Source organism: Notolepis coatsorum (genome assembly GCF_963971535.1).
Source record: "Notolepis coatsorum genome assembly, chromosome: 12".
In the NCBI taxonomy this organism is placed as follows: domain Eukaryota; kingdom Metazoa; phylum Chordata; class Actinopteri; order Aulopiformes; family Paralepididae; genus Notolepis; species Notolepis coatsorum.
In genome coordinates, this window is record NC_140176.1 from 71,593,455 (window position 1) to 71,720,535 (window position 127,081).

Here is a 127,081-nt window from a genome sequence, read left to right on the forward strand (position 1 = left end):
TGTACCCATTCTGCAATCTGTTAATAAAGTTTTCAATCAATCAATCAATCAATCAATCAATCAATCAATCAAAGGTAGAGTGGTTGTCTGGTAATCAGAAGGTTAGGGTTAGACAGTGTCTCAGGAGGTAGAGCGTCGTCTGGTAATCAGAAGGTTAGGGTTAGACAGTGTCTCAGGAGGTAGAGTGGTCGTCTGGTAATCAGAAGGTTAGGGTTAGACAGTGTCTCAGGAGGTAGAGTGGTCGTCTGGTAATCAGAAGGTTAGGGTTAGACAGTGTCTCAGGAGGTAGAGCGGTCGTCTGGTAATCAGAAGGTTAGGGTTAGACAGTGTCTCAGGAGGTAGAGCGTCGTCTGGTAATCAGAAGGTTAGGGTTAGACAGTGTCTCAGGAGGTAGAGCGTCGTCTGGTAATCAGAAGGTTAGGGTTAGACAGTGTCTCAGGAGGTAGAGCGGTCGTCTGGTAATCAGAAGGTTAGGGTTAGACAGTGTCTCAGGAGGTAGAGTGGTCGTCTGGTAATCAGAAGGTTAGGGTTAGACAGTGTCTCAGGAGGTAGAGTGGTCGTCTGGTAATCAGAAGGTTAGGGTTAGACAGTGGTTCAGGAGGTAGAGTGGTTGTCTGGCAATCAGAAGGTTAGGGTTAGACAGTGTCTCAGGAGGTAGAGCGGTCGTCTGGTAATCAGAAGGTTAGGGTTAGACAGTGTCTCAGGAGGTAGAGCGGGTTGTCTGGGAATCAGAAGGTTAGGGTTATACACAGTGGCTCAGGAGGTACAGCGGTCGTCTGGTAATCAGAAAGTTAGGGTTAGACAGTGACTCAGGAGGTAGAGCGGCCATCTAGTTTTTTCCCTATTGCTAGGTTACAGGGTGTTGTGGATTGTGGATCTATTGTGATGTTACTTGTTGATCTATGAAGCCCATCGAGGCAATTCATTGTGATTTCGGGCTATACATTTGATTTGATTTGATACTAGGCCTTATTTATTCCAGTTTAAATACCCCACGTAAAGATGTGTAATTCCGGCCTTTGTGATAGGCTTATTAGATTAGATGAATATATTGTCAACATGTGATATGGTAAAGATTAACAGCAATTTTGGGGGACATGGGTCATGAGTGAAATGGGCAACAGCAACATTATTAAGATCAGTCACAAGGCCCCCTCCCCCCAAAAACATCTATTGTATTTTGGGAACAAGATGTGCCTGTGATTAAAGCAACAAGACTGAAGTCATTGCATGGCCAGTATTGCCCGTTGGAGCTGCCCTGTGAATCAGGCACTCCAGAAATTACTTCAGGGCAAGGGGCTCAAATTAATGCATACACTATGATCATCAGTTTTCATTAGGCCAGAGTTTATCCAATAAAATTTTAAAGTTCCTCACAGAGAGAAGGGCATATATGGCTGAGATCTCTAATTTGTTGTTATTTCACTTGTGATTAGCCTATATAAGGAGAAGAAGAAGTCATTATTTATCATGTAGTGACACACACATGCGATGGGCGGCACACACAGGAACACACACATGCAATTTTTGGGTTGCCGATGAAATTGAGTCTCTGCAGATAAGGGGCCCGGGGACCAATCCAAGTGCTCCTGTCCGTCTTCGTCAGGGACGCGACAGCATTAGCGATCTGTTGTGCATGTTTTTCCATTGGGTTTATCTTATCGGGAGGGGAAACCCTTGCGAGCATGGGAAGAACATGCAAACTCCACACAGAAAGGTCCGGGAGATACCCCTACTGGATACCTGGCAACGCGGAAACCTGGTCCCCAAGCGAGAATCGAACCCTGGACCTTCTAGCTGTGATGCGACAGTGTTAACCACTACACCACCATGCCGCCTGCACCGTGCCCGTGCCGCCATGCAGCCTGAAATAATATGTGTCAAGGAAGAGGTTCAGTTTATCCAATTAGGGCAACGGTGTGTGGTTCAAAACGTCCTTACGTTTTGTAGCTCATCCAAACTGTTTGAAAGAGTAGGCTCTGGTGAGAGGAGAGTAGATGATGAGTCATTGTCCCCCATGCTGAAACTTTTAGCAAGTGGGTTAGTATGATGTCAGTTCTGATTCAACACACTTTTGTATTTTCCTGACAGGCACTACAGGTTTTTCCCCCATATGCAGATATAGCCTTGCAGAGGTGCAGAAATTATCCTCATTGATTTGGAAGTGGGCTCGGTTCCTCCTGAAACAGGGTGGGAACCACGTGTTGCTCTTCCGAGTTACTGGTTGGTAATTAGTGTTGCGGACCAGTGTTGCCAACTCATTTTCAAGGGAAGTTGCTACAGGCAGGTCTTTTGTTGCTAAAAGTTGCTAAATGACGTTGTGATGTCATTGCGTGATGACGTCTTTATGCAATGACGTAAAACTGCGTCATTGCGTAGATTACATTGTGCAAATTGACCGGCCATCTCTGCAAATTTTTTTTTGAAATTTGTTAGTTTAGATTTGTTTGTTTATTATCACATATTTTAAGTAATATAAACACAACACATTTTTTATGATCAGATATTTTATCATATTTTTTATAGTAAAACCTACAGTAAAACCCACACATGAACAATTGTAGTTGGCTGTTTTATGTGGCTTATTGCTAGATAGCTAACATGATAACAACAAGGTATCATACCAACAAGGTGTATGATTAACAATTAGTTATCAAGCTCAAACAAGGTATATCATAGATTTCTTTGTTTTATTGACTTATTATTGATTGATTGAAAATGTTATTAACAGATTGCAGAATGGGTACAATACAGTACAGCTCAATACACACAATTGTTAAGGGGATGCAGACCAGAGAAAGACTTTCGTCTTGTTTATGATTTGTGGAACTCCCTCTGGTGTTGTGGTCCTGGTATTCACTGACCTTTGGGAAGTATTTCGACATGTACATGGGTACCTTAGTGGTGTGAATCTTGTAGACCAGGTCCATTGCAAGTTTCTGTACTCTGTCGTCTACTCTAAGCCATCCTAGGTTGTCAAAATGGGCAGGGGTGAGGTGGGTTTTAGGAGTAAGGTCAAGCAGTAGTCTGACCATGTTTGTTTTGTGATGTTTGTAGTCTTATTTTTAGTGCCTTTGAGGTGCTTTGGTACCATGAGGTGCAAGCATAGTCGTAGAGTGCTCCTGTTAAGAGTCTTCAGGATATTCTTGTTTACCAGAGAGGAGATCCGGTACAAGAATCTTGTTCGTTGGTTGACTTTTTTGATTACATTGGTTGCCATTTTGTCACAGGAAAGATTTACCTCTAGGATGGAACCCAGGTAGGTAATTTCATCTTTCCTTGTGACACTATTGTCACCCACTGTAACTGAGAAGCTGTTGGCCTTGCTGAGTTTTTTTATTTGATCCAAAGAGAATGGACTCTGTTTTACCCAGGTGTAAATAATGATAGTTTGTTATCAGCGAGCCAGGTGCAGATTCTGCCGAGTTTTACCCAGTAAAACGACACATTCTGAACAATTATAGTTATGTGTTGTTGTCATAGCTGTCAACATTGGGATTTGAAAAAACTGGAGATTTCGCCCCGCCCCCCTCCCCCGCCCCCTCCCAATGTAGTCTCCTCCCCCTTGTATGTATATATTTTCTGTTAGGATGTTTGTTGACAGCTGCTCTCTGCTGAGCTGCCTCGTCGCTGCCATCTGCTGGTCAAAACCTGTATGTACCCAAGGACTGGGTGAACTACTAATTGCTACATTAAATTAATCAGATACCTGGTTTAAAGTGAAATGCTGTGTACATCCCTGCATTAAATTAATGGAAGTGTCAGTGTTTCTGTAGAGGAGCTGGAACGCCTGCTCTTGTCGGCACTGCACAGCCGTGGCATCGCAAGGCAATAGATTTAGAATAGATAGAAAGGGCACATTGTGGTGTATCTAATTAATTTGTTGAATACAATAGGATTTTTATAACGTTGACACAAATGAAGGAATATTTACACTAAGTTCTCTTTTACCTCTTATTTAATTCATTCATTCATTTAATTGTAGGTACTGTTTATATTGTACATAGTCCTGTGTGTTGTATATTGTGTCCTATGTTACGTTTGTGTTTATTGTCTCTTTCTATATACACCGTGGGAAGGGATACGTAATTGAATTTTTCTGTATGTCTTGCACAAATTGGAAAATGACAAAGTTGACTTTGACTTTTAACATGTATCTATAGTGTCAGACACTAATTGTAATGTTAAAAACGGATACTGCTGTAATATAAAGTGAAATTCTACCATGCCTCAATGTATCAACTTTAAACATACACTAAATGTTAATGTTAGAAATGTTAATTTCCATTATTTCCACCATGTGCAACATTTCCTAAAAACAGCAATGTCCATTCTATCAACTCCAAATCTGTGCTATGAGCTCAATTCTCCAAAACGCCTGGTGTAGGAGGGGTGGGTGGGGAACACTGTACAACTGTACAAGCAAAACTGTACATTGGAATATTGACAAACCCATACTTGGTAATTTACTGTACATTGGAGGGGGTTGGGTTAGGACATTTACATGGGCCAGTTTCGAATTGCAGTCTCCCGTAGGTGTTCTTAGAGAGTGGTTTTGAAAGTGGGTAGTGATTCACATTCCTTTACAGCTTTGGATAGGGCGTTCCACATTGATGTGGCATAATTGCGAAACGTGTTTAGTCCCTTGTTTGAGCCGAATCTGCTAACGTTCTAATCTACACTGTTGCCACCTGTCGTCACGGAGGGGAATTGCAGCCATTTTGTATAAAAACTGGGAAAATACGGGAAGATATTTTAACAGGAGGACGGCGGGAGAGAAGGTTGAAATACAGGAGAATCCCGGGAAAAACGGGAGGTTTTACAGGTATGCCCGGGGGTCGCCGGCTCGGGCGCCCTGGCTGAATCAATTAGCATACTATGGACTACATCTGGGCCAAATTTGGTGCTTTTGCACAAATTTGCAGGAAAATATCCCTAAGGCCCCCAACTAATAGAGGGGGAACGGGGAAGCATGGTGGGTGATTAGTGGCGCGGAGGAGTGCGCACTGGTCCAGCTGTTTGCTCGGTGACGTCATCACGCTCCACATCAAACTACTTCTGATAACAGTGTTGTGTGTGTGCGCGTGTCGACAAAAACACAGGAGCTCACACCCTCAAACAATATCAGAGAATAATGGCTTCAGACTCGTGGGCGAAAGCAGTCGATGTACAAGAATGTACTCATCTGTCTGTAAGTTGTGACGATAGATGTGACTGACAGCCGGTAGCACGACCTGGACAATTCTGAAAAACAAAACAGGTTGATTCAGCAGAGTTGGTCCAGAAGTTAGCCGCACCGCGCATCGCTAGTAGCATAGCAGTCTGGCTACAGACACACTGTCTCGTCTGTGATGATGTGGAAACGTTATGTTGTCAATATGGCACAATTTGGAAAACTTAACTTAACGATGGTTTCAATCTTTGTGTTGTTCAGCAATCTTCTCACCACCAGTTCGGTTCCATGGGGATCGGAAAAGGAGTGGACGGCCAACGCAGCGTGAGAGGAGAAATAAATGGTAGGCCTACATTTTGAGTATTATTAGATTAGATTCAAATGTATTGTCATCATACAGTACAACGAAAATAAGTTTGGCGTCCAATCAGATTGCAAATGTAACCATAAACTGCAATAGTAATATACAATTGCATGTGATTTAAATTGGATATCAAATATATAGATTAGTACTACAGGGTATAGTACTCATCAGAACTATGTACAGAGTACGTAGTATTAATATGTACAGTGATGTAGGTTTAAAGACAATATGGTAGTAGTCATACTGGCCAGCAGCGTAACTAGTAAGAGTAGGTAAGGGATGTATAGATATAGTATCTACAACATTTTGAGTATTGTACTCCTTGCACCTGAAGTTAAGTTTTAATTCCCAGTATGACTGCTTTTGTGTTGTCTCCCCTGTGTAGGCAACATTGTGCCAATGACTAAGGAACCTGGATTGAGAGTGGATGGAGAGAAAGGTATCGTTTTCCTCCCCAGTGTCTGACACTTGACTTTGGACAGCGTGATTATCTTCAGTCTAAATACTCAGAACGCCTGAGACCTACTCAAATACCAGACTCACGAAGAAATAGAGATCCCATATTGCTATTTTTCATCTATTTGCTATGCTATTTTCTTTTTTTGTTACAATAAGTGTTAAATAGTTCTACATTCTGACAGCCATCACTGATAAGAGTGTTTGGTCATTAACATGGGTCTCCCAGTCCCTCCACTCTGCAGTAAACACTAAAATACATTTTCTGGTATCCCATTCCCACTTCATCCAATCAGGAGAGCTAACCTTAGATGTTCTTTTGTTATTTCTAGAAATCTTGCCAGGCCAAATTTGCTTACTGCACTGGTCGATTATTTTACTTTTATTTATTTTTTACTAGATTTTAAACGTTCCACAAGGAAGCATACTAGGACTGTTACTGTTCCTAATTTATGCAAATGACATGTCGTCAGCTTGTGATTGCAACTTGTTCCTGTTCGCGGACGACTCAGCCCTGCTGGTCTCTGACTAGAACAATTTGCAGGTTGAAAAAGCCCTCAGCTCGGAACTCTGCACCTGGCTCGCTGATAACAAACTTTACACCTGGGTAAAACAGAGTCCATTCTCTTTGGATCAAATAAAAAACTCAGCAAGGCCAACGGCTTCTCTGTTACAGTGGGTGACAATAGTGTCACAAGGAAAGATGAAATTACCTACCTGGGCTCCATCCTAGAGGCAAATCTTTCCTGTGACAAAATGGCAACCAATGTAATAAAAAAAGCAACCAACGAACACGATTCTTGTACCGGATCTCCTCTCTGGTAAGCAAGAATACCCTGAAGACTCTAACAGGAGCACTCATTCAAGGGTACTATGACTATGCTTGCGCCTCATGGTACCAAAGCACCTCAAAGGCACTAAAAACAAGACTACAAACAAACTGGTCAGACTACTGCTTGACCTTACTCCAAGAACCCACCTCACCCCTGCCCATTTTGACATCCTAGGATGGCTTAGAGTAGACGACGGAGTACTATCTATCTAGGTCGTCCTCGGACGGGCCCTCCATCGGTGCTTCCAGTCATCCCGATCCTCCATGCATCTGGCTAGCTCGCCGGTGCTTTCTGTTCCCACATCTCTCCTGAGTACGTCCACGTAGGTTAACGTGGGACGTCCTCGTGATCGATGCCCGTGTGTTGGTTCCCACAGCACAAGTTTGCTGGTTGGCATCTCATGGTGTCTCTGGCAGTGACCTGCCAGCCTCATTCTCCTGACTGCCACTTTATCGCTCACCTTTAGCACCCCCCCATACAAGTTTGCATTAGTGACATGCTCATCCCTGTTGATGTTGAGCACCACACGCATCATTCTGGTGTAGCACCCATCCAAGGACTTCTGCAGGGTGGGCTTCAAGGTCCAGCATTCACTGCCATACAAAAGGACAGACTCAACTGTTGCATGAAAGAAGTTGAGCTTGATTTGACGGGGGAGGTTGGATTTCCACACACTGGTCATGCCGTTCAGAGCCCTCCACGCAAGTGCCTTCCTCACTTTAAGGTCTTGCTCGGACGAGTTGACCCACGAGCCCAGGTACTTGAAATCACTGACTTCCTTTAGAGCAGAGCCTCCTGTTGTCCTTAGAGGTGGATGATCCGGGAGGATGTTATACATTATGACCTCGGTTTTCTTGGCATTTAGCCTAAGGCCAACCTTGGCGCACTCCGTCTCCACTCTGCACAGGAGTTCCTGTGCCTGCTCCACCTGGTCAGAGAGCAGGCTGATGTCGTCCGCGTAGTCAAGGTCTGTTAGGACTATGGCGGGGTGTCGTCTCGATCTCCTTGGGGTTATTGTGAGACCAAGTTCCTGCTCCCGTCCATTAATGGCCTTCCTGAGCGCATAGTCGAGGACTATGACGAAAAGGAAGGGGGCAAGGGTGTCCCCTTGCATCACTCCAGCCAGGATGTCAAATTCTTCACTGTTGCCGTCTGGGGTTACCACCTTGGCCCTTGTACCCGTGTGCATGGTCCCTATGGCCCGGAGTAGATTGGGAGGGACTCCGTAGGCCTTGAGTATCCTCATCATCACGGCTCTGTGTATCGAGTCAAAAGCCTTTTTGAAGTCGATAAAGCACAGTACCGCTGTCAGGTTGTCCTTCTTAACCTAGTACAGCAGCTTGCAATCGGCCTGGTCTACAAGATGCACTATACCACTAAGATACCCATGTACATGTCGAAATACTTCCCAAAGGTCAGTGAATTCCACGACCACAACACCAGAGGGAGTTCCACAAATCATGTTCAACCCAGATTCGGCTCAAACAAGGGACTAAACGTTCCGCAATTATGCCACAACAATGTGGAACGCCCTACCCACAGCTGTAAAATAATGTGAATCCCTACCTACCTACCCAAACCCGCCCTCAAAGAGCACCTACGGGAGGCTGCAATTCGAAACTGGCCCCCGTAAATGTCCAAACCCCCCGCCCACCAACCCACCTAACCCCCTCCTAATTTACAGTTTCCTCCCCCTCAAATGTATATAGTTTCTGTTAGGATCTCTGTTAAACAGTACTGTATATTTGTATTTCTTGTGTCATAATTGTAACAGTACTGTATATCTGTATGTCCTAAATGTCATGATTTATATCTATCTTGTGTATGTCATAAATGTCATTATGAATTGAAAATGGGGGACCCTGATGTAAACAAGACTAAAGTTTTTCTCTGGTCTGCATCCCTTTAACAATTGTGTGTATTGAGCCGTACTGTATTGTACCCATTCTGCAATCTGTTAATAAAATTTTCAATCAATCATGTTACTGACCAAACACACTATAGCAGTTGATGGCTGTCGGAATGTAGAGCTATTATTTTTACATGTAGACTACTTATTTTAAACAAAAGAAATGCCACTGACAACACTTTAACACAATGTCAAGTGATGACAGCACTTGGGGACATATTCAAATCCATTAACTTTTCAATAACTATCAAACTAAATTAATGTGCTCAAAACTGTTTTGCGATATTATGGATATTATTTTGGGTGATTATGTGCAAAATAAACACCTATAAAAGCCTAAGGACACCTATGATTAAATGTCTTCAACTCACACCTTTTATTACGGTAATTGCTCTCGCCCTGATGTAGGATCTATCTGGCCTGTCTGGCTCAGCAGAGCATTCGCCCAACAAAGGTTGGAGGAGTCTAGAATGAAAAAACAACATTAAATTAACTTAATGTAATCTTTCACTTGTCTACTTCCTGGATGGTGATGCATCTCAATGTACAAATAAATTTTTTGACGTACTTAAAGACGAGTACAGGCTGCCCCAAAATCTCCTGAAGAGTAAACAAACATATATATATTAGAGGTGGGCATAGATTAATTTTTTTAATCTAGATTAATCTATGCAATCCTGGATTTAATCTAGATTAATCTAGATTAAAATGGCTCAAAAAGAAAAAAAAAAAACCTGCCGAAGGCATTCAAAATATGTGTGTTCTACCCAAATAATGACGTAAGTCCTTACTTTTTCTTTCCTCCTTATGTTTCTCAGGCCAGGTGGCCCATTACACCATGAGCCCATCTCCCGTTTCCAAAATGCATTACAGACTGTTTGAAAAAGCTGTTTTGCTATGATAATTGGTAATGAAATATCAAAATAATGTTCAATAAGATGTACTTGTGTTTAATAAGTTGTTTTATTCAGAAGTTAACACAAATAAATAATATTACCAGTACAGTACAGTATTTAGCACTCTCAGGAGCAAAACAGAAAGAATCATTTCAAACTTGAACTATGTGACATGGCTTGAATCAACTGCTCCAGTGGAGTTGCTCAGTGGCCAATGGTGTCAACTGTGGTTGTACTGGGCAGCTCCCAGGTGTGAATGGAACTGTGTGAATGTGAAGCAGGGCGTTCCTGAAAAAGAGCATCTGTGCTCAGCGAACCTACCCTGGGTAAATAAATTTTTTTAGATTAATGCGTTAATTATATTATCGCGCGATACTAGTATAGCGTTAACGCAACACGTTAAAGCCGTTAACGGCCCAGCTCTAATATATATATATATATATAGGCAACAAAATGTTATCTGAATATAAAAATATGAGGAAAAATAAATGGTGTAAACAAATGTGCAGAGTCTGTATGCCCTATCGATTATATTCTATGTTACAATAAATACATTGAAAGATTGTGGACTATTTTGAGTGAAATTCAATGCGTTTACTTTTTTATTTTAGACTTCAGATGTTCGTAGGGTAAATTCTCTGACCCTTTGGGTCCAGTATATCTTAATTACTGTCTATATTCTAGTGGATGTATCGGCTATTAATGACTGTCTATATTCTAGTGGATGTGTTGGACGTGGCTCAACAGTCTCTGCTGAATAAGTTGATTCACCACAATCTGGTGGAGAACCGTAACCAGGTGGAAGTGCTGCAGCGAGATCCCAGCTCCCCTCTCTTCTCTGTCAAGACATTTGAAGAGCTGAGACTGTAAGTCTGCAATGAAAAATGACCAGTTGGCTAAAGCTATGTGTGTGATTTGGTTTTACATGTCGGGAGCTTGAAAGTCAACTGTAGGTAGAAAGATGAGGTGCAGCTCTCATGTTAGAAACAAAAAAATGTATTTCCTATTTTTAAATAATCTTTTAACCTGAGAGTGTCTTCCTACATAGTTTACATGTTAGGAGTCTGCACTAGGGATGGGCACGAGTAATGTGTTCCCAGATCAAGTACTCTCATGAATTACTAGAGTAGTGCTTGGGTAGTTGTTTAGGGAAATACATTTTTAAAGTGCATGGCAGCTGTAATAACAAGATATTGCGTGGAGTCACACACACAACCGATTTTATTATGTCTCGCTCCGTGGACATAACAATGTATGGCAATATACCTGATGCTTAATGCATATTGATAGTCAGTTACCATTTGTAATAATTACATTACCTCCACACTGTCTGCTCCAGGTCTCTCCACTCATGGAACGGTATGTCTGTATCAATACTAGTCTATGAACGCTACACAAAGTGGGCGACATGTTGGCACAATTTGGAAATTCATGAACACGAGCCACTGTTTTTATCTTTTAGATAACGCTAAGCTAACTGTTTATCTTTTAGATCGTTTTCAATGCAACAGTGGTTTTGCGGTTCGCTCTAATGCTCCACAGCTGACCAGTGTTGTCTTCTTGCAGCAACTCACGCCTCCAGGGATTTCAGAGCAAGATTTCAGTTTCAGTGAAAAAAAAATCGCTTTTGGTGATCAAATAAAAATTGAGCACCCTCAAAAACCACTCTAATCAGTTGAAGCGGTTATTACTAGAGTAATTGATTACTCACGCCCATCCATAACCAGTACGATATGAAATTTACCATTTCTTTGGACTTGATGTTCAACAGGAAACCTCAGCTGCTGAAGGGCGTCTACAACATGGGTTTCAACAGACCGTCTAAGATCCAGGAGAACGCTCTGCCCATGATGCTGGCTGAGCCGTGAGTGCCCACATTATTCTGCTCTATATCCGTGGGAAAGGTTTCTCAGACCTTGTTAAAGCCTGGTCTTTCACTAAATTGCAGAATTGCACTAAAGTCTCTCCAAGGAAATTGCACATCACAATTGCAAGTCATCACCTAATGTAGTATTCGGCCCCTGAAAAACAATTGCTGAAATGCTATGATACAGTATCCTACATGCTGCACTGAACCAATATTCTCTCTTTCTGTGTGCCCCCCTCCCCCCCCGGGTTCCAGACCTCAGAATCTGATTGCCCAAGCGCAATCTGGCACAGGTAAAACGGCTGCCTTTTCACTGGCTATGCTCAGCCATGTGAACCCAGCCAACAAGTGGACTCAGGTGGGTAGAATTTGTCATGTCAGGATCTACTTTCTGGATAAGTGGGCCTTGAAACCTGGTGGTCGTCACTGATCCATGTGTCGTCTCTTTTCAGTGCCTTTGTGTTTCACCGACGTATGAGCTCGCTCTGCAGATCGGTGAAGTCATTGAGCAGATGGGGAAGTTTTACCCCGATGTAAGATTTGCCTATGCCATTCGGGGCAACAGAGGTAAGGACATTACTATTCTATAATCAGAATAGTAAGTAATATAGCGGTACCTACTATTCAGTGTGGCAAAGAAGTACGTGTAACATATATTGTAAGCGTAAAAAAGTGTTTAAGTGCAATGTGTAGATTAGTGATGAGAGGTGCTGGCTTGTGACTGAAACATCGCTGGTTTGAATCCCTGGATTGACAGAGAAACTCCCCTCAGCAGCTACTGTTGAAGTGTCCATGAAAGCAAAGCATGGGAAGGTGAGCTGCTCTCTGCGGCGGTACTGGACAGCTCTTTGGTGTTAAAGTTAGATTGTTTCAGTGAGCAGCACAAATCACATGGAATCTGATCTTTTCAATTCTGATTTGGGCCACTTTTTGTGCTCCTGAATCGGATACAGGTCTGATATTTTGCAATGTGACGTCAGTCTGAACAGTCGTGACTTTCACTTTCTTTTACGTCACTCTAGATCGACATTTGTCACAATTATTTTACATCCACCTTCTTCATTGTTCATTTGCGCATGCAGGTCATTTCAGGAGTGTGACTAATAATAATATGAACAGCCAAACAAATGAAGTAAGTAATAATCTGAGCAATAAATTAGAATTGAGCACTAAGGCTTGCAGTGTGAAGAACATAGCCTGTGTAGTGTGTAGCATGGCTTTAATTTAAAAAGGTAAATATTCCCAGAGTAGATAAAGTAGGGCTGGGCGATAAAACGATAATGATAATTATCGTGATATATTTTAATAATCGATATCGATTGATAATAAAAAAAAAATTATAAATCATATTTTTTGTGACCTGCAACAGTGCAGTTTTAAAACCAGAGACCGTTGACAGACTTGTCTTTCTTGCCTGCAACTTAAAGTAATGGCTTTGCTTGTCCAAATGACAATACTGACCAAATTGTGATTTATTTTTCTCTTGTCCATTTATTTTGTTTGCTTTCTAATTTAAAATACAGTTTGAAACCATCTGTACACAGAAGGCTATGTGTGCTAGCAGAGCTAGTCGCGAGTCACGGTGCACATGTGCGGTGGTTTGTCCACCAAAAAAGCGCCAAAAGATAGAAAATAAACTAGCAGAGCCAGAACTATTCAACTCCCCTGGAGCCACAGCCAGCAGAGAAGCCTGTTTACTTTCGCTTTCAAACCAGCTGCAGCTGGGGAACTGGAGTGTGAGGGGTTGTAACACTAAAGATGGGGGCAACGACAAAGAATTGCTGCAAAATAAACATACTTATGTTGTTTAAAAATAAAATATATATATATTGTAATACTTATAATAATATCGATAATATCATATCGTTATCGTGATATCATTTTTGGCCATATCGCCCAGCCCTAAGATAAAGGGTTAAAATACTGTCCATCTTCTGTCCAGTTCCACGAAATATGGAGCTGCAGGAGCAGATAGTCATCGGGACACCAGGTACTGCCCTAGACTGGTGCACCAGGTACAAGATCATCGACCCCAAGAAGATCAAAGTGTTTGTTCTGGACGAGGCTGACGTCATGATAGCCACCCAGGGCCACCAGGACCAGAGCATTCGCATCCAAAGGCAAGTTCAGGAAAACATGAAGAATACATATTCATATAGTATTCTCATAACCTGTCATGCCTTTCTAACACAGCTCATCGCTCATTGTTGTCATTTAAAGCTGCAGTTTCAGAGGAGGGGGATTTGTTTGCAGAGCATGCAAAAGACATTCACTATAATTCTTAGTATTATTCAATTTTATGTTTATAAATAAAAACAAAATATCTTTTAGGCACTGGAAACCAAACTGAGGCCTAGAATATGTTTGTTAACAAAATTGCGGGCCCTGCCTTTGTAAACGACAGCAGCGTAATAGTAACTTGTCAGGAAGCTTTCTAGCTTCAAACTGTTCCAGGGATCCAGTTTCGCTCTGAGGACAGTTTGTTTATTCAGTTATGAAAATATACCTTAGAAATTGTTCACTTCTCTGACTCTTGCAAAACTACATAGTGCACCTTTAATGGCTATCACCTATTACCTAAACACCACCTGCACTGATCCTGTAATGACACGCCTCATATTGTTTATTTTACAAATGAGCAACAATGTTTCACAAGGTCATAGAAAATCATATGGCTCTCTGCCTAATCTTGTGTCTGCGTGTCTTGTCTGTCGATTCCTACCTATAATAATTATGATCCGATTTGGCTCAAACTTGGTCAAAGATCAATGCTGCATTGATCAGACCTTGTGATGTCACTGGATGTAAAATCTGGTGCTGCTCCAACAGTCCAAAGTCAAGTGTTCCTGTATTAATCCCCTAGCAGCATGGGTGGGGCGGGGGTACAGGTAGGATAGGTAGGCATAATATAACATAGAAGCAAGTAATAATGATAATAGTGATAACGGTAGTAATTGTCAACAGTAGCGAGTGTGAGGATTCAATCAGACAGTAGTAATAGTTATGATGGTATACATGGTCCTAACTGTAGTAACGCAAGTAAATGGAAGATTGCTCCACTTCTACAATGTCCATTTGCATGTTCTTGGTATCTAGGGACATCTATGGATCTCAGGGAATGTATTCCCAGTAGGGGTGTAATGGTACGTGTATTTACCCCGCGACTTCACGGTACGGACGTCACGGTTCTGTACATCCAGCCATACAACGAATACGTCTCATACCACTAGGTGAAACTAGGGTTGCACATTTTACAAATGTAGGCTCAATATCTTTACTTTACACTGGCTTACTAACAGTCTTAACACAGAAGGTCATTCATTTAACGTTGAATATCAAGCTTGTATTGTCACATTTAGATGATGAATAAAACGTTGAAGCTTGTAAAGGCATGATGACAAGCAGACAGAACAAATTAACGCACACTCTGCACTCCCCTCCCGTCCCCCTTACTACATGTGTCCCTGAAACAAAACCATGAATGAATGATATGTTTGTAACACAATAGGCTGAAAATGTTCATCGTTTTCTTGTTCGCCTAATAATGTTAAGACACACACACACCAGAGTTCGCGGTACTTTCCCCTCACAGCTGGGCCCCGTACCTGGTTCAACTAAGTCGATCAAAAGTCCCATTATCCAGCTTAAATTAACCCGATGATTGAAGTCGGGCTATCTCGGTTTCTCGAAGGCTCATTCGGGCTCAAACAATCTCGTTAATTCGAACCAGACTTCAGTAATCAGCATAATTGCGTGTTCCTGTCTTACCTCAAAAAGGGGAGGTGTCGATCGCTGAAATCCTGACCTAACGGAATAATGGCAACTCCAGTCAAAGCTAGGGATGCACGATAATTATCGGGCCGATATCAGCAATTATGACGTCATCCCGATAAACCCGATAACGTTATTGATAGCTCCGATAATATATAATACATTTTTTGGTTAAAAGAAATCCGGTGTGGGTGGATTTGGATGAAGGGCGCTTGTTTTTATTATAGCCTCCTCCTGTTTTGCCAGTACTGTGGTAAAACTGATAGCGTGTGGTTTAGGAACAGGGAGTTTTTCACAAATCCAGCGCTCCCTTTCTTGGCTGTGACGTAGTCACGTTACATTCGGAGGCAGACAGTCGATCTGCCAATTATGTCCCACCGCTTGCACCCACCTCTTCTTCTTATTAGGGGTGGGAATCACCAGTTTCATCACGATACAATACGATATCGATTCTTTGGACAACGATACGATATTTGCCGATATCACAAAGTCTGCCACGATACGATACAATTCGATTCAGGTGCCTGCGATCGATATGAGACGATATTATGTGCCCATTTAACACAATCAGTCACATTTAGATCAACAAAAAAAAGGCTACGGAAATATCAATTGACGTTTTTATTTTTTAGCTCTTCCAGACATTTAAATGAAAAACAATCTATTGTTTTTAATACAAATAGACTTCCTGTTCACCCGTTTTTGGTTCGTTTTTCTTATATTTATTATGTATTCATGTTTAAATTAAATATCAACATTATCTGTCCATCCTCGGTAACACACACACACACAGAATGCCCCTCCCCCAGTCCCCACACACAGAAAGGTAGACTGCCCCCGCCCCTTCTCCTTCCCCTCTCCTCTCTCTTGTTCTCTCACGGTTAGCTGCTTAGCTTAGCGCTGTTCTGCTGTAATGTCTACACGGAGTTTCACACTACTGGGCGCGGGCGGATATAAATAAAGCTGGGAACGATGTTAGGGCGGATACGAATCGCCGGATTTTCAAAATAAGAGTATCGCAATATGAATCGATCTTTTTACGTTGCATCGATCCTATTTGATTATTGATAATAGATCGATATATCGATCTGGATCGATGTATCGTCCCACCCCTACTTCTTACCACCAATCAGAAGCTCTCGTTCGTTTATTTACCTCCGGATTGTCAGCCATTACTCTACTCGGAGCTAACGTTATCTCCCCGCCAGCCATATTGACAAGTACCAGCGCTTATATATTACTGGCAAATGTCTTGTTGCACTTGTGGCAACGAGCGTTGTCGGCATTGACTTTAGTAAAATAGACCCAGACTTTTGAACGTTTCGTTCTGTCCGCCATTATGAGAGCAGAGCTGTCCGTACTCGGCAGCACCGGGGTGTGTGTGTGTGTGTGAGTGAGTGTGTGTGTGCGAGTGGGAGGGGAAGAGAGGAGAGAGCACAGCCCGCTCCCCGCGCAGGCAGAGACACCTAGGCAGGAGAGATATAGACAATGGCCAACAAGATTAGTTTGCGACGTTTAAATTCCTCAAAAAAAACCTCCATAATTTCTCGAGTACCGATAGCAGTACCGATGACGTCGGAGCTTATTAATACTCAAAGAAAAAAAAAAGATTTTGATAAAATAATTATATATATATATATATATATATATACATTTAAAAAAGAATATTATAATACAATAAATATCGGCTTGAGGAGCATAAAGTTATCGGTGTCAAAAAATCAATATCGTGCATCCCTAGTCAAAGCAAGAGCGTCTTTTTTCAACGCTGACGAGCAGGAGATGATAATGAACGCTTATGAGGAATATAAGACCATAATCATGGCGAAATCAAACACCGCCACTGCTGCCAGAGCAAGACAAGAAGCATGGCAAAATATCGCAGACAAGTTAAATGCGTAAGTGTTGGACAAATTAATATTATTTATTATTTCAACTCTTTTAGAATAAGTAGATAAAAACAAGCCCAAAGAGTATCTAATTGATACGAATTAATAGATACTTGTGAGGATATCTGTACTGTATGCGCTTAGGTATCATGTACTATATAAATACATGGTTCCCAAAGTGTTCAAGGCGTGACCCCCGAAATAACGGTGTCAGAGAGCAGTGAACCCCACTATTATAGGAGGTTGTTGAAACATTATCAAGTATCAACCATTATCTGAAATGAAAATAAATAAATAAATAATAATTAACCCTAACTAACCTTACTGTCATGCACTTGTCCTAATATACTAACCTACAGTGTATCACTCAACACTTTGATGAACATTGTTACTCAGCTGATAGAGTTGTGCCCTTCCTGATGACTTGTCGTACAGAACTTGTAAATCGCTTTGGATAAAAGCGTCCGCTAAATGACTGAATGTAAATGTAAACGTTCAGACGCACTAATAAGCATGGAGGCTATTAACAGTTTCACTATTAATCAGGTTTTAATCTGTTTCGGACATCATCCATAAATGCATTGAATTGATTAACCTTCGGTTTATACTTAGTCATGTTCATCACCCTCTTTTTCATCATCAGACATTTTAATCCCAGTTACAATATCACAATAACGTGTGACAGTGATACAATTCAACAATCCACAGATTTTAAATTCCTCGTAATTCACATCCACAATCCAATAAAGACACTTCAATTTATGCTTGAATGAAACACAATTGGGGCGCTCCGGTTAAGCAAATACATCCACAGCGGAGAATATGAAACTAATCAGAGCCAATATGAATTATCTTTTTCCCCCTTTTACTGTTTTTCTCCCCTCCCAATGTTAGTCGTTATGCCAATTCCCAATCCCCTTCCTGGTCGTTGCGCACTTTACCCCCTACCGTCGGTCTGGGAGGGCGGAGACTATCACATGCTTCCTCCAACACATGTGTACCCAGCCAACCACTTCTTTTCACCTGGCAGCGTGAACTCTCACTGAGAGTGTGTAACGTGTGGAAGGTCACACTACTTCACTTAGATCCTTCCCTCGCTGTGCAGGCGCCCCGACCGAACTGTAGGGAGTCGCTGTCGATGACCCAGACCCAGACCCACCCACCGGCTTCCCTCCCGCTGACTCTGCCAATCGAGCCAGTATGACGGGCGGCCAAGCCGGAAGCAACGCTGACAGCTGGATTCGATACCAGTGTCTCTTGCGTTGGTGACAAGCACCATGTCCGCTGCGCCACCCAGCCGCCTCCGATAGGCCTTTTACAATAACCTCAGATCCAATTAATTCATAAACAATATCCCTGCGGGATTCACATTTGCAATGCTCCGTTATTAAAATAACTAGGGCTGTCTTAAATACTTCGAAGCTTCTTTCGATGGGCACGGGATTCGAACGGGAAAATTAAGTTTGAATATATTAAAAAAAACAATAAAAAATAAGTTTCTTTTTTTTTATCCCCCCTCCCACCTGCAAAATCTTGCGCCTCCAATGCAACAAACGCCATACCTCTCATTAACTCTGCCTCTCTTTGTTAACTACAACAAGCAAAGCCGTTTGTTATTTAACTCATTCCCCGCCAAAGACGAGTTGACTCGTTATAGCCCGCCAATCGAATACTGCCAACAAGTTATTGGATCGTTATTTCTTTCATTCGCTGTTTCCATTCATAAACATGCAGGCAGCTGTGTGTTATCACTGGGGATGGGTCTGAGATCGCAATAGTCCAATACCGCTGCCTAACGCCTTGTGGCCGCTATTGCACTCTATTTGAAACGATGTGGCTTGTTGTCTGGGCCGAGCTGCGGCGTGGGGGCGGGGTCTAAACACTCGGGCAAGACAAGCAGTTGCAACAGATGCATCTACGAGGGTCACCCCCCCCCCCCCCCCCCCCCCCCCCCTGTTCATGTTCAATGCTGGATTACGTTGGACACACGATCGCGACCAGTACTTGGAATGGCGATTAGATATTTCGATTATTCTTTTTGCAGTACATCATAGACGAGGTAAGGGCTATATGTTACCAATCTTGCGTTGATCCCATAATTCTTTCCCCGCGATCGGAGCGTGTGTCTGTGGTGTGTGTGTGTGCCGTGTCCTGTTGGTTGCGATCAAAGCACGGAGGAGCGGCCCTCCCCCCTTCATGCATCCATGATGAAACATAATACCGATAATCTAGCGTTGATTTCAGATTATTGATCCAGGCGAGGAATGGCACGATTTATAGTGAAATGCAGTAAAACGCTGTTTGGCGGAGTTTCCTGGGATTACACAGAATTACTCTGAAACTATACTCATATTCACCACGGTATAAAACGGGAATGTATTGATGGAAAAATTATCTGTTTATCGACTATCATTAGATCCATATAATATTTAATATAGTTTTAGCACTACAAACACCGGCATGTACCCCCATTTCATTACAGCTCTGGCACAAACGGCCATACGCCCACAGCGACCTCTGGCGTCCAATGAGTTAAGATGAGGTTGGACTCGGCACTGACAGATTTGTGTTCATTGTGCTGCTTTTATAAAGCCTCAAATGACTGCTTACAATATTTCATAAAAGCAAAGTGTTTCGTTTGTCTAAGATTTAAAAAGGTTTAAACTTTACAGCCCCGACCCATATAAAAACATGTCTTAATAAGAAATTAAGTCGAATTCTGCCTTTGTCTCTATTAACTACATATAAATATTTATATAATTGTTTGCTTTATAGATGAAGGTTGCAACATAATTATGTAACGTAATGTTGTTGGCTGTGTAACGGCAGGGCTGTACGTAAACTTTTTTTGCACATAGCACTGGTGCTACAGAGGTTGATAGTTTTGTAGCACAGGCCAAAATCTTGTAGCACAAGTATAAACGGGAACAGCAATCTTCAAGACTAACCAGGAAGGCTATGTGTTTCTCTGCGTGGAGTTACCTTGTGGAATAATCTGGAGGAGGAGATCAAATCCAGTCAATCCATAAATATACTAAAGAGGAAGTTCAAAATGGGGTGTTCACAAACTATACCAGGGAGGAAGACCAACGTATTATGAGAATGATTTGAAGGGTGACATGAGAGTATAGTCTAGCTTGTGTGTGTGTGTATGTATATGTGTGATTGTGTTGTGTGTAGTTGAAGTATTTGCAAATTGTATTGTATTATATGTATTGGTAATCGTGTCATATACTTGCTGAAGTATATAGTTATTGATGGGGGATGGATACATATAAGGTTTGCTTCTTCCATCCTTTTCAAACCGTGTATAGTTTCTGGCTGTTTTATTTTTAAACTTTTGGGGGGGGGGGTTCCTCTTTTCCCATTTCATTTATTTTCAAATGTTGTTTTGCCGGACAATGGTAAATGTAGCCAAACTAACACTGTGGTTTGAAATAAAACGATTGAATCTTGAATCTATAAAAGGTGTTATATTTGTAACAGTTTCAAATGTGCCTATTGTATTTGTGTTATTTAGTTGCAGTGCCATGTTTGGCTGTCATTTTCATGCTGACAAGTTCATGTCACACAGCCAGACACGTTACGTGTAAGGAATTATGGGATTTGGTGTTGGATGTATGGACTCTACTAGGGGTGGGAATCACCAGTTTCATCACGATACAATATCGATTCTTTGGACAACGATACGATATTTGCCGATATCTGCCACGATACGATACGATGCAGGTGCCTGCAATCGATATGAGACTATATCATAACTTCATAAGCCCATTTAACACAATCAGTAACATTTAGATCAACTCAAAAAAGGTAACAAAATTATATAATTTGAGAACATTTTATTTACCTCTTCCAGACTTTTAAAGGAAAAACAATCTATTGTTTTTAATACAAATAGACTTCCTGTTCACTGTAAAGTGCCACATTTTGATATATTGAGCTTTAAACTTTTATTTGGAACTCACAGCACGCAACCTAAAACCCCTTCCTCTCCCAAACCGTTCCTGCAATTGTTTTATGTTGCATGATGATCATGAATACATTTATTATGTATTGTATTTTTTATGTTTAAATATCAACATTATCTGTCCACCCTCAGTACATTTACTATCAATATAATATACTCCTCTGACTTCATCTGATCTTTTCAAACGCACACACAGAATGGAGAATACCTGCCCCCCCCCCCCCTCACTCTGCCCGTCTGCTTTTCTCTCTATGGCTCTGAAGAGGGTTAGCTTGTTGTTAGCTTACGCCAGTGTTTCTCGGGGGGGGGGGGGCCAAATATTTTGGTCCGCCAAAGGGGGGCCTGACAGAATAAGTTTGAGAAGCACTGGCTTACGCTAACGTAACATTAATTTCGGCCTTTAACACGACGTGGTCATAAAGGAATGGCAAGGATTGCAAAGCATGTTAGATGTCAGACGGTGATGTCAGATATCAACGGCTCCCTAAGACCATTGCTGCAATTCTGCCTGGACAGCTCAAAATACTAATAAAGACCGTTCGTTGACCACTGTTTGGCGTTGGTTGTGTGTCATTATAACCGTGCTGTAATATGAATGCCTTTATTAGTTGTGTTCGATTGGCTATATGATTTTTAGAGGCATTGTTGTCGGTATTACCGACAACAAAATAGATGCCTCTAAAAATCATATACTATTAGGTAGCTTATATGAATTACATATAATAGCAGCCATAGCCTACATTATGCAACAGTAACTTGCGCATACCAGTGTATGCGACGGACCAGTGTATACCTTATATCATATCATATTCATATAATAGTTTACTCTATCAGCATACCAGCATGTAATATGTTCTTTGTTAGAACTCAACTCGTTATTATTTTGCACATAGATTGCAGAAATACGGGAACGTTTTGATTTACATTAAAAGGCTTTGACATTGTAAAACTAAATACGTGGAATTCTGTAAGCATAATACAAGTCATATCACCCACACGATATGCTCTGTGTCCAGAGCATGTATGCTTTTCATTCATTTAAGACACATTATTGTAAGGGTTTTGTAATACACAAACACCCTGGTGTCATTGCAATGCGTTTTTTATTCTTTCTTATACAGTAAAAAGGGGGAAGAACACTATCGTGGGTGTTCATATGACTTGTATTCTGCTTACAGCTTCGAAATTCCACTTGTTTCGTTTAACGTAAAGCCTTTTAAATATAATCAAAACGTTCCCGTGTTTCTGCGGTCTGTGCGCAAAATAATAACGAGTACACCCAGTACACCCCGTATATTCTGATAACGCTATATAAACCATGCTGCATTCATTCTGAGAGAAAGATCTATTATTCCAAATGCTATTTATAGGGTTTTGACCATAATTACACTACTGTTGCTATTTTACAATGAACTATAATGAATTACGGTTCATACAGAACATGCCAGTGTTGAAACTAATGCACAGAAGCTCATTTCCTTGTTGTAATAATATATTCTACCACTGGGCGTCAGCTAAGTGTGCTCCGAGCTGTGCGTAAATATAAGCACGGAGTCAAGTTCAAGTTGAAATTGATGAATCCCACTCTTTGCTTAGAAATGGTCGTACGCACAGGTTAAGCACAAATCAGTGCGTAAGACACGTTGATGAATGAGGGCCCAGGTCTGTAGTCAGAGGGGACTGTGTAGTCCCAAACAGGAGGTCTGCTTTTAGTCGGACAGCCTTTTCCGTGAGAGCAGCCCACACCTGGAACAGTCTGCCAACATGGCTCAGGGAGTATCAAAGTTACATCTCATTTAAAACTAACTTAAAATCATGGTTGAGAGATGGTCAAGTGTGCGACCATTTTAACTGAGGGGTTGTATTTTAATGTATTTATTTGTATGTATTTTAGTGTATTGTAACCTATACTGATTCCTACTGTTTTAATTATTGTACTATGTTTTTTAACTGAGGGGTTGTATTTTAATGTATTTATTTGTATGTATTTTAGTGTATTGTAACCTATACTGATTCCTACTGTGTTTTAATTATTGTACTATGTTTTAATTATTGTTGTGCTCATGTCACCTGCCCCAGAGACTACAGTTGAAAATTAGCCAACTTGGCTAAACTGGCATATTTACAGTCAAATGTTCCTTAATATGCACTGTCTCTGTATTTTAAACCAATAAATACAAATACAAAATACACACATACGGGACACGTTGATATATCTGTGAAAAAAGCTCTGATTATCCCAAGACTGGTAAAATAGATTCCTTACCTCAGATCAGATGTTCTCCAAAAAGATTATTCCAATTCCTGATCGCCATTCCAAATATCGATCGCGTTTATTGATCCAACGCTGGGTACTGGAAACATTTATTCCACGCTGTTCTGAGGGTCGGCGATGACTGCAGTAGGCTCGGGTTACATGCCTGACAAGTAAAATGTGGATTCCGGACTTTCTTTTCCCTATGCGTTTTCATTCAATCCAATCCAAAGGGTGCATTACCATCCGGGAGACGATAGGGGGCGGTATTTTCCCTGTTCAAACTCAGACAGAGTCCCAGTGGTAACGTGAGGCTAGATTGATGAAAAATTTATGGAAATCGCTAATAAAAAAAACGATTAATAACTAGATTTCTCGTCGTTGGCACTCAACGCATGGCATGAACTAACAAGATTTCTCGTCGTTGGCACTCAAGTGTTAACACTTTCAGTGCCCAGCAGGGGGCGCACATTTAGTGCTTGAATGCCCACCATCCACTGCAATGTTGGCATTAATATCGCCTAATCTATGTTTTAAATTATGGCTGTGTCTAATCTGCCCGTTGCATTATCAATGACTCATTTCCAGTCAACATTGTCGAAGCGGATTGTTTTTTTATTGGTTCATTTCCGTTTTATAGCATTTTGAAAAGCCCTCGTTTTCACGGAAAAAAAGAGATTCCATGATAATCGCCCTGTACTGTAATATTCTAGAACGTTGTCATTTTTCGGCCTATATGAATCGTTTTCAAATAAACGCTAGATTATCGATAGTATGTGTACGTGTGCACGCTGGTGCCGCGCGCTGAAAATCGATTCTCTTGTTCCTGATCGCTCTTACAGTCAAACAGCCATATCACATTATAGGGGAAAAGCTTATATCTCCGTGAAAACGGGTCTGATTATCCTAAGACTGGTAAAATAGATTCCTTACCTGAGATCAGATGGTATCCAAATGGATTATTCCAATTCCTGATCGCCATTCCGAAAATCGATCCTTTTATTGATCCAATGCTACATACTGTAAAACACAGTAACCACGTTGTCCTGAGGGTCCAGCATGAAGCTGATCGGCTCCGGTTACATGCGTGAGAAGTAAAATGTGTAGGGATGGGAATTAGGATTTTATCGATATGATTCCATTATCGATTCTGCTTATCGATTCGATTCTTTATCGATACCCTTATCGATACCTGATCAATTTATAATTTACATAAATAAATTGGAAATGCAACAGAACTACATTTACATTTAGTCATTTAGCTGACGCTTTTATCCAAAGCGGCTTACAAGTTCTGTACGACAAGCCATCAGGAAGGGCACAACTCTTATCAGCTGAGCAACAATGTTCATCAAAGTGTTGAGTGCTACAGTGTAGGTTAGTTTATTAGGACAAGTGCATGACAGTACGGTTAGTTAGGGTTAGATATATTTTTTTTTATTCAGATAATGGTTGAAGAAGTGCCTCTTTAGTCGACGGCGAAAGATTGGATGTGATTCGGCTGTCCTAACTGGGGTGGGTAGTTCATTCCACCATTGTGGGGCAAGGACTGAGAATAGGCGACTTCTCTTTGATGACCCTCCCGGAGCTTGGATAGGAGTAGGTCTGAGGCGGCCAGAAGATGCAGAGCGTAGGGGTCTAAGCTGGTTAGAATAACAACATGCAACTTGACATTTCTGATTGTCATTTATTGTTGAGCCCCCATGTCAGAAAAATACAAAAACTGTAAAAAAAACATTAACTATAGCCTACACTTAAATAAAATAATGTATTTGAGATTCTCTTAATGTATTTATTTTTTTATTCTTAAACTAATTTAATCTATTGAATAACGTCGTTATTCTTCTGACTTCTGTCTCACACACACACACACACACACACACACACACACACACACACACACAGAGCTCCTTCCCCGGGCCCCTGTCCTATAAGGTATTGGCTTGTGTTGCTACACGGACACATTTGTATGTTGCACCACCACGGTACTTCCTGGCTTACAGTGTACAGACTAGTAAACAAACACTCCGTCTCTTATTATATGTGAACTAAAGAGTACAAGGTTTACACAACAGCCCCCACCTGCTGTTTTATTGTATTTGTACCTGTACTATCCGCTGTCAGCTGTTTATCTCTCTTTGTGAGCTTGATTAAATAGCGTTAGCTCACGTTAGCTAGCGTTAGCTCCGCGGCTAATTTTAGCTCACCCTGAACTAAATCAATGACTAGGTTCTAAAGCATTCAAGTAGTTTTCACTGCACATAGAAGTAGCCAAACAGCGGGAGCATTTCGGGAGCATATTACCAAAACCCAGGCAATTTCGAGCCCTTAAGGAATCAAATAGAGTTTGCCATGGCTACATGCTAACGTTATTGCGCAACTGTAGGAAAAACCTGGCAGCGATGAGGGAATCGAAAGTCACGGGAGCCACACGGTTCCAGGCATCGGCCAATTCGATTCCCATCCCTAAAAATGTGGAGTCCGGGTTTTTTTCTTCTTCTCATGCATTTTCATTGAGTCTAATCCAAAAGGGTGAATTACCATCTGGGAGACGATGGGGGGCGCTTTTTTCACATCTGAGCGCCTGGGGTGGCTGATTTACCAATGGTAGACTCGGTTGATGAAATATGAATTCAGATCGCTAATAAATTAAAAAAAACGAGAAACGAATATTCTCGTTATGGGCATTCAACCCGTGGGGGGTAAACCCGAGATATCTCGGTTTGGGCATTCAAAGTGTTAACCCATTGCTCGCCAATGACTTGTTAACACGTCATTCTCCGCCATGCGTAATCTGCCAATGACGCCGTAAGGCGTCTTTGAGATCAATATTTCATATTTTCGTCATGGTATTCACATTTCACCCACGGAGTCTTGGCTGGTGCTGTAGGACTCCGCTCAACTCTGCAACGCTTCAATACCGCCACCTCGTGGTCGATCGACGAGTTGCCAAACCGGAAGTGGCCGGAAGTGCTTGGTCCGTCCCCTATTTTCGTCCGGCCACTCGGTGATCGTCCCGGGGCTCAATACAGACACGTGGATATGGATCTTTGCCATAACTCAATAATCAACATTATTTGGACATGTATTAGTAATATACAACCCGGCAATGGATCGCATCGATCAACATCCCATAATAGCGATCTTTTTGCTCCACTCATCACCCAACGCTACGAGGAGACTGGGGTGAGTTTCAGCGTTTTTCTTTACCATTTTCTATACAAACTGCTCTGATCAATATATCACCCATACTAAATGAATCATTTAACGTCGGTCACGGAATTATAAACGACCCCCCCCTCCGTTCATCTGTGCATGATGAGTCATAATGTCAAGGACCGTGTACAGTTGACATTTTTAATCTGGCGTCGATTGGTATCAAACTGCATTTGATTTATGGCTATATCTCACATTCTATGAAATACTGCAGAAAACGATAACATATTTATACTCTAGACCGTATTTTTGTATGAATGTGTGAATGAAAAAGTAAAACGTTCCTACATCCTGAACGATAGATAATTGATGTTGAATGGGCCATAGTAATGTCAATTTAGCAATACAATTTAAAAAGTTATAGCCCTGCAAAGAAGGTGAACATCTCCATAGACAAATAGAGCTGGTAGAGGATGGTTTAGGATGGGTACAATGCCCGGCGGAGAATGGGTTAAGGGGATGCAGACCAGAGAGAGACTTTCGTCTTGTTTACATCAGCGTCCCCCATTTTCAATTCATAATGAATTGTAAGTAAAGGTGCAACTTGCACCGTGCAATCCATTCTTTGTGGATCTAGCCCCCAAACTATCTGGATGGATATATGGAACTCTGGGTAAGGGGGAATTGTTTTTCTTTTCTTTTCTTTTTTTTTCTTTTTTTTTTTTAAATTGTTTTAAAACTCTCACAATTATTATAATTTTTTTTTATATCTCTTTCTCAGATTTTTTTCTCGGTTTTCTCCCCATCCCAATTTAGTCGTCGTGCCATCCCTACTACACCCCCCCCCCCATCCCTACTACACACCCTCTCATCCCTACTACATATCCTCCTGTCCTGTTTGTGCAGAATGCTTGCTAAGGACTGCCAGATGCTGCTGTTCTCCGCCACCTTCGAGGACTCTGTGTGGAGGTTTGCGGAGAAGGTGGTTCCTGACCCGAACATCATCAAGCTGAGGCGCGAGGAGGAGACTCTGGACACCATCAAGCAGTTCTATGTGGTCTGCAAGGAGAAGGAGGACAAGTTCACGGCTCTCTGTAACATCTACGGGAGCATTACAATCGCACAGGCCATGATCTTCTGCCATGTGAGTTATCTGTCGGAAAGCAGTTCCAAGGATGTTACCTCGGTGTTCACAAGTAATAATAATAAAGTATTAAGTTGTTTATCGATTCCACAATGGGAAGTGTTCCTTATAGGCAGTGTTGTAGTACTCAAGTCCAGGACTTGGACTTGAACTTGTACTCGAGCATTGACTGCATTCGGACTTGGAAGGTGGAGGCGAGGACTCTGACTTGTTAATTGATAAATACTTATTTTATTTAATAAATGTTTTGTAATAGGCCCTAATCATTTGACATAAGATATTGATGGCTATATTAATACCGTAACATTATTTAATTTCGTGCAGACACGTGTGTTCCACCTACATGCGGATTCACGTTGATATCCTCATGTTCAGTACTTAAGATACTGTACCTCAAGAGACGCCCCGAATTGTGCTATTTTGTTACACGGAAATTCCAGCAAGAGCACTGCTAGATGTTCGATTATGTAAATTAACTATTGAAGAGAAGACCGGGACAACCTCAAACTTCAACAGACATCTGTGGAGTGGACTCAACCTTGATGACGTGGACTCGGACTTGGGTAATGGGGACTCGACCTGGGCTCTTCTTTGGTGACTCGACACTGGGGACTCGAGACTCGACTCAAGATTTAGTGACTCGACTACAACACTGCTTATAGGATCAATAAAGTGCTATTGCAACTACTACATATGTCTTTATTACCCTATTTTAAACTATACGCACTCTTCTGGTGTTTAGTTATGACCTGAAAGCAACCAAGCACTGAAAATGGCGCCACACTGTCCGGCCGCCTCTCTGTTGGCTCCGTCGAGATTGTGCTTAATTTAGTTAATTTTTATAGTTTTACGTGTTTTTGATGCACCAACTGTTAATATGACCGACAGTCACTTATAGACGTTGGATTAGATTACACTCACCGCTTGGACTGCTCTCTGGATCGTATCGCTGTAGATCAACAATAGCCGGGTGAAATCCTGAGGAACACCAGTCCAGCAAAGCAGGGAAGACTGCGAGGGAAAAGGGCTGGAATCCGAAACGGACTGCGATCCAGGAGGCATTAAACTCCATTGCCCAGCATATTACTGGCTAATGTTCAATCCATTGAGAACAAACTGGACGACATGAGAGCGAGAATTAAATTCCAAAGGGACATTCGAGACTGCAACATACTCTGTTTCACAGAGACTTGGCTGATTCCGATGTTCCGAACAACGCCATATAGCCAGCTGAAAACGTCTCCGTTCACCGTAAAGATCAAACAATAGGGACTTCCGGTATGAGAGCAGACGGGTAACACACGTGCGGTAGAGCTCCTGGTCAAATGAGCGAAAAAACAGATAGAGACCCGAAAAGAGATTAAAAATAAAAGATGCACACGAGAAGTAAGGAAGAGATAACGATTGTGAAGGAAAGAGAAATGGACAACACACGAGAAGAGGAGAATTTGAAGAAACTGAGCCCCCGAAGCAAAGCCGAGAAGGGACAGGCGGAAGAAGGGGGAGGTCCCGCTGAGGCAGACACGGGAATGCCAGGATGGGCCGTGGTCATGCAGGCCGGGATATTGGAGACCATAACAGCGACGATAAAACTGAACACGGACACGATAAGGAACGATATTGGGAAGTTACGGGAGGAATTGAGGAAGGAACAGGAGCACTTCAGAGGTGAAATGAATACAGAACTCAAAAGGGTGGAAGAAGGGTGGAAAAGAAGATGGCGGAACAGGACAGAAACGTGACCGAGTTACAGACTAGAACGGCGCAAGTGGAGGAATGGAACACAGAGTTACACGAGGTATTAACGTGTGCGATTCAAGAACAGATGGAGACAAATATATCGGACATGGAGGGGAGGTCACGGAGAAATAACATCAGAATATGGGGATTGAAAGGAGTCGTCGAAGGGGAATCGGTGATCCAATATGTGGAAAAGCTTATCAAGGAACAACTGAAGGAGACGGGACTGGAAAAAATGGAGATACAGAGGGCCCACAGGGCGTTGGCTCCGAGACCGAAACCGGACAGACCTCCGAGGGCGGTGATTATTAACTTTCTGAGATTTGAGATTAAGGAATTGATACTCAGAACCGCGTGGACCAAGAAGATAGAAATCGAGGGGAAAAGACTGTCGTTTGATCACGATTACTCGACAGCGGTAGCAATAACACGCAGGTCCTACGCGGGACTGAAGAGAATTCTGAAAGAAAACGGAATGAAATTCCAAATCACCCATGACCTCGCTAAGGATTCACTGGAAGGAAGGGACGGTGACGGCGCGGGAGGCGGCGGCGGAGGAGATGAGGCGACGGGGGATGCAGAGGACGGAGAAGGAAGGGGACAGGAGGGCCAGACGCTGAGCCTGCAGCAGAGATTGGAGAAAGCACGCAGATGGACCAGAGTAGGAGATCGAAACCCGGGAGAGGAGGGAGGAGAGAGGAGAAGGCCGAGGTGAGACGTGACAGACCGAAGGCGGAGACGGACGAGGAGGCCAGAGACGGAGAAGGAGGCGGGAGGAGACGAACGGATGAGTACACGCACAAGAGATTGAAAAAACTATCCAAATAGAGACAAAATATAGAAACTGAAATAACATATACATAAACACACATTCCCAGGTAGAGGCAGGATATAGGAACGAACATAACGTATACATGGACACATAATACACATGCTGATGGAGGAAATAAATGGAAATATAATTAGGTATGATAGACGGAACACAGAACATATTGAAACAAATACATAGACACACGCTGCGAGTAACACAGTTGGAAGGGATTAAGGGGATAAATGGACATCACATCGAAAATAGAGGGGAGGAAAAGAAAGTAAAAAGGGGTACACAGAAGACACCACACACGGGTTTGGGAGGAAGGAGGGACATTGGAACATATGAGCCACATTGAGAGGGACCTAGGAAATGGAGGTCTTTGATCCGGTGTTGGTCAGGACTCCCTGGAAGAAGAGATCTTGTATCTCAATGGGACATTCCTGGATAAATAAAGGATAAAAAAATAAAAATAAAAAATCAGAATGAAGGACGGAGCGCTTTTGACCAGGAGCTCGACAGCAATAAAAACGTTAAGAAGGCTGGACAAATATGACGAGCGGTTGGGGGTAAAGGTTTCAAACCACCAAGCCGTCAGGAGGAGGCCTCTCACTAGGAGATCAATTACTCCTCACCCACCAGCAGGGGACAGGGGGGACACAGGGACCCCCCTGAACGCCTTGGGAGCACTTTATGTAAAGTTTATGTTTTTTATTGTTAATCATTATATGTATTCGTTGAAGAGAGCGGAGGCTACAACCGGAGGGGGGAATGAATGTGACATGGGGGGGACTGACAGACGAAAGAAGAAGAAAGATGACGATGGTTAAAGGTATAAAAATGATGTCGTTAAACGTTAATGGAATGAATAATACGATAAAGAGGGGCAAAGTGATGTTGAAATGTAAAAAAAGTGAGATGGAAGTGATTTTTCTGCAGGAGACACATTTGGTAGCACAGGATCATGAGAAACTGAAGAGATTTGGATATGAAAATGCATACTATAGTTCCTTTAAACGGAACCTGAGGAGAGGAGTAATCACGTTAATCAAAAACAGTCAAATTTGAATTGATCAAGGAAGTAAGAGACAAGGAGGGAAGGTTTGTTCTGGTGAAGGGAAAAATGGAGGGTCAAATGATTACGTTAGTGAATGTTTATGCACCCCGAGAGAGTGAGAGGGATTTATATGAGACCATTTTTGATATGATAGTGATGGAACTAGAAGGGATATTGATATACGCGGGAGATTTTAATGTAGTACTGAATCACGACCTAGACACCACGAGTACTAGAAAAGGACGGGCACCAATCAGTAGATATATGAATATTCAGATGACTGAAATGGGAATTACAGATGTTTGGAGGGGGATGCACGCCATGGACAGGGAATACACACATTACTCACACCCGCACGTGACATATGCGAGAATAGACTACTTTTTGATGACGACGGGGGACAGTTACAGGGTACGGGAGAGCAGAATAGGAGTAGCGGACATATCGGACCACAGTGCCATATATCTGACAGTAGATCTAGAAGGGAGACGGAGGAACACGATCTGGAGACTAAATGTAGGAATATTAAATAACAAGGGGGTGGTGAGTCAGATCAAGGAGGAGATACCCAGGTATAAGGAAGAAAATGACAACGGGGCGGTAGATCCGAACATTCTATGGGACACACTGAAGGTGGTGATAAGGGGGAAATTGATGGAGAAGACAGCAATGCTGAAGAAGGCCAGAACGGAGACATATCACAATCTGATAGGGAAGCTGAAGAAGCTAGAGGGGAGACACCAGATATCAAAAGAACAGGAAACGCTCGGAGAAATCAAAGAAGTAAAGGCCAGGATAAATAGGGAATTATTGACGGAAATAGAAAAGAAAGCGAGGTTCATGAAACAAACGTACTATGAAGGGGGACCAAAAGCGACCAGACTGTTGGCTAGGAGAATTGGGACGCAACAGAAGTTGAACACGATACACACAATAAGGGATACAAAGACTAATGAAATATTGAGACCCAGCTGAAATAGAGAGGACATTTAGAGAATACTATGAGAAACTATACACACAGCCAAAAGCAGCGGGAGAAGAGGAAATAGAAGCATATCTGGAGAAGCTAGAGTTACCATCGATAGGGAAAGAACAGAATGAAGAATTAAATAAAATAATTACGGAACGAGAACTGGAAGAGGCAATTAGTAGAGTTAAAAACAACAAATCTCCGGGGAGCGACTGATTCCCATCGGAATTCTACAAGACATTTAGAACGGAATTAGCACCCATGTTAGGGGCGGCGTTCAGACACACGATGGAAGAGGGCAAAATGCCCCCCTCGTGGAAGGAAGCCATAATCGCCACGATACCGAAGGAAGGGAAGGATAGAGAATTATGTAGTAGTTTCAGACCTGTGTCCATACTCAACGTGGATTACAAGATGTATACATCGATAATATCAAAGAGATTTGAGACGTTTATGCCAGACATTATAGATGAAGATCAAACTGGATTTATTAAAGGGAGACCGACAGGGGGGGGCAGGTGGCGCACGGAGATTACGTTCGTCACCAACACCGGGAGACACTAGGATTCGCCTGTTCGAATCCAGCTCCCGGCGTTGCTATCAGCTTGGCTGTCCTCTCACGCTGATACAATTGGCTGTATCAGGGGGTGGGAAGCTGAAGGGTGGGTCCTGGGCGTTGTGGACAGCGACCCCTACAGTTCGGTCGGGGCGCCTGCTCAGCGAGGGTTGGATCTGAGGAGAGATAGTGTGGCCTCCCACACGCTACACTCTCCCCGGTGAGAACCTGCGCGGCCAGGTTGGCCTGCCCCAAGCTGCACATGCGTCGGAGGAAAGCATGTGACAGTTTCCGGTCTCCCGGACCAACAGTAGGGGAAAGTACGCAACAACCAGGATGAATGAATGAATGAATGAATGAATGAATGAATGAATGAAAACTTTATTAACAGATTGCAGAATGGGTACAGTGCAGTACAGCTCAATACATACAATTGTTAAGGGGATGCAGACCAGAGAAAGACTTTCGTCTTGTTTACACCAGGGTCCCCCATTTCCAATTCATCGTAACATATATGACATACATGACATACAGATAGACAGTACTGCTACATCTATACATTTATGACATACCAGATTTGCAATTACAGTACTGTATTTGTGATACAAAAAGAGTCCAGAAAGAAAAGAGTATATACATTAGGCGTAGAAACTGTACATTGGATTGGGTAGGTGGGGGTGGGACTGTACATTGGAGGTGGTTGGGGGGGGGGGGGGTGGGTAGGAGTGGGGGGGGGGGGGTAGGAGGGGGGGGGGGACTGTACATTGGAGGTGGGGGGGGGGGGGGGGTAGGTAGGAGGGGTGGGTGGGGGACACTGTACAACTGTACAAACAACACTGTACATTGGATTATTGACAAGACCATACTTGGTAATTTACTGTACATTGGCGGGGGTTGTGTTCGGACATTTACAGGGGCCAGTTTCGAGTTGCAGTCTCCCTTAGGTGTTTTTTGAGAGTGTTTTTGAAAGTGGGTAGTGATTCACATTCCTTTACAGCTTTGGGTAGGGCGTTCCACATTGATGTGGCATAATTGCGAAACGTGTTTAGTCCCTTGTTTGAGCCGAATCTGGGTTTAACATGATTTGTGGAGCTCCCTCTGGTGTTGTGATCGTGGTATTCACTGACCTTTGGGAAGTATTTAGTCATGTACATGGGTACCTTGGTCGTGTAGTGTATCTTGTAGACCAGGCCCATTGCAAGTTGCTGTACTCTGTCGTCTACTCTAAGCCATCCTAGGTTGTCAAAGTGGGCAGGGGTGAGGTGGGTTCTAGGAGTAAGGTCAAGCAGTAGTCTGACCAGTTTGTTTTGAGATGTTTGTAATTTTGTTTTTAGCGCCTTTGAGGTGCTTTGGTACCATGAGGTGCAAGCATAGTCGTAGTACCCTTGAATGAGTGCTCCTGCTAGAGTCTTCAGGGTATTCTTGTTTACCAGTGAGGAGATCCGGTACAAGAAACGAGTTCGTTGGTTGACTTTTTTTATTACATTGGATGCCATTTTGTCACAGGAAAGATTTGCCTCTAGGATGGAACCCAGGTAGGTAATATCTTCTTTCCTTGTGACAATATTGTCACCCACTGTAACTGAGAAGCCGTCGGTCTTGCTGAGTTTGTTATTTGAACCGAAGAGAATGGACTCTGTTTTGCCCATGTGTAATGATAGTTTGTTATCAGCGAGCCATATGCAGATTTTGCTTAGTTCTGAGCTGAGGGTTTTTTCAACCTGTAATTTGTTCTTGTCAGAGACCAGCAGGGCTGAGTCGTCCGCAAACAGGAACAAGTTGCAGTCACAAGCTGACGACATGTCATTTGCATAAATTAGGAACAGTAGCGGACCTAGTATGCTTCCTTGTGGTACACCACAGTTTACTGTGAGGGGGGGGGATAGGGTACCGTTTACCTCCACCATCTGCTCTCTCCCCTCCAGGTAGGATTGCATCCAGCTCACTGATAGACTATGAAGGGTGGGATCGGGAAAAAGGAGGGGAAGAAAGATAATAAAAAAAAAAAAAAAGGGAGACAGACACAGGACAACGTGAGAAAGACATTACACATAGTAGAGGAGATACAAAAACAAGGTGGTAGCGCGGTACTGATTAGCCTAGATGCAGAAAAAGCATTCGACAGTGTGAGCTGGACATTTTTATATAAAACATTGATGAGGTTCGGACTGAACGGGAGGGCGATGAAGATGATCAAGGCATTATATCAAGAACCGACAGCGAGGGTTAAGGTGAATGGCAGCCTGACGGATAGAATCAGATTAGAGAGGGCTACCAGACAGGGATGTTCTCTCACCAACGCTCTTTGCCGTTTTCATAGAACCACTGGCACAACTGATCAGACAGACCGAGGACATTAAGGGAGTAAGGATAAAGGGAACGGAATATAAACTAGGCCTATTTGCGGACGACGTGATAGTATACATGAGGCAACCAGACAAGAGCTTCCCGGCACTGATGGATCTACTGAAGGAATATGGCCACTACTCAGGATACAAACTAAACATGACAAAGACACAGACCTTAGCATGGAACTATACCCCAACGACGGAAATTAGGGAACAGTACGGGATAAGATGGGACATGGACAAGATTAAATACTTAGGGGTGAGCATCACGAGAGGGGTGGGGAAACTGTTTGAGGCGAACTATACACAGATAAATCAGAACATCAAGAGAGACTTAGAGAGATGGACAGTAATGCCCTTGGACTTCAATTCAAGAATAGAGGTCATTAAAATGAACATACTATCAAGGTTACTGTACCTATTCCAGTCACTACCGATACAAATACCACAGAATCAATTCAGGGAGTGGGACAGACTGATATCGAGGTTCATATGGGCGGGGAGAAGACCACGGGTCAGATATAAAACACTACAACTACCAAAGGAAGAGGGAGGGATGGCAGTACCCAGCCTACAAGATTATTACTATGCAGCACAACTGAGCGCAGTGACGTGCTGGTGTAACGACAGATATGAGGCAAGATGGAAAGACATTGAAAAAGAAGGGGAGGGATACAAGGTACAAGCTCTGGTGGGAGATGGGGAACTATTTAAAGAAAAAGAGGGACTATTAGATCCAATCACCAAATGCACCTTGACCATATGGAACAGAGTAGTAAAAACACACAAATTGGAGAAGCAGTCAGGGGTTCTGAGATGGGTAGCACATGACAAGAGATTCAAACCAGGGAGGTTAGACCATGAATTCAGAAGGTGGGAGAGGGGGGGGGGCGCAACAGCGATATGCAAAATGATAGAGAAGGGGGAAATGCAGACACTACAAAAATTAAAGGAGAAATTTGGACTAGAAAACAGGGACCACTTCAGATATCTACAGGTTAGAGACTACTACAACAAAGAAATAAGGGGGGCCAAAGACTAAGAACAGAATGGAATAATCAAGATGATAGTATGGGCATACGAAGGGGGGCAAGGAAGAGTAATATCAGCAATATACCGGGCTATAATGAACAGCAAGGGACACACGACCGATTACATAAGGGAGAAATGGGAGAGAGAACTAGAGATAGAAATAACAGGGAAGGAATGGGGGAACATATGCGAGGTGCAACATTCAACAACAGGATCGAGGATATGGAAAGAGTTTGGATGGAAAAACATAATCAGATTCTTTATAACCCCAGAGCTGAAGGGAAAATATGCACCAACACAAAGAGCATGCTGGAGGATGTGTGGGAAGGAGGGGGCAAATCACACGCACATATTCTGGGGATGTCAGAAGCTGAAGGGGTATTGGGAGGAGATAGGGGAGGCAATGATCAGAATATTAGGATACGGGTTACCACAAACAGGACTGGTGCTTTACTTAGGAGACCTGACACACGAGGGAATACAAGGGGGGGACAAATATTTAATAAAGATAATGTTGATAGCGGCCAGAAAAGCAATAACAAGACTGTGGTACAAAGAAGACCCACCGACAATAGCACAATGGGTAGGAATAGTGGAAGAGATACAGGATATGGAGAGGATAACACACATGCTGAGGTTACAGGAAGAGAAATTTGGAGAAAGATGGGGAAAGTGGGAGGATTACAAGGGGAACGAAAACGACATCACAGAGGAAGAACCAAATACATCACAAGAGGGCGAAGGGTAAAGGAGGAAAGAGGTTCAAAGAGGGTCTCTGAACCCATGTCACACACTCAATGTTTTCTAATTTCATTTTTGTTTAAGATATGACAATTGTCTTATGTTTTTTCCACTTCATTATTTATGTATGTGAATATTTGTCTATAAATGTTCAATAAAAATTTAAGTTAAAAAAAAATAAAAATCAAACAATAGATTCCGGAAAAAAGAGGAGCGGTGGAGTAGCTTTCATGTTGAACGACAATTGGGGTGATCCAGGCAACATGAAGGAATTAACAAACCATTACTCTGAAAACTTGGAATACATAGCCATAAAATGCCGACCATTCTTCCTTCCGAGAGAATTAACGTCGGCCATTTTGATTGGAGTGTACATCCCACCTCAAGCAAGCACTGGGGAAGCGCTTTCAAAGCTCCACAACGAGGTAAATAAACTCCAAACAGCTAGCGTTGCCGCTGCTATTGTGATCGTGGGCGATTTCAACAAGGCGAATCTTGAGGGGAAAAAAAGTGTTGCCGAATTTCCATCAGCATGTGACTTATCCCACCAGAGGCGAGAATATATTAGACCATTGCTACTCGCAATTTAAGGATGGGTACAAGTCACAAGCTTATAGTCCATTCGGTAAGTCTGATCGTGACGCCATCTTTCTTATGCCAAAGTACAAAGTCTCAAGCGCGTTCCCAATAGTAACGCGAGAAGCGAAGCGTTGGTATGTGGAATCGGAGAACACGCTGCAAGAGGCACTCTCATGCACAGACTGGAGCGTGTTCCAGAAACAATCCCCTCCACCACAATTGGAGTTTTCCCAAACCAAAAGCCCTTGGTAGATAAATCCGTCTGTGAGGCTCTGAAAGCGCGCACCTCAGCTTACAACACTGGGCTCATGACGGGCAACGTGAACGAGCACAAGGCGGCGAAATACAGCATAAGGAGGACAGTAATGGAGGCAAAAAGGCGATACAGGGATAAGGTTGAACTTCAATTTGAACAGGCTGATTCCAGAGGTATGTGGCAGGGCCTCAAAACGATGACTAATTACAAAGGCACCTCCCCCAAGCTGAATAATGATATCTCCCTGGCGGATGAGCTAAATACCTTCTATGCCAGGTTTGAGGCTGTGAATAACAACACCAGCCTACAGACCACTGCAATAGAGAGGGGAGCCACTGCCGGTGGAGACTCGGTGTTCAGGATAACAGAACATGAGCTGAGGAGGACCTTTAAGAAAGTGAATATCAGGAAGGCAGCAGGACCGGACGGTATCCTCGGCCCCGTCCTAAAAGTCTGTGCCGACCAACTGGCCCCGGTATTCACTGACATATTCAACCTGTCCTTAGAACAGTCTGTCATCACCACCTGTCTGAAAGTCCACCATTATCCCTGTACGCAAAGAATCCACGCCCGCTTGCCTCAACGACTATCGCCCTGTAGCTCTCACCTCCATAGCCATGAAGTGCTTTGAGAAGCTAGTGAAGGGCTACATCTGTTCCTCCCTACCCAACACCTTGGACCCCCTGCAATTTGCATATCGCCCCAACAGGTCCACGGAGGACACCATAGCCCATGTGCTGCACACAGCAGCATCACACCTGGACAAAAGGCAGGGGAACTATGTGAAAATGCTACGACTACAGCTCAGCATTCAATACCATAGTCCCCTCCAAACTCGTAGCCAAGCTCGGGGACCTGGGCTTGAACTATGACCTCTGCCAGTGGGTCTTGGACTTCCTGACAGGAAGACCCCAGGTGGTGAGCAGGCAACTGCACCTCCGCATCCATCACTCAACACAGGGTCCGAGGTTCACCCCCTATAGTCTCTGAAAATCCTGTGGGAAACTGCACAGTCGTGGTGGGCCTGATCTCTCAAACCATGAGAGGGCCTACCTGGAAGAGGTAGAGGACCTGGCGCGATGGTGTCGGGAGAACAGCCTCTCCCTGAACGTCAGCAAAACGAAAGGGATGATTGTGGACTTTAGGTAGGGGACTACAGCCCCCTCAGCATCGGCGGGGCACCGGTCGAGAGTGAACAATTTTAAGTACCTCGGAGTCCACATATCGGAGGACTTGAAATGGACCACACACATTGACAGTGTAGTGAAGAAGGCACGGCAACGCCTCTACTTCCTTAGGCGCCTAAGGAAGTTCAAAGTGAGTCAGAAGATCCTCAAACGTCTACTTGTGTACAATAGAGAGCATCTTGACTGGTAACATCACCGGATATTAATCTTGACGCACAGTGCGTATGTACCAAGCTTCCGCTTTTTTACAAAGTAAAAGTCCCCACAACCAAAACGCAACGGAAGTAAGAAAACAAGTCGTAGATAATTACATATTGTAAATTTAAGTCCCTTTTTTTAAATTACATCTAGGAAACTAAATTGGATCCTTTACACTCCCATAACAAAATAATTTTCACATCTGAATAGCAAGATACATTTCACATCTGGAATACAATATTTTTTACATCTGGAATAACAAGAACCCTTTATCTATGTGCTCAGGGAGCCTCTAACAGCAGAACTAACTTCTGCACAAGACGTTCTAATATGGACAGTTCGTTAAGGCGTTCACTCTTCTTATTTAAACACTTATCTCCTACTGAGATCTTAACCCTTCTAACAAGTCCATCTTTGCCGCTGACCGTCTCTGCGACTCTTGCAAGTTTCCATCCACCTCTGGGTGACGGAGCATCTGAGTCCATCACAACTAGGGATGGGTACCGTTCACATTTGAACCGATACGGTACCGGTACCTGTGAATCGATACCGTTACCCAACGGTACCTTTTTTCTGTACTTTAGTCTATACAAATGTAATCTACCTACCTCAGTTGTGAAAAAAATAAATCCAAAACTTCAAATTCACATTTTCAACAGTTTTCGGCTTGCCATTTCCCCGACTGCTTTGTTGTTGAATCAAGTCAAATCCTAAGTAAGCATATATTGTGCGTGTGAACGTTGACATGAAAAGAAAAAAGTTAAAAAAAAAGACCCGCTCTGCCGCGGTGTGTTTGGTCTTACATAACAGCCTGTGGCTTGTTTACCGACGTCACATCCGGTACTCTTCTGTCCTCCTGACTGCGCTTGCTTAGCTAACATTAGCTATAACGTTAAATAAGTTACAAATATGTAGGGCGGCTACGTGGCGTAGTGGGCAAGGCGCTCGCCACGAAATGCTGGAGACGCTGGGCTCGTCAGTTCGAGCCCAGCACTCCACATTTGCTTTCAGTTTAGCTGGTCGTCCGTACTAATACACATTGGCCGTATTAGGGGGTGGGAAACTGATGGGTGGGGATCGGGCGTTGTGGACAGCGACTCCTACAGGTCGGTTGGTGCGCCTGCGCAGTAGAATCAGGAAGTGTCGGGGGCAGCGTGAGCCTCCCACGCGTTACTCCTCGCCACTGAGAGATCGAGCTGCGCAGGTGAAAAGATGCGACTGCTGTTACCTCAAGTACCGGAGGGGACTTGTGCTATGTATGACTTAGTCCACATTGCAGCCGGCTTGTGGGAGGCAAGAAACAGCGTCCGTGACAGGGGAGGGTTGAATTGGATGATACGAAATTGGGATGGGAGAAAAATATAGAAAATGGGAGAAAAAGTGGATAAAAAAAAAAATTATTACAAATATGTGAACTATGGAAGGAGTAAGCCGACCGCTAAAAAGAGAACCCACCGCGGCAGCGTGATGACAAAATAAAGTTTCGAAAGGAGTGGAAGTTTGGACTCTTCAAACGTTAGTAGTGTTTCAAGAGCAGAGGTGGAAAATGAGCTACACTTTATAACAACCTGCTCAGTGTGCCAACTGTACCAAGATATCAGAGACATATACACTCCCCATGAATTGCAAACACCCAAAGAGTTTGAAAACATGTATTGTGCTGTTGACATTAACATTTGTTTTGTGGTAAACAAAACGTGACGTCATCTGACTTTTTTTTTCTCTTTCTCATAACCGAAAGTAGGCACCGTTGGATCTCACGTGAATCGATACTCTTTAGTACCGACATGTTTCGGTAGGTACCTTTTTTTAAAAAGTACCGAATTCGGTACCCATCCCTAATCACAACATCACCTACTTGTAGATTTCTGGTTGGCGTGTGCCAACGCTGCCTTGCGATAATGTTCATAAGATACTCTCCAGCGACTCCAGAACTGTTCTACCAGATACTGTACACAGCGCCATCTCTTGGCTGCATACAAGTCTTCTCTCACAAAGGTGCCAGGTGGAGGCAGTGCTGGACTTCATGTGGATCAGATGATTGGGGGTCAGCGGTTCCATGCTGTCTGGGTTCAAGTTATCAGTAGTGAGGGGTCGACTGTTTACTATGGCCATAGTAGAATCCTTAGTGAGGCATCGTTGAGTCGGCCAGGGGCGAGTGACAAGGTGGAGTTCAGAACACTTCGGACGGTTCTAATTTGACCCACACGCCTCCTGCATGACTTGAGTGAGGTGCGTTCATAACGAAGTCGCACTGTTTTTGTGACAGGAATGTACTTAGTCTCTGTGTCGAGCTCTTGCAGAGCAGCTTTGAACTTGTTCTTTGCACCAACAAAGTTAGTGCCCTGGTCACACTGAATCTGTCGAACTGCACCTCGGATAGAAATGAAGCAACGCAGGCCGTTGATGGAAGGCGTTGGTGGACAGATCCTCCAACATTTCAATGTGTATGGCCCTTGAGCTGAAACGGGTAAAGAGCAGGCCATATCGTTTGTGCTGTTTCCTTCCCTCTGATATGAAGAATGGACCGAAGCAGTCCATGCCGCTGTATGTGAACGGCGGAGATGGTTCTACGCGTAAGTCACTCATTCTTTGGTTCTCTGTGGGTCTTCTGTGCTTACGACAGATCACACACTGACGGATGTATGAAGCAACTGCTCTGCTCATACCAGGTATCCAGTAGCCACTGGATCGGATTTAGTTTGTGGTGAAGCCTTTTCCTTGATGGTTTGTCTTTTTGTGGCTGTGAGCTATTATGAGTCTTGTCACATGATGCTCCTTGGAAATGACGATTGGACATTTGAATGAATCAGCGAGAGACGAGCGCTGGAGTCTTCCTCCCACATTCAGGATGCCGTCTGTGTGTAAGAAGACATCGAGGTGGTACAGTTTGTTGTTATGTTGTAGCTGACTTCCCTTGCTCACAATCTTAATTTCCTTCTTGTATGCTTGTCTTTGCAGATCTTGTATTATGACAAGCTCCGCGCTTTCCTGCTCACTCACTGTAGATAGAGCAGATGATTTGATCTTCTTAGCTCATCGGATGAGGCGGGCGACAGCCTTGACGGCTCGCGACCAAGTTGAGAACTTGGATAATCGGTCAGCGAGACCCTTTGGTTCCTGCGTGGTCTCTGTTTGCAGGGTCTGTGCCTTCTTTACTTCTGGATCTCCTATGGACAGGTTCGATGTTATGTCCTGTTGAGTAGGTATGTCCCTTTCCCAGAGAAACCTTGGTCCGCGTCGTTGTTGATGTAGCCTAAGACCACCTTAGAGTCCGTCCAGAAGTATTCTTTACTCTCGACACAGCCAAGCTCCTCTCTGAGCATGTTGCTGATGGTTACTGAGACCACAGCTGCAGTTAATTCAAGCCTTGGGATTGTAGTCAACTTTGTGGGAGAAACACTAGAGAGCAGTGAATCTCCTCCTTGGTTCTTGACTTTCAGGTACGAGCATTGACCGTATCCGCTGGTGCTCGCATCAGCGAAATTATGCAGTTCCGTTTCTATGACCTCTCCAAAGCTGGCAGGGATGTAAACTCTAGCGATGTTGATTTTATCTAGGTTGGTCAAGTCACGTCGCCAGCTCTCCCACCGTGGTTTCAGCACCCCAGGCACACCGTGAGTACCATCTTCTTGTATCTCTTCTACATCACCTCTTTATTATGTCTGCCATGTATGCTGTGTAGTCGTTCTTGTACCTTTCATCTCTGTTGAGCTTCCGTTGTAGATGACTGAGCCTGATCTCGGCGAGTTTTCTATTATATGGTAGGAGTGGCCGTTGCTTAAAGGGGAGAGGCATCTCATAGTGTCCTTCGTCATTCTCCTTTATTCCTTCTTTGAGTTTGCTCAGGAACATGAGATCTTGTGAGACCGTGTCCTCTCCTTTGGTGTCCTTGAAGTCTGACTCCAAGGCGCTTATCACATCCCTCGGAGTTGCGGGAGGGAGTTCCTTGACCGTGACTGTGATATAGGCCACGTTCCGTTTCACCCTGGGAGGCTGATGAGCCGCCAACTATGCTCCATCCTAGATCTGTGAGGATGGCGTAGGACTCGTCGTCTTTTCCAGTTAGTACCTTTCTTGGCGTAAGCGCTCTGGAACAGTTGTATCCAATCAGAAGGCCTACGTCGCAGCTGATAAGAGGTGATTCATCGGCGATCGATTCCAGGTGAGACCATCGTTTTGCTGACTCTTGAGTAGGTATGTGGTTACGGTTCACTGGGATGCAGTCCTTTGTGTATGCGGGAGGAATATCAATGTGAGCGCTGGAACGATAGCCTCTCACACGGAGTCCAGACACTCGTTCATTTTTCATAACGCTCTGGTGGTGGTAAGTTTCAGTTTTACAGGACATGCTTTGACTTGTAATTTGTTACTCACTTCGCTGTCGACGAAGGTGCTGTCGCTTTGTGTGTCTAATAATGCGTAAACAAGCTGTTCCTTTGCTGGATTTCTGGCAGAGGACACCCAGACAGGTACAATCATCGAAGTGCTGTCTGACTGGCCTCCTGTGGAGACCTTGTGTGAGATGGCTGTTGTGGTTTCATTGGCAGTGTCTGCCGCTGCAGCCGGTTCCTCAGTAAACCTTCCTCGATTTTCACGCTTCCTGTATCCTTCGTCGTGGAGACAGGTAAGCTGCCTTCCCTTGCATGTGTCACAGGCATGGCGGTGACGGCAATCTTTAGCACTGTGGCCCGGTTTCAGACAACCGTAACACAGCCTATTGTCCTTTACATATGTTCGCCGCTCCTCCAGCGATTTGTCCTTGAAGCTTGAGCACTTTGGGAGTTGGTGTCTTTCCTCTTTACACCACATGCACAGGGGCTTTCCTGTTCCTTTCCCCGGAGTACTGAGGACGTTTACTTTACTGCCTTTCCTTTCCTTTGAGAATACTCTTTCATGAGTTGAATTGTTTGACTGGAGAGCATATAGGGAGGTGACTGGGTTGCATGACATCTCTGCTTCAAATGACACAAAGCCGGTAAACTCCTTGAAAGTGGGAAAGTCTTTACCTTCCAAGAGGGCCTTTGTAACCTGACTGTTCCATCGGGATGCGAGCCAGTCGGGGATCTTTTGTATCAGTTTCTGGTTTTCTTCAGTCAATGCAATTAGAAACAACAATTCAATCAACCTGCATGGTTCAAGGAGGGTCTACAGCTTCTGTATTTTGGTGGTCTACAGTCCACGGCAATCCAGCGAGCCAGCCAGTGTGTTTCAGCATTGGCCAGCATTATCTCTTAGCTCCACGTTAGCTGCAACATGCTTAGCATTGAGGTGATAACGTAGGCTTACAGTAGGCTACAGTGATATGCAAAGTCTTTACAAACGCAACCGTTCTCGTATCAAAACTTCCATCTGTTTTTTTATATCTAAATCTCCCATTCAATGGGCCAAGCAATGCAGTAAACTTTTCTCATGATAGCCTACAACTGTCTGACGTCACCCAATGCACACTGTGCAATGGTATAAACCGTATGCCTGGAACTCATCCACTGAGAAACTTCCGTGGTGTAAAAAAAGTATAAAGTGTGATAAAATGCATAATTTTTTATTTTTTTTTTAACTTAAAATTGTATTAACATTTATAGACAAACAACACTTACACAAAAATGGAACCCATAATACAACATTGTTAAACAGACATAAATAATAAAGTACAAAAAATATAATACAATTGTAATACCCAAAAAAATTAAAAATAAAATCAGAAAATGCTAACTAAGTCAAAAGTGTGTGACATGGGTTCAGAGACCCTCCTTGAACCTCTTTCCTCCTTTACCCTTCGCCCTCTTGTGATGCATTTGGTTCTTCCTCTGTGATGTCGTTTTCGTTCCCCTTGTAATCCTCCCACTTTCCCCATCTTTCTCCAAATTTCTCTTCCTGTAACCTCAGCATGTGTGTTATCCTCTCCATATCCTGTATCTCCTCCACTATTCCTACCCATTGTGCTATTGTCGGTGTGTCTTCTTTGTACCACAGTCTTGTTATTGCTTTTCTGGCCGCTATCAACATTATCTTTATTAAATATTTGTCCCCCCCTTGTATTCCCTTGTGTGTCAGGTCTCCTAAGTAAAGCACCAGTCCTGTTTGTGGTAACCCATATCCTAATATTCTGATCATTGCCTCCCCTATCTCCTCCCAATACAGGGCTCTACGCTAACCTTTTTCACTAGGGGCACAGGTGCTCCTAAATGAAAAAATGTAGGAGCACACAAAGAAATTTAGGAGCACCCAAAAATATTTAGGAGCACAGTGAAAATATTTCAAGTAACAGTTTATTTTTTTTTCAAAAATAAATGTATATTTGTACTGTGCGTGCATGTGTGTAAATTAGCTCTTGCTACAACCCTGCATGTTTACATTTTGTATTTTGTACTTGATGTTCATTAACATGTGCTGTCCCTATCAAATAAACTATCAAATCAAACTACTGCTACAAAAGGTTCAGTCACTTAACTTTAGCCCCTTTTATGCATACAATGCTTATGTTTTGGCTGTGTTGCTCTTCTAGAAAAATAATCCTTTCAGGGTTGCCTATTGAAATACTGTACACTTTCCTACTGTACACTTTCCTGATTAATTGAAATGGGGGACCCTGATGTAAACAAGACGAAAGTCTTTCTCTGGTCTGCATCCCCTTAACAATTGTGTGTATTGAGCTGTACTGTATTGTACCCATTCTGCAATCTGTTAATAAAGTTTTCAATCAATCAATCACACCTCCAGTACAGAAACATTGTTTGAGTTTGCGTGTCAGGTAGACCATTGATTGACAGTCGAGTCTGCCAATTACATCACATCGCTTGCACTCCGGCGCTGCAGCTGGACCCATTGCCCGCCTCTGCTGTTGATAACGCTAGCCAAGTTATTATACACACAGATACACAGTGGGCCAGTGACTTTGGTGTAGGGGTGTAACAATGCATCGATCCTAAGGGGGAAATTCAACTGCATCGATTTGAAAATGTTAGAATAGATTATCGCAATTTTAATGTGTACACGTTATGTTATTGTCATGTCCGTTACAGCCAACACACCGACATACGCTACTGCATCAACGTTATGATTAACAAAGCAAGGCATTCGTTTTGTTGCATTAACGTTATATTACTATTGCTATCGATAAATCTAGGTGTTCTAAAATCTATTGCTATTGGTAAGAGAGCGACTATAATAAGTTGGTGCAGGGTTAGAAATTAACATTTTGTTTCAAGGGCTTTTTTTGCCCCCCTTAATTGATTTTCGGGGGCTTTTTTTGTATTTCGGGGGCACTGCATTTTTATGATGAAAATTAACATAAGGATTATAAAACATTGTTTGACACTTTTTTTTACAGTCTTCGTCCCTATGTTTGATAATGTAATGTTAATGTCTCCATATATAGGGCTCTACGCTAACCTTTTTCCCAAGGAGCACATGTGCTCCTAAATAAAATGTTAATAAATAAAATCTAAATAAAAATGTAGGAGCACACAAAGAAATTTAGGAGCACAGTGAAAATTGTTCAAGTAACACAGAGTTTATTAACTATTTATCTCATGCATTATTATACTGTGCGTGTGCACACTATGAATTGAAAATGGGGGACCCTGATGTAAACAAGACGAAAGTCTTTCTCTGGTCTGCATCCCCTTAACTTGTGTGTATTGAGCTGTACTGTATTGTACCCATTCTGCAATCTGTTAATAAAGTTTTCAATCAATCAAACGCAAAGGATATCGGTTGTCAAGCTGCTTTTGTATGTTGTAGTGTTGTTATGATACCAACATTTTGACTTTGATACAGATAGGAAAGGTAATGGAATATATTATTAGATGACAGAACATTGAAAATTCTTTATACAATTATTTAATTCATTATGAAATAGAAATTCCGTTTTTGGGTGGAACGTTTGTTGCAAGGAGGGAGGAGGCGGGGACCGCTGCGTGTTACACACAACACGGAGAAATGGTCTAGCTGCTTCGATGCGTCGTTAACGTCGGAAGAAATTCCCCACTAAGCCCTAAATTCAGAGCAGAGCAGTATCCTAATGACTTTTATGCTTCAGTCGATAAGGTGTTTTGCGAATTCTGTCAACATACCGTGGGGACTGGACCCGCAAAAACACGTGCGAATATCACTTCAAAAGCCATGTCAGCCGGATTCCTCTTTCTCCTCGTCTCTCTTTTGCTCAAAATAAAAATGAATGGGCTTCATGGCTGGCTGATTTTTTTGCGTTGTCTGATTCTGAATGTATAACTTGCCTAAGCCGGTACCGTGACTTTGTTTTCGGGCGCTACTGTGATTGGACGTTTATGCGCCTTGTGTAATGTGGGACTATTATAACAGCGGAGCTGTTTTGTAATCGTCACTCGTCTCGAGTAAATGATTTTTCCGGGTGGCGCGCACACACATATTATTAGGGGCAATTACAAGGGAAATGCTCGCACTGTAGATCATATATATAATTATATATATAATTAGTAAACTGTCGGGGGCATTTTCTGCCCCCCTTAACTGATGTTCTGGGGCATTTTGTCGATTTTCAAGGGCATTTTGCCCCGAGCCCCCGCCGTTAATTTCGAACCCTGAGTTGGTGTCTCGGAAAACGAGAGCCCTGATCGCGGAGTTTCAGGAAGTAAACAAGAAAAATGAGAGCTTCCGATTGGTCATTTGCTTTATTTCCCATGAAACCAGTCACTTCACTCTACTGTGATTGGACCGTTGGCTTGAGTGCAATGTGAGACTTGTAGTTTAACGATCTCGCAGCGGAGGAAAAAAAAGACGAGAGGCTATAATCTGTATTCGCACAGCGTGCGTGTAATTGATTTTTACCGTTCGCATACAAATATTTTTAGGGGCATATGCGAGCAATTTGGTCGCACTGTAGAGCCCTGTCCCAATACCCCTTCAGCTTCTGACATCCCCAGAATATGTGTGTGTGATTTGCCCCCTCCTTCCCACACATCCTCCAGCATGCTCTTTGTGTTGGTGCATATTTTCCCTTCAGCTCTTGGGTTATAAAGAATCTGATTATGTTTTTCCATCCAAACTCTTTCCATATCCTCGATCCTGTTGTTGAATGTTGCACCTCGCATATGTTCCCCCATTCCTTCCCTGTTATTCCTATCTCTAGTTCTCTCTCCCATTTCTCCCTTATATAATCGGTCGTGTGTCCCTTGCTGGTCATTATAGCCCGGTACAGTGCTGATATTACCCTTCCTTTCCCTCCTTCGTATGCCCTTACTATCATCCTAATTATTCCATTCTGTTCTTCTTCCTTGTCCCCTCTTATTTCTTTATTATGGTAATCTCTAATCTGTAGATATCTGAAGTGGTCCCTGTTTTCTAGTCCAAAGTTCTCCTTTAATTTTTGTAGTGTTTGCATTTCCCCCTTCTCTATCATTTTGCATATCGCTGTTGCCCCCCCCCCTCTCCCACCTCCTGAATCCATGGTCCAGCCTCCCTGGTTTGAATCTCTTGTCATGTGCTATCCATCTCAGAACCCCTGACTGCTTCTCTAATTTGTGTGTTTTTACTACCTGTTCCATATGGTCAAGGTGCATTTGGTGATAGGATCTAACGGTCCCTCTTTTTCTTTGAACAGTTCCCTATCTCCCACCAGAGCTTGTACCTTGTATCCCTCCCCTTCTTTTTCAATGTCTTTCCATCTTGCCTCATATTTGTCGTTACACCAGCACGTCACTGCTCTCAGTTGCGCTGCATAATAATAATCTTGTAGGCTGGGTACTGCCATCCCTCCCTCTTCCTTTGGTAGTTGTAGTGTTTTATATCTGACCCGTGGTCTTCTCCCCGCCTGTTACGAAGGATCAGATTAAACCGAATATATATATTTATTACTTGATATATATTGCATAGTATTTGTATATCGTCTGATATCCCTTGTGTATTCTTTGTACATATACACGGAATATCCCTTTTACCTAGTACAGACCATAATATTTCGTTCTCCTATTGGAAGCGATCCCCTAGGCGCCACTGCCATACCCCCAAGGTCTAGTTCAAAGTCACCGCCAAGGCTTGCCTGGACATGCCCGGTTCTGCGCAAGAATACGAGACAGAAATAAGGCTGGTACTAGATTATTCACCGTACGTATAAATACGTTGCAGGTGGATACAGCAGTTAGTTAACCTAGAAACGTGTTACCCTCAAACGTTAAAGCCTTCATCACGAGTCAACGACCAAGTGAAGTGAGCAACCGTGCGTCTAAATGGAGCACTTATAACCGTGTGCGAATTGATAGCTGAAGTGTCAGAGTTTAACGCTGTATCGTCGAGTTCGACCTATTCTATTATTAAGTAATAGTCTATTTATGTATAGTGTATCGTGCGGCTACCGTTCTACAGTGACCAGCATTACCAACGCTTCCTCGTACCGAGCTAGTGTGCTTATCCAGGCTGGGCGGCTTAACCTGGTGCCGTCATCCGAGGAGCCCTAGACGAGAACCGTGTGGATATGTACACTGGATAACCTACACCGGCGACTACAGAGCCCTTTTCGGCTGGATTATTATATTGCTTTGGTCCTGTGGCTGTTGGAGCGGAGAATCGTCTACACCCACTGCTGTGTGGGATTTACCCGTGAGGAACATCACTCGAGCCCGTCTCTAGGAGAGGCTGGCTGGCTTTCACCTATGCTGCACGCATACTTGGATTATAGCTGCTGCTTTCGTCTGCCGATCAAGGGAGTAATGTACCGTCTCCCGTAGCTGGAGCTTATTGATTCCCCGGTGATCCAGACTTTGCATTCGAACATTTCCTCCCCCTGCTGGCCTACAACCGGAGGGACCCTACTAGTATCTCCTGCTGCCCTCCTAGTGTACCATAGATATAATTCCTAAAATACAGGTGGTATTCATTATCTCCTGCGTAATATTCTAATGGACTTACGCTCTTGACTTATTCACGCACATTCTTCGCCTTACAAGCGCGACTCTAAGTAAAGTAATGTAATATACTATTATTGCTGCTAATAAATATTATTCTAACCAAGATTTGTGTGGAACCGTGTCATTGTGGAGGTGTTCATCTCATATACCTGTGTACTGTATGGCCAGTAGTAATGTACATAAGACAGTAGTGGTTTAATGATACCATACTTATTAATACAGTCAGGGAATTGTACCCCTCAGTTACACCGCCCATATGAACCTCGATATCAGTCTGTCCCACTCCCTGAATTGATTCTGTGGTATTTGTATCGGTAGTGACTGGAACAGGTACAGTAACCTTGATAGTATGTTCATTTTAATGACCTCTATTCTTGAATTGAAGTCCAAGGGCATTACTGTCCATCTCTCTAAGTCTCTCTTGATGTTCTGATTTATCTGTGTATAGTTCGCCTCAAACAGTTTCCCCACCCCTCTCGTGATGTTCACCCCTAAGTATTTAATCTTGTCCATGTCCCATCTTATCCCGTACTGTTCCCTAATTTCCGTCGTTGGGGTATAGTTCCATGCTAAGGTCTTTGTCACGTTTAGTTTGTATCCTGAGTAGTGGCCATATTCCTTCAGTAGATCCATCAGTGCCGGGAAGCTCTTGTCTGGTTGTCTCATGTATACTATCACGTCGTCCGCAAATAGGCCTAGTTTATATTCCGTTCCCTTTATCCTTACTCCCTTGATGTCCTCGCTCTGTCTGATCAGTTGTGCCAGTGGTTCTATGAAAACGGCGAAGAGCGTTGGTGAGAGACAACATCCCTGTCTGGTAGCCCTCTCTAATCTGATTCTATCTGTCAGGCTGCCATTCACCTTAACCCTCGCTGTCGGTTCTTGATATAGCGCCTTGATCATCTTCATCGCCCTCCCGTTCAGTCCGAACCTCATCAATGTTTTATATAAAAATGTCCAGCTCACACTGTCTAATGCTTTTTCTGCATCTAGGCTAATCAGTACCGCGCTACCACCTTGTTTTTGTATCTCCTCTACTATGTGTAATGTCTTTCTCACGTTGTCCTGTGTCTGTCTCCCTTTAATAAATCCAGTTTGATCTTCATCTATAATGTCTGGCATAAACGTCTCAAATCTCTTTGATATTATCGATGTATACATCTTGTAATCCACGTTGAGTATGGACACAGGTCTGAAACTACTACATAATTCTCTATCCTTCCCTTCCTTCGGTATCGTGGTGATTATGGCTTCCTTCTACGAGGGGGGCATTTTGCCCTCTTCCATCGTGTGTCTGAACGCCGCCCCTAACATGGGTGCTAATTCCGTTCTAAATGTCTTGTAGAATTCCGATGGGAATCCGTCGCTCCCCGGAGATTTGTTGTTTTTAGCTCTACTAATTGCCTCTTCCAGTTCTCGTTCCGTAATTATTTTATTTAATTCTTCATTCTGTTCTTTCCCTATCGATGGTAACTCTAGCTTCTCCAGATATGCTTCTATTTCCTCTTCTCCCGCTGCTTTTGGCTGTGTGTATAGTTTCTCATAGTATTCTCTAAATGTCCTCTCTATTTCAGCTGGGTCTCTCAATATTTCATTAGTCTTTGTATCCCTTATTGTGTGTATCGTGTTCAACTTCTGTTGCGTCCTAATTCTCCTAGCCAACAGTCTGGTCGCTTTTGGTCCCCCTTCATAGTACGTTTGTTTCATGAACCTCGCTTTCTTTTCTATTTCCGTCAATAATTCCCTATTTATCCTGGCCTTTACTTCTTTGATTTCTCCGAGCGTTTCCTGTTCTTTTGATATTTGGTGTCTCCCCTCTAGCTTCTTCAGCTTCCCTAGCTTCCCTATCAGATTGTGATATGTCTCCGTTCTGGCCTTCTTCAGCATTGCTGTCTTCTCCATCAATTTCCCCCTTATCACCACCTTCAGTGTGTCCCATAGAATGTTCGGATCTACCGCCCCGTTGTCATTTTCTTCCTTATACCTGGCTATCTCCTCCTTGATCTGACTCACCACCCCCTTGTTATTTAATATTCCTACATTTAGTCTCCAGATCGTGTTCCTCCGTCTCCCTTCTAGATCTACCGTCAGATATATGGCACTGTGATCCGATATGTCCGCTACTCCTATTCTGCTCTCCTGTACCCTGTAACTGTCCCCCGTTGTCATCAAAAAGTAGTCTATTCTCGCATATGTCACGTGCGGGTGTGAGTAATGTGTGTATTCCCTGTCCATGGCGTGCATCCCCCTCCAAACATCTGTAATTCCCATTTCCGTCATCTCAATATTCATATATCTACTGATTGGTGCCCGTCCTTTTCTAGTACTCGTGGTGTCTAGGTCGTGATTCAGTACTACATTAAAATCTCCAGCGCATATCAATATCCCTTCTAGTTCCATCACTATCATATCAAAAATGGTCTCATATAAATCCCTCTCACTCTCTGGGGGTGCATAAACATTCACTAACGTAATCATTTGACCCTCCATTTTTCCCTTCACCAGAACAAACCTTCCCTCCTTGTCTCTTACTTCCTTGATCAATTCAAATTTGATTGTGTTTTTGATTAACGTGATTACTCCTCTCCTCAGGTTCCGTTTAAAGGAACTATAGTATGCATTTTCATATCCAAATCTCTTCAGTTTCTCATGATCCTGTGCTACCAAATGTGTCTCCTGCAGAAAAATCACTTCCATCTCACTTTTTTTACATTTCAACATCACTTTGCCCCTCTTTATCATATTATTCATTCCATTAACGTTTAACGACATCATTTTTATACCTTTAACCATTGTCATCTTTCTTCTTCTTTCGTCTGTCTTTCTTCTTTCCTCCTGACGGCTTGGGGGTTTGAAACCTTTACCCCCAACCGCTCGTCATATTTGTCCAGCCTTCTTACTGTTTTTATTGCTGTCGAGCTCCTGGTCAAAAGCGCTCTGTCCTTCATTCTGATCAAAGACCCCCATTTCCTAGGTCCCTCTCAATGTGGCTCATATGTTCCAATGTCCCTCCTTCCTCCCAAACCTATGTGTGGTGTCTTCTGTGTACCCCTTCTTACTTTCTTTTCCTCCCCTCTATTTTCTATGTGATGTCCATTTATCCCCTTAATCCCTTCCAACTGTGTTACTCGCAGCGTGTGTATGTATTTGTTTCAATATGTTCTGTGTTCAGTCTATCATACCTAATTATATTTCCATTTATTTCCTCCATCAGCATGTGTATTATGTGTCCATTTATACGTTATGTTCGTTCCTATATCCTGCCTCTACCTGGGAATGTGTGTTTATGTATATGTTATTTCAGTTTCTATATTTTGTCTCTATTTGGATAGTTTTTTCAATCTCTTGTGCGTGTACTCATCCGTTCGTCTCCTCCCGCCTCCTCTCCCCTCCTTCTCCGTCTCTGGCCTCCTCGTCCGTCTCCGCCTTCGGTCTGTCACGTCTCACCTCGGCCTTCTCCTCTCTCCTCCCGGGTTTCGATCTCCTACTCTGGTCCATCTGCGTGCTTTCTCCAATCTCTGCTGCGGGCTCAGCATCTGGCCCTCCTGTCCCCTTCCTTCTCCGTCCTCCGCCATCTGCATCCCCCGTCGCCTCATCTCCTCCGCCGCGTACGTCACCGTCCCTTCCTTCCAGTGAATCCTTAGCGAGGTCATGGGTGATTGGAATTTCATTCCGTTTTCTTTCAGAATTCTCTTCAGTCGCGCGCGCGTAGGACCTGCGTGTTATTGCTACCACTGTCGAGTAATCGTGATCAAACGACGCGGTTCTGAGTATCAATTCCTTAATCTCAAATCTCAAAGTTAATAATCACCGCCCTCGGAGGTCTGTCCGGTTTCGGTCTAGGAGCCAACGCCCTGTGGGCCCTCTGTATCTCCATTTTTTCCAGTCCCGTCTCCTCCAGTTGTTCCTTGATACGTTTTTCCACATATTGGATCACCGATTCCCCTTCGACTCCTTCTTTCAATCCCCATATTCTGATGTTATTTCTCCGTGACCTCCCCTCCATGTCCGATATCTTTGTCTCCATCTGTTCTTGTTTTTGAATCGCACACGTTAACACCTCGTGTATCTCTGTGTTCCATTCCTCCGTTTGCGCCGTTCTAGTCTGTAACTCTGTTACGTTTCTGTCCTGTTCCGCCATCTTCTCATCCACCCTTTTGAGTTCTGTATTCATTTCACCTCTGAAGTCCTCCTGTTCCTTCCTCAATTCCTCCCGTAACTTCCCAATATCGTTCCTTATCGTGTCCGTGTTCAGTTTTATCGTCGCTGTTATGGTCTCCAATATCCCGGCCTGCATGACCACGGCCCATCCTGGCATTCCCGTGCTTGTCCCAGCCGATCCTCCTCCTTCCTCCGCCTGACCCTTCTCGGTCTCGTTTCGGGGGCTCTGTTCCATCGAACTCTCTTCTTCCCGTGAGTCCTCCATTTCTCTCTCCTTCACAATCGTTTTTTCCTCCTTCCTTCTCGTTTGCATTTTCATTTTCACTTTTCGGGTCCTTTTTTATCCGTTTTTTCACTCTTTTGACCAGGAGCTCCACCGCATGCGTGTTACCCTTCCGCTCTCATACCGGAAGCCAAAATGCATCATTTTTATTAACGTTAAATATTTTTCTTTTTTCTGTAGTTAATTAATCGAAATTAACGCGATAAACTCCCAGCCCTAGTTATGACCTAATGACTGATGACCTGTTTAGTTATGACTTAATGACTGATTACCTGTTTAGTTATGGCCTAATGACGGATGACCTGTTTAGTTATGACCTAATGACGGATAACCTAGGTTCCTTACCGGCACCAAAAAGAGAGAACACATTTCACCAGTTCTAGCCTCCCTACACTGGCTCCCAGTCCCACTTAGAATAGACTTCAAAATCCTCCTCCTGACCTTTAAGGCACTATCGGGTACAGCACCCCTTTAAACAACTGGTTTAAACCCTGCACCGAGTGACATCATATACATGTAGTACAATGCCAAAGCAGTAGGTGGCGATGTAGTTCAAACATGAAGGCCATTTCAACCAAAGGGTTTATCGTTAATACCGGAAACTGAACTGAAGCCTGGAAGTTCTGGAACACAACATCCCTCCTTGCTCACAGCCAAACAATTCTACAGTTTGCAGCTAGAACAACGTGCAATAAACAAAAAAGGATACATTCACTGTGTTCTGCCTCATTTGTTGATGAAACAAAACCAACATCAACACAATTTACCACCAAGAGCGGAGTTTAGTCTCACAAAAAGATTGCCGATTTTGTTAGCTTACGTGCTAACGTAATAATATAGTAACGTTAACGCTAGTAGAATGAATGGATGACATTTTTATTTAACAGATTGCAGAATGTGTACAATACGGCTCAATACAAACAATTGTGCAGACTGTTGTAGTTTGGATTGGGTTCCTTATAACAATAACTTGACAACACACGAGTTTAGTTGGTATCTGCAGCTTCAGGTTTACTCGGCGTCAGGTCAGAAATGCGACAACAGACATCATCAGTCGATCACAACACTCTTCAACACAGACGATACGTTTCGAACAAAAGTTTATTACCAGTGATGCCACAGATTACTTGTAAAAGTAATCCGATTACTGATTACTGATTACTCCTTTAAAAAGTAATCCAAGTTACTTTACTGATTACTTGATTATCAGAGTAACTTAGTTACTTTGAAAGTAACTAGGTTACGAAGTCGTCGTCGTTCCCCCAACCGTTTTTTTTAAACGCTTTATTGAAAGTGCATAAATTGTTTTTAACTTGTTTCTCTGCACATAACGTAAATTGTTAAACTAGTGCTTCAGCTTCTGTACCATCAAGTATGGTAAAGCAACAGTCTATGATGCTCACAGCATTAGAGCAGCCAGCCAGTGGTTTTACAAAACCAGTGTATCCATTCACATCTAACAAATGCAGGCTGAACTATTCAATTATATCAACTGTAACTATTAAATTGTTTTTATAAATGTCTCTCTATAAACATACAATCAGTCTCTCTTTAACATGTAAATTAACTGTAAATCTGGCAAATAAGAGCTTTTGCTCTGCCACCATCAAATATACATTAATCAATCTCTCTCTTTTGCTGTTTGGCTGGCCTCCGAGTCCTCCTGTACCTAGTCGAAGCGTCGTAGTGTTGTGATTCCAGATGCTTTCAATGCAATTGGATGTGCTGTTTTTAGCGGTAGACAGTATTTACGTTTAGGTCGCTTTCACATATAGTTTTGGTGGACTCGGTGCGGTTCTGGGGGTGAAGTTGAAACATCTGAACAATGTCACGCGGTCGAAAAGGGCGCTTGTCTATTGGACAGTGGAAATGTGTGTGTGGCTGCTGCGATCCCGTGTGTGCGCGCGCGTGTGTGTGTGTGTCTGTGTGTGTACACTGCAGAGCCCTTCAAATCAGCGGAGCCGAGTTTTGACATGGCATTGATCCATTGTTCTATTGAAGCACATTACCACCATCCTCTCTCGCTAAACAACTTGTAGACCACGGTGTTTTTATGAGTGCCCACAAGTAGCTGTTTTAATAATATAATAAGCCGCACGCCTCGGTAATAATAATAAGCCGCGTTTTTTCTTCCTGTAAGCGTTTTGGGGTGGAATTCTCAGACGAATGCAACGGAGCCCTGCTGTCACACGATTGGCGCATATGTCACATGACGTGCTGTGAAGACCCGCCCTACTCTGCCTCTGATTCGCAGACTGTGGATGGGGAATGTGATTGGGCCAAAGCAGAGTCACTCACAGACAGAGAGTCCAGTCACGCCGCGGGCCACATTCTTGTGTAACCCTTTCACTGCCACACCACGTCACTCCCAAATAAGAAAAACAGCTCAAAAATGTATTTTTGACTGTCGAAAACGAAATAAAATACTGCATTCCGCCTGCATTATGAATTTATGATGAGATAGTAACGAAATAGTAATGCACAGCCACTTGGACAAGTAACTGCAATCAGATTACTGGCTTTTAAAGATTAACGCGTTAGATTACTATTTTCGGGGGAAAGTAATCAGATTACAATAACGCGTTACTTAGTAACGCGTTACCGGCATCACTGTTTATTACAATCATTTACATATAACGCTACTTGGGACAGCTCTACTGGAAATAACCTTGGTTTCTACGTCTACACGCAACCACTGCAACCGGGGATGCGCGCAAAACTTCACCCTGGACTCCGGTTTTCAAAGACCACGGTTGCAGTGTTCCAAAACCCCGGTTGTGTGGACAGGGCCTGAGATCCTCCAATCAGGCTTGGCTGGTCCCCCCCGCACCAGACTCAAAAAGAGAGGCGATCGCTCCTTCAAGGCCGTGGCCCCCAAACTGTGGAACCAGCCACCCCTGGAGAACCGATCTGCCCCCTCGCTGGAGACATTTAAGACTCATCTAAAAACCCACTTTTACTCCCTAACCTTCAATAAACCCTGATTTTCCCACACCCTAACTCACACACTCCCATGCGATTTTACCATGCCTCCTACCCCTTGTATCTCTTGTATCTCTGTCCCCTGTGTGCTATACTGTACTTTGTGCTCCCCTATCCGCGTGTTGGTCTACTGTTGTCCTAATCTCTGAATGTACTGTCTTGTCCTGCTGTGCCTTTTTGTATTTTATAGTATGACATTTTATGCTCTGATTGTACAGCACTTTGGTTGGCTCTTGAGCTTTTAAACATGCTTTATAAATAAATTACTTGACTTGACTTGACCTGTTTAGTTATGACCTAATGACCTGTTTCCTTGTCTTCAGACTCTTCTGGTGTTTAGTTATGACCTAATGACCCGTTTCCCTAATGACCTGTTTTCCTGTCCTTGTCTTCAGACTCGCAAGATGGCTTCCTGGCTGACTGCACAGCTGACCAAGGAGGGCCACCAGGTGGCGCTGCTGACTGGTGAGCTGACTGTGGAACAGAGAGCTGCCGTCATCAAGCGCTTCAAGGAGGGCAAGGAAAAAGTCCTGGTGACCACAAATGTCTGCTCCAGAGGTATGTTATTTAAGCCCCACCCTTTTAAAGATACAGTACAATTATATTTTAATTCAGTCATGCATTTCTTATTGTGGAAGTATAATTTTTTCAGCTTCAGATGTATCATTTGCTTTGATTGATTGATTGAAAACGTTATTAACAGATTGCAGAATGGGTACAATACAGTACAGCTCAATATAGTCCGGGAGCGTTGAACCTTGTTTTGTCGGTTTACATTTAAAAATGTTTTGCCGTTTCTTGGAGCATGGGGGTACCTCTTCAAAATACAAGAGGGTGCTTGCACTTAGGAGCACACTAAGAAATTTAGGAGCACAGTGAAAATATTTCAATATAATATATTTTTCCAAAAATATATGTATTTGTACTGCGCGTGCAAACAGGGGACACATCTGTGCAATAGCACATACCACCAAAGTCACTGGCCCACTGTGTGCATGTGTGTGTATCTGCGTGTGCAAACGGGAATGGGACACAGACATTTGAACTATTAAGTGATTAATGCCTACTGTGGCAAAGTTGTAGGCCAACAACTACTAGGCCTAATAAAAAAGGCAGTGACATTGAACTACTGCTACAAAAGTCACTTAACTTTAGCTTTTGCCCCTTTTATGCATACAATGCCTATGTTTTGGCTAGTGTTGCTCTTCTAGAAAAATATTCCTTTCAGGGTTGCCTATTGAAATACTGTACACCTCCAGTAGAGAAACATTGTTTATGAGTTTGCATGTCAGGTAGACCATTGATTGACAGTCGATTCTGCCAATTACGTCACACCGCTTTCACCCACCTCTGCTGTTGATAACGCTAGCCAAGTTAGCACACACACAGATACACACACGCACAGTGGGCCAGTGACTTTGGTGTAGGGGTGTAACACTGCATCGATTTGAAAATGTTAGAATCGATTATAATCGCAATTTGAATGTGTACACAGTGTTGCTATTCTCATGTCCATTACAGCCAACACAACGACATACGCTACTGCATCAATGTTATGATTAACAAAGCAAGGCATTCGTTTTGTTGCATTAACGTTATATTACTATTGCTATCGATAAATCTAGGTGTTCTAAAATCTATTGCTATTGGTAAGACTAGAATAAGTTAACTTAATGTTACTGTCTCGGAAAAGTCTCGCTTAGGGCAATTGTGGACTGTCCGGAAGTAAAAAAGCAAATGAGAGCTTCCCGATTGGAATTCTTTTAGACCGTTGGCTTGAGTGCAATGTGGGACTTGTAGTTTTTGAACGATTAGCAGCGGAGAGAAAAAAGTATGACTGATGTTGTAATCTTCACTCGCACACTGTGCGAGTAATTGATTTTTCCGGTTCGCACACACATATTATTAGGGGCAAATGCTAGTAATATGGTCGCACTGTAGAGCCCTGCCTCCTATGTACAGTTTCCCCCCCACCCCACCCCACCTACCAACCTCCTACCTACCAACCTCCTCCAATGTACAGTTTCTTCATCAAATGTATATACGGTACTCTCTTTTTTAGACTCTTGTATCAAAAACAGTACTGTATTTGTAAATCTGGTATGTCATAAATGTATAGATGTAGCGGTACTGTCTATCTGTATGTCATGCATGTTATGATGAATTGAAAATGGGGGACCCTGATGTAAACAAGACTAAAGTCTTTCTCTGGTCTGCATCCCCTTAACAATTGTGTGTATTGAGCTGTACTGTATTGTACCCATTCTGCAATCTGTTAATAATATTTTCAATCAAACTCAATCCCGAGTTCTGACAGTGATAGATCTGGCAGCAGAGCCGACCGTTCGAGCCCTTTGCCGAGCGGCTTGGCTGCCAGTATAAAGGACCAGCCCAGGCTGTTTGTGGTGTGTCAGTGAATACCACGATCACAACACCAGAGGGAGCTCCACAAATCATGTTAAACCCAGATTCGGCTCAAACAAGGGACTAAACACGTTTCGCAATTATGCCACATCAATGTGGCATGCCCTACCCAAAGCTGTAAAGGAATGTGAATTGCTACCCACTTTCAAAACCACTCAAAGAACACCTACGGGAGACTGCAATTCGAAACTGGCCCCTGTAAATGTCCCAACCCAACCCCCTCCAATGTACAGTAAATGACGAAGTATGGTTGTCAATATTCCAATGTACAGTTTTGCTTGTACAGTGTGTCCCCCACCCCACCCACCCAACCACCTCCAATGTACAGTCCCCCCCCCACCCACCCAACCTCCTCCAATGTACAGTTTCTACGTCAAATGTATATACTCTCTTTTCTGGACTCTTTTTGTATCACAAACGGTACTGTATTTGCAAATCTGGTATGTCATAAATGTATAGATGTAGCAGTACTGTCTATCTGTATGTCGTGTATGTCATATATGTTATGAATTGAAAATGGGGGACCCTGATGTAAACAAGACTAAAATCTTTCTCTGGTCTGCTTAACAATTGTATGTATTGAGCTGTACTGTACTGTACCCATTCTGCAATCTGTTAATAAAGTTTTCAATCAATCCTATGTTTAAAAGGCTGCCTTTCTGTCATCTTCTACGAGTTACCAAAGACGTTTCAACTATAATAATAAACAATTACATTTTTTATGATTTTACGACAATTAGTGCCCATCCCTAATTAGTGCTCAGGCTTGCATTGAATTGGATTTCTACCATTTGGATGTAAACCGGCCACGGAAGGAAGAACTGGAGAAAAGTAATAAAAAAGACGAGTTTTAAATAAATACAGCCACAAGACGCGTATAGCAGTTGTTTTCAGGCCCAAGTGTGGAGCATCAAAAAATTCACACTGAAATGAAATCGTCCCGATTAACCAGGTATCGATGTGCCGCAAGTGTCTACGGTGGTGAACTTTGACCTCCCAGTGGACAAAGATGGGAACGCCGACAACGAGACATACCTTCACCGCATCGGCCGCGCCGGGCGTTTTGGCAAGCGGGGCTACGCCTTCAACCTGGTGGACAGTCGGCTCAGCCTGGAGATCATCCACCAGATTGAGGAACACTTCAGTATGTTCTTTTCTTTTGTCTTACAATTCAATCTCAAACCCTGCCCTCTTTTCTTGATCCTCCAATCACAATTGTTGCTTCAAGGGGAATGAATGATTTTATTTCTCTTTTTATTTATTTTTTTTACAAAGCATAGTAGTAGAACTTACAAAAAAACTAAAATAAATAAAATGACCGAAAAGGTGTAGGCTGAAGCCGAGGCTTATAATTGCCTACCCTTTTTACATTACATTACACTATTTACATTACACTATTTCCCCGCATATATCGATCCCACATTTTTTTTTTATACACACGTTCAATTTCAACATCAATCATTAGTTTCACCTGATTATTAGTTTTTCGATTGCCAAAAATTATAGTTTATAGGAAGCAACAGTTTAATTTAATTTCAAACCTTTATTTCACCACGTAAGACACTGAGGTTATACCCTAATTTACAGTGACGACAGACAGTTACAAGTTGATACACAGTGGTCAGAGATCATACTTTTAAATACAGCAAAAGAAGGAAGAAACTTCAGCTTCAGAGTCAGTTGGAGGGCATTCCAGCCAGATGGTGGAAGCATCAAAGGAAAAAGCGGTCTTTCCTAGTTCAGAGCAAACTGGAGGAACCCTAAGAACCAACCAGTCATTTGAACGTGTAGAATAGGTTTCAAGATTCCATTCCAACAGTGTTGTGGTGTAAGAGGGACGTTTACCAATAAGGGCGTTCAAAATTAAACAAATACTAATGATAGTTACGCCTTTCAACCAGAGAAGGCCATCCAACTTTTTCATAAAGGACAAAGTGGTGGGTATCATCCAATTGTACATAGACTGGCTATCTAACATAGACTGGCTATCTAATACCTGCTCTATGAGAAGAAAGCTTAACACAATCGCCTTCGGGGCCATTAGATTAGACTGGCCCCACTCTAGGACGGCAGCTTTTCATTACAAATGTTCACTGTGCGTGAGGTTGTTTGTAGAGCTAAATCTATATTTTATATTATTGCTATGTGTCCATTGTCATTGTCAATTGACAGTATAAACTTTCCCTTCAATATGCCATAACGAAATAATTTTTTCATCAATACGTTCCCATTTTATAGCGTCGTGAATATGAGCGTTATATCGGAATGGTCTGGGATAATTCCTGCAAGGCTAGTTATAGGGCGCTAAGCTAATAACGTTAAATCGATTGCCGTTTTGTCCCTACACAAGCTAGAGTTAAAAATCTAAATGCATATGATCGGTATCATGTTCCACCATGAATGCATGAAAGGGGGGGGGGGGGGGGCGGGGGAAGTCGTTTCTGATTATTGATTACCAATAACGGCATTCGTTATTACAACAACATACGCTGACCGGGTGGATGGCTATGAGAACAAGGCCCCCGATCAGGCTGAAATTGACGTCAAATCGGTCTTACCTGTGGCCGGTTGGATTCCAAAAAGAATTTCCCAGTTATTTGATTGCCATCTGGTAGATCGATATGTCCATTGGCTGATGCTATATTCCTTTACTGCATACTGAATTTGGCGTCGCAAAAAGTATTCCAAGCGATCTGGTGAAGCCATAGCTTCAGGCTAACAGAAAAGTCCACCCGGAGCGAAAAAAACGTGACACCAGGTCTGAAACAAGGATTACTGCATTCTCAAGACAGCGCCACTAACAGGATCTGGCCGGTACTGCACTTTCAGAGTCCCAATATGCCTTTTCCAGACAAAATACAGCTCCGTGACATTGAGTAGGATATTAAAATGGAATAAAAGCTAAAACAAGTTAAACACATATATATACGTGGTTGGCCTTCAAGCGTCTGCTCCCAATCACGTATTTATACGTGGATGGCCCCGAATGTGTTAATGACATAGCCACTATGCAGTATGCAACTTATCCCAAATGGTAAACCTACCGACTAGAATAAACGTCAACAAATCAGGTGCATTATCCTCAACTTGTATAGATCATATTTTTACTAATTCAGTTGATAAAAGTTGTTTCAGTGCCAATTGGATTCAGTGATCATAACATAATTGATATGGCAAGAAAAGTAAGTCCCCAAAGCAGGTCCTAAAATCATACATAAAAGAATCTATAAACATTTCTGCGATAATTTATTTATTCAAGACGTGCACAACTTAAAGTGGGACAGTGTATTTGAGTGTATTCATACTGAAGAAGCCCTAGGTGAATTTATTTAAGGTATTTTCCTCTGTCTGTGACAAGCATGTGCCCATAAAAAAACGTACTGTAAGATCTATTGATTGATTGAACATTTTATGAACAGATTGCAGAATGGGAAAAGAGTGTATTCATACTGAATAACTCAAAAAAGAAAAAGTATTTAAAAAAAATATTATAAAAACATAAATAAATGTGTATACGTTTTGTACATAAAACTATGAAACGTTTGTAACCTTTGCTAAATGATATACTGAATTATGTTTCTTTTTTGTATTTAATTTTTTTGTGAAAGAGATATAATCGCTCTAAATTCATGGAATTCAGAAGATTGGTTAGTGTAAAGCGACTATTTAAAAGTGACAACCAAAAGCCGCTGAGAGGGCTTGGGCAGGGAGATCTGTCCGACACGCAGTGGTGCAGTCGTAATATGGGCCAAGGCCAAACGCCACGTGCACGCGCATACATGTTCCCTCGGTTGCGCACAGAACAGATGATTATTATGCATAACAATGTTTTAAATGTAATTGTAGTTACAATTTCTTTAATTGAATTAACTTAAACTTGAAAAGTAAATACAAACTAAATTAACAATGTAACTTAGAGTTAGTTTACTGAAGGACAGTTTCCTTCAGACTGAAGCACAACTTGTCTCATCCTTCCAGTCGGGAGATCAAGCAACCCCCCACCTACAGTGCTTGTATTTTGGTTGTCGGTATCCTATTATTATGCAAAGTCTAGGTGATAAGTGCTGGCCGGGGTATACGGCGCGACGAGTCATTTTTGTGTGCATGCGTGCACATCATTGCGCGCACTTCAGCCTCAGTGACGTAGCCTAAACAGCGTTTAACCGCGTTTGACCACCACTGCATGCCTGCCGACACGCGAGTCCAATGAATGAGCCTGAGTCCGTAGCTGCAGTTCAAGGGTGTTTATTTGAGCCTTCGGTTACATGCTCTTGCAGATGGTATATATTGATTTCGATTAGGGATGCCCCGATCGATCGGCCACCGATCGTTATCGGCCGATAATCAGTATAAATATGCGATCTGTGAATTCCGATAATGAGTCATATTCGCCGATCACGGAAACCGATCAAGCGGAGATTTCACTCGCTGTCTGTCTCAGACACACAGGACCTGCAAACTGCCGCTGCTCCTCCTCCATAGCCCCCCGCCCGCACCCGTGTACAGTTTGTAAACACAGAGGACTGAGAGGCGGCTCCTCTGCTCGAGTCTATAGTGCATTCGACCTGAGCTAACGTTAGCTACCTAGCTATCGTTACTGTTTAAACAAAATTACCCAGTCAACTATTCACTTTTAGTAGGCATTGTCTAACGGTATTTAGCCGGCTAGCTACTGATAGCTCCTGATATCAACAAATGCTCCAGCAAGTCTATTAGTCCATGTTGATACCTCCGTTAGCTTGCGTTAGCTGATGTTAGTTCACTGTTCAAAACGAAATGTCCCATTGAACTAAAGTTCTGTCTTAACGTCATCTAGCCGGCTAGCAGTAGCTACAGATAGCTCTTGATATCAATGTCTTATAACATTGATTCAATGCGTATTCGAGCTGAGGGCTTGCTGAATGTGATATGACCAAAGCACAGTAACGTTATATCAATAGGGTCCATCTGCAGCGCAGGAGAATCCTTGCCGTAGCTCGAGGCTACTCGAGTATAGGGTCCAGGTGCAGCTCCGGAGAATCCTTTTTGGAGCTGAAGGTGGAGTACACATGAGCTGTTTGCAGATAGCGAGCATTTTGACTTGTTGCGTGGTGGCGATGTCTCGCAGATAATACAAGTACAAGTCTAATTATATAATATATATATTTTATAAAAAAAGAAATTTTATATAAACAATTTTAATTTCTTTTTAATCAAAAACGATCGGTATCGGATCGGTATCGGCCGATATGGCTCACGACGATCGGTGATCGGTATCAGTGGCAAAAAACGTGATCGGGGCATCCCTAATTTCTATGGTTAAATGAGTAACATAGCATGGTCAACAGAAATATAGGCACCCTGCCTCACCCTCTCTGTGTTCCTAGACACGGGTGATATTAATTACCTTTCTTCCCAGGTGACCCACCCACACCTCCAGACAGACACACCCACTACCACTGGTGACAAAGTAACATACGCCTCCCTGCTCCTACATATCGGCCCTAATTATTACAACATAATAATTACAGCACAAAAACCCAATGTACTGCATAACACGTGCAAACACCAATCAAGATGAGCGGTCCATTGTCTTTTTGTTCTTGAAAACGAGAAAAAGGTCAATGTCAATGCCCTCGAACCATTTCCATGAACTGGCGATCTTCTCTTGATGGACCCAGCTGTTCGTCATGGCTGCACTCAGGGAAGTCTATTTGAAACTGCTGCTTCCACAGTTCATCCAACTTCACCACTGAGATATGGTTAGCAGTGACACTAGGTTGTTCAATCTGCTCCTCTTGAATATCACAAGCCACCGTCCTCCATTTGTCTCTTTTTTTTTTTTTTTTTTTTTTTTTTTAAATCTTTATTTGCTTTTTTGGTCGCGCAGGACTGACTGCTTTTTTTTTTGGCCATACAGGACCGACAGAGGAGAGAGGGTGAAATGGGAGGAGGAGAAGAGGGGAAGGCATGCGGCATATGGCCACCGGGTCTGGGAAACAAACCCGGGGTGACCGCTTCGCGACTCAGCACGCTATGTGGTGTGCTACTGGAGCGCCCCCCTCCATTTGTCTCTTAGCTTGTACAGTAACTTCTTTATTACTGTCAGCATGTTTGCAGGCATGTTGAGCTCAGACATGTACTATGTCATCCATCACGTTACAACATCCTCTCAAAAAGAGACCATAAGCTTGGAGTGCTTTGACATTCTCTACCTTAACCATTGGCCAAGAGAGGGCTTTGTCCAAATAAGCTGCAACAATCTTGCTAATTTCCAAAATGTTCCTCCAACAAATGCTCTATCTGCAGGCATTTGTTGACAGCTTCTAACTAGCTCTCGTGGTTGCCCCCTGTTGTACTGTGCCAAAAAGTTCAGACAGACTCTTACATCACCTGTCCTTTCTTCAATGTTGTACTCAAAAGTTCTCATAAAAGCATGGTACTGAAGAGGATCTCCCTCAAACACTTGGATCTCTCTGTTTGGCAAAGACGAGACATTCTGCTGTTGTACCAGCTTAGCCGTAATTTCGTTTTGTCTTGCCATTATGGACAAGTTATTACTTTCATCTGTGACTGGCACATGAGCATGTGTACCGGCCACGAGGTGTTGAGACACCAGTCGTCATATTAGGAGCCATCCCAAGCCTGGGTGGTCTCTGGTGGACTATTCGAGATCCAACATCCACAGTATTTTCCCTTTCATTGGGCTTAGTGGAATGAGACTTGGATGTGATTAGATGATCAACTTCTCCTCGGCCACAAGGCACAAATTAATCTGCATCAATATTGAGAACAGCATGGGCCCCTCTCTCCATGTTGTTCAAATGGAAACAGCATTTATCATCAGGTTTCTTAGATTTGGTCCCAGTCGGGGCGCTCCAGTAGCACACCACATGGCGTGCTGAGTCGTGAAGCGGTCGTCCCGGGTTCGTTTCCCAGTCCCGGTGACCATTTGCCGCATGTCTTCCCTACCTCTCCTCCCGTTCTCCCTCTCTCCCTCTATCAGTCCTGCGTGGCCAGAAAAAGCTGAAAATGCTATAAATAAAAAGTTTTAAAAAAATATGCTCCCAGTCACACTGCTTCTTGAGGCTCTGAATACATCCATCCTAGCCTGTGAGGCTGCTATCTAAATCAAATCAAATCAAATGTATTTGTAATGCCCGACGACACACGTTAATGTCCCCATGGGCCGGACACGTCTTCTTTAAACAAGTCAAGAAGAAACATAACAATAAGTCAAGAACAAAACAAGAACACCATAAGGTCCAACAAATTTAAAATAAATGCAAATAAATAATAGAATGCAGGCACTCCCAGACATACCCCACGCGAAGGTAAGGAAAAACTCACTAAAGCCTAACAATAGGGAAAAAATGCTCCACAGGCAGTGTGGAGGAGAGAAACCTTAGAAGGGCCATTCAAGGGGGGATCTCCCTTCTTAGATGTCGGTGATAGTGTTGCAGACTAACAGTTGGTAAGCATGCACTCATGTGTGTAGTGAAACACAGATGATTGCATGCAATAGCAACTGAACATTTTGAAAAATTAAAGATCGAGCTGATAGCGATAGCAACTAGGGGTGCACCGATGTATCGGTCGGGTATCTGTATCGGCCGATAAGTGCCTTGTTGACTGCAATCGGCCGATAAGCTCGAATGTGCCGATGGCGGTAGCCGATAAATATCCATCAATTTGTGTAGCGTCAAGACAAAAAAAAGTTCACTCGCGACCTGCACAACGCCGTCCCCAGTCCCCCCCACACACACACACACACACACAAGCTACTGCATCAAAGTTATTACTTATGATTAACAAGGCATTCGTTTTGTGGCATTAACGTTATATAGTTAGTGTTACACGTTCAATATCAGCATATTATTTACCCGAACGTAGCAAGCGTTCATACTAGCTCAGTTCCTTCCGTTGCTCACAGAGCCCTGAGTTTGACCCATTCTGCAATCTGTTAATAACGTTTTCAATCAGACGCATGTATAGAAAGGCTTTGTTTTATTATAACATTAGTTGCAGTAAAATCATTATGCCTCATTTAAGTCATCCTGCGGAGCTAAAAGCTAAACGTCGGCCGCGCCGTGTTGTTGTTCTAGAAAACCTCGTCAAAATCAATGGCGGACAAAAGCAGAAGTAAAAAATGTATACGCGCTTGCCGATTGGTGGTAACAGCAGAGGCGGGTGCAAGCGGTGTGTGACGTAATTGGCAGAATCGACTGTCAATCAAAATTTCATTGGTTGAGACAATAGTATCTAGCTGCAGCCCAGCAGGTAGACCATGCTGGGAGAACTAGTATCTAGCTGCAGCCCTGCAGAACATACTGGGAGAGAGATGGTGCTATTTCTTGATGTTTCCTTTTTTTAAGTAAGTAAAGAGGCCTATGTTCATATCGGTGAGCACAATTTGTAAGACAAATATATAGTAGTTTCATTAAAAAAACATTTACAATAATATTATTACAAAAAAAAAATATTACAAAAAAGAAAATTTGCCACAAATATCGGTATCGGCCGATTGTGTTAGTTGAACTATCGGTATCGGTGGCAAATTTTCATATCGGTGCATCCCTAATAGCAACTGAACATTTTGAGAGATTAAAGATAGCGAATCTCCACTTCAAGCTCAAATCGCTCTTTCCTCTTCCTTATTTCCTCCTCCTGCTGATCCAGATCTTGTTTGTGCTTATGCAACCTTTGACGCGTAAGAAGAGCAGCCATTTCAGCTTCTGCCTTAACAGGGGAAGGGGAAGTAGAGGAGCTTGAAGTCATGGACGACCTAGATTGTGAACCATGCCCTTTTTTCCCCAATATTTGAGAGGCTGCCCACCCCTTGACGTCCTTCCTGAGGCCCGGCCAGACGAACTTGGCCCCCACCAGCTTAACCGACGCCTTCACCCCCGGGTGCAACAAGGCATGAATGGTATCATAAACCCGGCGGCGCCAGCCAGTGGGGACCATCGGGTGTGGTCGGCCGGTGGAGACATCGCAGAGGAGTGGCCTTACCATCCTGGAACGCCACATCCTCCAGTCTCAGTTCTGTCACGGCCGTCCTGAATGCCTGGATGTCCATGTCTGTGCACTGGTCAGCTGCCATGGCTGCATAGTCCACACCCAGGTGCACAGTGTTGACTCATACTCGGGAGAGGCAGTCAGCCACCAGGTTGTCCTTGCCCGCCACATGCTGAAGGTCTGTGGAAAATTCAGAAATGGCGGACAGTTGGCGCTGCTGCCGTGCTGACCATGGTTCCGTGGTCTTGGCCATGGCAAAGGTCAGAGGCTTGTGGTCCACGAAAGCGATGAAATCCCGGCCCTCCAACAGGAACCTAAAATGACGCGTGTCGAGGAAAAGGGCCAGCAGCTCCCTGTCGAACGTGCTGTATTTCCTCAAGTTGTCACGAAGCGTCCTGCTGAAAAAGGCCAGAGGCCAGGCACCGGCCATCCACTGTTCACACACCACCCCCACAGCATAATCCGAGGCATCGGTCGTGAGGGCTATCGGAGCAGCCAGGTATGGGTGTGCCAGCATGGTAGCATTTGCGAGAGCAGCCTTAGCACCCTCAAATGAGGCACAGCTCCCTGCGATGAGATGTGATGGCCCAGGAAATCTATGTCTGGCCGACCGAACTGACACTTGGCCGGGTTTACAATCAGCCATGCTCGTTCAGCCGCTCAAACAGCTGTCGGAGGTGCAAACGATGCTCTTCAGCAGATGTGCTGGCCACCAGGATGTCATCTAACTAAACGAATAAAAATGACAAACCTCGCAGTACAGAGTCCATTAACCACTGAAGGGTCTGCACTGCCCCCTTGAGTCCAAAAGGCATCCTCAAAAATTCGAAAAGCCAGAACGGGGTAATAATGGTGGTCTTGGGCATGTCTCGGGGATGGACTGGCACCTGGTGGTAGCCCCGCACCAAATCCACCTTAGAGAAGATGGTGGTCCTGGCCAGGTGAACAGAGTCCTGGATGTGCGGGACAGGGTACCGATCATGAGACGTGGCAGAGCAGCCTCGTTGTATCGCCAGCACTCGCAGCCGCTAATGAGCACCGGCTCTGGTGTTTCCCTGGCCGGAAAATGAGCAAGGCTGCTCACAACGCCTGGCCTTGGCACCATAACGCCGATGGAAATAACAGTTCATTGTTCTCCCTCCGGCGATCCGATACAGCAGCTACCGTCATCTCCCCCGCCGGCAGCCCAGCATTAACGCTAACATGTTCTCCATTAGTTCCGTCGGTTTACTGTCACCCAAACCGTTCAGCGACAACAGGCCTGCTCCGTATCTGACAGCTGAAACAGCCGCAACAGCTGTTGTTTGAGAGCGGCGTATTTTCAGGCAGCCGGCGGGTCTCTTAACAATCCCATTACGTGGAGGGTGGTTTGTGAATCTAACGCAGCGACGACATGATAATACTTGGTGTCGTCCACTGTGACAACATGCAGGTGAAATTGAGCCTCGACGTGCTAAAACCACGGGTCCAGATCGTGTTGCCAAAACAGTTTGACGGTCACTGCAGCAGCCGCGGGGCGAACACCGGTTTCCTCGTTACTCATTTCAATTCAACGATCAGAGTCGCCAATGTGGAAGTCTAAGGAAAAGGCGATGCAATAATCGGTGTGACAGGTTTCCTTCAGCTTACTTCCAACTTTATTCAATAACAAACACCACTACACACACTTACTACTCCCCCTATATCTCCTCCCCCGTGACCCTTCAACTCTGGAGTGAGAGACTCTCTTAAAGTGACAATACAATATATTCAATTTGAGTCTTAACACTTTCTGCGCCAATAACGTATACTTGTTATTGCCCGCCATCGCTTGAGTGCCAATAACGAGTATACTCGTTATTTGGTCCGTTCTTCTTTTTTTTCGACTTTAATATTCTATACACTCTCACGGACCTCGGTGTTATCATTGGAACTCATTTGCCGGACGAATCCTGCTAGGTGGCAGTATCGCCTACCCTTTGAAACCTTATTTCACACTGTGTGTTACACTTTATATGGTCCGGGCGGAGAATTTGGACCCAGGCAAGTGAAACACTTCATCCGAGCACCTTAGAACGCGTTCGGCACACTTGATGCATATTTTGTGCTATTTCATGTCAGGGACCCGATGGACATCAATACTGGAAATCGCGATCAGACAATTGGAATATTCTTTTTGCAATACCTCCTGTCAAAGGTAAGGACTATATGACATCAATCCTACTTTGATCCAACAATGATTTCACATCGATCGCAACGATCAACGTATGTAGTATTCAAAACGTATGCTGTTGCTGACTATCAGAGCATCACAAAACGACCCCCCCCCCCCCCCTTTGATGCCTTCATGATGAAACATAATACCCATTATATACCTTTGATTTGGAAATATCGTGTGTCCAGGCGAGAAACGCGAACGACTGCACATAGCGCTCCATAACTCAGCTTCCAGGAATTAGCCTGGATCACTCTGAAACTATACAATATTCACCACGGGATAACACGCAAACGTATACATGAAAAAATTAATTTTGTTTTACATGTTGGACGAGAGATAGTGACTTGTCAAATGAGCCATAGTATTGTCTCCATAGCTATAATATAGAATATAAATATAGCTCTGCAAACATCGTGACGCACAGTGAAAATGCCTCTTTTAGCGTGGCCCATTGACTACAGGGATGAGGGTAATCGCTGGCGCTGAATGAGTTAAGGAAGGAATTTATCCGCAAATATGGAAGGTAGCTAAGGTCACTCCTCTACCAACATTTTTTAAATAATCATTCACTGGACCAAATAGTAGGCCAATCAGTATTTTACCTGTTTTAGGTATACTTATGGAAAGAATTGCATTTAAACTAATTCAAAATGACTTCTGAATAAATGAATGAATAAAAAGAAATAATAATAATCTCCCTTAACTCATTCAGCGCCAGTCACGATGATAGTCGGGTTAACTCGCCATCGCTTGAGCGTGAATCGCGAGTATAGTCTGGTTTTAATCGTTATTTCTTTTATTAGCCATATCCATTAATTTTCATCCATCCAGCCTGATGTTATCGTTGGGAATGGGTCTGAGCTCGCAAAAGGTCAAATACCGCCGCCTACGCCTTCCAGCTGGTATTGCACTACACTGGGAATGGTGTAGTTTCTTTTCTGGGACAATCTGAGCCGTGCGGGCGGGGTTTAAATACTCAGGCGAGGTAGGCCTCAACAACGATGCCATTGAACAGTAACCCCGCCCGCCCGTCATTGTGTAAAGGCCTCTGCATGCTACAGAAACTTCAGAGCAACTGCAACACAACATCGGCGCGATTTCAGCGCGGTTGTTTTAGAGGGTCTTGTAGACTGTGTTGCTTGGACGTTGCGTACATGTCCCCCAAATCTAACCTAAACAACCGTTGCGTTGATATTGCGTAGCAGTGATTGGTTGGTTAGCGAATGGGGGCGGGGCTGTCATAGAATAATATTGGTCCCGCAGAGAATAACATCCTCCATTGTTGTAGCCAGCGTTGACGCTAAATAATTAGCGTCACATAGCTCGCCTTTTTCTGAAAACCCAAGCACATATTGTTCCATAGCATACGCCTTCAGTTGATCATGACAAATCCTCTCTTACCTTGACGATTAAAAAGCCTCCATAATTTAGTAAATAAAGCTGTAGCCAGCCAGCTAGCATTGGGTCTATTCAAAATGCTATCCACATTAGCTACATAGCTAACCAAGTAAATACAATGGTATCCGTCCTGAGGTAACATTAAATACAACGTTTGCTAGTCGAAATGACTGGACACACACAGGGACAAGTTAAACATCAATCAATTAATTTATTCCAACAGGTAGTTTGAGCTGCATGTGAGCCGAGGTCCTCTCCATTGGAAACTAATGACGTTACGGTAACGTTAGCTCGAAAAGCACAGAAAGTTAAGCTGCTAGCAACGGATACTATAACACTTCCGGTCGGGGGATTTCAAAATAAAAGAGCGACGTCTAAAATCACTGGAAATACGTTTATTTTGTACATTATCTAACGTTAACACGAACCTAAACTAACTTTAGTTAAACTAACTTTGCGCGTCGATGTTGCAGAAGCATAAAGGCAGAGTGTCTAAAACACTGTTGCTTTGTCGATGTTGTGTTGCAGTTGCTTTGAAGTTTCTGTAGCATGCAGAGGCCTTAATGGTCGGTAATGTGGTACGGACCTCCACGAGCAGTATTTGGAATGGCGATCAGATAATTGGATTATTTCTTTTTCATTACATCAGATACAAGGTAAGAACACTATTAATTTGATCGTTGATCTGATATTTATTTCTCCCCCGATCGACGCTGTGGCTGTGTGCCGTTGGTGGCAGGAGGGGGGAGATTTAAGGAAGATTCGATAATCAGGCGAAAAATGACATAATAGATGAAACACTCTTGGTCAACTCATGTTAACAATATTTTTTTTTATCCACTTTTTCTCCCATTTTCTATTTTTCTCCCATCCCAATTTCGTATCATCCAATTCAACCCTCCCCTGTCTCGAACGCTGTTTCTTGCCTCCCACAAGCCGGCTGCAATGTGGACTAAGTCATACATAGCACGAGTCCCCTCCGATACTCGAGGTAACAGCAGTCGCATCTTTTCACCTGCGCGGCGCGATCTTTCAGCGTCAGGGGTCTGCGCTTTGGAGGGGCGCCGCCCCCATCGCTTCCTGATTCTACTGCGCAGGCGCACCAACCGACCTGTAGGAGTCGCTGTCCACAACGCCCGATCCCCCACCCATCAGTTTCCCACCCCCTAATACTGCCAATGTGTATTAGTACGGACGACCAGCTAAACTGAAAGCAATGTGGAGCGCTGGGCTCGAACAGGCGAACCCAGCGTCTCCAGTATTCGTGGTGAGCGCCTTGCCCACTGCACCACGTAGCCGCCCCTCATGTTAACAATATTGTAACAAAATGAGCAGAAGTGTTTCAATTATTAATGGAATGCCTATTTTTTAAATGACACAGCTACCAAGCAAGTCATACAATCGCTAGTTTTGTCACATCTGGACTACTGTCCAGCAATCTGGTAAAATGCATCTAAACCAGACTTAAATAAAATACAGTATACTCAAAATAGAGCTGCAAGACTTGCATTGCATAGCTCAATTAGAAAGTGTTGAAAAAATGCATAAGGAACTGTCATGGATGAGAGTCAATGAAAGACTAGTGTGTAGTCTGATATTGTTTATGAGAAATATTTATACTTTACATAAACCTGTAGGCCTTTTTTCGCAGCTGTTGCTTACTAGTGATGCTCAACTATGGCACTAGACGAGCCTCGAGAGGTCGGTTCGCCCTGCCGAAACCCAGAACTGAAGCCTTAACACATTCACGGCCAGGGGTCGCTGTTTACCTTCTGGGTAGAACGTCAGCGTTTTGTTCAATGGGGCGCTTTGTTCACTTGCGAGTGCTTAAAATATATGAAATATTATAGCTATGGATCTAATACACCCCCGTCGATTGTCAGTGAGTTGCTTCCAGTCAACATGCACAAAACAGATTGTTTTTTCAGCCGTACATTTCCGTTTTATACCGTTTTTAATATGAGTATAGTTTGGGTGCTTGAGTAATCCCAGGAAAAGACGCGATAATAGCGTTTTAGTGAAATCCACTTATCACGTTGTAATTTTTCGCCTGATTATCTAATCATCCTGAAATCAACGCTAGATTATCGTTATTATCCTTCCTCATGCAAGAATGAAATGTGGTTTAGACCAGCCTCGTAGATGTATCGTTGTAACAGGTTACCTCACCGGAGTATTTAAACCCCGCCCACACGGCTCAGCTCGGCCCAGAAAAAAGATGCATGGTTTCTAATGGAGTGCAATAGCGGCCACAATGCGTTAGGGGGCGGTATTGACCGTCTGCAATCGCAGACACACTCAGAACAGCATGCACAAGGTGCCTCGATGAATTATGAATGGCAATAGCGAATAAAATAAATAAGTTAAAAACGTATATATACGTGATTGGCCGTTAAGCGCTGGCTCCCAATCACGTATATATACGTGAATGGCCCCGGATGTGTTAAAGAAGACTGTAATGTACAGGGCAATGTCCTACTGGAATAGACTTCCACAATATTTAGTTTCAATTACCAGTAAAGTTGGATTCAAGAAGAGACTAAGAAAAGCTGTAATGCAGAAAGAGATTGATTTTGGTTAAGTCTAATTTGTCTGATGAATGAATTGTGTTGGGTTATGTATTCATTTGGAATGTCTTTGTCTAATGGTTATGAGGAATATTAGTATATGGAATGTCGAGCTGTTTTTGAACAAGTTTTAGTCTTCTCTGAGATGTTTCCGTTTGTTGTTTTATTGATATTTGATTTGTTCTATACGTTTGTATATTTGTTATTCTATATTTGTTTGTATGTTTTATTGGTGTTTTATTTGTTTTATTTTATGTTTTATTGATTATTCTTGTTTGATTTGTATATGTTTGTATTCAGACCCCAGGAAGAATAGTCGCTGCTGAGGGAGTGACTAATGGCGATCTGAAATAAAGAAATTATTGTGATTGGATGATCAAGAAGAGGGCAGGGTTTGAGAGGTTAAACTATACCGTTGATTGTTTCCTCATCATATCGTTTTCTTTCAGACAGGACCATTTTAAAACTCGACGACACTGAAGATCTCCAACTGGAGTGAAACGTGGACTGGAGCTGCCACCGCTACAGTTCCTGCATAATCTCAGCATTCAGACAAAACCTTCACGTTTCATCTGTATTGTAGTGCTTATGCTGCTTGACGAGTTACCTCACATTGATGCTTTTCTTTTGGACTTAAGTCCTTTCTTAAGGGTTTTATTTTGATGTTTGTTTGCATATTATAATTACTATGCAAAGCCTCGTTTCAAGGCAGTAGGTTGTGCCAAATAGTTTGCACTTTAAAACATTAAGATTTCAGTTCTGTTCAGTTTTCTTCTTTTTTTTTTACTGGATTTTCTATAAGCCTTAAAATGTGACGACGCCCTAGAGACAAGTAGCCCACCGGACGGACGGTCACTAGGAAAACACTAGACACTTTCTTATAACCCAGAGGTTGTATGAGGCATCTGACAATAGAGCTGTAGCTAATTAATAGTAGAAATAAATAAATAATAATAATCCAGTTGAAATAAAAACTTGACATTTCTTTGTGAATTGATTGATTGAAAAGTTTATTAACAGATTGCAGAATGGGTACAGTACAGCTCAATACATACAATTGTTAAGGGGATGCAGATCAGAGAAAGACTTTCGTCTTGTTTACATCAGGGTCCCCCATTTTCAATTCATCATATGACACACACGACATACAGATAGACAGTACTGCTACATTTATGACATACCAGATTTGCAAATACAGTACTGTTTGTGATACAAAACATCCAGAAAAAGTGTATATACATTTGACATAGAAACTGTACATTGGAGGAGGTGGGGTTGGGTGGGGCTATACATTGGAGGTGGGGGGGTTGGGTAGGGGGGGACACTGTACATTGGAATACTGACATACATTTGACATAGCAACTGTACATTGGAGGAGGTAGGGGGGGGGACACTGTACATTGGAATACTGACAAAGCCATACTTGGTCTTTACTGTACAACTGGGTTAGGACATTTGTAGGGGCCAGTTTCGAATTGCAGTCTCCCGTAGGTGTTCTTTGAGAGTGTTTTTGAAAGTGGGTAGTGATTCACATTCCTTTACAGCTTTGGGTAGGGCGTTCCACATTGATGTGGCATAATTGCGAAACGTGTTTAGTCCCTTGTTTGAGCCGAATCTGGGTTTCACATGATTTGTGGAGCTCCCTCTGGTGTTGTGATCGTGGTATTCACTGACCTTTGGGAAGTATTTTGACATGTACATGGGTACCTTGGTCGTGTAGTGTATCTTGTAGACTAGGCCCATTGCAAGTTGCTGTACTCTGTCGTCTACTCTAAGCCATCCTATGTTGGCAAAGTGGGCAGGGGTGAGGTGGGTTCTAGGAGTCAGGTCAAGCAGTAGTCTGACTAGTTTGTTTTGAGATGTTTGTAATTTGGTTTTTAGTGCCTTTGAGGTGCTTTGGTACCATGAGGTGCAAGCATAGTCGTAGTATTCTTGTTTACCAGAGAGGAGATCCGGTACAAGAATCGAGTTCGTTGGTTGACTTTTTTTATTACATTGGATGCCATTTTGTCACAGGAAAGATTAGCCTCTAGGATGGAACCCAGGTAGGTAATTTCATCTTTCCTTGTGACAATATTGTCACCCACTGTAACTGAGAAGCCGTCATTCTTGCTGAATTTGTTATTTGAACCGAAGAGAATGGACTCTGTTTTGCCCATGTGTAATGATGGTTTGTTGTCTGCGAGCCATATGCAGATTTTGCCTAGTTCCGAGCTGAGGGTTTTTTCAACCTGTAACTTGTTCTTGTCAGAGACCAGCAGGGCTGAGTCGTCCGCAAACAGGAACAAGTTGCAGTCACAAGCTGACGACATGTCATTTGCATAAATTAGGAACAGTAGCGGTCCTAGTATGCTTCCTTGTGGAACACCACAGTTCACTGTGAGGGGGGGGGGAGGGATAGGGTACCGTTTACCTCCACCATCTGTTCTCTCCCCTCCAGGTAGGATTGTATCCAGCTCACTGATAAACTATCAAAACCAATTGCTTTTAGCTGGTCAATCAGAATGGTGTGATTGACTGTGTCGAAGGCCTTTTGTAGGTCCAGCATGACCATGCCGCAGTATTTGCCCGCGTCCACCTCTTGCTTGATGTGGTCATTCAAATAGAGAAGACATGTGTCAGTGGAGTGGGATGTTCTGAAGCCAGATTGGAATTTGTAGATTAGATTTTTTTCCACAAGGTACTTTTCGACCTGTTCGTATACTATTTTTTCCATGACTTTCGAGATGGATGTAAGGATAGAAACAGGGCGGTAGTTGCCTGGGTCTAATTTGCTGCCCTTTTTGTGCAGGGGTGTTACTCTCGCAATTTTGAAGTCCTTGGGGACGTGTCCCTGTTTTATGGAGAGGTTTATTATGTGTGATGACTGGGGTGATGGCGGCTGCTGAGTCTCTGAGGAATTTGGAGGGGATGTTGTCATGGCCAGTGGCCTTGTTCGGTTGGAGGGCGCTCAGTTTTTTGAGTACCTCATCTTGTATGAGCCTGTTGGCAATTTGATTGTCAATTGACAGAGGTTTGGCACTTTTACAAAGTAAAAATGCCATTGTATTGTATACCATTGAATCTGAAGTCTTTAGGAGGCATTTGCCAGAGAGGAGCTTTATTGAACAAAATTTTTAAAAAACGTATTTATTGCCTTATATTTATTTCACCAGGGAAGTCATTAAGAACAAATTTGTATTTACAATGGTGGCCTTAGTGAAGATGGATATATTTTATCCAAATATATTTTGTCAAACTTTGTAAAAGCTGGTTTAAAAAAGAAACTGGCAGAATACTTGAAACATTTACACTTTCTGCACTTTTCAGTTTTGTTTCTATTTGTGTTTAAATAAAAGTTTCCAAGGTGAACCTGGTGGTTTTTGTGTTTTTGTTTTAAAGGGCTATTATGCTGTTGAAATGTCGTAAACTGCCTGAGTGCCTGATATGAACAGCGTAATTTGAAATGTGAATCGGCAGCAGAGTATATTGGATGCCAATGGAGTGGCAGCTACATGTTTGAAATGCTCTCTTCTCAAGCACAGGTTCATCTTCCCTCTGCCTTTTGTGACCTGCATCATTTATGTCACCTGTATGTAACTGTGAATATAAATGGCCTTATACTCCACTGCTACTGAAGCCTTAGAGATATCAGAGCACTTGGCTGGCATTGGCCTTTCACAGATATAATAGAATAGCATACAGAATAATAAAGAAAAATACCCAAGATTAGAATTCAATTAAAATCACTGAGGGGGAAACATTAGTACCCCACAGTACCAATACATTACAGTTTTGTATACTTATTAAGTAAATTATGAAAACGGAGGTAAGAGGTTTGCTAAGCTACATAATGTAGGCCTACATTGTACACATACAATAAGTTGAAATGAGGTTGAATCCCCAATCATTTATTTGGTGGTGGAGTCCTTTTGTTGATTATTGGATCAAGTCAAGAGTTTTATTTGTCACGGCATACAAGTATACAATGAAATGCGGGTGGTCTTGCCCGCAACGATGTGCAATACAGTAGTAACAACATATAGAATCCAATAAAACAACATTGTGCAATAAACAGTAACATAGTAGGGCATATCGGTATTTGTACATAAGTTATTTACAGAGCATGGAGGACATGCTAGGTCCTGTGGTAGTGCATACACTGTTAGCTACGGATGAGGCACTGTGTCTTTCTGTACATTGCTATTTTATACAGTCTCAGGTTATACTATACTATTTTTTAAGTGTGAGAATTATATCTGGTGCTACAGATGGCTAAAAGTAATTTATATCAAATTATTTGTTGTCGAATAGCTTTCAATTTGTCCTAATACAGGGTTTCCACGGATCTGTAGATAACATTCAGCCACTAGATGTCACTAGAGCACCAGCATGTAATTTATCCAATCGGGTGCATTCCATGTGGGGTAAAATACCAGGCTAAAATAGCGTATTGGGATCAGAAAGTTTTCCCAATATGAACATCTGGTACCAAGGCAAGAACCATGTGTAATATGCCAGAAATTAAAGCAAAGTTACTTGATTTGCTACATTTGTGACGGATGCATGTTTGATATCTCTAATGGAGGAACATTTATTATATTTCAATAATCTTTGTCCACTGACCCAAACTGATGATTTAATGCCTAATTTATACTCGAACATCAAAGTGGTTGTGAAGGTTGTGGTGAGCCTACCGAGCTCCCACAAGTCTACCGGCGACGCCTACATGCAGCTGGCGGAAGATTTTACTGTGTCAGAGGGGGAGTTAACAACTCCTTGTATACCCATTACCTGGCGGCAGCATTAGCAGCTCCGCCTATAGCGCCCTCTTGTGGAAACAGTTAGACACAGTTAGACAGTTACTTGCAATCATACATAACATCTAACTTTAACACTCCCACTTATGGTTGTCTAGTATACTGTATGACTCCTTCAAAAACAATTTACAAAGAAAATAATACAGTTCAGAGCATCAAAAAGGATATGGCAGTCAATACTACATAACAGTCAATATTAACACACCAAACATGACCTCTGCAAATCTTCTCAATTTCAGTTTGGAAACAGGCTTCGTCATAGTGTCTGCTACCATGTCGTCTGTTGGACAATAAATCAGTGTCATTCTTTCTTCCCTGATGACAGATCTGATGAAATGATATTTTATATCCACATGTTTACACCTCTGTCGGCACACAGGGTTTCTCGCAATTGTTATTTTCATAAACAACAGTTTTCTTATATACATAGGTATCCATTCCTTCGAGCAGTTATAGATAAATACATTCCTGTATTGTCATAGCTAGAGCCATGTATTCGGCTTCACAAGTTGATAGTGCCACTGTGGGCTGCTTCTTTGTTTTCCACGAAACCAGTGAGCTGTTTGTGTTCAAACTCACACAATACCCTGTGGTACTTCTTCTGTCTGTGGTGTCTGCCGCCCAGTCTGCATCACTGTAGGCTTTAAGCCCTAAGCCCTCGCTGCTCTTTCTGAAACAAAGCTGTTTAGCTGCTGTACCTTTGAGATAACGAAAAACATGTTTTGCTGTAATCCAGTGCTCCTCTGTGGAGTCAGCAAAATGCTGTGACAATTTACTCACTACAAAACATAGGTCAGGGCGAGTACATGTTGTCAAATAAATGAGGCTACCTACAGCTTCTCTGTACATTTTTACATCTGTCCATTTCTGAGCATCCTCTTGGTATTCTAATTTTTGATCACATGGTGTTTCCCTTGTTCTACATTCTTGCATGTCAAAACGTTTCAGGATCTTTTCCACATATCTCTTCTGGGATATTTTTACACAACTGGCAGACTGTTCGAAGTCCATGCCTAGAAAATGTTTTAACCTGCCAAGGTCTTTCATTTTGAATCTGGTGGAGCATACCTTTCACCTGTTCTAGGTTTCTAGTGTTGTCTGCTGCGATGATCAAATCATCCACCCAAATGACGATTATCACTTTTCCTGACTCTTTTGACTCCCTTGAGTAAACACAGGGGTCTACTGGGTTCTGTAGGAAGTGATCGTCAATGAGACATGTATGAAGCATCTCGTTCCAATTTCGCCCAGACTGTTTCAGGCCGTAAATGGATTTTTCTTTAGCTTCTCTCCTTTCTTCTCGTAACCTTCAGGTTGTTCCATGTATATCTCCCTATCTATGGGTGCGTGCAGGTAGGCTGTCTTCACATCCATCTGGTGTAAAATCAAACTGTCCTCAGCCGCTTTCTGCATAACTACCCTTACACTGGTCAGATTGGCTGTGGGGGAGAAGGTCTCACCGTAGTCTATCCCCTCCCTCTGACTGTAACCTTTAGCTACAAACATGGCTTTGTACTTGTCGTGGCCTTCAATACCCTCCTTGATTGAGTACACCCATTTCCCTCCCACTGTCTGTCTGCCCTCTGGTAACTTGGTTAGAGTAAAGGTGTGGTTGTCCTCTAGGGACCTCATCTCCTCATCCATTGCTCTCTCTCATTTACTTGATTCAGGGGACACTATGGCCTCTTTAAAGGTCTGAGGTACTCCACTTACTACTCTGTAGCAGTAATCAATGCTGGTAAGTGTACTGTCATCCTCGTCACTTTCTCTCCGGGCATAGTCTGTCAGATACTTTGGGGGTTTGTGTTCCCGTGAGGGATACCTCCCACTGCTTGGGGCACGTGACGTCACCCTCGGGTGCTCCTTGTCATCGTCCTCTGGGGGTTGCTGACTGTCTGTCTGCACAACCGTGCTAAGTACACTAGGCTGAGGTGTCTCTGTTTCTTCACACCTTACTCTGGAGTCCAGCTCTGGCTCCTCTGTCTGTGTCTCGTTCTCACATGTTGTCTTTGTGATAAATTTGACTATCCTGCACTTTCCCTTTACCGGGATAATAGACTAGGAAAGCGGGGCTTCCTTTGTTGTGCCCTACAAAGAGTCCTTTTTCACATCTGGACTCGAGCATTCCTCTGTCCTGCTGGTAAGCATAACACACTGATCCAAATTGGTGCATTCTAGCTAGATTACACTTCTTTCCTGTCAGTGCTGTATACGGGGTGGTGCCCGTGTGCTTATAAAGCACCTGTTTCTGGTGTAAGCGGCTTCTTGTACCGCATAATGCCATAGGCTCTTAGGTAGGTTACCAGCTATTAGCTTACACCTAGCCATTTCGAAAAGAGTACGTCCTTCCCTCTCTGCCACTCCGTTCTGGTGTGGGGAGTATGGACATGACGTCTCGTGTCTTATCTTGTTCCTTCTCAACAGTGATTGGAACTCTCTATTTGTGAACTCGGTTCCGTTGTCGGACCTCAAGCATCTTATGTTACCATAAGGGGCTACGTCTGCCAGGAATTTCTCCGTGGCCTGGAGTGTGTCACTCTTTGCTTTGAGAAAGTAAACAAACACTGCCCCTGTACACACATCTGTAAAAGACTGTACATATTTAAAGCCTCCTATGGACTCGTTGCTTACTGGACCAGCTAGATCTGTGTTAACTAGCGCAAGTGGTACCTTTACTTTTTCTGTGGGATTTCTGTTTCTCGATTGAGTGAACTTCCCCTTTATGCACACTACACATTCTTTGTCAGGTCTACGCTTTTCACCTTCAATGTGCATGCCTTCTGTCACTGCTTGCAGTTTCAGTAAATCCTCGTAATTACAATGACCCATAATCTCATGCCATGTCTGAATATCGTGACTGACACATTACACATATCGTTATTATTACACTTGTCGTTGTCATTACACTGTTTTTTTTTTTTTATCCACTTTTTCTCCCATTTTCTATATTTTCTCCCATCCCAATTTCGTATCATCCAATTCAACCCTCCCCTGTCACGGACGCTGTTTCTTGCCTCCCACAAGCCGGCTGCAATGTGGACTAAGTCATACATAGCACAAGTCCCCTCCGGTACTTGAGGTAACAGCAGTCGCATCTTTTCACCTGCGCAGCTCGATCTCTCAGTGGCGAGGAGTAACGCGTGGGAGGCTCACGCTGCCCCCGACACTTCCTGATTCTACTGCGCAGGCGCACCAACCGACCTGTAGGAGTCGCTGTCCACAACGCCCGATCCCCACCCATCAGTTTCCCACCCCCTAATACGGCCAATGTGTATTAGTACGGACGACCAGCTAAACTGAAAGCAAATGTGGAGCGCTGGGCTCGAACTGACGAGCCCAGCGTCTCCAGCATTTCGTGGCGAGCGCCTTGCCCACTACGCCACGTAGCCGCCTGTCATTACACTGTTTGTAGATAATACATTCTCTTGTACACCTTTGTTAAATCGCGTACCGTCAGGCTCTACAAGAAAATGTTTACCTTCATTGAAGAACACTTTGGCACCGTTCGCAGTAGCAGATTTTACAGAGAATAGTTCTTTAACGTCACTGTACACCGGCGCCCCTCACTGTCTATGAGGCATACCTGTGCGTCTCCTCTCCTTTGCGCCAACCCGTAGGTGCGCTTCCCGTCTGCCAGCTCCATGCTGTGTCTCTCCGGGTCGAAGGTGTTGTCAAAGTTCTTGAATCGATTCCTGTCGTTGATGACGTGGGACGACGCACCTGTGTCCACGATCAGTCCCTTCCTTTGGGCCTGCTGCAGCTGCGTTGGCCGGGTGACGTACGCTGTCTGCGCCCGCCTTTTTCTCCGCATCGCCAACACGCCAGCTCCGTCGTGGGCCTGGTCTTCTGTCTCTGCGTCGCTCGGGCCTTCAGCACCCTCTCTCCTGCCTCCGCGGCGGCTGGGTGGGTATCTTCTGAGGCCTCAAAATGTCGCAACTTGGCCTTGAACTCTCCAAGCGTCATGTCCGCTGAACCATGTGTTACCAGTAGTGTGAACGGTTTGTACAGCTCCGGTAGTCCTCTCATCACCATCGCCATCATTAGTCCATCGCTTGGTGCTTCTCCTGCACTCTTCAGCGCCGTAATGATCTGCTCAGCTCTGATGACGTATTCGGTCACAGTCTCTGTGTGCCCCTTCTTCAGTGCTGTTAGTGTGATGTAGAGGGATACGATTCGGGGTCTTCCTTGTCCGATATAATGTTCTCTCAACACTTTCAGGTTTTCTCTGCCTTTGTCCTTAGTGTCGCGGAATATCAGCCCCAAGCTTGTGTCGTCTAGCAGTGGTGCTAACTCACAGTATGCATCTGCATTATGCTTGTTGTCCAGGGCTTGCGCTTCCGCCGTTAGTGGTCCCGTGGGGGCCGTCAAGATCGTCATCTTCAGTCCCACACCGTGCATGCAGCACAACATGCGCTCTTCCCAGAGCTCATAGTCCTCTGCTCTTCCGTTGAACGAGGGCCATTTGCTCTTTCCTTTTGTCGCCATCCTCTTGTTGATGGTAGGCGTAGCTTTAGCTCTTGTTGGCCTAGCCTTTAGCCACGCGGTGCTCCCGGTGCTAACCTAGCCTATACTTCAGCTAAACTTGCTACCCTTTATTATTTCGCCCCTGCGTGATCTGGGCCCATAACCTGTTGACAGAGTCAGCTATGGGGCGACAATAATATGTTCATGAGACATGGTTTCTCTCCTTAGCCATTAAACGGCGTGGTTTATTTCACATTATACAACGGCATGCAAATTTCTCGATTCTGATTGGCCATTTACACGTCTTTATTGGCAACAATCCACGGTCCTGGGCTCAGGACCCGCCCACAACCGAATCACATATCACTCCCCGGCTCACTCCGGGAGAAAACAAGATCGCGGACAACAAATGGATATGTTGATAGCACCATAACGACTAAATATGAAGCGATTCTGTCAAGGGGAATGTGTTAGTCCTTTAAACAATGTTGGATGATGTAATTGATGGGTCTTGAGTCAATCTAGAACAAAAGAAAAATCGCGGATTGATTGATTGATTAATTGATTGATTTAAATGTCTACTTCCTTCCCACTGACTGCAGCGTTCACTCTCACACTGTCCGACGCTGGCGTACCCACAAACACACACACACACATACACACACACACACACACACACACACACACACGCACACACACTGTGACACACACACACACACACACACACACACACACACACACACACACACACACACACTCCTGTCTGCAACAGCGGGGGAGTCAGACTGAGAGAGAAGCAGCGCTGTTTTAAGTGAGCATGGTCTATTGAATTGATTGATTAGTTGATTGCTAATTTTATTACTGTACCCCTGGTTTCCAACTGGTTAAGTTTAGGCTAAAAGAAATAAATAAAAAAATAGGGCGAAGAAAATGTTTTTTTCCTATAGGGCAAAGAAAACGTTTTAATTTGTTTTACCTACTTTATATAGAAGCATCTAAGAATGAAGTTCTATGGAAAGTAGGTCTGCATTCCCTTAACAATTGTGTGTATTGAGCCGTACTGTATTGTACCCATTCTGCATCTGGTAATAAAATTTTCAATCAATCAATCCAATAATACACAGTTGGATGTGTTAGTTGGTTGGATGCACTTCAAGCTGCTTCCACATGAGGCAACTTCTCTCAATCATTCCAATAATACACAGTTGGATGTGTTAGTTTGGTTGGATGCACTTCAAGCTGCTTCCACATGGAGGCAACTTGTCTTTTTTGTAGTTGTGGGAACTACTTTTTCTGGCGGATGGTTTTTTCAATAAATCTTCGATTAATGTGTGTTTATTGTATAGAAATAAGGTTGGATGAATCTGGCAGTTGTATAAAAGCTTTACACCACTTGTAGTCGTGATTTGTGACCAATAAACCATGCCTAGGGGGGTCTAACGACCACCCCTAGGCATGGTTTATTGGTCACAAACCACTCCTGCGCGTGATGTAATGCTTAATTGGTACACAGCAGTACATGAGAGTCCTTCTCTTGTGAGAGCGACGGTGGAAGAGACAGAGGGGGAGTTAACAACTCCTTTTATACCCATTACCTGGCGGCAGCATTAGCAGCTCCGCCTATAGCGCCCTCTTGTGGAAACAGTTAGACACAGTTAGACAGTTACTTGCAATCATACATAACATCTAACTTTAACACCATGTCTAAGATAACCATGGCTGAGATAACCATGGCTGAGATAACCCTGGCTGAGATAACCATGTCTAAGATAACCCTGGCTGAGATAACCATGTCTAAGATAACCCTGGCTGAGATAACCATCATGACGAAACTCTTTCCCAAAATGTAATTGAATCGCCTGTAGAAAAACATGTAAAAGGAAGTTTTGTTTTTCTAAAATCTTAATTTATACAATCATAATTATAATCTATATCAGTATACATACATGATCAAAAAAAATACTTGGGTCAGCTGTCGACTCATGTCACTTCCTTCATCCATTCCGGGCTCACGCGTAATCCACCGACCTGTTCAAGATGCCACACTGCCACTAGTCAGGCGCAGGTCTGTGAGGCTCTGCGTGGCACACTTTAGGTATGCAATATTATGGATAATGCCAGTTTAATAATTATTATTAAATAATATATTAGAAATATATGCATATGTAGAAGGGTGGATTATCCCTGCTTATGAGAGTAGTAGTACACAGCCACCTGGTAGCAGGATACTATAGAATTGGATCTATATGTACCCCCGTCTTTGGCCCGGAACGTCGTTCTGGAGGGCGTGCAGCAGGAGTGGATGGGGCCCAGGATTTACTAACCTGGGGGATGGTACTCTGGTCTCCCTCGCCTTCCAAGGCGGTCAGCAGTAGCTCCCAGTCCCCACACACTCTCACTTCCCCCAGTACCTCCGACAGCCCTCCCACACCCGGTGACTGTCAGTTCAATAGTGTTATTGGGCTTCCCTTTAAGCAGTACCCTTCCTTGACCACCTGTATAGACCCTTTAATTAATGTGCTGCGAATGGGGTGGAAGGGTTAAATAGTTATACCAGTCACAAGTATTTACCCAGGGGTTAGGTTAGCATATATGGAAGAAATGGGCGGCTACGTGGCATAGTGGGCAAGGCGCTCGCCACGAATGCAGAGACGCTGGGATCGCCTGTTCGATCCCAGCGCTCCACATTGCTTTCAGTTTAGCTGGTCGTCCGTACTAATACACATTGGCCGTATTAGGGGGTGGGAAACTGATGGGTGGGGATCGGGCGTTGTGGACAGCGACTCCTACAGGTCGGTTGGTGCGCCTGCGCAGTAGAATCAGGAAGTGTCGGGGGCAGCGTGAGCCTCCCACGCGTTACTCCTCGCCACTGAGAGATCGAGCTGCGCAGGTGAAAAGATGCGACTGCTGTTACCTCAAGTACCGGAGGGGACTTGTGCTATGTATGACTTAGTCCACATTGCAGCCGGCTTGTGGGAGGCAAGAAGCAACGTTCATGACAGGGGAGGGTTGAATTGGATGATACGAAATTGGGATGGGAGAGAATATAGAAAAATGGGAGAAAAAGTGGATAAAAAAAAGCATATATGGCAGAAACAGACACGCACACAGTGCTCCCAATTCTGTCTACTTTATATGAAGCCTGGTCAGTTTATCAGTTACAAGTTGTACTTCAGATTATTCAGATAGCACGTATTCATAAACGGCACCGGGTGCTCTCACTGGTAATGTAGGGGAACACTATTCCCATCATAGGCTCAGTACTTGGTCCCCTGCTCTTCATCCTCTACATCCTTCCACTTGGTCTGATTCTCCGCCAACATGGCCTGCGTTTTCACTGTTATGCAGACAACACTCAGATTCGACACTCAGACGACACCCAGATTCGGCTCAAATAAGGGACTAAACACGTTTCGCAATTATGCCACATCAATGTGGAACGCCCTACCCAAAGCTGTAAAGGAATGTGGATCACTACCCACTTTCAAAACCTCTCTCAAGGGACACCTACGGGAGACTGCAATTCAACACTGGCCCCTGTAAATATCCTAACCCAACCCCCTCCAATGTACAGTCATTTACCTAGTATGGTTTTGTCAATAGTTCAATGTACAATTGTGTTTGTTTGTACAGTGTCTCCTCCCCCCCCCCCTCAATGTACAGTGTTACTTGTTTATACAGTGTGCCCCCCCCCCCCCCCCCCAACCACCTCCAATGTAAATTACCCAGTATGGTTGTCAATATCCCAATGTACCCAACCCCCCCCACCCAACCTCCTCCAATGTACAGTTTCTACGTCAAATGTATATACTCCCTTTTCTTGACTCCTTCTGTATCACAAACAGTACTGTATTTGCAAATCTGGTATGTCATAAATGTATAGATCATGTAGCAGTACTGACTATCTGTATGTCATGTATGTCATATATGTCTATATGAATTGAAAATGGGGGACCCTGATGGAAACAAGACAAACGTCTTTCTCAGGTCTGCATCCCCTTAACAATTGTATGTATTGAGCCGTACTGTATTGTACCCATTCTGCAATCTGTTAAATAAAGTTTTCATTCATTCATTCATTCACTCAGCTCTACCTCTCCACCAAGACTATCACTCCAGCCACTCTCTCCACCCTCAGCACCTGCCTCACAGACATCAAAACATGGATGCAAAATAACTTTCTTAAACTAAACTGCAATAAATCAGAAATCATCATTATCGGTCCAAAATCCCTCACCAGCCACACCCAGGATTTCACCCTAAATATTGATGGTACCATTGTCACCCCCTCCACTCACGTCCGTAACCTTGGCATCATCCTGGACCCCACCCTTTCTTTCCTCCGCCATGTGAACCACATAACCAAATCGGCCTTCTACCACCTCCGGAACATTGCTCGTCTCCGCCCCTCCCTATCACTCTCCGCTGCTGAAACACTGGTTCATGCATTCATATCATCACGACTAGATTACTGCAACAGCATCCTCTACGGCTCACCAAACACTATCCTCAATAAACTCCAATATGTCCAAAACTCTGCTGCCCGCATGCTCACCTCCACCCGTCGCTCTGATCACATCACCCCTGTCCTCCACGACCTCCACTGGCTTCCAATCAAATACAGGATACATTTTAAAATACTACTCATCACATTCAAAGCCCTCAACAACCTTGCCCCTCCCTACCTGTCCGACCTCCTCCACCGTCACACGCCCACCCGTCGCCTTAGGTCTGCAGATGCCAACCTCCTAACACCTCCCACGACCAGGCTCCGGACCTGGGGCGACAGGGCCTTCGCTGCTGCTGCCCCCTCCCTCTGGAATGCCCTCCCCAGCCATATCCGTGATGCAAACACCCTGACATCTTTTAAATCAGCCCTCAAAACTCACCTTTTCAATCTTGCTTTTGACCTCTAATTCTGTCGGTGTTATTTTATTTTTGTCATGTATTATTTTTGTTCTGTTTTTTTGTTTTGCCATAGTTTGTCTCTCCTGCCCATGTAAAGCGTCTTTGAGCACCTGGAAAAGCGCTATATAAAATAGATGTATTATTATTATTATTATTATAGGCACCGCGTGCTCAATACATTAATAATAACCCCGCTTAGATTAGGGGAGACCCAGGCACCAAGTCGATGATTCATTGGGAATTCAAATAACAATAATAATAATAATACAAAAATACAAAAGAAACCAAGTAAATGTGGGCCCACGTTACCAAATAAAACCTACACTAAAGCCGGCTTATATTGTTTGGGGTACCCCTTAGACACTGGTCGTTAGCGTTCGCTTGAATGGACATTGCTGTGGGCACACGAGGTACCGTTCGTACTTAGCCAAGATGGCGGACCCACTCCTATCACCTCTCGTCCAGGTGACAAGATGGCGTCGGGCGATCCCGCGAGCACAGCCAGCGGGCTGGGGTGAACAGCATGGGCAGTGGTGAACTGGAGGAGCGTGCTGTGGTGGTGACCTCTGCTGGTGGGAAGAGGCGTCCTCCGCGGCGGCGGGGAGACGTCCACTGCGGCTGTTGTTTGATGCTGGCGCGCGAGCTAATACTGCTTGGCTACCCTAAACACAGCTAAACTGCGGGTCTGAGTGCACCCTCCTGCTATCGGTTGTACTACTAACGCAACGTGGCTGACTGTACCACCGGTCTTCAGCGCCGCGCGCCCGGTAGTCTACTGGAGTCAGATGGAGCCGTTAGCAGCATGCTAATACACCGCACACTTACTACTATAACCCGTTAACTATGGACGTTAGTCCTTCGTTCTGTATTGCTTACTCACACACTATCGCTGGTACTTCTAGGATAACACGTCAACTAGCAAGTACTTCTTATCACCCGTCGCTCTCCAACGGGGCTCTTCAACATCACTCCTTCAACGGGGCTCTTCCTGAGCACACGCCCGCTGCGACTGTTCATGGTCGAGTTCACTGCCGAAGAGAGCTTCCTGGTGCTCTGGCTCCCAGGTAATCCTCTCTTCCTCGTTGCTTCCCTCTCTCCTCCACTCCACCTGCCACCACTGCCACCACTGCCCCCTGCTGGCAACCGCGACCACTTCAGCACGGGAGAAAGATGCTTCAATGTTATTGTTAGTGATCCATAATGAAGCCGGAGAAGAGTAGCACCTCACCTCGTTATTAGACCGGGCGAGATATCAAAAGGAACACTGTTTATCACACTTTATACACACACAGGGAAAGTAACAGTTAGTCAGCACTTCTGAATACTTAGCAGAATATTCAGGATGCTACACATATACGAATACATTTATGTATTTATTTATTTATGTATAGTATTAGGTACTTACTTACGTGCGTAAATAAATACATAGCAGCGGGCAAATACTGCGGCATGATCATGCTGGACCTACAAAAGGCCTTCGACACTGTCAATCACTCCATTCTGATTGACAAGCTAAAAGCAATTGGTTTTGAATAGGGATGCTCGATATTGGCTTTTTTACCGATACCGATATTCCGATATTGTCCAACTCTTAATTTCCGATACCGATATCAACCGATATCAACCGATACCGATATATGCAGGGTTTCCCCCTCCAAAAAACTGAATAATTTCAGGTAACTAATAATTTCACTGGATATATATATAACAAATATTGTTATTGTTTTTTTCTTTTTTTAAACCGATACCGATATTTTCCGATATCACATTTTACTGCAGATATCGGCCGATAATATCGGTCGACCGATAATATCGGACAGAACTTTTGATAGTTTATCAGTGAGCTGGATGCAATCCTACCTTGAGGGGAGAGAACAGATGGTGGAGGTAAACGGTACTCTACCCCCCCCCCCCTCACAGTGAGCTGTGGTGTTCCACAAGGAAGCATACTAGGACCGCTACTGTTCCTAATTTATGCAAATGACATGTCGTCAGCTTGTGACTGCAACTTGTTCTTGTTCGCAGATGACTCAGCCCTGCTGGTCTCTGACAAGAACAAGTTACAGGTTGAAAAAACCCTCAGCTCAGAACTCGGCAGAATCTGCACCTGGCTCGCTGATAACAAACTATCATTACACCTGGGTAAAACAGAGTCCATTCTCTTCGGATCAAATAACAAACTCTGCAAGACCGACGGCTTCTCAGTTACAGTGGGTGACAATATTGTCACAAGGAAATATGAAATTACATACCTAGGTTCCATCCTAGAGGCAAATCTTTCCTGTGACAAAATGGCATCCAAGGTAATAAAAAAAAGTCAACCAACGAACTAGATTCTTGTACGGGATCTCCTCTCTGGTAAACAAGAATACCCTGAAGACTCTGGCAGGAGCACTCATTCAAGGGTACTACGACTATGCTTGCACCTCATGGTACCAAAGCACCTCAAAGGCGCTAAAAACAAGATTACAAACATCACAAAACAAACTGGTCCACTGCACCTTATGTGACACTGTGAATACTGTGAATATATATTTCAGTTAGTTAGATAGTAAATTATATTGACCTATTTGTTTACACTGCTTGTGTTGTTTTTACTACCTGTACCCCCCCCCCCCCCCCCTTCCCCCATGCTGCTATGATGCCTGAATTTCCCCAAGGGGATCAATAAAGGAATATCTTATCTTATCTTACTCCTAGAAGCTAGAACCCACCTCGCCCACTTTGACTACCTAGGATGGCTTAGTAGACGACAGAGTACAGCAACTTGCTATGGGCCTGGTCTACAAGATACACTATACGACTAAGGTACCCATGTACAATGTCAAAATACTTCCCAAAGGTCAGTGAATTCCACGACCACAACACCAGAGGAAGCTCAACAAATCATGTTAAACCCAGATTCGGCTCAAACAAGGGACTAAACACGTTTAGCAATTATGCCACATCAATGTGGAACGCCCTACCCAAAGCTGTAAAGGAATGTGAATCCCTAGCCACATTCAAAACCGCTCTAAAAGAGCACCTACGGGAGGCTGCAATTCGAAACTGGCCACCATAATGTCCAAACCCCGGGCCCACCCCCACCCCCTCCGAATAGACAGTCTCCTCCCCACCGTATGTATATATTCTCTCCCCACCGTATGTATATTTCTCTCCCACCCACCCACCCCCTCCTAATGTACAGTCTCCTCCCCACCGTATGTATATATTCTCTCCCCACCGTATGTATATTTCTCTCCCACCCACCCACCCCCTCCTAATGTACAGTCTCCTCCCCATCATATGTATATACTCTCTGTCAGGATCTATGGGTAACAGTACTGTATATTTGCATATCATATATGTCACAAATGTAACAGTACTATATACCTGTATGTCAAGTATGTCCCTACGCCATAAATGTCATGATGTCATGTATGTTGTGTATGTCATAAATGTCACTATGAATTGAAAATGGGGGACCCTGATGTAAACAAGACAAACGTCTTTCTCTGGTCTGCATCCCAATTATTGAGCCGTACTGTATTGTACCCATTCTGCAATCTGTTAAATAAAAGTTTTCATTCATTCATTTCATTCATTCCTCCATTCATTCATCATTCATTCAATCATTCATTCAATCATTCATTCATTCATTCGCCTGGTGGTGGCGCAATTTCCCCCAGCGCTGCTTCCTCCTGCGGGTCACTTCCGCTGCACACGGCTCTCTATCGTATGCAGAAAAGAGAACGCTGCATCCTTGACCACTACATCCTTGAAATTGCATATATGTAATATTTCGATAAATAGTTATGGCTAGCTAACTTCCCCCCCACTAAATTATAACTCGTGTGATAGCTTGGTGTTTTTTGGTTTGCGTTTCCTCTGTTTATTACCTTTGTTAGCCATTGTTGTACCCTCGAAGTGCGTCGACTGAGGAGGTGAGTCCAGCAGGAGCTACTAGCAGCCATTAGCCAGTGTGCTGCCTGACATGTTATACATGGTCGTGGAATTCAAATACATAACGTTAACGCTATCTGGTGTGCTATGTTTGTCACAGTGTTAACTGGCTAGGTTACCCAATTACATTATCTTACAAAGTTGACTAAAACAAGTCCTTTATATTGTAGCAAACGGTGTGTAGCTTGATTAGCTATGATGTGCTAATGGTATGAACAGAGACGATACTCCCGCGCGGGGGTGGACTAGCAAATGTTATGAGTTGAAAATGGGGGACCCTGATGTAAACAAGACGAAAGTCTTTCTCTGGTCTGCATCCCCTTAAATGAACAATTGTGTGTATATTGAGCTGTACTGTATTGTACCCATTGCAATCTGTTAAATAAAGTTTTCAATCAATCAAACAAACAAACAAACCACTGAGCATCACTCAGTTTAGGAATCTAGACAAAATGTTAGCAAGTGTATTTTGACGTGAGACTGATGTATAGGACCCTATAATAGCTCGTATTATGGCCTTACATTAAAGGAACACGCCAACATTGTGGGGAAATTCGCTTGCAGTCTTCTCCAGAGCCAGACAATAAGATAGATTAGATACCAATCCCCCCTCTGTGCGTTCAGAGGTCAGCAGTCTAGCTTAAAGGAAAACTCCAACACTTTGGGAAATTAAGCTTATTTGCCATCTACCCTGGAGTTAGACAAGAAGATGCATACCTTTTTTCTTCTCTGTGCATGCAGTAGGAGTAGGAAGACGTGCACCCTTAGCCTAGCTTAGCGTCAGTCACTGGAAGTAGGTTCCTCCATTAGCCTAGTTCCCAACGTCTTCCTACTCCTACTGCATGCACAGAGAAGAAAAAGGTATGTATCTTATTGTCTAACTCCAGGGTAAAGATGGCAAATGAGCTAATTTCCCAAAATGTTGGAGTGTTCCTTTAAAACTCTGGGAGAAGTGTTTTGGCCAATGGTAGCCCCTTTCGGGACTGTGAATCAAGTGAATACACAGACTAACTACGTTAGTTGCTTATATCTACTGAAAAATCCATCCTCTTCTTAACATAAAGATAGAAAGTTATCCACAAAAAGCCGATAATCTACAATTCTCAAATCCATGTCAAGTCCAATCCACATACTGTCACTTCAGTTTCGAGTCTGTTACAGACAGATCTTTTTTATTGTGGCTTTGTCCATTTGTTCCCAAACGTTTCAGGCTACCTTGATAGAACGATTCAAGATTCAAGAGATTTATTCGTTGCATACATACACAAGACATATAGACTTGAAATGAAGGTGGTCATGCCCGCTTTGGTTGTGCAAAAAAAATACAAATAATAGAATAAAATAGGCAGGCAAGTCTTTCAGTTCAGAAAGATTGGTTTGTTTTCAGTTTTTTTCACTGGTACTGCTTCCACATTGTTCTGTATCGTTAGTGGCTTAGCTTGGCTTCGCCTTCTGCACTATCTCGCGTACGTGCACGCGTACTGAATAAACCACAAATGTACCTCTAATACCAGTATTAGTCTGACCACACCCCTCATCAGCTTACCTTCATAAGCAGGTGTGTGGTCACCTGCTCTCCTCCTTCTCGCTTTCACCACAAGGAAGAGGTGCCTCGGTAGATCCCCACACTTGACACCATGATGGAAGAAATTGGATTAGGAACAGCTTGGGAAACAAGGATACGTTGACATCATATCTTTATTTTCTCTCTCACTATTTTCGAGAAAATACGGCGATATTGTCTTCGTACTGGAGTGTCTAGAAGATGATGATCATTCTACAAACCCTCCACCGGTTTTCGTATTGGGAGCACGCCGCTGCATGCTTCTCAACTGCAGTTCCTTGCTGTGTTTGTTGGGGTGAAACCTGTCAGGCCACAGCTGAACTGTCGGACATGCCGCTGTTGTGAGGAGCGGTGCGTTCCAGGTTGGGTGAGTAGTGTTTGCTGGCGGGCTCCACTTGTCTGTTAGTGCTATGGGGGCTACTAGACAAAGTTTATGGAAACCGGCCCCAGGCTAGGGTCCTTTGTTTAGCCGTCTAGGCGACAGAAGGCCTTGGTCTGGCGACCATTATAGTTTTAACTAGTGGGCCGCGACCATTGACACTGGTGATCCCTGTGTGTTCTGGACGAGTGGATTCTCTCTGTCACCGTGTTAAGACCCCATCTTTCATATCCAAATGAGAGTATTCCTTCACGAGGGGATATGTGCATGTAATGTGCGATAGCGGCAGATTCATGTTCAAAGTCAGCTATACAGGCCAGTTGGTACTGTGCTGATTCCGCCGGACGTGTTGATGTCACCGTTGTGAAGCGGTGTTGACGTCTTGTTTTCTCTTTTCTCTTAAAAAGTGAGGAGGGTTCAGAACGGCGGCCTGTCTGGGTGAGTGTTATGTCATTGTTTACATGTTCATAGCTTACGGTTAGCCGGTCGGTGGCCTGGCGCGGGGTAGCTTAGGCTTCTCGCGCGCCGCCGGGAGCTCGCTCCTGATCGCGTGCGTCGTAGATCGGCGTCTCGCGAGCGGAAGCGATAGCACCAGAACGGTTGGAGCAGCCGTTAGCTTGATGCTATTCTGTTGAACGTGCTTTGATTTTTAACATGTTTTACACTCTTGACCACGACGTCATCTTTGACAGGGGATGTTCGTCAACCCTGCCTGAGCCTAGACGGGGATTGCGTCAACAAAGAGGGCTGTGTTCTACGGTGGCTTATGACTGCACTTCGCTGATCTGCGTTCCGGGCAGGTACGGGGTTGGCCAGACCCTCATAACACGTCTTCTGGTTTTACCTTGCTAAATGTATTGTGAATGACGGTGTTTTTTCCCAAAACGTGTGTTGTTGCAATGCATTTGAGATACGTTGCGGGTTGTGTGTGAGCTGTTTTTGTCACTGGCAGTAGCTTCTCTGTGCAGGTCGTGATGTATTGATCTGGTTGTTGTGTGAGAAACATCATGGTGTTTATGTGTACCGTGTACTCACTACTAAGGCAACTAACCTATGAAGCTATGCTTGGTGACGAGTGAGTAAAAGAATGTTCTTTCTCAGACTGTAATGACAATGGACAGTGAGTTCACACATTAACAGGTTTTCCTGTTTTAACTGGCCGTATTGAGGGTAAAATAGGAGGATTGTGTTTTTCCCCCCCCGGTTCCCTGGGGACTTTATCACCTCCTATCAGACATGTTGTGCATTAATTGTGTCTTTTGTGTGGTAGGGATACGAGGTAACTCTCAGCTTGATTGCTGAGGTTGTGCTAAATCTGCTGGAGAAACTTATTTCCTAAAGGGAAATTGGTTTGGTTGCTGTCATGTGTGCTTAGCAAGGCCTGTGGTCGATACTAATCAAGAATGATGTATTCTCTCATTGTGATGATGATGGGTTGTGTGTGTCATGTGACCTGCAACTGGGTTGTACTGACCACAGAAGCACATGTGTATGTTGGACCGGGGTTCTTAGAGCCCTCTCTATTCTGTGTTTTTCCTTAGTAAAAATCAGATAGCAGGTTAGCTCGTGCGCTGTGTGGAGCTGTGAAACGCTTCATAGGGTTGACTATGACTGTGTCATATTCTCTTTTTGTCGTTACGTCGTATCATGGGTGTGGGGTCGTAAAGGGGTGAACTGGTAACCTTTCCTCTCCCTGTTGTTCTGTCGGTCAGGGGTACACCCCCTGTCCTTCAAGGTTCCCGTCACGTGGCGGTTCGGCACGTTACGGGGGGGGGGGGGAGTTCCTGGTCCCACGGCCTGGTATATTGGGCGTGTGCACCGCAGGAATTCCCCCGCCATAGAGTACGTCACCGTGCGCGTCTCTGTTGGTAGGACTTCCGTGTGCTGTTCAGGTCCATGTGATGGATCTGTTTTCAGGGGGGGTGGTCAGGGCTCCTCCTCACCAAGCGCCTACTCAGGCCTTCTGTGAGTTCGGACTCCTTCTTCCATGTGATCCATGTGAGGAAGCCTCCATCAGAGTACAGAGCCTTCCTCCTCAGATTGTCAAAGTGAGTGGACCCTCTAGAAGGGTCCTTTTCTATTGTATATTCGATTCAATTCGTTTATTGAGTGTGTATGGGTTCGGTGCCTCTTCCCCGGAGGCCCTAAAACCAGTTTTTTTACATGGCTCAAGGTGCAATATATTCTTTTCAATCTGTACAGCTCGCGTGGGAAGTCTCTCTGGGGATCCCCGTCTCTTTCCTATGGGAGGGTGGTGGGATGTAAAAATGTGAACATTTTTTACCCCGGCTGTGTAGACTGGGATACATACTGTTGATGCTTCCTTCTTTCTATTCCAGAAGTGTTGGAGTTAGGGAGTGTCACACCCCTCTTGTCGTTCCCCTGGGCGCCTTGGGGATTCAATGGCAGGTCTAAATAGCCTGTTCATTGATGGGGGTGTGTCCCGACGCACGTATAGTGCTAGCTCGCTGTAAACAGGCGATTGACTGGCACGCCTTAGTTGCTTGTGGTTGAAACAGCGTTTTTATAAAGCAACTGAGATGGGGGTTTTTCCTCTTCCGGCGACCACATCCCATGACCTGGGTGGGTTGTCGACGGATCCTCGTTCATGTCTGGGGGATGATGACGGGATGGATCTGAACATATGTAGTGGGGTCTCACGCCCTTGGGGTGGGCCACCAGGCGCGGTTCGTCCCGACGTCTGGGTGGCGCCTTCTTTTCATGTTAAGATCAACACGCATATCTGCCCTTTTCCTGGGGCATGTCGGCGTGGTTAGGGCACGGGACTGGTTCTGGTCACGCTGGTCCAGATCAGTTGAACCCGTTGTCCGCCGGGGATGCAGATCTGCTGTTCTGGTACCCTGAGGGACTTGGGCTTTTTTCAGGGGGAAAAATGCCAGGTCGGTCTGGGTGTCACAGGGTTAAGCGCTATGGAGACCCTGGTTGGGTATGTTTTTACTCAGCACTGTCGTCATGGCTTACAGCCATGCCATTCTGTACGCGCTCGATCTCGTCGGATCTCGGCCGCTACACAGGTTGGTCCTGGTTAGTACTTGGTTGGGAGACCGCCGGGGAATACCAGGTACGGTGTGCTTAGGGGCTGGTTCTCCATTGTTTTTCGCTCCTCTCTCACGCATGGCGAAGAGGGGCCTGTGGGGGTGGTTTTTTGACCTCCTCTGGTGACCCTGTGCTTCCCGTACCGCCAGGCCCGGTCCGAAGTGATGTTTGCGACCCGTAGGCCTGGGTTAACCCTTTTTGGAAACTGAAACACTTGTACTGCGGTATAGCCGGTGTATACCCGCAGGTGTGTTTTGGAGTTTTTTCTTGAGGGGTTATAGGAACAACCACCGCATTGGGTAACACCGAGGTGGTTGGTTCCCTGGTGTGTTGGAGCAGTGTCAACTCCCGGGTTCACCGGTTGAGGGTGCCCCTGCACGTTCATGACGTCTGCCAATCGTGTCAGCCTTCTCTGCCTCGACCCCTCTGGGTGGGGGTTGTTAAATGGAGGCTTGGTCATGCAACACCGCCAGCTTACGCTCCTTCCGCCGGGGCGGCTGTGTTCAGCTGTCCCCTCTGGCGCCTGTCTCGTCCGCAGTCTCCAGGCTAGGGTTAACAGCCTGTTGCCTGGTTTTTCCCCGGTGCGCTGCCTGCTTCCGTTGGTTAACCTTTTTTGTGTGCTTACGGCCATGCTGACTGCCTATTCTGCAGGGTCAGTGTGCCAGGCGGTGTACTATTGGGGGGACGGGGCCCGCTCGGCTTACTGGCCTGGTTGGTTCCGCCTGGGAATACCAGGTGCAGTAACTGAGGGGCCTTTGTCCGACTACGCTGGCGATGTGGGGGGCGGGGCACTACGTGCCCACCTGGTGGGGTCTTGATGCTGGCATCATGGACTTCTCCGGGCCCCCATTCCAGGGAGTCCAGTCCTTTTGGTGGGTCTGGGTCTTCCTTCGTGCTCCGCTGCTACGGCCTTGCCACGGGGTTGGGTTTGCCCTTGACCCCGTGATTCTGGGGGCAGTAACGAGGTTGTTCCTCCGTTCGTTCCCGGGTGGCATGCGGGTTGTGCGTGTGTGTAGTCGTGGGTCAAGCCACGGTCTGCTCACCCTGTGCGTTGAGTTGCTTGAGTGCCTCTTCGCACGGTCGGGTCCGTCGCCCTCCCGTGACGTCCCTAATAGGGGGGCTACCCTCCATTAGGGGGGGTCGGGGGGGCTCGGCCCTCCCTGTTCTGATGGTTTTGGGGGGCTGTCAGCGGGGTGTATTTGTCAGCCAAGTGGCTCCGCTTGGCCTCCCTTGTGCAGAAGGCGAAGCCAAGCTAAGCCACTAACGATACAGAACGTTAGGTTATGACTATAACCAAGTTCTGTTAGTTAGGGGCGATGCTTGGCTTCGGACGGCCGCTGCAGCCCTTGACCTCACCTTGTGGTGAAAGCTTGGGAAGGAGGAGAGCAGGTGACCACACACCTGCTTATGAAGGTAAGCTGATGAGGGGTGTGGTCAGACTAATACTGGTATTAGAGGTACATTTGTGGTTTATTCAGTACGCGTGCACGTACGCGAGATAGTGCAGAAGGCGAAGCCAAGCATCGCCCCTAACTAACAGAACTTGGTTATAGTCATAACCTAACGTTAACGTTAGTAGTGAGGGAATTTCATATAATGGCACATCTGTTTCGCCATTACTGTAACCTACCGCAACGGAGGGCTTGCTTTGTGATGTCCCTCCCAGAAAACGCACTCGTGTCGCAGGACAGGGCAGTAGTCTACTATATGATTCAATAAGCCACGGCTGGCACACACTAACGCATATTATTCACTTGCCACAGTCGATGTAATACCAGCCACGATGGCCGTCAACATTTATATTTGCAGACCAATTGAAATTATAGATGGCCATTGGCCGGTATTTACCAGCTAACGGAAACCCAGCTGTCACCTGTACTAACTGTGTTCATGTTGTAAACTTGTAACCAACATTGTCCAGCTACACCACTCTGGTTCAGTAACTAACTTTAGTCCCAATGTTTAGACCCGGCGCGGGGGCAAGTCAGTCTTGTTTTGGTCTGACGTGTTTGTTTCGTTTAGTAACTTATTATACTGTGAATTGGTAGAGCCTGAGGTGTGTCCAGCAGTATAACTGGTAGAGCCTGATGTGGTGTGTCCAGCAGTATAACTGGTAGAGCCTGAGGTGTGTCCAGCAGTAGCAACCCCTCCTTTTTTACCACTGCAACAAAATATGAAAAAGAAAACTGAACAAAGCGCAGTGCCACTTTCTCATCTTTTGCTTGGAGGTGGCTTTGTGGCGACATTACAGATTGTACCTTTAACGGCAACTATAAAACAAACCTGGGAGTAAAGATAGTTGGCTAACGTTTTTAATAGTTTTTTTTTTTTTTTATTATCTTTTCCCCCCTCCTTTTTCCGATTTTTCTCCCATCCCACTGTTAGTCGTTATGCCAATTCCTAACCCCCTTCCTGGTTGTTGCGCACCCCCCCCCCCCTACTGTTGGTCCGAGAGGCCGGAGACTGTCGCATGCTTTCCTCCGACGCATGTGCAGCCAGCCTGGCAGCGCAGATTCTCACTGGGAGAGTGTAACGTGTGGAAGGTCGCACTACCTCTCTCCAGATCCTACCCTCGCTGTGCAGGCGCCCTGACCGAACTGTAGGGGTCGCTGTCCACAACGCCCAGGACCCACCCACGGCTTCCCTCCCCTAACTCAGCCAAACGAGTTAGTATAGCGATCAGCCCAAGCCAAGGCAATGCTGACTCTCCGGGAGTCGAGACCGCAGCCTCTTGCATTGGTGACGAGCACAATCTCCGCTACGCCACCTGACCGCCTAACGTTTAATAGTTGATGACGTTATTAGCCTAATTATCATTAAATCTGTGCCCTATATGTCATCAACGTCAACCACACAGTGACTTGCTGATTGTTACTTTACGTGCCATAAACCATATGGCAGTATGTGGACACTGTTTCCTTTAAAAAGCATTGCCCTTTTGAGAGTTTCACATGTTCACTATGACTGTTTAGTCTGACCATGTGGATTTCTATGGTTGAATGAATGTTTAGTTAAATATGTATCCAAATGACTTCCCAAAGCAGAACGTTACATTAACCTGGGCTGGGGGGCTTCTCTCATGGTCACCTTTTCTATCTATTTCATACAATGGGGATGTACATCAATATGATGTATCGTCCAATGGAGTGTGAGAATCTTTTGGTGTTATGGGTACATCTGGTGCATCTTGAGCATAACTGCTCTGGAATGTTCCTCATATAGATTATGAAGTGTCTTGAAGCTAGATGAGAATTGTGGGAACTCTTAGATTGAGTTACCCCCCTCCCTCCAATTAAACATTTTAATTCCAGAGTAATTTCTCCATAGTTTAATTAATTTTAACTTTTAGTTTGGCATTGTACATTTGCATAAAACCTCTTTTCCCATTCTTGAAGGTGGATAAAATGTCAGGACCAATGTCACAGTCACCACACTACAGGTGAATGCATTCTCATTACACTGACATTAATGTTTCAGAATGTTGCTCAGTGCTTCTCGGTTAGAATGAAAAGATCACTCTTATCAATGTACATATAACTAGGGATGCACCGAATGGGAAATTCTTGGCCGAAACCGATACCGAAAATAGGAAACAGTTGGCCGAAAACCGAAAGCCGAAAGGCCGAAAATGATTCATAGAATAGATTTTTTTTTTACCAATGTTGTTCAGCTACCTGATTATGGAAAAATATATGATTATGGCTAAACTTAACTTAAATAATCACTATTATGGGTCTTTTTGTATCACAAACAGTACTGTATTTGCAAATCTGGTATGTCATAAATGTATAGATGTAGCAGTACTGTCTATCTGTATGTCATGTATGTCATATATGTCCTGATTAATTGAAAATGGGGGACCCTGATGTAAACAAGACGAAAGTCTTTCTCTGGTCTGCATCCCCTTAACAATTGTGTGTATTGAGCTGTACTGTATTGTACCCATTCTGCAATCTGTTAATAAAGTTTTCAATCAATCAATCAGAGAGAGAGAGAGAGAGAGAGGCGGACATCTGTGCTCTACTGAGCACACCTTTCTAGTCCCCAGATGACTTTGGCACAGTAGACAGCGTCAATGTGAGAGAAACAATCCCTCCCCCTCTCGCTCTGAATAATATGCATATTAGATCACTCAAGTGATATATATATAGTAAATAAGGATAAAGTATGTTAAAGACGCATTTATTGGACTTGTTGCGCGCGGAGTTTACATACTGTAGAAACAGCGCGACTCCCGAGGAGATGCATTGCTCCCGAGTCCCAAGAGGAGTATCACGCAGGACTGAAGAGCTCACAGCGCGCATGTAATGAATCCGCGTTTTGATGACATCATCACAACAACACGCGAAGGTTGCTTCTGTTTCAGTGATATATTTTCGGTGAAAAAACTCTTTCGGCCAAAAGCCGAAAGGCCATTTTCGGCCGAAAACTTTCGGTGGCAGAATTTTCGGTGCACCCCTACATATAACATTGAATATCCCTTTTTGTGTGTCGGTCTGTAGAAACTTCTCATAGGAAGTTTTAAAGATGTCTAATTTATTACAACTGCTAAAAATGCCTTATCAACTGTTTCCTCATTCAGAATGAGTCCGCGGAGGCAGGAAGATTTCCGGAGGTTCCCCTGGGACGACCCTGACTTTGACCGCGGCTTTGTGGACCAAGGCAGGATGCCCTTTGATGGGAAGCGCCACCCAAGGGAGGATACTGAGCAGCAGCGGGGCTCCTACAGACAGGACACAAACCAAGGAGGGCAGAGAAGACCCCCGCTTTCCCCAGACCCCCATCGACCTGGGAACTTGCATCACCCACCCCCAGAGAAGTTCTACCGCAGGACCCCACCACCCCATCCTCGTGAACTGGGCTACAATGAGCGCAGAGCGATTTCTCCAGAGCAAGCCCCCCACAGGCACAACGTTGAAGGAGCCAGAGGAAGAGGAGAGTTCAGAGAAGAATTTCCAAGCTTTGAAAATAGGGAGAGGCCGGCCCACTCGCCTCAGAGGCCTCCCAGAGAGATAGTGCCGTCTCTACCTCCGCCTCACTCAAGCCACCAACAGAGAGACCCCTCAGCGGGCTGGAGAAGAGATGACCAGGCCAGAGGTCTGAAGAGGCCCAGGGACGGCAGTCCTAGGCCAATATCACACAACCTAGGCAGGGGGGAGGGGAGGGAAAGGGGCAGGGGAGACACACAGGCTCCATACAGAGAAAGACAAAGGGAGGACCTGCATCATGAGAGGAGCCCCTACTTGGACAGCCAGAGGAGACAAATTGATGATGCTTTGCACCCTGGGTAAATTTGAGCAGTGCAACCTGTGGCACTTTCACAACAAAAGAGAAGATTAATGAAGAGGAAGACCTGTCTTTTCCATGTTCCACTGTCCTTTGTCTTTCCTAACCTTTAAACATAGTTTGAAACACTATACACGATATAGTTGCATGTCTTAAATACACCATGTTCTCCCTTTCCAGTTCTATTATCTCACTCATACTGTAGATGCAAAGTTTAAATCAGTGATGAATCCAAATTTATATTGGTTTATACAGTGTTAGTTTTAATGGCAAACAATCCATGTCTGTTTATCAGCAAGTATATATATGGTAAAAAGAGGAGGGGAATGTAATATAAAAAATTAAATAATTGCGAAGCTAAAATCTCCAATTTATACTAACAGAAGTGATAATTTCACATGTAATTTCTGAACCATCTCACCTGCTCTTATGTCGACACACAGGTACAGGAAGGAGGAAGCATTTAGGGAGCGCCATCGTTCGCTGGAGAGGCCCACGGATGGTTTTGGAGGAGGTCCTGGGGAGCATAGGGGCCCCCAGGGAGGCTTCCCCCACAGGGCGAGTCGGGCCTCTGGAACACTTATTGTTGAACATGATCATGGCAACATGGACAGCAGAGGACCGCCACAGTGGGAAAAGCTCGACGATATGAGAAGCCGTGGCCCCGACTGCGAGCGAGAGATTCACCCACGTCAGATGGGTCCTTCACAGGAGCGCGTCAGGAAGTCAAACAGTAGGTCTGATACCAGAGAGGAGACCAGAGGCCGGCCTGTTCTCGACACCAGGCGAGACTTTGGCCGCGAGCCGAGAAGGAGCCCCATCCGGCAAGACGGAACCAGCCCGATGAACTTCCCTGGTCGAGGTGGTCCGCTGAACCACAGGGGAAAGGGCAGCCCGGGTCCAGCCAAAGGCAGGAGGAACCCTGGTCAGGGAGGAAGGATGGAAATGGGTCCTTCCGGGAGCCATCCTCGCTCACAACAGTTCCCACAGGGACGCCAAGGTCCTCCACAGAAACAACCAGGATTCCAACCCAGGGAGGAAAACTGGGATGTGGAGCTCCGTGAGGGGGAGCCCCGCTGGGCAGGAAAAAAACCGGTACTTCCTCAGCGGGAAGGCCACAGACCTGGCATGATGGGCCAACGTCCACCAAGGGATGGCATGGGACCGGGAATGTCCCATCACAGGGAGAGGTGGAGCCATCAACAGAACACCAGTGAAATGAAAGTTGTAACGGAAGAGACACTGAGCATTAAAGTGGACATGAAGCGACCCACAAACCAAAACAGGTACAGTATTTTTATCTCTCCTAAAAAAAAATCAAGGGTGAAGGGTGAAAGTTCACGCTTTTCTTCCACAGCTCACTGAGAGCTGCAGCAGGAAGACTTCAGAAGAGGCCCTGTTGAAGATTGGATGTTGATTTGATTGTTGAAAGGAGTGGAGGCGGGGGGGAAACCACCACATTTCACAAGACCAAGACAAGAGAGACTACATAACTTCAGTGTGTTTTCATCAATTAACTCAGATTGTGGAGCACCGTTGCTTCTGGATGTCTGGTGTTTCAAGAATAGCAGCACAGGCCATTATTCCCCCAATGCCTCTTCCCAGACCAAAGACGTACCAGGACAAGAAAAGGATCATATTACCTGAAGAAATCTATTCTCATTTAGTTAAAAAATATGCATTGCTGAACAGCCACCGGGACGTAGTGAGGATATTTTGTCAAACATGTCTATCCCCTTTTTGTTTGACCCCACAAGATACAGCAGATAACACTGGAATCGTCCTTCAAGAGAAGCATTTTGGACTACATTATTCTACACAAATGTGTGGCAAAATACATTACTCTAAAGATAGTAGCTTGAAGAACCCCCCCTGGAAGGAACTGGGCTAATCAAGAAACCATTTGACGTGAAGATTATTTTGTTTGGGCTGGATCACTACCAACTGGTTCACCGTCCTCCATCTCGTCATATCTTGTTTAATATACAACCAAGCCAGTGGGCCTGGCCTTACCAATGAAGGACTTGTATGTAAAGTTGTCAAGAGATGGATGCCTCAGAACCACAGAAGAGTCACATCTCAAGCATTACTGTGCGTGAAGAAAAGATGGAGGGACTACTGCGAAACCAGAGGACTGAAAATCACAACGACAACTCATTTAGGAGACAAGATATGATACAAGATATGATCCATCATCAAGAAACCATTATTAGTTGCATAAATTAACAGACTTTGAATGAGAATTCAATAACTTTTTTTTTAAAGATTTATTTTAGTGTTTTTCCAGCTTTTTTCATGGTCAGACATGACCGACAGGGGAGGGAGAATGGGAGAAGAAGTGGGGAAGACATGCGACAAATTATCCCCCGGGAGCAGGAGTCGAACCCGGGACGGCCGCGTAGGTGTGCGAGGCACTATGCGGTGCGCCACGAGGGAGCCCTCAATAACCTTTTGAAGCCAGGAGTATTGAGCCGGGTAATGGTTCCTTTCCCTCAACATATCACACTGGCCAATGACCGATTGGTGTTACTAACTTCATTGAGCTAAAGGCTGACCGTGAGGATACGTCCACCAAAACACCAGGGGCTTGTTTGGGAGGAGATGCGGGACTCTTTTTTTTCTAAGTTGTCTGCAGATATTGTATTTGAAAAATTCCAAACTTTGAGACGTTTTTGGATCGGCTTGCTTCAAGTAAAAACAAAGCCCCCTTCGGCGTTAAACTTTCCATTTCAGTACAGGAAGAATACACTCTACAGCGCAGGATTCCCACGGCACCAAATCTCCTGCTGCGGTTTGGATGATGGGTTACTTAACCCTTCATGGGATGAGTGTCCTCGTACTGCTTGTGAGCAGAACCTCAAGTCAACACAAGCTGCCTCCAGCTATTTGCCTTCCACCATTCATTAAAATGTTTCTCTCATCTCTTCATCTCTCATGGATGAAGAAACTACCCAACACCTCTGAAGCTCACAAGAATCTCGAAGGGAAAAGACATTTCAAAAGGCCTGCATGGAAACGAAACTAGAAAAATCCAATCACATCAAGACCAGATATACCATTGATGGAGATTGTTTCACACAAAGACATTCCAGAACTTCACCTGAATGGCATTAAGTCGCCAGCAAGAGTCATTGTATGAGATGTTGGTACTTAACCAAACACGTTTGGATGTGCTGCTGGCCTTGCTTTTGCTGCATCACTTCATTTGAAAATAAATGGGAAACGGACACTGAAGAACTGATATGAAAAACGTTCTATATACCAGAGTGAGGGCCAATATTGGATTGTAACCCTGTACAAAGAACACAGGCCGTAGCCACATCAAAACATGATTATGTTTCTAACCATGCAAGTCAAGACTCAGAATCTCTCATGGGGAAATGCTGGAAGGCTGTGGATTTCTGATGATGAAGAGGAAGAGAACATTTGGAAGAACGGTGATCGTCAGTGAAGAGGTCTTGTATTGAGTGACCATGTCTACCATGCTAACATTATACTGAAGGCAAATTCCACCAACATTGGTTGTGTGGTCGTTAAAGGAACCTGAACTTGGAAGACCAAAATCCCTTTCCTCCTGACTGGAATGCCACATTGGACTGCTGTTTGCAGGATGAGACCTTCCTATTGACGGTCAAAAGTATGTCATCATGAGAACCTTACTCTGACTACTGTCTGATCTACAGAACTAGCAGTACATCTGGTTCAGGAAGATGGGAGAAATTGGTTGGTTCTCACTCAAAACCTCATGGATCCAAAGATGACTAAAAAACCCACACCCTTATTCGTGCTGCGCTGGGCTGAATATTCATGAACGAGAGACACAAGGTGGCCCCTGCAAACCTCAACTGTGGCCACACAATAACAAGAGTCTTTGAATTATTGGATCAAACATCACACACCGTGCATGGCGTATTTACAGACGTTTCTTGATATGCATGTCTCTGGGAACGAGGTAAATTAAGCTTGAGCAAAGACCCCCTGTTGTTCAGTTGAATATGGGTGAACCTCAAAATCCAACAGAATCAAATGTGATGAAGTTAATGGAGAAGGACAAGGTGGACGGCAACGGAGGAAAGAAGCGTGAACTTTCACCCACCTTTGCGTTAACTTGTCATAATCACAGGAAGGGACTCTACTCAAATTATATATATAAAAAAGAATAATTATAATAATTTGATTTAATTTAAGTCCTTCAAAAGGTTTCATGTCCCTATGTATATGATCTGAGATAAGATATTCCTTTATTGATCCCCTAAGACGGTGTAGTCATTGTAGGTAGTCACTGTCCCCAAAGGCTTATATTGAAGGTAAGTTTGTTCGGTAAGGTAATTAAGTGGTTTGTGTTTATTGATCTAATTCACTTACATATGATGGGTACCAAATGCTGTTGTCAAACTATGGTAGTGCCATGATTAGATACAGTTTAATGTAGTGCAGTTTGGTCTATGGCTCAAATATATAGTCGTTGATCTATATTCTTTATTCAAGACCACATCAAGTCAGAAATGATGGATGTATATAAATAATCCAATAATGATAATTTCCACAGTCTCAATCCCACCATGTAAAACTTGATGGTCCTCAACAATAGATTGAAGACGTAAACATTGTTACCTAATTGTTAATGCTCTAATCAAATCCCTTCTGATGTTACATCCTGCCCAAACATCCTGTTTCATTTGGAAACATGACAAACCAGAAGCATAACATGCTCCGGATTAAGGGTGTCATCGTTGATAAAATTTATTGCTTACAAAAAAGATTGACCACATAGATTGACCACAATCAAAACATTTAATTGGTGTTTTATATTCCAAAGTGTGTAGTCTGATGGAAATACTAAATAATTATTTAATTCAGAAGCACTAAGATTGTTAAAAGATTGCCTGTTAAAGTTGCTTGATTTCCGTGTGCATTAATGGGAAGAAACACTTATAATTTAGATGCACTGATTGATGAAATAATTTTTTCTTTTTTCTATTATCTTTTTTCCCCCTCCTTTTTCCGATTTTTCTCCCATCCCACTGTTAGTCGTTATGCCAATTCCCAACCCCCTTCCTGGTTGTTGCGCACCCCCCCCCCCTACTGTTGGTCCGGGAGGCCGGAGACTGTCACATGTTTTCCTCCGACACATGTGCAGCCAGCCGGCAGCCAGCCTGGCAGCACAGATTCTCACCGGGCGAGTGTAACGTGTGGAAGGTCACACTACCTTTCTCCAGATCCTACCCTCGCTGTGCAGGCGGCCCGACCGAACTGTAGGGGTCGCTGTCCACAACGCCCAGGACCCACCCACTGCTTCCCTCCCCCTAACTCAGCCAAACGAGTTAGTATAGCGATCAGCCCAAGCCAAGGCAATGCTGACTCTCCGGGAGTCGAGACCCCAGCCTCTTGCATTGGTGATGAGCACAATCTCCGCTACGCCACCTGACCGCCCCTGATAAAATAATTGTTTGATGAATCAATTACTTACTTAAACATTAGTAGCAGCCATGCTATGAATATTAATTAAACATTGTCTTTTCACTTTAATAATCATCTCCCTCCTCTGCAGCAGCAAGCTGTGTTACTCCACAGACAGACAGTTGTCTCTCGACCTGGTCAATGTGGGCCGTCAGCGGCTGGACTTCCTGCCCATGCTGGAGCACTCTGGGACCTATCGGGAGAGCACCACGCACACTGGGACATTTGCCCAGGAAATCATCCAGCTGGTGCACCAGGTCAAAGGTCAGCACAAGGTTACACATAAACAAGTATTTTTATGATTCCTGTAGAGGTCATTGAAAGAGTGGAAAAGTAAGAGGCAAGTAATTTGATAACTTCCTGGTCTCAAATTGGGAAATGTGGTAAAAAGGAAAAAAACGACACGTGATTTCTGCATCATTCTGAGTAAAGGTTGGTGTCCTCTAGCAGCCCATGCTTGTGTTCTCTCCATCGTCACAGAGTACTATTTCAGAGGTGATGGTATCAGCCTGAATGAGCGTTTCGCAGAACCCCAAGGGGGAGGTTCCCTTGAGGAGGACGAGGATGATGAGGAGGAGGAGGAGGACGAGGAGGACGAGCAGGTGGAGGAGAAGGAGGTGGTGGAAGAAAGGCCCTCTTTGAACAGGTACACCTTGAACAGGTACACCTTAACGGCACCACCCAGCTACACTGAAATGGATCTATCTCTTTTTTTTTGGTCCACTTTTTCTCCCATTTTTCTATTTTCTCCCATCCCAATTTTCGTATCGTCCAATTCAACCCTCCCCTCTCGAACGCTGTTTCTTGCCTCCCACAAGCCGGCTGCAATGTGGACGAAGCCATACATAGCACGAGTCCCCTCCGATACTCGAGGTAGCAGCCGTCGCATCTTTTCACCTGCGCAGCGCGATCTTTCAGCGTCAGGGGTCTGCGCTTTGGAGGGACGCCGCCCCCGTCGCTTCTTGATTCTACTGCGCAGGCGCACCAACCGACCTGTAGGAGTCGCTGTCCACAATGTCCGATCCCCACCCATCAGTTTTCCCACCCTCTAATACTGCCAATTGTATTAGTACGGACGACCAGCCAAACTGAAAACAATATGGAGAGCTGGCCTCGAACCCAGCATTGGTGGTGAGTGCCTTGCCCACTGCACCACCTAGCCTCCCGAAACCCTGCCTCTCTTTTCTTGATCCTCCAATCACAACTCCATAAGCGGCACGGTGGTGTAGTGGTTAACACTGTCGCCTCACAGCAAGAAGGTCCAGGGTTCGATTCCCGCTTGGGGACCAGGTTTCCATGATGCCAGTTACCCGGGTGGGGTATCTCCCAGGCCTTTTTGTGTGGAGTTTGCATGTTCTCCCCGTGCTCGCACGGGTTTCCCCCCGATAAGATAAACCCAATGGAAAAACATGCACAACAACAAGATCGCTAACGCTGTGGCGTCCTTGACGAAGACGGACAGGAGCACTTGGATTGGTCCCCTGGCGCGGCTCACGTTGACGCCTGTCTGCTCCCGGCTGCCCTTGGGGGGTTAGGACGACTGGATGCGTTAATCGCAGAGACGAATCGCATGCATGCATCTCTTGCGTGCCGATTAATGACCTCTCTCTCTCTCTGAACTCGCTGAGGATCAAGAAAAGAGGGACAGGTTTTGAGACGGGTCACTTGATCGGCCGATACCGATTCCGAGTACTGAAGTATAGTCTGATACGGAGTACTGATCCGATATATATCTCTTTTACTGAACAGTGTAGATTTTTACCGTTAGTTTGGGCTCATTTGACAAAATAATTTGATAATAAAATAAATATATATATATCTCTGAGACATCAAATATATTTCTTTGTGGTGTCAACGAAATTGATCAAGAAAAGTTAAGTGGTTTGGCATTGACTTCTGACATGTTTACACATGGCTCTTGATGGTTTTAGCATTGGGGACATTTAGCTGATACCTTTTTTTATATGAGGAATAAAGGTCTTAGGTTTCATGGTGTTTATATATTTTATTTATTTATTTCTCGCTTTCTTTCTTGTTCCCTCGCTCCAGACGCTTCAACATGAATATGAATGCATTGCCTGACCACGAACCACTGTTTTCTCGATTGGGACGCATGGAGGTACAACATTTTCCTAAAAGTATTACAAAGATTTCTTTTTCATATTCATCATTTCAGTTTCCTAACCTGATAATTGGTATATTAATTTCCAATTGCTAAGATGAAATTAATTGATTGGTTGATTGATGGCTGTGTATATAGACAAAAAGGTAGATTGGTGGAAAGGTTGGCGCCTTGATTGATGGTATTGACTGTCTGCTAGCAGTCTCCTGGCCAGGATCTGCTGCGAGACCCAGGGGACCTGAGGCACGACCTGGAGCGCAGGAGGCAGGAGAGGCTAGAGGGGGTGAAGGTTACCATACCTGGAGGAAGTCTGTCACAGCACCCCCTGGGCCGCGGGAGGTGAGACTACAATTTGTATATCACTTACTCGCACTGTATTGCCTTGAATTCCGGGTGATTTTATTTTCTCTCGCACGCCTCCACGTACTTGAGGAATTGAAGTCAATGGAGTCCAAATTTAACAACAGCAAAACTATATCAAAACATCCATTTACATACTCTCAAAACACATTGAGCAGTATAATCCAAGTCTCATTTATTCAGTCATATGCTCAGTCCTACCCAAATGCATGCATTTCTGCTAAAACATTTCTGTAAAATGCATTTGTTTGTGAAGTTCTGAGCATATGACTAATTGATGTACAAATGATATATTTCATGATATATATTTCAAATTACTACTCCTCACCGTCAAAGCCCTCTATAGCCTGCCCCCCCCCCCCCCCCCTTCCTATCTGACTGACCTTCTCCATCCCTCCCGTCCCTTCCACTGCTTCCCTCACCGTCTCATCATCCAAACTAAAGAGTTTCGCAGACCGGGCATTCTCACGAGCTGCACCCCGACTCTGGAACACCCTCCCTCAGACCATCGGAGACTCTCCCTCACTCTCCACCTTTAAATCCCAGCTCAAAACCTACCTGTTCTCCCAAGCATTCAACCTTCCCTACCCATAACCACCCTCCTCCAACCTACCACCTCCCTTTCCCCTTCCTTACTTTCTCTCCGTCTCCTGCCCCTCCCTCCCTCCCCTCGGTTTCCCTTACTTACTTCCCTGATTGTCTCCCCTACTGGCTTCTGTATTTGTTGTTTGTTACTTGCGGTTTTATGTTTTTGTGTATTCATCCTGTTCCTTGTTTCCCTGTGGTTCTATGTTTCTCTGTTCTTTGTTTTGCCTATTGTCAGCGTCTTTGGGTAATTGAAAAGCGCTATACAAATAAAATGAATTATTATTATTTTTGGGGTGAAGTGTTCCTTTAACTCTGAATATTTCTCTTTATAAAATGTAAAGGTGCCTACCATGTTTGACCAACTCTCTTTCCCTGCTAGTGAGGAGTATGATGATGATGACATGACTCCTGGGGAGCAGGGAGGACCAGAGCAGGGCAGGAGATGGACAGGAGGCACGGTGAGTGTCAGGGATGGAACTTACTGTAGTTCATATCCTGTTTGCAGAGAAGGGCAGAATTACCATTGCCTTGCCCTCTTTTCTTGATCCTCCAATTGCAACTGTTGCTCAGAGGGAAGCCAACACTCAAAGAGGGCGGACCTTGGGATGGGTCAATTCTGATATGCTTTTAATTTCTTTGGCCAAAAAGATTCGTTCATCACAGTTAGCATGAGAAACATAAACACTCATACATGTTTTTGTCCATGCCTCTTTGTACAACATGGTAACTCTGCCCTATAGATCCATGTGTCTGTAGTAAAAGCTACATAGTGGTGGTGTCTGTTGATCAAGATTGGGAATCATGCACTGAAATGTCTTCTGGTTGTTGATTTTCCCCTCTACGTCAAACTGATCCATATCTTTACTCTCTCTCCCCAAAGGGTCCAAGGAGAGGAGGTCCCTTCAGACAGAACCCCGGCCCACCGCAGAGGAACAACCGCCCTCCCAGGGGTAACCGCCCTCCCAATCCCCCCGGTAACCGCCCTCCCAATCACCCCGGTAACCGCCCCCCAAATCACCCCGGTAACCGCATGGGGCCAATGAGACGGCAGAACAACCACAACAATATTGTCGGTAAGCCACAATCTTGTAATACCTCAGATGATGTACAAATGATTAGAGCCATTGAAGTAGGGCTGGGCGATATAACGATAACGATAAATATCGCGATATATTTTAATAATCGATATCGAATATCGAAAAAAGAAATCGAAAAATCGTTTTTTTTTTTTTTTTTTTTTTTGCAACATGGCAGTTTTAAAACCAGAGACGGTGGACAGACTTGTATTTCTTGCCTGCAACTTAAAGTAATGGCTTTGCTTGTTCAAATGACAATACTGACCAAATTCAGATTTCTTTTTCTCTTGTCCATTTATTTTGTTTGCTTTCTAATTTAAAATACAGTTTGAAACCGTCTGTACACAGTAGGCTATGTGTGCTAGCAGAACTAGTCTCCAGTCACGAGTCACGGTGCACATGTGCGGTGGTTTGTCCACCAAAAAAGCGCCAAAAGATCGAAAATAAACTAGCAGAGCCAGAACTGTTCAACTCCTCTGGAGCCACAGCCAGCAGAGAAGCCGGTTTACTTTAGCTTTTAAACCAGCTGCAGCCTGAGAACTGGAGTGTGAGGGGATGTAACACTAAAGATGGCGGCAATGACAAAGAATTGCTGCAAAATAAACATACATCTGTTGTTAAAAAAAAAAAAAAAAAAAAAAAAAAAAATTTATACTTATAACAATTCGATAATTATCGATATCGAGAAATAAAATAAAATTATCATATCGTTATCGCGATATGATTTTTTTCCATATCGCCCAGCCCTACATTGTATTTTATTTTTTTATTATTTTTTAAACAAACATATAAACAAACATGACAACACACGATAAGATATACAAGCATTAATTGTCAGGACACATCCAATGAGATCACCTTTTAGTTAGTTGTCTTATATAAGATATACCCATAATACCTGTTATCTAAAAAAAAAACCTACACACATATGCTCAGCTCGAACCCCCCCCTCCCGGACCCCACCTTGAGAAGTACCTCCACTATCCCTCGCACCTAACCAGACACTACCATTATAAGCTAGCTTTTATTCTCTCCACCACTTCTAACCACATTGACATTTTGGATTCATTGAGACCCAGAATTCTTGCTGTAGATATTTCATGGTAAATTACATCGAGATATGTAAGAAACCAAACTTTACGGCACATTTTTTCCGGTTGAAACCAGCGTGATGCGATCAGCTTTTTGGCTACTGTGATACCCGATAAAACCAATCTCTTTAGCTGTGGATTCACTGCAAACTAAAAAACATCATTCAACAGCAATACCGAGGGGTGTACAGGTATATTCCAAGATACGAGTTTTGATATTTGTTGGGTCACATCTTTCCAGAATGCCTTAACTGGTGAGCAGTCCCAATACATGTGCATAAATGTCCCTTCGTCCCCATTTGTACATTGGGTGCATTTGGAATCTTGTTTGAGCCCCATTCGGCACAGTCTTATAGGAGTCAAGTATGTCCTGTGAATATAGTTAAGATTGATTTGTTGATGATCCGGGTTCCTTGATGTAAGTCGGACATTTGCCCAGGCTCCTTGCCAATCAAAGTCATTTTCCAGGTCTGGTATATCCCTCCTCCAGACAGAGTCAAGTTGGAGGGTTTCATACGAGGACGTTAGTAATTGATGATAAAATTCTGAAACAAAACCTCTCGATGTCTCTCTTGCGTAGAAGAATTTGTGGTATCTGTGGTGTTCAATTGGTCTGTCTAATGGAACACCGTGAGACTTCAAACATAGCTCTAACTGTTTGTGAAAAAGCCATGTGGACTTGGTGAGATAACATTTTTTGCGTATTTCTTTATCACTACAAAAACCCTGTTTGTTAAAAACATCCCCTAATGAGTGTATGCCTTGCTCTTCCCATAGGGAATCTTATAGGTCGTTTTCCAATTAAGAGAGCATTGTTATTGAATAAGGGAGTATGATTGTGCCATTTTTGTGGGTTAGGATTTTTTTTTTGTGATTCACGCCATATCCGGATCGCATGAGTAATTATGGGGCCAAATTTTCGTTCACAGTGCTTGATTGGTAGTTTAGTGTATGCTATGTCCTTCAGTCTATGTGGGGCTACTATGTTTTCTTCTATTTTTCTCCAGGATGCTAATGCTTGGGAGTCAAACCATGTTGTCAATGGACTTAATGAGTACGCCTTAAAATATAGAAAAAAATCTGGAAATGCCATGCCACCATCTGCTTTATTTCTCTGTGCGGTGGATCTTTTTATACGTGGTGGTTTGTTATTCCAAATAAATTTGTATGTGGAGGAGTGTAATCTTTTCCAGTAACCCTCTGGAGGGGGTAACGGTAGCATTGAACAGAAGTTGATTTTAGGTAGTACATCCATCTTAACTATTGATATCCGTGCTTGTACTGTGTTTTTAAGTTTTGCCCATCTATCAAGGTCGTCTTTGATTTTGTTTTGGATTTTTGTGTAGTTGTGCTTCACCGTTTGTCTTATGGTAGGGAATATTTCCACTCCCAAGCATCTGAAATGTTTTACCATCGGTATCTGTCCTGGGAGGGTTGTATCTTTTTTTGCAGGGGTGTTAAGTGGAAGGAAAGCCGACTTCGGCCAATTTATCTTAAATCCCGATAAATCACCAAAGTCCTCAATCAACTTGAGCAGATGAGGCAATGTGGTGTTGGGGTTTTTCATGAACAATATTACATCGTCCGCATATACATTTTTTTTTTGTTGTGTGCCCTTGATTACGATAGGTTCTATGGATTGGGATTGTCTTATATATTGTGCTAAAGGCTCTAATGATAGATTGAACAGTCCGGGACTAAGAGGACAACCCTGTCTGGCAGAGCGTGATACCGGAAATATTTCGGAGATGATTGTGCCTGTTGTAATCATGGCCGATGGGTCTTTGTATAATACTTTAATCATATCGATGAATCCTTTTCCTAACCCCATCCTTTCTAGCACTGCCCACAGATACGACCATTCCAGCCTGTCAAAGGCCTTCATAGCATCCAGGGACAGCATCGCCTTAGGTATGGTGTCCTCCTTGTCGGCATCAAGTACGTGCAGTATACGTCTTATGTTCTCAGTGATCAGGCGGCCTCCTATGAAGCCAGTTTGGTCCGGGTGAACTAAAGACGTCATATGCTTTTGTAATCTGATGGCTAATACCTTAGAGTACGGTTTGATATCTGTTCCGAGGAGGCTTAAAGGTCTATAACTACCGCACTCGTTGGGGTCTTTGTCTTTTTTAAGGAGGACTGTTATGAGTGCAATATTGTCAATTTTATGGAAGTTCCCCTCCTTGACTGAGTATAAGATCATATTTAGTAATAAGGGGCCAATTATGTCCCAACAAGAAAGGTACATTTCTGATGGGAAACCGTCTCTTCCAGGAGCCTTACCACTTTTCATTGCGGTTATGGCCTTCTTGAGTTCCTCTAGTGTGATCGGTATTTCTAACTGTTTAGCGTCATCCTCTGAAAGTTTAGGGAGAATAATTTGATTAAACCCAGCCCTACATTGAAGTGCCTCTGTTGAATACTACTCCTTAGAGCAGCGGTTCTCAAACTACGGGTCGCGAGTGCATTGGCAACTAAAAGAAAAGATTAAGCAAAAAACCGACGAGCCCAACTCGGATTGATTTTTCCACCTGGCAGCTGTGTGTATTTGCCATGTCTCGCCCCCTTCTTCACGGAGGCCACACAGTATTCCAATACACATCTCACTACCCTGCGCAGGTATAATCGTGCAGCGCAAAGTGCTGCGACGTGCGCAAGTGTGTGTGACGGCCCATATGAGGGTTGCCGAACGTTTAGGATACACATCTCACTAAATCCTGCACAGGTATATAGTCGCGGAGCCTCAATACGTTGAATCTCGGACTACAAGGTTGGGACACAGACCTGTTTGGACTCACAGCTAAAATGGATATTAAAAAAAAAATCTGTTTGTGGCACTCCGGGATAATCATCAGTTTTGTGGGTATTTACTCTGCTTGATGGCTTTTTGGAGGAACGGAGTGTAGCACAAAATGATTTGAAGCCCATCATCTGTAGCCACATAGAATGGCTCATTGAACAATCTTTGAACTATTTTCCCGAAACAGAGCACTGACAATTTGGACAAATGGATCCAAGATCCGTTCATTACGCATGACGCAACAGGCCTCCCACTGTCTGAGCAGGAGGCACGCATTGATCTTTCTTCGAGCTACTGAAAGTCAAGTTCACTGGACAGGCCATCGCAAAGTTCTGGATATGTGACCGGAACGAGTACCCAGTGCTGTGTAATGCTGCGCTGAGAAAGCGTGTCCCCTTTGCATCAACATACATCTGTGAGGCTGGATTTTCGTCACCGTCATTAATACAAAATAAATACAGATCTCTGCCTCTTTCTCAGCACAACGCAGCCACATATCATGGAACTGTTCAAATGTACAAGCACACTAAGTCTAGTTTTAGTTTATTATTGAAAAGCGCATGTGAACACATTTTATATTTTTTAATGTTCTGGCAACATATTTTGGCAAAATATGCCTTGTTTTATAAATGTGTATACAGAAACAATTTTGTTGCTTTTGTTGATGATTTCATTCATTTCATTGATAACATTGTGCTGTAATTTCATTTTCTAATACATGCATGATCAAGTTCAACAACGTGTGCTTTTATTTTGTTATTCCTTATTTCCACATAAAAATTTGGCGATACATTAACACAATATTGGCCGCCATGCGTTGAGTGCCAACAACGAGTAAACTCGTTTTTATGATCGTTATTTCGTTTATGCGCTATTGGCATTCATAATTCATCCAGGAAGCCTCCGGGAGCCAGCTCACCCTGTCTGATATTGCAACGCCTCAATACCGCCGCCTGGTGGATTTCGGGCGACTTACACTCCACTCTAAACCAGAAGTGGCGCTCGGTGCATCTGGGAAAAAGCTCCGCCAGAGATATCTTGTAACGTGAATCAATATACACACCTCGAGTGCATTGGATCGCTTTCGAGACGCAAGAATCAATATGCTTTCGGCGTTTATTGCATCATACAAACGGAAAATGGATCTAGCAGATCGGCGTCAAATAATTTAATTTTTTTCCTGCAGACGCATCGGCCAGAGGTAAGATGAATCTAACGTTATTTCCAGCTCGATTGTCCATTTATTTCATTGCAATCTGTCCGATCAACGTATGGTGTCTTACTAAAGAAAGTCGTTAGTGACAATCAAGGAATCATAAACGACCCCCCCCCCCTTTCCTTCACGCATGATGGAGCATAATGTATAGCGATCATATGCATTTGAAATGTTTAATATAGCGTGTATAGGGGCGAAACGCTAATCGATAATGTATAATACGCGTCAGGGCCTATAGCGCGCGTTCTAGGAATTACTGCTATACAGCAGGGCTGTACAGTGCGATATATAAATCCCTGCTGTTTTATTACGCAACGGGTCAAATGCATATAAAATGTTGTAAACAGCGACTCCTACAGTTCGGTCGGGGCACCTGCTCAGCGCGGATAGGATCTTTATGGCGCTTTTCCACTGCATGGTACCTACTCTACTCTACTCTGTATTTTCGGTTTTCCATTACCAAAGTACCAGGTACTTTTTGGGTACTTTCTGGGTACTATTTTAGTCCCTGCTCTGTCCAGGTTCTTAGCGCGAGCCAAGCGAGTAGAACTGGTACCACAAAAGTCACGTGAAAAACTGCAGACCACTGATTGGTCAGAAGAGACGCGTCACTGTTTGGAGAAAGCCGCCATCTTGAATCTCTCTCATAGGATTTCATTATGGTTGCAGCAGGCACAAGTTCAATAAACAAACAATACAGTCACTATGTATTCTGCCTCATTTATTGATTAAACAAAACCGACATCAACACAATTTGCCACCGAGCGGAGAGTTTAGTCTCGCAAAAAGATCGCTGACTTGTTAAGGCTTAAGCTTATGTTGTGCTAATGTTGTGCTAGCGTTTTAGCATGGCTATCGTACATAGCGCGATCAATATAACTCGCTATTGATTGTTTGTATGAGTAACGTTTAGGTAACGTGAGGTAATCACCATCCATTTTAAACCGGTTATTACCTAATGCTAATGTTAGCAAATAGACGCGACTGGTAACGTTACAGCTTGTTAGCCTAATGCTAACGTTAACGTTAGCATAGACAGCCTAGCTAACGTTAACGCTTGTAGAATAGACACAATGAGAGGTAACGTTAGCGTTATCAGAATAGACACAACGAGAGTCTCGTTAATGTTGTTATTGATTGATTGATTGAAAACTGTTTTACTCTGGCTTGCGCCTACTAGCTCATGACACGGACATAGCTATGCTGGTGGAGCTCTCACAGAGCTATGTAGCTCTCAGCTGTACACCAGCAGCCCCGCCTCCCCACACGGAGACAAACTGAGTACTTTATTTTAGTACCTGCAGTGGAAAAGGAACGAAGTACCAGGTACCTAAAGCGAGTAGAGTAGGTACCATGCAGTGGAAAAGCGCCATAAGGGGGGTAGTGTGATCCTTCCACACGTTACACCCTCTCAGTGAGAGTCCGCGCTGCCAGGTGAAAAGAAGCGGTTGATTGGCTAGACGTGTGTCGGAGGAAGCACTTGATAGCCTCCACTCTCCCAGACCGACTGTGGGGGGTAAGTGCGCAGCGACCAGGAAGGGGATTGGGAATTCGCATAACGACTAACATTGGGATGGGGGAAAAAGGAGGGGGGAAAAGATAAAAAAAAAAAAAAAAAAAAAAAGTAGCACTTTATAGTGAACAGGAGGTCTATTTTATTAAAAACAATAATTAGTTTTTCATTTAAATGTCTGGAAGAGCTAAACAATTTTTTTCCAAATTATATTTGTTACCTTTTGAGTTGATCTAAATGTTACTGATTGTGTTAAATGGGCTTATATCATCTCATATCGATTGCAGGCACCTGCATTGTATCGTATTGTGGCAAATATCGTATCGTTGTCCAAAGAATCTATATCGTATCGTGATGAAACTGGTGATTCCCACCCCTAGTAGAGTCCATACACCCAACACCAAATCCCATAATTCCTTACACGTAACGTGTCTGGCTGTGTGACGTCAACTTGTCAGCATGAAAATGACAGCCAAACATGGCACTGCAACTAAATAACACAAATACAATAGGCACATTTGTGACTGTTACAAATATAACACGTTTTATACTTGTGCTACAAGATTTTGGCATGTGCTACAAAACTATCAACCTCTGTAGCACCAGTGCTATGTGCAAAAAAAGTTAACGTACAGCCCTGTAATACAGTCTAAAAACATACTTATATTCTCGACGGTACTAACACGACAATGTATGAATGGAAAAATATAACGTTCCCACATCCGGAACGATAGATACCCGATGTTGAATGGGCCATAGTAATGTCGATATAGCTATAATATTTAAAAAGTTATAGCCCTGCAAAGAAGGTGAGCCACTCCATAGGCTTACAGCACTGGCAGAGAGTGGTAAAGATGGGCATACTGCATGGCACCAAATGTGTTAAGTGTGGGGTTGCCAAAAAAAATCCTAAATAAAATGGGGTCATGGTATAAAAAAGTTTGAGAACCCCTGACTTAGAGAAGGGTAGCGTATCCTATATAAGAAGGATTTGGCACTTGCCCTTTTGTGTTTGAGCTGTTATCTCATGCTGGAACAGTTAGCAGTCTCTTATGCAGTTAGTGATGCTTCCGTCACATTTCATAATAAATGTTGGTACAACTATGAATGACGAGCTCCTCTAATGGGAAATTTTACTCAGTTTCTGTTCTTTGCTGAGCAATTACCGTACTTTTCGGACTATAAGCCGCGGCTTTTTCCCCCATTTTTCGACCCTGCGGCTTATATAACGGTGCGGCTTATATGTGACTCGACGTGACCAAACCCGAAAATGTAAAAATCAAAATATTGCTTTTTTGACTGCATTGAAATGTTATTTATCTGTTCCCTTATTTGCTAAACTTAATACAACTTGTAAATGAGTTAATTCTTGTCCCAATGCTAATTACATATGGTAATTAAACATTAAAACACCTGCGGCTTATAGTCCAGTGCGGCTTATATATGTACACATCATTCAATTTAGCTGCTGCGGCTTATAGTCAGGTGCGGCTTATAGTGCGAAAAGTACGGTATATGGTCTGCAAAAAACTTGGTATAATCTCCACACTGTTCTGCCGCACACGCACTGCTTAATTTACAATTAGTTTTCTCTTTGCATTACAGACCTTTTCATTAAAAAAAAGTGTTTGCCCCAGTGTATTTCCCATTGTTTTCCTAGCAATTTAAGTAATTTGAACAGGTCTATAGGAGCTAGTCGTCTGTAGTTGTACAGACTTGTAAGTCGGAGCAATTTGTCCGAGGTGACATGAACTGTGTGAAACCATAGTCTGTGGCAACCCTTTGCCTGCCCACCTGTATCCAGACTGATTAATCATAGCAGCAGCCAAGGTACTGCTCTAGTCTCCCTGTTACTCTGAACACCATGTGTGCCTCTTGTGTAAGAACAGAGCTGTCCTACATGGGGGACTTGGCCCTCAACAGAGCTGTCCTACATGGGGGACTTGGCCTACATGGGGGACTTGGCCCTCAACAGAGCTGTCCTACATGGGGGACTTGGCCCTCAACAGAGCTGTCCTACATGGGAGACTTGGCCCTCAACAGAGCTGTCCTACATGGGGGACTTGGCCCTCAACAGAGCTGTCCTACATGGGGGACTTGGCCCTCAACAGAGCTGTCCTACATGGGAGACTTGGCCCTCAACAGAGCTGTCCTACATGGGGGACTTGGCCCTCAACAGAGCTGTCCTACATGGGGGACTTGGCCCTCAACAGAGCTGTCCTACATGGGGGACTTGGCCCTCAACAGAGCTGTCCTACATGGGGGACGTGGCCCTCAACAGAGCTGTCCTACATGGGGGACGTGGCCCTCAACAGCTTCTAGTTTTAGTCCCGTTAGCCTAAGGCTGCGGTTACACCTTTCGTTTCATTTTCGTTTCATTGTCATACGCGTTTCGCCGCGACGTCCTGCGCCTCGAGTCACACGTTCGTTTTTTGTTTTGTTTTTGTCACCTGAGCACACTGATGTAGTACACTGCCAAAGCAGTAGGTGGCAATAGGTGGTGAACATGAAGGCAATTTCAACCAATCAGAACTTGAATGTGCCAATACACTTCCTGGTAGCTCCAGCAAAGAAAATGTCAACAAGGCAGACGCCTATGGGCGCCACCATCTTGCCTATTTACTCAATGCAGCAATTCTTTTTCAGCAAAGCCTAATAAAAGTGCAATAAACAAAACGGATACATTCACTGTGTGTTCTGCCTGTCATTTGTTGATGAAACAAAACTAACATCAACACAAGTGACCACCAAGAGCGGATAGTTTAGTCTAAAAAAAGATCGGTAGCATTGTTAGCTGCATGCTAACGTCAATGGAGTATGCCATTATAACAGTATAGCATTGTGGCTAGAAGCTAACGTTAGCTCACGCTATTTAGCCAGCACCAAACTGATGATATCGAGAGCTATCAGTAGTTAGATAACATTAGAGACAACGCTGTGTGTATTAAACAAAGGTGAATAGATGACTGGGCCATTTTGTTTAATGCTTGTTAAGTTGAAAGAGGAGCTTTGAGCTAACAGGATCTGATAGCTCACGTTAGCCAGCTGCTCATGCAATCGGTAATGCTAGCAGAATGAATGGATGTAAACTTTATTTAACATATTGCATATGGGTACAATACAATACGGCTCAATACAAACAATTGTTAAGGGAATGCAGACTGTTGTAGCTTGGACTGGGATCCTTATAACAATAACTTGACAACACATGGTAGCTGCAGCTATTTGGGACAGCTCTGCCTCTGTCCCAAACACACACACGGTGACACACACACACACTCTGTTGTCACCGGAAGGGCACGCAGATGGTATCTACTGCGCATGGGCGTTTTCGCAACAACGGCTCATGCAGACTACACGCTGTTGTCGGCGCGTTTTTTAGCGGTTCTCCAAAACGCAAACACGATTTAGCGTTTCAGCCGTATCCACACAAAAACGCCAAAAAACGCATTTCTGTGTAATAGGGACATGAAACGTATTCAAAAACGTATAAAAAAACGCCACAAAAACACCAGTCTAACCATGGCCTAAGGCTGCCTGACATATTGAAAGCTGAAGAAAGCCCCCCACACATGCCACTGATCACATTCCAGTCATATCTGACCAATCCTCTTCTCACGCCCTCTTCCTCCATTCAGAATAGTCCAATCCTCTTCTCACCCCCTCTTCCTCCATTCGGAATAGTCGTATCCTCTTCTCACCCCCTCTTCCTCCATTCAGAATAGTCCTATCCTCTTCTCACCCCCTCTTCCTCCATTCAGAATAGTCCTATCCTCTTCTCACCCCCTCTTCCTCCATTCAGAATAGTCCTGGTAATGCCCCAGATGACCCGCCCATTAACTGTGACCTTTGATTTCAGCAACTACTAAAATGTCAACAAACTAACTTCCTGTCTGTCTCTTTCACTCTTCTCTCTCTCTCTCTCTCTCTCTCTCTCTCTCTCTCTCTCTCTCTCTCTCTCTCTCTCTCTCTCTCTCTCTCTCTCTCTCTCTCTCTCTCTCTCTCTCTCTCTCTCTCTCTCATATCTAGGTGACAACTGGTGATTGGACAGCAGAAAGATACTTCGTAAGGTCAGCAGTCTGCTTGGATGCTGAGATGACTGTGGACTTCCTAAAATGTTGGTTCCTCATGTGTAAACCCACCCCTACCTTAACCTCATTGGATGTCACGCCCGCCTTAACCGCCTATTGGATGTGGTGCATGACACGGTACAGGAGAATCCAAGTTTTTAGTGAGTCCAGAGATGACTCGTCAGTCCAGTAGGGTAACGTAGTCCGCTCTCTAGTTCTGGAAGAATTTCTGGTGTCTCTGGCCAAAATTAACATAAGTTAACAAAAGGGGAAAAGTGAGCTGCCAGTGTATGCAAAAAATGTATACGATATTCACACATGGGTGGAAAGGAATCCCAACCCGAGCATGACATAGGAGCAAAATGGTCACCCTGTGAATATGGTCAATAAAGGTACTTTACAGGTTTAGAGTTTCGAAATGAACATGGGCCACAATCATTTTACTACACAACATAGACAACTCTCATATCTCCAATCTTGATTAAACCAAGCAATGGTTATTTAAAAATAAATTGAGGTTTAACCCCAACAACCAATGGTCCCTTATGTTAATTTTGAATTAAATATAGTATGCAACTGTTTAATGTATATATATATTAAATTAAATGTGTAAACTTGGCAAAATGTCTTCCTGCCCAGGGACTGCAGTAAATTAGCTATCCAGCCAACTCTGGGCCAACTGTTGTATTAAGTAAACTAATAGACTAAACTTTACAATCTATGTGACCTGTGGGTTTCTGCGTTGCATAGTAAAATGATTGTGGCTAATCTTAAATTTGACCAGAGGCTACAGCCATAGAGAGAACTCTTCTGGGATCAGAGAGGTGGAGCAGGCACTGCGGAGCTCTATATGAGCACAAAAACAACCAACGAGGACTCTGCTCTGTGGCAAGCTGCCTTGTGCTTGTAGCGACGTCGTGGTGCTGCTATGAAGAAAGTCTGGCGATTCAAAAGTGATACTCTTGATAGTGTTGCAGATATCTAGGCATTATAACCTGTGCCCACTAATTCTTTCATACTGGTTTTGTTAATTCGTTCATTTGTTAATTTGTACCTGCCAATATTCATGAATGCAATCCATCCATCCGTTCACCACCTATCAATGAAGTATGACTGAGTCATCGCTGTGGCATAAAGGCTGCTGAGTGTAACCGCTCTCTGATGTAGTTATTTTACCATTGGAAGAAAATGTATGTAATGTATTATTTTTGTTGTTCTGTATTTCTTTAATTTTTTTTATTTTATCCAGGTATAGTATGCTAACCTTCTCTTTGCTTTTCGCCGTTTGATATTTTAAAGCCGCTACTAGGAACCTTCATTTTGATTTTGTGCACATTAGCCCCAGATGCTTTACATTATACCTGTCGAGGAAGAGGGCTGATTCAGGATCGTTTTTTTATCCTTTCAAATCCTGCAATTCTCTATCTGTTCAATGACTGTCTTAGGTTTGATTCGTGCTCCTATCGTTTTATTTGTAGCTTGTTTTTTTGTTTTTTGGTCTTTTCTTCTTTTACTCTTTGCTGATCCTGCCTCAGTATCAGCCATAACCACAAAATATAACATCAAAAATTAAATTCTTGAAAGAAAGAAAAACACCTGCTTCCTTTTAACTGGCTAACATACTACTCACTGAAACTTTACCTGGGAAAATCATGTAAACCTAGGCTCTTCCGGTCTGTGCTGTAAATCATTTAGTCTGATTTAGCAGAGAATCGGATCCAGTATTTAGAATAACTACATAGGAATATCTTCTTAGTGATCTTGTTTGCTTTTTGCAACTCCTAGTAGCTGCTTTATGACAAACGTGTCACGCTCTACTTCTAACAAAGTGCCGTACAGGTTAATTCAATATTAGTGTCTGAATTAAAGATATTTCTCTTGTCTAACGTTTGATTTCCATATGTTTTGTGTCGATGTTGAAGGAATATCATGACGTTGTGTTGATACTTATATTAATTAAATAATAAAAACAAATCTTTGTATTCCTCATTCAGGTTAATCGATACTCATGGCTGGAAATATTTATTTCAATGAGGAATCTTAACACTTTCAGAGCCCAAGCTTAACCTTGATTTACCGGTTGAATGCCCACCATCCACTTCAATGTTAGTATTAAAAACGCCTAATCTATGTTTTAAATTATGGCTGTGTCTAATCTCCAGTCAACATTGTCGAAGCGGATTGTTTTTTTATCGGTTCATTTTCGTTTTATAGCATTTTGAAAAGCCCTTGTTTTCAATGAAAATATAAAGATTCCATGATAAAAGACGTTTACTGGAATATTCTAGAATACACAAACGTTGTCATTTTTCGGCCTATTTATGAATCGTTTTCAAATAAACGCGAAGATTATCGATAGTATATGTGTACGTATGCACGCTAGATACGCAAGCTGAAAAATCGATTCAGTCAGTCTAAGCGACTGACCTGCAGTTACACAGGGATAGACGATAGGGGGTGGTTTTTTCACATCTGAGCTCCTACAGGGGCTGCTGTACCAACGGGAGACTCGGTTGATGAAATATGAATTCAGATCGCTAATAAAAAAATAAAACGCTAATAAACGTGGGCATTCAGGCATTGGGCTGATAAAACGAGCTATGACGTCATGGGCACTGAAAGTGTTAAGTTGAAGGACAAATGCCAAATTCTTTCCCCAAAATGGAAATTCAAAATGTCATGGTATATCCCTTTTTAATTCACCCAAAGTGACATCATAGGAAACCTTCCCCAGAACACCTGTATGATTTGTCATATTGAGGGGTTAAATCTAGCTTCCCCTGGTAGTACATTGAGTGCACTGTCATACCGTTCTGTCCCCCAGTTGTGTAAAAATTAGTAACAAAAATAGCTCAAACCGTGAGACTATTAAAAAGAAAAAGACTTAAACTTTTAATAAAAGCTGACCTGCCTAAAGTCTAGCTCTGGTCAGCTAGGGCACGTGGGCCCTATGCTATTCATGTCTTCAACTCATTCAGCGCCGGAGGCCTAGAGCATCTTAGTTCCTACCACGCCAACGCTCTAAAAGATAGGAATAAGTGGCAGTGTTTGCAGGGCTATATATATATATTATAGCTATGGATACAATACTATGGCCCATTTGACATCAACTATCGTTCAATATGAAAAAGAATAAATTTTTTCATCAATATGTTCGCGTGTTATACCATGGTGAATATAAGTATAGTTTTAGAGTGATCCTGTCTAATCCCAGAAAACGACGATATGCAGTAAAACGCGAATTTTTTTCTCACCTGGACATGCTACTATTTCCAAATCAAATGTATATAATGGGTATTCTGTTTCTTTCTGTATTCTGTTTGAATGCATGAAA

At 43.8% G+C, this 127,081-nt stretch overlaps 2 protein-coding genes and 1 long non-coding RNA gene across 6 annotated transcripts; all 3 read left to right on the plus strand.

The window, feature by feature from the left end:
* Nucleotides 1-5,143: 5,143 nt before the first annotated feature.
* LOC311238152 (ATP-dependent RNA helicase DDX19B-like) lies at nt 5,144-75,568 on the plus strand. Its single transcript, XM_084326163.1, has 12 exons — nt 5,144-5,191; nt 5,435-5,516; nt 5,923-5,976; nt 10,353-10,497; nt 11,403-11,495; nt 11,754-11,856; nt 11,951-12,065; nt 13,441-13,618; nt 27,445-27,682; nt 57,865-58,027; nt 60,846-61,037; nt 75,502-75,568. The coding sequence occupies exons 2-12, from the start codon at nt 5,462-5,464 to the stop codon at nt 75,549-75,551; spliced, it is 1,386 nt and encodes a 461-aa protein (XP_084182289.1). The 5' UTR covers nt 5,144-5,191; nt 5,435-5,461; the 3' UTR covers nt 75,552-75,568.
* A 17,375-nt stretch (nt 75,569-92,943) lies between these two features.
* Nucleotides 92,944-103,307, plus strand: LOC311238108. The gene is made up of 3 exons (XR_014620321.1): nt 92,944-93,146; nt 101,561-101,604; nt 102,748-103,307. It is a non-coding gene; the product is annotated as an uncharacterized lncRNA (long non-coding RNA).
* Nucleotides 103,308-103,347: 40 nt separating this feature from the next.
* Nucleotides 103,348-125,688, plus strand: LOC311238244 (uncharacterized protein). 4 transcript variants are annotated; one of them, XM_084326267.1, is made up of 10 exons: nt 103,348-103,452; nt 103,895-104,737; nt 109,003-109,175; nt 109,392-109,557; nt 110,961-111,030; nt 111,233-111,372; nt 112,361-112,439; nt 112,862-113,054; nt 115,989-116,059; nt 123,707-125,688. In XM_084326267.1, exons 2-9 carry the CDS (start codon nt 104,058-104,060, stop codon nt 116,033-116,035), a joined length of 1,548 nt encoding a protein of 515 aa, XP_084182393.1. In that variant the 5' UTR covers nt 103,348-103,452; nt 103,895-104,057; the 3' UTR covers nt 116,036-116,059; nt 123,707-125,688. The 4 variants fall into 4 exon arrangements, with proteins under 4 accessions (XP_084182393.1, XP_084182394.1, XP_084182395.1 ...); XM_084326268.1 differs by having other exon boundaries at nt 111,236-111,372; XM_084326269.1 differs by having other exon boundaries at nt 109,006-109,175.
* The last annotated feature ends 1,393 nt before the right edge of the window (nt 125,689-127,081 follow it).

Excerpts from the sequence above, each read along its gene's own strand:
- LOC311238152 (XM_084326163.1), top strand. The coding sequence starts at position 5,462 with ATGGGGATCGGAAAAGGAGTGGACGGCCAACGCAGCGTGAGAGGAGAA. Across the intron at positions 5,977-10,352 it reads GAGAGTGGATGGAGAGAAAG|TGGATGTGTTGGACGTGGCT; the intron begins GTATCGTTTTCC and ends TCTATATTCTAG. Across the intron at positions 12,066-13,440 it reads TGCCATTCGGGGCAACAGAG|TTCCACGAAATATGGAGCTG; the intron begins GTAAGGACATTA and ends TCTTCTGTCCAG.
- LOC311238244 (XM_084326267.1), top strand. The coding sequence starts at position 104,058 with ATGGACAGCAGAGGACCGCCACAGTGGGAAAAGCTCGACGATATGAGA. Across the intron at positions 111,373-112,360 it reads CACCCCCTGGGCCGCGGGAG|TGAGGAGTATGATGATGATG; the intron begins GTGAGACTACAA and ends TTTCCCTGCTAG. Across the intron at positions 112,440-112,861 it reads GGAGATGGACAGGAGGCACG|GGTCCAAGGAGAGGAGGTCC; the intron begins GTGAGTGTCAGG and ends CTCTCCCCAAAG.